Raw genomic sequence first — 144179 nt, forward strand, 5'->3', positions numbered from 1 at the left:
GTAGATTTATGGTTTTCACTACTTTGTGAGGCCAATTTTTTGTTTGTTTGTTTCAGTTACTCAGAATTTTTACAACCTTTTCTCTCATTTAAAATTTTGATCAGGGAGGAAATGGTTTTTCTTTAAAAAGAGAAAGACCTATCTTTGTGACTTAAGTGAAAAATATGTAATCTTTTAAACCGGCCAGATTCTGAAGCTAGGTTCAACTGACAAATCTGTAGTTTTATGTTTGAGTGACCAAAATCATAAATATTCTTTATGAGGACAAACTACATCCTGAAGATGAGACATTGTTCCTCCTGGCTAAAAGACACTATAGCTGACAGAGGTGTTACAGGGGTATTGGAGTTCATAGCTCACGACGCGAAATGGTCTAATCGGAAATCCCTTAAGCAGAACATACAGAGAACTATGCTTAATCTGAGGGGCACATGTAAATGCTGATCAGCTAGCTCCTTAAGAACTCAAGTCCTGGCCAGGTGTGGTGGCTCGTGCCGGTAATCCCAGCACTTTGGGATGCTGAGGTGGGTGGATCACCTGAGGTCAGGAGTTCTAGAACAGCCTGGCCAAAATGGTTAAACCACATTTCTAATGAAAATACAAAAATTAGCTGGGTGTGGTGGCAGGTGCCTTTAATCCCAGCTACTTGGGAGGTTGAGGCAGAAGAATCACTTGAACCCAGGAGAAGGAGGAGGTTGCAGTGAGCTGGGATCATGGCTCTGCACCCCTGCCTGGGTGACAGAGCGAGATTCTGTCTCAAAAAAACAAAACAAAACAGAAAGCAAAAAAATCTTTCAAGTCTCTTGGGATCACCAAGACACATAAAAGGGAAGAATCAACTCAAGGGTGACCCCTTTAGGAGCTATTCTCACAAGCAGCACACCCAATCCTAAAACCTCCCACTAGGTCTTCTGACAACTCTGTTAAATTTCAAAAGGAAAATCTAAATTATGGCAGTCGCCCTTCTAAAACCAAGTCTTCCTCCTTAAGGAAGAGACTCGTCGTTAGAAACATCTGCTGGATTCATGTCTAATACTTAACAGTGTCTCTTCATGCAAATATTTAGAAAAACGGTCTCACATAACTCTCAGTGACGTGAAATTGCAATGTCCAAAAAGGGATATCCTTCAAATACCTAAAGTAGTTTATCTGTGTATTCAATTAGAAAATAATCTCTAAAATAAAATGAAATACCTGGGAGAGTTATTTTCAGTGGTACTTAGAAGTTTCTAAAAGACGTTCTGATAAAATCATGGCTTTGCAGAAGGAAAACAAAAAACTGACTAAAACAATTTCTGAATTGAAAAAGAAGGCTGAAATTTATTCTCCTTCAGCTCCTCCTTCTCTTTATGCCCCACTGACAGAACTTCTTTCACTGGGCTCACTTCCCATTCCTTATGCTCCTCCTCCTCCTGTGTTCCAACTCCATTTCAGGAACACCATGTCTGTTAGAGAAAATCCTGCCTTGGTTTACTAACCATGGGCCATCATAGAACTTGAAGGCATAATTAAAGAATTCTCAGATCCTCTTCAGCACCATATTTGATTTACTAGGAAATCTGAATTAAGTATTTGAATGTATGATCCCAGATTCCCTGATTTGTATCAGTGAGTTCACATGTTAGTGTCAGAAAGTAAAGGCAAAGATTGGACTGAAATGGCAAATTAAAGAAATGCTTTAGGAGATCAATAAATTTTCTAAAGCAGATCATGAATAGCCCTAACAATCCTGCCAAAACTCTGCAAGATGTTTTCCCTTAAGTTTTCTGAAAGTTAGTTGATTGAAACAAAGTATAACAAAGCCAACAAAATACTGAAGAGCCTGTAATGACATACTGTAGAAGATTTGGGGGGAAAAAAGTTTAAACAATATTCAGACCTGTCAGAAGAAAGTTATACTTACCACCAAAATGAAATACTGCTTAACTCAAACTTTATACACATATTAGATGAAGAACTGGCAATTACAATAAAGAGACAACACCCTATTTAGACTGTCTGTCAAACTCATGATCGTGTTAACTGTGCCAATCAAATGTCCTGTACCCTAACCAAGGAGGAAAAGGAAAGGAAAGCTAAACATAGAGAGAAAAGGCAAATACAGTCATGAGTTTACACCTAGAACAATTGTTCAACCAATCTGTAACCCCTAAACAGCCTAGTACATTTCAGAACCAACCCAATCCCTGGTTTGCAATTACTGCAAAAAGACTGGACAGTTCTTAAAAGACTGTAGAATATTAAAATGGAAAGAACAACAAGAGACCAAAGAAAAGGAAGGATAGAATGTTTCAAGAAAACCAAAGGGACCTGCTGTTTCCTCCTCACTCATACCTTAGTGTAAATTTAAACTATTTTATATGGAAAACAAACAAAACTCTTATTGACACAGGACCTACCTTAGCAGTGATAAATCCCACCTTATTACAAGGTCTCATTCTTCAGAATCACAAAACAATACAAACGGTGAAATTAACAAATATTCCTATAAAAGCATGTAAACCTCAACCTACAATTTTCAGTCTGATCCCCTAGGGGAACACATATTTTACTATTGGTTCCCTCAGTCCCTACCCATTTGATAAAAAGACCCTTTTCAGAATTATACAATACCACATCTCTTTTTCTCAGAAAGGGAAAATGTATATAGAATTAGAAAACAAAATAGAATCATTTGGTAAATTTTTTCTTTGAACTCAGATCTTTTTAATTCACAGATTGCTATTTATATTGTCATGGAAGTAACTAAAATGTTAAATCATGAAAAATTATAAGAACTGTTAAAAATACTACCTGATCATCAGTACCTGATGGAGTTAAAATCCTCCATCAATATTGGGAAAATTATCTCAGCTGTGCCAATTAAAATTCAAAGAGATCTAACAGAATCTCTTCTGAACCTTAAAAAATACCCTCTAAGATCAGAGGCCTTGAAAGGGAAAAGACTCATAATGTTGAAATATATACTAAGAGACTTGATTATATCTCACACAAGCCCACGTAACACTCCAATCCTCCCTATAAGAAAACCGAAGAGTAGAGGATGAAGAATTTTACAGGATCTGAGAGCAATGAATGCTATTGCTATTCCTCAGCATCTATGAGTACCAGACTCCCATACATTGTTGACTGTCATCCCAACTGTTACTGCAATAGACCTATGTAGTTCATTCTTTAGCATTCCCATGGGTAAAGATAGTCAATTTCTATTCTCTTTCACCTGGGAAGACAGACAATACACATGGACAGTCACGCCTCAGGGATGTATGAAGAGCCCAACTTATTTTTCATAAATATTAAAGGCAGACTTTTTTGATGTGGCCTTCCCTAAAAAATCCACCTTGATACAGTACATAGATTATTTACTCTCTGCTCAGGGAATAAGCAAGCCTCCATAGGTAATAATTTTTATTAGAATAATTAGCTTCAAAGGGACACAAAGTCTCAGAAGAAAAACTTTAGTTCTATCAAAAACAGGTGAGGTATTTAGGTCATCTAGTATTGAAGGAAGTTCTTTTTATCAATCTGTATAGAATAAAAGGAATATTAGCCTTCCCTAATCCAAAACTGTTAAACAACTGAGAGGACTTTCAGGGTTGATAGGATACTACAGAAATTGGATTCCAAATTTCACCTTGAAAGCTCAATATTTATATACTCTTTTAAAATGAGATAAGCCAGACCCCCTGGAATGGACAGAGAAAAATCAGTTAACACTAGAAAACATTAAAAGGAGTTTTATAGATGTCCCAGCATTAGGATATCCAAATTATAATATTCAGTTTTCATTGTTTACTCATGAAAATCAGGGAAACACCCTAGCCATTCTGACTCAAAAACGTGAAAATCAAAATAGATGCGTAGGATACTGCAGTCAACAACTGGACCTTATGGCTAAAGGATTTCCAACTTGCATGAAAGTAATAGCTGCTACTGCCCTGTTAATCAAAGCACAGAGAAATCAAAGAAATAGTGATGAGATGTCCCTTTAGGGTCTTTGTTCCTCATTCTGTGTAAGTGCTTCTAAACTTGTACCACACTCAATGCTATTCACTGAGTAGGATAACTTCTTGTAAAGTTCTTCTTCTTTCTTTTCCTCATATTACAATCTCCAGATGTAATAATCCAAACCCTGCCACTCTTCTACTCCTGCCATCAGAAGAAATGCCACATGATTACATAATTTCTCTTTCCTAGGGCACCTGCAACCCCTGTTCCCCATAAACACTAATGTTGTTTGGGTGACAGATGAATCTTACTTGAAGTATAATGCAGAATTTATCACGCAGGTTATGCTATAGTATGTTCATTTGAGGAAATAGAAAGTGCCTGTCTTCCAGAAGCAATCTTGACTCAACAAGCAGAGTTAATAGCAATAATTAGAGCTTGTCAATTGTCAAAAGTAATAACTGCTAATATTTATACAGACAGCAAACATGCTTTTGCAGTAGTTCATGACTTTAGAATACTATGAAACAGAGAGGATTTTTTGACCTCTTTCAGTCAGTCCATAGAAAAGTGGACACCTTGTTTTAAAATTATTGGAAGTCAAATTATTGCCCAAATCATTACGATTATCAAGATTCCAGGCCATACAAAGTCAAATACTGCAGAAAGCAAGGGAAATCAATTAGTAGATTACATGGTCTAAAGAACTGCTCTAAATATATCTAAACAGGAAAATCAAACCATTTTAGCTTTTAAGAAAGCATTTGATTCTAATATAAAATTAGCTCAATCCAAAGCTCCAAAAGCACAACAAGAAAATTGGGAAAGACAGGGGGAGCATCCTCTTCTGAGACTGACTGTGGTATGGACCAAATGGTCTACCCATAGTTCTAACAAAATTACAGTCATCTTTCTTAGTATATTTTCCAACTCATTGAAACATAACTCAGGGAAGCGTTCATAGTTTTCAAGGTCCTTTTTCTTTACAGAAGGGCTTTTCAAAGTATGGCAATTGTATTTTATTCACCTGCCACTACTACAAGGATGCAAGTATTTTGTAATGATGGTTTGTATGTTTTCTCATTGAGTGGAAGTATTTTCAAGCAGAAAAGCAATAGCCTTAGCAGCAAGTAAAATTATCTTAGATAAAAAAGTATTCCAACCTAAGGAGTTCCCCTAGAACTTTATACTGACAGAGGTGCTCATTTCACTAGGCAAATAACTCAGTCAGTATGAAAAATACCTATCACTGCCAGTCATCTGAATTAATGGAACGCACAAGCAAAATAATTAAAACTCAATTGGCCACCTGTAATCTCAGCGCTTTGTGAGGCTGAGGCAAGAGGACAGACTAAGGCCAGAAGTTTGAAACCACCCTGGGCAACATAGAAATACCTTGTCTCTAAAAAAAACTTTTAAAACTTAGCCAGGCATGATGACACATGTCTATAGTCCTAGCTCCTTGTGAAGCTGAAATGGGAGGATTTCTTGAGTCCAGGAAATTAAGGCTTCAGTGAACCTTGATCATACCGGTGCACTCCAGCCTGGGCAACAGAGCAAGAACTTGTCTCAAAAATAAATAAATAGGCCAGGTGCAGAGGCTCATGCCTATAAACCCAGCACTTTGGGAGGCCAAGGTGGGTGGATCACTTGAGGCCAGAAGTTCAGGATCAGCCTGGCCAACATAGCGATACCTCATCTCTACTAAAAATGCAAAAAATTGGCTGGGCATGGTGGCACATGCATATAATCCCAGCTACTCTGGAGGCTGAGGCTTGAACCAGGAAGGTGGAGGTTACAGTGAGCCAAGATAATGCCACTACACTCCAGACTGGGAGACAAAGTGAGACTCTTAAATAAGAATGAAAACCTCAAATGGCAAAATTAACTGAGGTTTTTAAAATTTCTTGGCCAAAATCTTTTCCATTAGTTTTGCTTAGCCTAAGATTAACTCCCTTCGCTAAGCACCAACTGTCTCTACTTGGAACTGTAACAGGTAGATCTTTGAAAATGTCTCTAGGAAAATTTTGAATCAATGATATTAAAAGAGAATGTGTTCTATTATTGCAGTGGTCTTAAAAACAGCTAACTGAAAACTGTAATTTAGAACAAGACTCTTTCCACAGTGAGCTCCTGGACCTCAAGGACCTTGGGATTCAACCAGTCTTTGTCTATTTGAAACAGAATCTTTTAAAAGACTCCCTCCAACCAAGTTAGAAAGGACCTTATCAGGTGCTTTCAAACTAACCTTTGCGCTGCTAAGCTAAAAGTAATTGATTTTTTTTTAAATTATACTTTTAAGTTCTAGGGTACATGTACACAACGTGCAGGTTTGTTACATATGTATACATGTGCCATGTTGGTGTGCTGCACCCACTAACTCGTCATTTACATTAAGTAGATCTTCTGATGCTATCCCTCACCCCTCCGCACTCCCCACAATAGGCCCTGGTGTGTGATGTTCCCCTTCCTGTGTCCAAGTGATCTCATTGTTCAATTCACACCTATGAGTGAGAACATGCAGTATTTGGTTTTCTGTTCTTGCAATAGTTTGCTGAGAATGATGGTTTCCAGCTGCATCCACATCCCTACAAATGACAGGAACTCGCTCTTTTTTATGGCTGCATAGTATTCCATGGTGTACATGTGCCATGTTTTCTTAATCCAGTCTGTCACTGATGGACATTTGGGTTGATTCCCAGTCTTTGCTATTGTGAATAGTGCCACAATGAACATACGTGTGCATGTGTCTTTATAGCAGCATGATTTATAATCCTTTGGGTATATACCCAGTAATGGGATGGCTGGGTCAAATGGTATTTCTAGTTTTAGATCCTTGAGGAATTGCCACACTGTTTTCCACAATGGTTGAACTAGTTTACAGTCCCACCAACAGTGTAAAAGTGTTCCTATTTCTCCACATCCTCTCCAGCACCTGTTGTTTCTTGACTTTTTAATGATGGCCATTCTAATTGGTGTGAGATGGTATCTCATCGTGGTTTTGATTTGCATTTCTCTGATGGCCAGTGATGATGAGCATTTTTTCATGTGTCTGTTGGCTGTATGAATGTCTTCTTTTGAGAAGTGTCTGTTCGTATCCTTAGCCCACTTTTTGATGGGGTTGTTTGTTTTTTTCTTGTAAATTTGTTTGAGTTCTTTGTGGGTTCTGGATATTAGCCCTTTGTCAGATGAGTAGATTGCAAAAATTTTCTCCCATTCTGTAGGTTGCCTGTTCACTCTGATGGTAGTTTCTTTTGCTGTGCAGAAGCTCTTGTAACCAAAACAGCATGGTACTGGTACCAAAGGAGATATAGACCAATGGAACAGAACAGAGCCCTCAGAAATAATACCACATGTCTACAGCCATCTGATCTTTGACAAACATGAGAAAAACAAGAAATGGGGAAAGGATTCCCTATTTAATAAATGGTGCTGGGAAAACTTGCTAGCCGTAAGTAGAAAGCTGAAACTGGATCCTTTCCTTACTCCTTATACGAAAATTAATTCAAGATGGATTAGAGACTTAAATGTTAGATATAAAACCATAAAAATCCTAGAAGAAAACCTAGGTAACACCAATCAGGACATTGGCACGGGCAAGAACTTCATGTCTAAAACACCAAAAGCAACGGCAAAAAAAGCCAAAATTGACAAATGGGATCTAATTAAACTAAAGAGCTTCTGCACAGCAAAAGTAATTGATTTCTAAATACACATCACCCATTTAAAAAAAGTTACTTTGCCAATTTGTACTTCATCTCAAACCTGTGATCTTCAATGGAAATTCCCCATAACTAGTAAAGATGAGAAAAAGATATCTGAGGTAGACAGCTTTTCCAAGACACCAGACTGTTATGTTTCATTGCTACTATCATCAGCTGTTGCCAATGAAGCAAACCTCTTTTTGCAATGGGCCCAAGACTAATGGATTACAGAAAACCACTTGTTGGATATACAGCCTCATGCCTCTTTCCAGTGAGTCTGGCCTACTATGGTGGGTATCTCCTTTCCAAGGGCAAGATAGGGTAGAACACCAGAAATATATCTGTTTCTCAAGAATAATCATTGGTGCTTAACACTGGTATGACGAAGGATGTTATACATCACTGGCTTAATTATAGTACTTTACAAAGTAAAGGCTATAGGGAAAGATTTTTGGTAAATGAAACCAATTATTTAGCTTTAATGATAGCACTGATCAAACCGAGCAATAAGGCAACTCAATTTGAGGGGGATAGAACACAAATTTGAGATGGTCTTATTTGGTTTACCCTGTCTTTTGGTCTGCTTACTGAGCTTGCTCCTTCAGGTTGGGAACAAAAGAATCACATCAAAGACACATGGCTCAATAGCACTAGAATTATGGGAAGGATACCCAAGGGAACAGTGTTCCACACCATTATATTAAAAGTACTGATTGACGTGCCACTGCCTGGGAAGAATGACTGGGTGTTTAATCACTAGCTCCAAATGAAGCCTATTGACTGTGCAGCACCAATCTATGGTCATGGACACCAGGAGGATATTTAGGACTCTATTTTGCAGGTTATACCTAGGTACAAGTTCAAATATTTCATACTCTTTTAAAGCACAAACATTTTCCTTATCTACAACATTCTTGTCGGGTTCATTCTGTATTCTACTGGTATGATCATTTAGCTTCTATCTTTCTGCCACAACTGGTATTGCAGATGGCATTTGGCATGTAGATGCCCTGATCAATGATAGGAAAAAAAGCACGAAACAATACCTCATGGATATCTTGTTATTCAACAATAAAGTTCATCTTATGAGAAAGCTGCATTACAGACCCATATGGCATTAGACATACTCGCTGGAGCCTAAGTGAGAAGCTGGTCTATCATAAAAACTGGGTGTTGTGTGTACATCCCAAATGAATAAGATAACATCACTAAATTAGTGGCTGATATTAAAACCCAAATAACCAGTCCTTTCTAAACAATTGGCTAAGCAGCTTGTTCGGATTTGGAGGACCCTGGTAGCAGAAGCTGTTACCTATTCTAGGAATTATAATCATTTGTTGTGCTTTGTTCTGTTTTTGCCTTTACTGCTGCTGTGGTATTTGTTTGCAGTAGACCCAGTGCAAAACTAATTATAATGAAATAATGATCAGGCAAAGAATTGCATTAATTGAAGAGATACAGCTGTGTAGTCTGAGTCAGGTCACACAAGCACCTCCTTCACATTGCTCTAAATCAGTCTTATACCCCACCAGCTTTATAACCTGACAAATTCCTTCTGCTGTGGGATATGACTTTCTAGGAATGAGCCTTCCTAGCAATGTGGGACTAAGCTTCTGAACATAAAAGGAGCCAAAACAGCTTGAATTCATCTATGATGTTTTCCTTGAAAGATCTTGATGAAAAGGAAGAAATTTAAAATTAAAAAATTTAAACATAAAGCTGTTGAAACTTTAAATTATTTGAGCCTTGAGAGGAATGTGACTATGAAGCCTGAATCACATAGAATGCAGCTGCAATTTCTGCTTCTCTCATTATAGATTAATTTCCACCCTTATTCCTGTACTATGGATGATTAGGAAAGACTAAAAGGTGAAAGAGATAAGACCCCCCCTTGAGTCCATTAACCCTCCTTAGGGAACATTAAAGCAATTTTCCTTGGAATGCAGCAAACTGTAACCAATCATGTTGCTGCAACTTATGTATTGGCCTTGGAATGGAAAATGTTGCAACTCCTAAATTTCTCCATCTCTCCCTACATAAGCGAAATCTTTACTTCTCCACTTGCAAGCACTCACTCCATTCTTCTGCAGTCAGTGTTATCCAGGTGGCTATCCTCAAGTTTTGCACTTGAATAAACTCTATACTTAATCACACCTCCTGATTCTATTAAGGTTGACGCTTCCTTTATGCTTTTATTAATTTATTTCATTATATTTATTTATTTAGGACTTAATGTTTTTTTGAATACTACAGTTCACATTGTGTGACTTTATATTCTCCCTCAGTCATTATCATTGATTATTCCTGCTTTTTCATTAAACAACTTTGCACTTCGTATTAAATAGCAATTGCCTCATGTAGGTAATCCTCTACCACAATAAACAATATACTCTTTTTTTTTTTTTTTTTTTTTTTTTTGTTGAGACGGAGTCTCACTCTGTCGCCCAGGCTGGAGTGCAGTGGCCGAATCTCAGCTCACTGCAAGCTCCGCCTCCCGGGTTTACGCCATTCTCCTGCCTCAGCCTCCCGAGTAGCTGGGACTACAGGCGCCCCCCACCTCGCCCGGCAAGTTTTTTTGTATTTTTTTTTTTAGATGAGACGGGGTTTCACTGTGTTAGCCAGGATGGTCTCGATCTCCTAACCTCGTGATCTGCCCGTCTCGGCCTCCCAAAGCGCTGGGATTACAGGCTTGAGCCACTGCACCCGGCCGTAACAATGCACTCTTCTTAAGATAATGAAGAAGTTTCTGTAGACCTGAGGACACCTTATTGAATTAGAATGTACCAAATGCAGGGGCATTAAATATCCTGGATTTCTGCTTTACAAGGCGTCACACTTGTTACTCCAAATCATGTGTGTTTTCTGTAATGAGGAAAGCAAAATGAAAAATATCTTGTGCAAATATTATGTGTCTGACAATTCATATACATTTTCTTTAACAAATCATTCAGCTATGTTCATTTTATACATAATCCAAGCCTCCCCAATATCCAATATTTTGGTCATGCCATCATAAGAAACAAAAAATCAGATTCTAGACCTATTTATATGATACCCTAGGTATTTTTCTTTTGTTCTGATATTTTAAGTCAGGAACGTCAAAAGCTGAGTAGTCACATGTCAATTCCCTGATCTCTTTCTTCTTATTTGGCATTTTTGAATTAGGAAAAGTGAGAACTAACATTTAATCAATATCTACTTATGTCATGCAGTATGGTGAGTGATTGGCCCACATTTTTATTTTTCCCCCCAAAATGTTATATCACACTATTTTCTTTTTAGAGTTGAAAGAATGGAACATTACTTAAAACTGATGATGATCTAGTATAACACAGCTGGTGAAGGGGTAAATAACTGATAGAATAAATCAGTTTTAGAGATCCAAAGTCCAACTCTCCACTAGAAAGTCTTAACAAGAAACTGATGGCCTAAAATAAGCAGAAATTGGTATCCACACCCAGAGTTCCACAATAAGTAACCAGAGCTGGGCGCGGTGGCTCAAGCCTGTAATCCCAGCACTTTGGGAGGCCGAGACGGGCGGATCACAAGGTCAGGAGATCGAGACCATCCTGGCTAACACGGTGAAACCCCGTCTCTACTAAAAATACAAAAAATTAGCCGGGCGTGGTGACGGTGCCTGTAGTCCCAGCTACTCAGAGGCTGAGGCGGGAGAATGGCGTGAACCCGGGAGGCGGAGCTTGCAGTGAGCCGAGATCGCACCACTGCACTCCAGCCTGGGAGACACAGCGAGACTCCGTCTCAAAAAAAAAAAAAAAAAAAAAAAAAAAAAAGAAAAGAAAAAACAATGTGAAGAACAAATAGTAAATATTGAATATTTGCTAGAGAAAGTAACCACCCTTCTTTTCTTATTTACTTTAGGGGAAAAAAAAGGGGGAAATCCCTTTCCAAATCTAGATCTGGCAAATCAAATGAAATTCCCAGGTATGAAACATCAGCATCGGATGAATTAAAGAGGTAGAGTTAGGTACCATGCTAAAGGTGACAAACAACAGAGATACGGCCTCTGCTGGATATACCCAAGTTTTGAAGTAGAAGCTGTGGGAAGCCTGTGAAATTGATACAAGAGCTTAAAAAAATTATTTACGCAGATAGTGAGGGTAAGAGAGTCCTTTGTGAAATTTCCTTTTAATGAAAAGCAACCCCAAGGTAATTTCTTTTCTAACAAAAAGCAGCCTGAAAAATCAAGCTGCAGACATAGATAAGCAAGCAGGAAGCTTGCATACGTAAATGCTAGCAGCTGTGCCAATAGAAAAGAGATACCTGGAAGCCAGGTATGTTCAACATGGAGGCTCATTCTTCCATTTGTTGCCACGTGTGCAGTAAAGAAGCAGGCAACGTGGCGCCGGCCAGGTAGAGAACCATCTACATAATAAAAGACTAACTACGGTAGAGTGGCCAGCTTCCTCATGCACTATGTAAATGACACACCTAGTCCAACCAATCCCTTGTGCCCTATGTAAATCCGACACTGCCTCTTGGAGCTCATCTATAAAATCAACTACATCTCCCCACGAACGGGGAAATCTGCTCAGAACCCCCCCCGCTTTGCACGAGGGAGCTTTCCTCTTTTGCCTGTTAAACTTCCACTCTTAAGCTCACGTCTTGTGTGCCTGTGTTCTTGATTTCCTTGGTGTGAGGCAACGAACCTTGGGTATTATCCCAGAGGATCAAAGACACTTCAAAATTACCTAATTCCTGGACCTAATCCCATGTATACAGGGTGACTATTTAGTTTATCATCCAAATCTGGACCCTTCTTGAAGTGTGTGAGGACCCTAATAATAGTCATATTTTGAGAGAAGTAATAAACTAGGATGATTCCAAAAAATTCCAGTATGTGTTGATCCTGCATATGTAACACCAGGCCACTCCTCAGATGGTACTTGAGCATGTCCTCATGCCAATTAATGCCTCTCCACGTTTTTCTTTTTCTTTTTCTTTTTTTGAGATGGAGTCTCGCTCTGTCGCCCAGGCTGGAGTGCAGTGGGGGCGATCTCGGCTCACCACAAGCTCCGCCTCCTGGGTTCATGCCATTCTCCTGCCTCAGCCTCCCGAGTAGCTGGGACTACAGGTGCCGCCACCACGCCCGGCTAATTTTTTGTATTTTTAGTAGAGACAGCATTTCACCGTGTTAGCCAGGATGGTCTTGATCTCCTGACCTCATGATCCGCCTGCCTCGGCCTCCCAAAGTGCCACCGCGCCCTGCCCTGCCTCTCCACGTTATTCTAGTTTATCAGGTTCTATTTGTTCCTCAAATAGTGTCCTGCAATGCCCAAGATTCACTTTCTAAATTTGCTTTCCCAAAGACCAACATTTCTACATGCTCTACATTATTTTCTATCAAAAGGAAAATAGGCTCTTTTGCCAAGTAACTCATTTTCCACCACTGGGGGGAAAATGAGAAATTTTGGAAATGGAATATTTTATCTCATCCATAAAGTCAACAAATTAGTTCCAAAACCGTAAGAGAAACTCATGCAGAGCTCCTGTAATCTCAGAGACCACCCACAGGAAACTTCAGAGGAAAGAACGACAAAAGAGCCCCGAGATTCCCAGTTATGTTTTTGCCTATCACAAATTAACATTTCATAATAATAACGCCTCATGAATCTGCTAAGGAAATATTCTTACAGGTGCTTCTTTGAGGCTATAAAATGAAAACTCTGTTTTTTTTCTCACCCAAACATGATGAGAAGGAAACTGGTAAAAGAGCTGGAATGATCGTCATTCATCATATGGCACTGAAAATCTGAGCCTGTCTCTTGGGCATCTCTTCAGTTATGTGTGGTTCCTTTTTGGTCTATGTGTGATAAACTTTTGTCTGCAAAATAAATCACCTGAAGACAGCCGTAATGTTTCAATTTTTATGAATACAAAATATATAATCACCAATCAGAGCTATCAACAATGCAAAATTACTACAATGAGTCATATTTTCAGACATAAAATGGGACTCTGATGTTGCAATACCTGCTGTAGCATTTTCATCAGAAAACGTAGAACTCCTTTTAGAGTCCTGAAATGACACATGTGGTTTTCATATCTGTAGCTCTAATTTGCAGTCTTTTAGAAAGCAGGGAACCCCTAATTTTAATAGCACCTTGAGACCAATGCTTTAAGAGAGAAAAGAAGTTAAGTTCTAAGCAGAGAAAGTAGTATTCTCACGCAGTGTTACACTGCTAGTGAGGACCACAGTAAGAACTGGAGCCTGGATGGAGCTGAGTCCCTGGCTAATTGCACTGTTTTCTTTCAGCTTTATTTAGGTATGATTGATAAAAATACATTTAAAGTGTAAAAATGTGTTGTTTTGTTATGTATATTCATTGTGAAATGGCTACCACAATCAAGCTAACATATCCATCACCTCACTTACCTACCATCTGTATGTGTTCACATACGTGTGTGTTTATGCAGTGAGAACATGAGATCTACTCTCTTAACAATTTCAAGAGTAATTATTATTAATTACAGTCACCATGCTGTATATTATGTCTACAGAACTTAACTGAAAATTTGTACCTTTACCAATATTTCCATTTTTCTTTCTCTCCCTCAGCTCCTGATAACCACTATTCCACTTTCTGTTACTATGAGTTTGAATTTTAATTTTTTTGAGTCCGCATATAAGTGTGATCATGCAGTATTTGTATTTCTGTGTTTAGCTAATTCCGTTTAGCATAATGCCCTCCAGGTTCATCCATGTTGTTGCATTTGTATCAACATCTTTGCCCTCATGACCATCTTTGTCCTCTGATACCTACCAGTGCTCTTAATTTTAATATTACTGTTTTTCCTTCATATATGCCATCCTATAATCTCTATTTAAGTCTCATATGGTAATATTGACCTTCTCTTGGCCTCCTTACACCCTGGCTTTAGCCTTTCTTTGTGTATTACCTTGGTCTCTCTTTATCCTTTATTTATGAATGCACTTATATAGCTTAACCTTTGATAACATGCATATTAAATAGAATAGGCTTAAAAAAGTCTCTGATCCTTTTTTGTCTCTTTGCATTCTCCTACATTTATAAACTTGGAATAAAAAGCTATTAAATGCATTAAAAATAAAAGAAACAAAATAGTATGAGAGGGATACATTTTTTTTTTTTAATTTTTTTTTTTTTTTTTTTTTTTTTTTTTTTTTTTTTTTTGAGACGGAGTCTCGCTCTGTCGCCCAGGCTGGAGTGCGGTGGCGCAATCTCGGCTCACTGCAAGCTCCGCCTCCCGGGTTCACGCCATTCTCCTGCCTCAGCCTCCCGAGTAGCTGGGACTACAGGCGCCCGCCCCTGCGCCCGGCTAATTTTTTCTATTTTTAGTAGAGACGGGGTTTCACCATGGTCTCGATCTCCTGACCTTGTGATCCGCCCACCTCGGCCTCTCAAAGTGCTGGGATTACAGGCGTGAGCCACCACGCCCGGCCGAGAGGGATACATTTTTAAGGCTGATTGTGATACTAAATATTGTCAGGTCTATATTTTAAGGAAAACAAAACTGGTAGTCTTAAAGGAGGCACTTTAGAAATACTCCCTAGACTTTGGCAACAGTCTTCTAGCTGGTGTCTTGGCTAGCAGCCACCTTCTCCTCCATTTCATTTCCATCCAACTGCTGAACTGATCTTCCTAAAATGCAAAATGCATCATTTCATTTAGCAGTCTAAATGCCTTCTGTGACTTCCTATTGCTTAGAGAAGAGAAGATACATTCATTAACTTTGAGGTTTTGCCATAATCTGCCCTACTTTCACCTTTCTACTTGTGTGACCTTGTCTCTGGCTCCTGATCAAGACAAGTGGGAGGCTTCCCCCCTTAACAACAACAACAACAACAACAACAAAAACACTCTAATATATCATAACTTGTTTTATGCCTCAGTGACTCAGTGTATATCTTTTTTTTTTTCTGCTTCCTTTTTACCTCTCTCTTTTTGAATAGGAAACCATTTTCACCCTGCAAGATCAAATTTAAATTTTAGAATTTCTATAGTCTCCTAACTTATGCATTCATCCTTTCTCAATCCATCCACTCATTCAAAAAATACTTGAGGGTGTTTTCTAGGTCCTTGGCTGTCTTTGAGATGTCAGGGAGAAAAATGCTAAAAAACAAAAAAGACAGAAAAAAAAGCTTTTTTTTCTTCCATAGCACTTATATCTTAAAGGATATAAAAATTAAAAATAAGCATGTTTTTAAAAAGAATATTGAGTACAACAATAAAACCAAGGTTATAGTGTAAAAATGCCAGGGAAAAGGGATGAGTGTCATAAACGTGGTTGTTAGGGAGGCGACTTTTTTTTTGTTTTTTGAGATGGAGTCTCAGTCTGTCACCCTAGCTGGAGTGCAGTTGTGTGATCTTGGCCCACTGCAACCTCTGCCTCTTAGGTCCAAGCAATTATCCTGCCTCAGCCTCCTGAGTAGCTGGGATTACAGGCATGCGCCAGCTAATTTTTTGTATTTTTAGTAGAGACAGGGTTTCACCATGTTGATCAGGTTGGTCTCGAACTCCTGACCTTGTGATCTGCCCACCTCAGCCTCCCAAAGTGCTGGGATTACAGGCGTGAGCCACCGCGCCCAGCCTAGGGAGGCAACTTTTAGGAACCTTTACTTGAACCGAATGAGTGAAGGGAGCTAGAGTGGGAGAGACAGAGATTTCAAAAACATGATATAGGAATACTAAAGATCTAAATGGAACCAAATTTGTTCTGTTTGAAAGAAAAATAACAACAGAAGAATGGTTTTATTGGAATGTGATAAACAAATGGAAATTGGTAGAAATGACATATACCTTGCTCCCTGGGGGGTGAGGGGTGCAAATATCTATACATACTCCTACTTCACTGTTCTTATATCTATTTATTTTCATATTTATTTTGCTTTGTATGCTCACATATCTGAGCCTCTATTAGCTTGTGAGATACTTCCACGAAAATACAGTTTACACATTTTGTCATATTTTTCTGTGCCTAGAATGGCCTGAGAAAACACAAAGGGTGTGTAGACTCATATGTTCATTCACTTATTTATTTATTTCAAATGTCTTTACTGAGGGCCCAATAAAGAACAGGTACTATGTATAGACATTGGTGATAAACCGATAAGCTAAGATTGTTGTATCCTCTGCCTTTATTATAGAATATGTAGGTGATTCACCAAATGACTGCATTGATTAGTGTAGAATTAAAATTTAATAAGTAATACAAAGAAGAGATACGTGTGCTATGTTTAGGAATCAGGGAAGATGTTCAGGTAGATTCTAAGCCACAATCTGAAGAATAAACAGCAGTTTATTTCCTGAATATTTTGGCTGAAAGAAGAGCTTAAGGAAAGGCCCTAGTTGTGGAGGGCAAGATTCACAGCATTGAAAGAAAGCTACTCTCGCAAATCATATAAAGGATTTTGGCTTTTACCCTAAGAACAATGGGAAGTCCATCCTTTCATCTTAAGGAGCCACCCAAGTATTATTAATAATTAACTATGCTTGGCAAACATTGTGAGTTCCTACCTCATGGCTAATCAATCTTGTCTCTACCTCTACTGCTGCCATAAAATACAATAAAATAGCCAGATGACTTTCCTGACAAAAACATGACATAAAATAACCTTCCTGCATTCTTTCCAGGATCATGCTTCCACTGTTTTCATCCATATACCTGTTCTCATGCCATTCGTGTAATGTTTATTGCCCTAAAAATGCAGTGTTATCACTTGTCTTTGTGACTTTGAACCTCTCTTCATTTGTGCCGCCACGCATGAATGAATTCTCGTGGGAGGAGCAATAACCTGACTTACAATGACAGATCAGGCATCTCTTCATGGGTCACGTGCACAGGATTTGTAATCTGGGGTTATCCATGACAATTTGATATCTGTCTCACGCAATCAGAAATTGTTCTTCGTCTAGATGTGGAATATGAGAATTTGTGATACATGTTAAGGGTTGTTTTTCATTTTAATTTTTTACTTTTGATGAAATTAGCCTACAAAGGAAATTAATGACCCTGCCAATCAGAATCAAAAGTTGTAATTCTGCTAGTGTCTTTAGGAATAGAATTCAAGATTGAGAAGACTGCCTTTCTCTATCCCAAACCAGCCTATATTTTGATTTAGTTTATGGAGGCAGACATACAGAAAGTCTCTAAGAAATAATTTAAGTATCTTCCAAGAGAAAAGATACAGGGGAAAATGAATCAGGAATAATGTCACCATGCTGGGCACAATGTTCCAGTTTTATTATGACAGTAGTCACAGCTTCTGCATAAGATGTGGCTGCTTTATTGGACCCTGCTGACCAGTAACCATGACAAAACTGAAGAATAGCCCACCAAAAAAATATGAGCAAACAAAAGAGACAAAGGAAAGAAAATAACAAAATGTATACCTCTACTTTACTTTCTCTCCCTCTGTTTCTCTCTCTCTCTCTGCATACATACATTTTTCATTTGTTAGAAGCTGTACACATATAAGGAATAGAATCTTGCATATCTGCTTTGTTTATTCATTGCAACTGGATTTCTCAACCTCTGCACTATTGATATTTAGGGCTGAATAATTTGTTGCATGGGGCTGTCCTGTGCATTGTAGCATTTTTAGCAGCATGTTTAACCTCTACCCACTAGATGCCACTAGCACCCTTCTGCCCCTGTCTGTGATACAAAAATATCTCCATATATTGGCAAATGTTTCTTGGGGGCAACAGTGAGAACCATAGTATTACACAATGAATTAAGGGTCTAATAAGATCAAGAAAATGTTGATAATTTGCCTTTCCACGTGCTCTATGCCTTCGTCTATATATCTATATACGAAGCCCATTAAGTCGTGTATATCCTGTAGGGATGAGTCTTACATTATCTCATTTAATTCTCACAAATATTCTTGAACCAGATATTTTTATTACCTTCAACTCATGTTGAAACTAAGGTTCAGAGAAGTTAAGTAACTAGCTTAAAAATCTATAAACAATAATTGGTAGTGAAATCCAAAAACAATAAGAGGTACAACCAGGATAGGAACCTAAGTGCTCTCATATAAACCACTGACAGACTGGGAACATTTTGATTAATTATGATCTAATTTGATATCTAAGTTTTACAAATAACATTTTGAAATTCACTACCTTATTACTTTCACTATATTTCAAATATACACACAATAAAAATCTCTCATGCATGTAAAAAAAAAAAAAAAGCATATTTTCAAAGACCATTCATGTCCTATTTCTGTTATAGCTCTCATAACAACCCCATGAAGGCAGCATCGCAGGAGTTATTACGCTCGTTTTATAGCTGTAGTAACTGGATCAGGGAAGTTAAATGGCTCACACAAGTACTTATAGTCTATTACAACAGAACTTGAATTTATCTAATATATACATATGCATATACACACACAAATGTACACACCTATGTAAACGTCTGTTTTTGATTTCTAAAAACAAAAACAGGATACGTGTGCAGAACGTGCAGGTTTATTACATAGATATACATGTGCCAAGGTGGTTTGCTGCATCTATTGACCCATCCATTAAGTGACCTCCCCTCAACTCCCACCCCACAACAGGCCCTGGTGTGTGTTGTTCCCCTCTCTGTGACCATGTGTTCTCAATGGTCAACTTCCACTTATGAGTGAGAACATGCGGTGTTTGCTTTTCTGTTCCTGTGTTAGTTTGCTGAGGAGGATGGCTTCCAGCTTTATCCAAGTCCCTGCAAAGGACATAATCTTGTCCTTTTCTATGTCTCCATAGTATTCCATGGTGTATATGTGCCACATTTTCTTTATCCTGCCTATCATTGATGGGCATTTGACTTGGTTCCATGACTTTGCTATTATAAATAGTGCTGCAATAAACATATGTGTGCATGTGTCTTTATGATTTATATTCCTCTGGGTATATACCCAGTAATGGGATTGCTGGGTCAAATGATATTTCTGCTTGTAGATCCTTGAGGAATCGTTGTACTGTCTTCCACAATGGTTGAACTAATTTACATTCTCACCAACAGTGTGAAAGTGTTCTTATTTCTCCACAGCCTCAACAGCATCTATTGTTTCTAGACTTTATAATAATCGCTATTCTGACTGGCGTGAGATGGTATCTCATTGTGGTTTTGATTTGCATTTCTCTAAGGATCAGTGATGTTGAACTTTCTTTCATATGTTTGTTGGCCACATAAATGTGACCTTTTGAGAAGTGTCTGTTGATATCCTTTGCCCACTTTTGATAAGGTTTTTCTTTCTTGTAAATATGTTTAAGTTCCTTGTAAATTCTGGATATTAGACCTTTGTCAGATGGGTAGATTGCAAAAATGTTCTCTCATTCTGTAGGTTGCCTGCTCACTCTGATGATTCTTTTGCTATGCAGAAGCTCTATAGTTTAATTAGATCCCATTTATTAATTTTGGCTTTTGTTGCTATTGCTTTTGGTGTTTTTGTCATGAAGTCTTTGCCCATGCCTATGTCCTTAATGGTATTTTTCTAGAGTTTTTATGGTTTGGGGTTTTACATTTAAATCTTTAATACATCTTGAGTTAATTTTTGTACAAGGTGTAAGGAATGGGTCCAGTTCAGTTTTCTGCATATGGCTAGCAATTTTTCCCAGCACCGTTTACTGAATAGGAGTTTCTTTCCCCATTGCTTATTTCTGTCAGTTTTTGTCAAAGATCAGAAGGATGTAGATGTGTGGTGTTATTTCTGAGGCCTCTGTTTTGCTACATTGGTCTATACGTCTGTTTTGGTACCAGTATAGTGCTGTTTTGGTACCAGTATAGTGCTGTTTTGGTTACTGTAGCCTTGTAGTACAGTTTGAAGTCAGGTAGTGTGACGCCTCCAGCTTTGTTCTTTTTGCTTAGGATTTTCTTGGCTATATGGGGTCTTCTTTGATTCCACAAGAAATTTAAAATAGTTTTTTTCTAATTCTGTGAAGAATGTCAATGGTAGTTTGATGGTGATAGCACTGAATCTATAAATTACTTTGGACAGTGTGGCCATTTTCAAGATACTGATTTTTCCTATCCATGAGAATGGAATGTTTTTCCATTTGTTTGTGTTCTCTCTTATTCCCTTCAGCAGTGGTTTGCAGTGTTCCTTGAAGAGGTCCTTCACATGCCTCGTTAGCTGTATTCCTAGGTTAACATACTAATTTTAAATAATTGATCTCACTTTACAGCATTCTCAAATCCCAGACAAGAAGTATTCAAACTTCTTATTTATTTTTCTTTTCTACTTAATAAGCTTTTGAACTATATTTACTCACACACTTTTCCCTTGAAATCAGATTTCTTATATATTGGTCATGGGAAATGGAATGTGATTATTTTGCTTCAATATAAATCATGTTGAACGGACTTAAATGTACACAGATCCTATTCTGGAATTGAAGATTTCATGGAGGTGATGAGAAGAGGAGTGTGTAAAGAAGAATCAGGGAAAAGGTCTTGGTGCTCAAGGATTAACATAATTTACTTAGAATATGGCGGAATCTGGTAGGACCAGAGGAGTAATGTTGGAAGTCCATGAGGAATACAGGCAGACCCTTGAGTAATGTAGATGAATGGAACTTCAAGCACTTGGCTCCAGAACAAACGTCTTCAGTGTATGCTGAAGGAGAACTGAAAAACCAAAGACATTAGAAGATAACCTTTGGAGAGAGATGCAAAAGAAGGATTCAAGTGAGAACAGTCCAGAGAGTTCAAGTAAGAGACTACTTCAGGAGTACAGGCATGTAAAAGTTAGCACAGGAAGAGGCTTGACTAATTCAAAATTGTATTTTTTTTTTTTTTGGTCTTCATTAGGTATTTTGTCTTGGAGTTTGTTAGGTACCACCCCTTCATGTTTTAGAAAAGATTGTTCCATAAATGCCATTTAGATCAAGGCAAATAATAGTGTTGTCTAAATCTTGATTCTTACAGATATTCCATGTATTTTTCTTATCAATTACTGAGAGATATATACACTGAAATATCTGACTGTGTGTTTGTCTATTTCTCTTTGCAGTTTTATTGGTTTGTGATTTGTGCATTTTAAATCTCTGTTATTAGGTGCATAAATGTTTAAGGTAGTTATAGTCTCTTGAAGACCTGTCTCCTTTATAATTATGAAATGATCATCTTTGTCCATAGTATTCTTCATATTTGCTCCAAAATCTACTGTCAAATATTACTATTATATAATATTATATCCAACTTTATTTTGATAAATATTAGCATGGTATATCTCTTCAATTCTTTTAGTTGTAAACTACTTTTGTCTTATTAAAGATAATTTCTTTCAGCTGGCATGTAGTTGGGTCTTGTAGGTTTTTAAAAAAAATCTAATGGGATATTTATTATTTGCATGTATTTGTATGATTAGTTTTAGGTCTATCATTTTATTTTTAGCTTTGTATTTGTCCCATGGTTTCTTTAATCTTTACCTGCCTTCTTTGAATGATTTCAAATTTTTATGACTCTATTTTATCTCCTTTTTTGGTTTATCAGCTACAATTTCTTGTTTGATTAACTTAGTGGTTGCTTTAGGGTTTATGGCCTCCATCATAACCTTTCAAAATGTATCTTAGAGTAATATAATATCACTTCATGCATAATATAAGAAACTTACCATAGTATATTTGGGGGTCTTCAGAACATTCATGAAAAGAACATATTATACAAATCTATGCATGGATTTAAAATTTTTTGTACCAACATAATCCTATACTTCCTTGTTATAATGTGTCTACACAAGATCTAACTTGAGGTCATAAGTAGAAGACACTAGTGTACAAAGAACTCCTACCTAAGCAAGGTGAATTCCATTAAAATTGAAGCAAAAACAAACATCAATTTTATAGTGAAACTTGAGATGAAAAATGGTGAAATTACTGATGCTTTATTAAAATTTTATATTGGAACAATGCTCCATAGAAATGGATAACTCATTTTAAGAAGGGATGAAACAATGTTGAAAATGCAGTCTACAGTAGCAGACAATCCCCATTCATTTTCAAAGAAAAAGTTCAATTTAGTCATGCCCTAATTGAAGAAGACTGAAGGTTAATAGCACAAACAATAGCCCACACCATAGATATCTCAATTAGTTCAGTTTAGACAATTTTGACTGGAAAATTATAGTTGAGCAAACTTTCTACCCAATGGGTGCCAAAACCATTGCACCTAGATGAGCCACAGACAAAAGGAGAGCTTTCAATGGACATTTTAAATAAATACGATCAAGATCCTGAAGAATTCATTCAAAGAATTATAACAAGAGATGAAATATACCTTTACTAGTACAATCATGAAGACAAATTACAGTCAAAGCAATGGAAACCAAGATGTGGAAGTGGTCCAGTCAAAGCAAAAGTGACATGATCAAGAGTAAAGATAATGGCAACAATTTTTTGGGATGCTCAACATATGTCGCTTGTTGAATTTCTGGAGGATCAAAGAACAGTAACATCTGCTTGTTATGAGAGTGTTTTGAGAAAGGTGGTCAAACCTTTAGCAGAAAAGCGCCTGAGAAAACTTTACTAGAGACCCCCTCTCCATTGCAACAATACTCCTGGCTCATCAAAGGGGCAGTTTTGTGAGAGTTTCAAAGCAAAACCATTAGGCATTCACCTCGCAGTCCTGCTTTGGCTCCTGCTGACATCTTTTTGTTTCCTAATCTTATAAAATTATTTAAAGGCCACCCACTGGTTTTCAGTTTATAAAATAAAAAATACTACATTGACATGGTTAAATTCCTAGTACCCTCAGTTCTCTAGGGATGGACTAAATGGCTAGTATTGTCACTTACAAAAGTGTCTTGACCATGATAGAGCTTGTATTGAGAAATAAAGTTCATGTATTTTATCTTCTCTTTTCATTTAATTTTTCACAAACTTGACGAAGTCCCCTTTCATTTCTCCCTCCTGAAATTTGTGCTGTTACTGTCACCGAATTTGCTGTTATATATGTTAATAAGCATCCCCACTAAATTATTTTTGTAAAAACACTCAATTGTCTTTTAAAGAGATTAAAATAATAGAAAATATCTTATATGTTTACTTTTGTAGTTACTCTTCATTCTTCTGTGTAAATGTAGGTTTTTAGATTAAATGATTTTGAAGGATAACTTTTTAACCTTTCTTGAAATGTGGGTCTGTTAGTGATTAATTTTTTTTTAGTATGTCAGAACAAGTATTTATTTCATCTCTATTTTCATAGATATGATTTCTGGGAAAAGAATTCTAAGTTGATAGTTTTATTCTTTTAGCATCTTAAATACATTGCTTCACTATCTTCTTGCTTATGTTATTTCCAACAAAGTTTCTGTTGTCATTTTTACCTTTATTTTTCTTGTTTTTTTTTTTCCTTGAGACAGAGTCCTGCTCTGTCACCCATGCAGTAGTGTGAACTTGGCTCACTGCAACCTCCGCCTCCCAGGTTCAAGCAATTCTCCTGCCTCAGCCTCCCCGATAGCTGGGATTACAGGTGCCCAACACCATGCCTGGTTAATTTTTGTATTTTTAGGAGAGATGGGGTTTCACCATGTTGACCACTCTGGTCTCAAACTCCTTACCTCAAGTGATCTGCCCGTCTCGGCCTCACAAAGCACTGGGATTACAGGTGTGAACCACCACACTGGCCCATAATGTGTACTTTTAAGTATTCTGTTTTATCACTGGTTTTGAACAATTCAATTATGACGGGGCTTAGTGCTTGGGGCTGATTGAGATTTCAGGATCTATTTTTATTGTAAACTAATTTCAAAATTATTCAGCCATCATGTTTTTGAAACCACACCTCTCGTCTGTCTGCACTTTAAGAATTGTAACTACATGTGTATTAGGTCATTTGAACCTATCTCACAACTCACAGATGATCTTTTCTTTCATTTTAATTTTATATCTGTTTCATTTTTGATGATTCTTATTGCTACACCTTCAAATTAACTATTTGTATTACTGCAATATTGTATCTTCCACAACTCCCATTCAGTGCATATTTCTTCAAAGAAATTATAATTTTAATCTCTAGAAATTTGACTTCTTTTTTATACCTTCCTTGTTGCCACTTATTTTTTGGCACATATAAAATAGTTATGAAAATCATCTTAATGTTCTTTTCTACTAATTCTAACACCTGTGTCCCTTCTGGGTCAGTGTCAGTTACTTGACTTACCTTCTCATTATAGTCATATTTTCTACTTATTTGCATGTCTAATAACCTTTTATTGTATGTCAGACATTGTAAGTTTTACTATGTATGTGCTGGCTATTTCTATATTCTTGTAAATATTGTTAAATCTTGTTCTGGGACACAGTTATTGAACGTGGAAATAGTTACATAAGTCCTTCCAGGTCTTACTTTTACCATTTCTTATGTGGGAATTTATCAGTGCTCAGTCTAGGGCTATTCCCCTGTGTTTTGTACTCAATGTTCCATGAATCGTAAAGTTTTCCAGTATGGCTATTGGGAAAAAGCACTATTTCCAGCTCTCTATAAGTGCCACCACTATTACCTTTTAAATTTCTGGGTAGTTCTTTCCCTGGTGTCAGGTTGTTGCATCTCGTAGATGCTCTGATACTTAAGGAGGATCCTTTACAGACACATATAATTTTCTCTGAGTGCAGCCATCTCTTCTGTTCCTTGGTTCTGGGAACTCAATCAATGGATCTCACATTCTTGGCCTTGTCTCCCCAATTCAGGGGGATAGCTGCATGCAGCCTGGCCTTTATTATGTACATTGCTGCCAGGAAACTTTCAAAAGGCAATAAGGTAGGCTCATAGTAGAACTTGCTGAGTTTGCTTGTCATCTCTCAGGGCTGATGTTTTTGATGCTGTTGTTACCTGATGTCCCAGGTCTTGAAAAACCGTTGCTTTATCTATTTTGCTTTTTATGATTTTTGTTGTTATTCTAGGTCAAAGGTAAATGTAGTCCTTGTTATTTCATTTTTATCACAGCAGAAATATGTTATTTTTCAGGGCTGAGCTCAAATTTCACTGCATCAAAGAGGTCTGCTATGAACTTTCTTCTTACCTTTTCCTCATGTCATTAGATATTACATCCTCTATGTATTTCCTTGATATCAACTCTTCCAGTTTATAATAATTTTTAATTATTGGCATAGTTGTCTTTCTTCTCCTAACTAGACAGTTTTTGTCATCATAGCATGGACCAAAATTCCAGCAATTATGTGTATGGTATAAAATAATTGCTTATTAAATATTAGCTGAGTTGGTGAATAAATCTCAATCATGTTATTCTCTCTTCTACTTATATTTGCCTCTCTTCTTAATCAAAATTTAACATTCACTGTTTATCAAAGAACTTTGTTAACCAGAATACTGGGTTAAGCAAAGAGACAAATTGCATTTCCCTGGGCCTCATTTTTGCAATGGAGTCACTCAGCTGGATGAATTATACTCAAAAGCAGGATACAAAGCTGAATATTTGCCCACGGAAAACATTTCACATGCACAATTGTTTGAAAACCACCCATGCTGCCTTCTTTCTTCCTGTAGAACTGCTCCCTGAATTTTATCCTTGAAACAAGTTTATACGAGTGGGAATTGGAAAATAAGTAGGAGCTTGTCAAGAGGTAAACAAGGCAAAGTAAACTCTCCTAGTAATGACACAGGAGGTGACATATGTCTCATGATACCTATGACCTTTCTGTCCCTCCAGCAACACGTATTACCCTGAGAAATGAACACAGTTAAAAGGAGAGAAAATTGAGCCATCAACCTGAGACACTGTTTACTAACAACTAGCTTGTTTACAGCTCTTTCTCTAACATAAAATGCTGTTCAACTTTTTGAATTACTTCTCTCACCTTTAAGCAGAATACTCCAAAGCTAGATATAATCTACAGATAATATTACTTTCCAATTATCTACATTCATTGAACACATAGTACTCCTCTCTTACGCATGGGTGATACCTTCTAACACCCCCACTGGATGCCTGCAACAAAGAATAGTACCAAATTCTACATATACTATTTTTTTCCTATATATATGCACCATGATAAAGTTTAATTTATAAATTAGACATAAGAGATAAATAGCAATAAAATTTTAAAAATTATAATAATATACTGTAATAAAAATTATGAAAATGTGGTCTTTCAAAATATTTTAGTCCTATTTTCTTTTCCTCTTCTTGTGATGGTGTGAGATACAGTGCCTATGATGATAAGATGAACTGAGGTGAATGATATAGGCATTGTGACATAATATTAGGCTACTATTGACCTTCCGGGGATACATCCAAAGGAGGATCCTTTGCTTCAGATGATCCTGGATCATCGAGCCATGAAGATGTTGATACTTGGATATCAGGAACAGATGATGTCAATCACTAATGGATAAGTCATATCTACCTCATGGAAACACTGGACAAAGAGATTATTCACATCCCAGGCAGGATGGAGCTGGATGGTGTAAGATTCCATCAAGCTACACAGAATGACGTGCACTTTAAAACTTATAAATTGTTTATTTCTGATACTTTTTATGTAATGTTTTCAGATCAAAGTTGACCAGGGAAAACTAAAATCATGGAAAACAAAACCATGGATCAGGGAGTACTACTGTATACAGCTGGCCTTCCATATCCATGCACTCTGCATCAGTGGATTCAATCAGCCATAGATAAAAAAATGTTTGAAAAAGTTTAAAAGAATGGTTGCTTCTGTACTGAACAGGTAAACACATTTTCCTTGTCATTGTCCCCTAAACAATATAGTATGACAACTATTTACATAGCATTTACATTACATTAATATAAGTAATCTTGTGATGATTTAAAGTATACAGAAGAATATGTGTAGGTTATATGCAATTACTACTCCATTTTATAGAAGGATCTCTAGCATCTGCATAATATAGTATCCATAGAGTGTGCTGAAATCAAACCCTCATGGATACCAAGGGACAACTATATTATATTTAAATGGACTAAGAAGGAGAAGAATCAATAATTATTAAGGAATGACTAATTTCCAGAGGTCCTTTAATTTAGGGAAATGGATATGTAAAAAACAGACACTGGATTTATGTAGGTCATGATCTGATAAATAGACTACTAGCTACAGAAATTCAATGGGTATTTGTGTAGGATAAAGTATTACGGGATGAGAACAGACATGTTAGGGACTCTGAGGGCAGAGAATATAACACTTTTGGAAATTTAGAAAAAGATTTTACGTAAATCTTTTTGCAATAAAAATTGTATATGTGCCAACACATGCTAATACAATAGAAATACCAGGGATTATAGAGTCAGAAAATATTCAGTGACGTTAAGTGTGTTATCTAAGATCACATGGCTAATAAGTATAAGAGCACAGATTTAAAGCCAGGTCTCTCAGACATAAAAGGTGAGGCTCTTTGTTCTGCCAGATTACCTAAAAATAGCAATATTTGTGTTCTTAAAATAAGAATCTCCTCTTTTAGTGGTACAGGTTAGGTGTTCAAGCTGTGTTAAATCACATCCCTGATGTTTACGTGGTCAGGATATGTGCCCTTGAGTGACTTAAAACTCAACACGTAGAAGTGAGTGGACCTTTCTACCTTGCTTTGTATGCTAAAACTTCCATCAACGAGTGATTTTCTTGCTTTAAATTTAATGCTGACTCCATTCAAGCAGAAAATAGATTTGAAGACAATGAAAAATGTACCACTTTATTTCCCTAAGGCCTTCTCTGCACAGTAGGCCTTGAACAAAAGTAATTTCATAAGGAGAGACAAACAACCAAGTTAATCTTCAAATACAAAAATGTATTGTTTATTTTTTGCTAAATTATTTTACAAAGTATTGATTTTCTGATTCTTATTATCCATCTTCAAATCACAAGGCTTAGGGTAGAATTTGCTTACACTGTGATAACAAAATTCATAATCAAATGGGAAGAGGAAATAATCCTACCGTGGTGCATGTCATTTTTCTGTCCAAGGGAACCTCGTAAGTTGCTGATAAGAATAATTTGCAGTGAATGAGAAAATCATGAGAAGTCAAAAATTAAAGGATCCTTAGCGATAACCTGGCACAGTGATTATTTTTTCCCTTCCAAGGGGAGGAACATTTTATTTTTTGAATTGGAACATTTTTATTGCTGTTTTTCTACATGGTCACCATGTTTTTGGAATATCTTCTAATGTAGTAACATTGTACTTATTGAGAAATAATGGCTAATATTGAATTTGTTCAATTTAAAAATGGGAAAATGTGCAGAGTTTATGATCATAAACAGCAGTGGTAACAATAGCAAGCAAAACAACTCTCTGAAATCCAAATAATTCCTGACCTTCAAGAAAACCTAGCAGGTCTGAGGAGGTGATTGTCATAGTTGATTCCAGTGGGGTCTATGATAGCATATCCCCTCAAACAAAGTTGAAAGAGAAAGGGACAGTTGATTCCTTTGTGGAGTAAAGACCATAGAGTAAGATCAAACTGAGAGGCCAGATTGTGCCTTCAAGAGCATGGAGAGAAATCTGAGAAATACATGACAATGGATTTGACAAGCGAGCATATGGAGGTGGAAGGAATTAGTAAGTTTAAAATGGAAGAAAGTTGAGATTTAGCAAGATACCTTTGCAAAATTCCTGGATTGTCCATTTCTGCTGTCCCTTCACTTGCTGGTGCCTCATAAGTACAATAGCTTAAATGTCTAGAGAGAAGGAGGCTATGTGGGAGCCTTTAAGTTATATACAACCTCTAGGTGGCTTTGTTGGGCCCACAGAGTGCTTATAGCTTCTATTTGCTGTGTCTCTAGAACACTTTGCAAGAAGTGAGACTTGTGTTACTGTATGGTTCCAGTTTTCAATACTCATGTGGTAGCTTCACCCTTCAGCACAGTAGGGATGCTTTCCAATTTGAAGACTCCAGTATTCTCTGTTGTCTGACAGTCAACTTAACTCACTTAAATAATTTGGCCTCTGATGCATTTGAATTTGTCATCTGATACAAATTGCTATGATATTTGAATTTTAAGGCAAAGTTTCCAGGTTTTAATGAGCATCTAAGATCTTCCTGAAATGCAGGTTATAATTCTCTAGGTCCAGGATACTCCTTAAGGCTTATCTCTCTAACAGACTCCCGGGTGATGCCAATACTGATGTTACACAGACCATACTTCAAGGAACAGAGACTTAAAGCAAGTGTCTTCTTCCGGGATCTGAGAAAAAATGTTTATGGAAGGTGATTTATTTGGTAATATGATACCAGGGAATAGGAATATAGGGCAGGTCAGTGGCACAGAGAAGGAAAAAAAGCCAATACAAGGATAAATGATCAAGTTGGCCACTAGTATGAATAACCAGTGACCAGTCCCACTGGGAATTTTTGAAGAGCTTTATGAAACATATGTCAAAATTTGCTGCCTGGGGAATAATAGGGGGAAAATTTCTATCAGATTTTGTTCCCATCGGCCAAGGGTGGATCCATGAGCCTGCACTTCCAGGTTGCACATGAATGCTTGAAGAGACTTTTTCTATGACAGTCCCATCTTTACACATCAAATGAAACCCGAGTATGAAACAAAAATATTTACAACATAGAACCAAGACAATGTGCTGTTCATGTTGCTCCTCCACGAAACTAGTCAAGGCCTACTTAAATCAGTTGTCACAGAAACTATGAATGACTAAGAAGATTTTGAAGTGATGCATGAGAAACTCTAACATGCTTTAGTATGACTATTTGATGCCCTGAGCTGGAGCACTTGGCCACAAAACTCATGTTTCTTGGAGGCAAAAGCCAAATGGCCCTTCCAGCACTATGCAACATTGCTTTTCCCAAAGCAAAGTCATGATTTTGCCACGCTAATGGTAAAATCATAGGCACATTGTTGGACAATGTTTCTAGGAAGAAAAGAAGCATTGCATTTTTTTTTTCTTTTTCTTTTTCTTTTAAGATTAGTAGATGGCCTTTAATGGACCGGTAAAAGTTAGTGTAGCCTCTTCTCCTAGACTTTCTGTGGCCCCTTTCGTGCCTTCCAGTTCATGAAATGGTCACTAGTTGGCAGAGAATCAGACTCAAACCTTCTTTCTACTCTCTAAAATGGAAGCCATATTCTGTAGTGGAATGATTATGCGCTAATAGTACGTGATACATGTGCACACACAGATGTATAAGAAATCTCTCTCCTTTGAAGGACTATTCCTTTTAGCATTGCTGATAATGCTACTGAACCAAACTATGCCTGTATTCCCTAAAGGAGTCCAACAGATTATCACTACTACCATAACAATGGCTAGAGAAACAGCACCCGTGGGTTGTAGGTAGTTCACCCTTTCACTTTTTAAATTATGTATCTAAAACCAGAGTGGAATGATAGCTTATTAGAGCAATGTGACATTCTTTATGTAATTAGAATGTGTCCAAACATTTATTCTGTGCAATAGATGTTTAAACCAGAATTCACTGTTTTTTTTTTTTCCAGGTTGGGATAGATATGTTCCCTGCTTAACTGTTGTGATTGCATTACTCTGCCCTCAGGATGAAAAAGGGTTATTGAAACCTAGGGGATTTTGAATGTGTCAGTAGCACATAGACAGTCTTACACATGAGTTTCTAGCTGTTTTGGACTGTAAGAAACTGACATATTAAAAAACCGATGGGATTAAATGGAGCATCAAATGACCTACATTTGGCGAGAAGCCATGTTGTATAGGGAAAGGAGCTTTGGCACAAGCGTGAAAATAAATTCTCTGTATTTTTGAATTGGATTCCAGCTCATCTCTAACACAAAATTTGTGACTGCATATATTTATTTTCTAGATGCTAAAACCCTAGTTTCCACTTTTTTTTTTTTTTTTTGAGACCGAGTCTCACTCTGTAGGCAGGCTGGAGTTTAGTGGTGAGATCTCAGCTCACTACAACCTCCGCCTCCCAGGTTCAAGCCTTTCTCCTGCCTCACCTCCTGAGTAGCTGGGACTACAGGCACCCACCACCACATCTGGCTAATTTTTTGTATGTTTTGTAGAGATGGGGTTTCACCATGTTAGCCAGGATGGTCTCCATCTTGTGACATCGTGATCCACCTGCCCCAGCCTTCCAAAGTGCTGGGATGACAGGCATGAGACACTGTGCCCAGCCTCCACATTTTTAAAATAAGCAAAAATTATTCTTGTTCATAGCTCAGGATTGTCAAGGAAAACAAATATTTTAGTTTTGCCTCATACCACACACTGGGTGAAAAAATAACAGATCAAGAGATGGTAAGGTGGTTATAACCAAAAAACGACCACATGGGGATTGTTCTGCATTTTGGCAAACCACGAAGGAGGTAATATATGTTTTTAATTCATTAATTATGTCCTACAATTTACACCACCTTTCAATGCCCCTTTTACTACTTCCTAGTCACTCTACTGTTTTCAAAATCTGCTTCATTTCGCTGTTTCATGAGAAATCAATGACCAAAAAAATAATGACAATGTTGACAAAGGTAAAAATATTTTGTGTGTGAATATTACAATTTTAAAACTATGTTAGTATCTATTGCTCCTACAAATGGCCAAGTAAACAAGTCTTCATTTTTCATATTGTCCATGAAGTTCTGAAAGAATAAGTGCCTTGATCTCACTTGCAGAATTAATAAGGTATAGCTCCAGAACTTGAACTAGGTGTGTCTGGCTCCAAGGCCATGGTTGTTTTCAATGTCACCACAATGACTGCACAAGCACTGCTTCAGTCCAGCATTATTTATTCTTTCAAAAACCAGGCAGGAACTTCATCCCTCTTAAAGGCACAAAAATTTCCAGAACATCTGAAGACTGCACAAGCTCATCAAGATAACTATATTCTTTTCGTGGTGTCCCATATTGAAGAGTGCCCATGAGTCATTCACTAGAATTATATGGAAAGAAATAGAAATCTTCATAAAATGGTATGTGCAGAGTAGCTAGAGATTGGACTTGAACTTTATGTCCACAGTAGACAGGAATAAGACACAAATATATAATTCAATAATAAATTAGGCTCATTATAAGGAAATTATTCTCAAATTTAAAGTTACTTAATACTAGCATGAGTTCTTTACTAATTTTTTTTAGGAGGCCCATATATGGCTACTTGCCAAGCACTCATATTAGAAATAGTATTGGCTGTCTTAGGAGACAGCAAACTCCCTTATGATAGAAGTGTAAAATCACCAAAGTAGGTTAGTGTTAGGCAACTTCAAACTGCTTGGAGAACTGGATTAATTAACCTTTAATTTATTTTTTGCTTTTGATAATAAGTGATTCTCACAAAATCCATTTGCTGGGAATCTCAGACCTTCCGGGCTGACAGTAGTAGATGGCTTTGGAGAAAACCATGGATAATAATATTCTTAAGCAAAGAATCAGCTCACCTGTTCATGCTGATAGTTAGCACTGAACAAGGTATGCAAGCTATGGTGGCATATCCTCCATCATCTCAGGATATGAATGAACAAATCACTTTTATGTCTCTTTCATCTTCTATTAGTGTAAGAAATCTGTCTATGTAATTAAGTAAATTTACTTATTTAACTGAAAGAATAGGCATTTATTATCACTTAGTATGCAAGCACTAAGCCAGTTTTAGAGATTTGGAAAGAATAAACTTATCTTAGAATCAAGTTCATCAAGCTTTTTGTTTGTTTGTTTTTGTTTTTTGTTTTTTTGTTTTGTTTTGTTTTTTGACAGAGTCTCACGCTTGTCGCCCAGGCTGGAGTGCAGTGGCACAATCTCCGCTCACTGCAACCTCCGCTTCCTGGGTTCAAGGGATTTTCCTGCCTCAGTCTCCGGAGTAGCTGTGATTACAGACGCCCACCACCACACCCGGCTAATTTTTGGACTTTTAGTACAGGCAGGGTTTCACCATGTTGGCCAGGCTAGTATGGAGCTCCTGACTTCAGGTGACCCACCACTTTGGCCTCCCAAAGTGCTGGGATTACACGCATGAGCCACTGCGCCTGGCAAAGTTCATATTTTTATGGAGGCAAATGTAGGCATCTAACCTAAGAGGTAACAGATAGGAGAGTGTTTCTTTTATTAGTGGTAACAAATATGTGAATCAGTTAAGAAAACTGCAGCCTCTCCACATACATATTTAAACCTTCCCAGTTACTGCCCTCCTACATACGATAAAAATGCAATCACCTTATTTCCAAGTCCCTATTTTATCTTCGTCCAGTACGCTCTGAAAATCTCATCTTATATACCATGCTTTACTGCATTTGCTATGTTCTAGCAACTCACATGGGGATTTTTTCTTCTTTTTAAATAGATCGGGCTCATTCTTATCCTCTGCTTGGAATGTTTTTCCTCGATTCTTCAAATGATTGGATTCTTCTAAAGAATTTTATTTCAGCGCAAAGTCATCTCCTCACAATGATATTCTTGAATGATTACACATTATAAAGAACTCTTGCACAAGACTCTCTCAGTAACAAACCAACATGGTACAATTTCTTCCTAACGTATATTATTTTCTGACATTAGCTTGCATTCATATGGTTATCATTTTTTGTCTTTATGTCTTCCAACTCTAATACACAATGCTCACGTGTGTGCATGCGCATACGCAGAGAGAGAGAGAGAGAAAAAAATAAATTATATCAGAGTGAGATGTGCGTAGATCATGTTCTCCATACCCTTAGTATGGAGTACACTGGCATAATAGGTGTGTGACATATATGTAAAAAAGAGCTACATTAAAGCGAAAAATTGAATATACAGTGTAAACAAAGAACCAGGAATAAGAAGTAACAGTAGGCATTCAGAGAGATGAAAAGTATAATAAAGTTTCAAAGAAAAGCTAAAAATCAGAACAAAACATGGAAATGAGAACTTTCATAGATTTATCAGTAGAATGCATATGACTGAGAGATGAATGAGAGAGCTTGAGATAATCCAATAGAAACCTTCCAACATGCAATTAAAAAAAGAGCAGATTTCCAAGCACAGTGGGATGATTTCAAAATGTCTAACAGACATGCAAGTGGAATAGTAGAAGCAGGAAACCAAAGAGCACAGCGGAAGAAATGTTTGAAGTAATAATGACTGAGTTTTTCGAAATGAATGACAAACACCAAACTACAGATTCAGTAAGCTCAGAAAACACCAAGAAGGATTTTTTAAAAAGAGTCATATCATATGCAAACTATAGAAACCCGAGACAAAGAAATATTGTGACAGAAGACAGGGAATAAACCATTTACTTACCAATAGAGTTAGAGGAAAAACCATTACACTGAATGCGTTTTCAGAAGTTATGCCAGCAAGAAAAGAGTAGAATTAAATATTTAAAGTTTGGGGATAAAAACAACCCTCCTACCTAGAATGCTATACCAATAAAATTATCCTTCCAAAGTGAACGGACAATAAAGCCTTTCTATGACAAACAAAAACTGAGGGAACTCCATGCCAGTAGAACTGTCCTGCAAAAAATTTCCAAAAACTTCTTTAAGGAAGATTTAAATAAAAAATATCTGGAACTTAAATCTACATAAATAAAGAAGAAACATCTGAAAATAATAGATGAAAGAATAGAATATATTTTTTCATGTGAAGAGTTACAGTTTCATAGGAAGATAGGCTTAGTTAAAAATGTATATTGCAAGCTCCAGGGTAATGACTAAAAATAAAAATATCTTGGTATGCTAAGAAATTAGATTAAATAGAATCATATAAAATGATTAATCAGAAGCAGAGATGACATTAAAAGTTGAGGGTTGGAAAGAAACAAAGAAGTGTAACAAATAAATAGTCAAAAATATAATATATATTAATCCAAATATGCCAATAATCACTTATTATATAGATAATATGAAATAATAATTAAAAGACAGTCAAGGTGGATGAGAATAGCCAACTATATGGTATTTTCAAGAAATTAACTTAAATTCAAATATTAGGATACATTAAGTGTAAGGGAATCAAGAAAGATATTCCATACTAACGCTGATGTAATAGAGCTGGAGTATCTGTATTAGTTGCACACAAAGCAAATCTCAGGATATGAAAAATTGCCAGGGATAAGTATGGCATTAATATAATAATTCAATTCTCCAAAAAGTTCAGTTCTCCAAAAATGCATTATAATCCTAAAGGTGTATGTACCTAACAACCCTAAAGGTATATGCACCTAACAATCCTAAAGGTGTATGCACCTAACAACAGAGTATTAAAATATGTGAGATGAAAACTGATAGAATTGTGATAAAATATGTGAAATGAAAACTGATGGAATTGTGAAGATAAATAGAAAAATACAGTATTATAGTTGAAGACTTTACCATGCCTCTTTCAGGAATTGATATAATAGGAAGGCAGAAAAACATTAAGGGAATAGTTGGTTTCTCCAGCACTATCAATCAACTTAATCTAATTAACATTTCTTGGAATATTCCATTCAGCAATAACACAATCAACATTTCTCCCAAGCTTCTCAGGTAATATTCAGCATCATAGAATGTATTATGGCAAATAAAATACACATTAACAAACTTATAAGAAAGAAGCTATAAAGTATGTTCTTGGACTACAATGGAATTAAACTAAAAATAAAAAAGAGAAAGATATATGGAAATTTCCTAAATATTTGGAGATTAAAAAAAAAACTTCTAAAAAACATATACATAACAGAAAAGAATTAAGATATGTTAATATGTTCTATACAATTTTCACATTATGTATAATGTACTAGATATAATATATAAGAATATATATTGAACTAAGTGAAAATGAATTTACAACTTATCAAAATTTGTGAGATATAACAAAATTAAAGACTAGAGGGAAATTTATTGCATCCAATGCATGTATTACAGAAGAATAAAGATCTCAAACAAAAAATGTAAAAGTTTTCACTTTAGAAAACTAGCAAAACTCGACCTAAACCATGCAGAAAGCAATAAAAGAGCAGAAATAAAAGACATTAATGAACAGAAAACAGTAAAAGAAATAGATAAACCCAAAAGTTGATTCTTTAAACAAATAAATAAAATTGATAAATGTAAACTTGGCTAACCAAGAATAAAAAAGAGAAGATACAAGTTATAAATACCAGAACTGAGAGGGGGATAGATCATTAATGGCCCTATGGATATTAAATGAATAACAATGGAATGTTACAAAAAACTCCATGACTTTAAATTTTATTATTTAAATACAATTGATCGGGCCGGGCGCGGTGGCTCACGCCTGTAATCCCAGCACTTTGGGAGGCCGAGACGGGCGGATCACAAGGTCAGGAGATCGAGACCATCCTGGCTGACACAGTGAAACCACGTCTCTACTAAAAGTACAAAAAACCAGCCGGGCGAGGTGGCAGGCGCCTGTAGTCCCAGCTACTCGGGAGGCTGAGGCAGGAGAATGGCGTAAACCCAGGAGGCGGAGCTTGTAGTGAGCCGACATAGCGCCACTGCACTCCAGCCTGGGGGACAGAGCAAAGACTCCGTCTTAAAAATAAATAAATAAATAAATAAATAAATAAATAAATACAATTGATCAATTTCTTAAAAGACATAAAATGCCAAAACTTGAATGTGGTTAAATATATAATCTGAATAGGCCTGTGTCTTTTTATAAAATTCAATGAATAATTTATAACCTTCCAAAAAAATAAAGCCCCCTACTCAGATCGTTTCACTGGTGAATTCTACCAAACATTTATTGAAGAAATAATCCCAATTCTCCACAATATTGTCCAGAAACCAGAAACAGAGAGACAACTTCTTAAATCAATGTATGAGACCAGCAGTATCCTAATACTGAAGCAAGACAAAGGCATTATAAGAAAGGAAATATACATATCTATATCTCCCATGAACATGGATGCAAAAATTGTCAGTGAAATATAAGCAAATCAAATCACAGAAAACATAAAAATAATTATATACCTCCAACAAGTGGGATTTATTCCAGGTATGCAAGGCTGGTTGAGAATTCATAAATTAATCATTGCAATGAGCTATGTGAACAGGATAAGGGAGGAAAATGTATATGATTACGTCAGTTATTTTTAAAAATTGACAATAATTTATTTTTAAAAGTCTCAGCAAATTAATAATGAAGGCAAACATTCCTGATTTAACAAAGAACATTTACCGAGAAACAAACAAATGAACAAAAATTAAACAAAACTGGGGTGGGCGGAGCAAGATGGCCGAATAGGAACAGCTCCAGTCTCCAACTCCCAGCGCGAGCGACACAGAACACCGGTGATTTCTGCATTTTCAACTGAGGTACTGGGTTCATCTCACTGGGGAGTGCCGGACGATCGGTGCTGGTCAGCTGCTGCAGCCCGACCAGCGAGAGCTGAAGCAGGGCGAGGCATTGCCTCACCTGGGAAGCGCAAAGGGGAAGGGAATCCCTTTTCCTAGCCAGGGGAACTGAGACACACAACACCTGGAAAATCGGGTAACTCCCACCCCAATACTGCGCTTTAAGCAAACAGGCACACCAGGAGATCATATCCCACACCTGGCCGGGAGGGTCCCACACCCACGGAGCCTCCCTCATTGCTAGCACAGCAGTCTGTGATCTACCTGCAAGGCAGCAGCGAGGCTGGGGGAGGGGCGCCCGCCATTGCTGAGGCTTAAGTAGGTAAACAAAGCTGCTGGGAAGCTCGAACTGGGTGGAGCTCACAGCAGCTCAAGGAAACCTGCCTGTCTCTGTAGACTCCACCTCTGGGGACAGGGCAATACCAAACGCAGCCGAAACCTCTGCAGACGCAAACGACTCTGTCTGACAGCTTTGAAGAGAGCAGTGGATCTCCCAACACGGAGGTTGAGATCTGAGAAGGGACAGACTCCCTGCTCAAGTGGGTCCCTGACCCCTGAGTAGCCTAACTGGGAGACATCCCCCACTAGGGGCAGTCTGACACCCCACACCTCACAGGGTGGAGTACACCCCTGAGAGGAAGCTTCCAAAGCAAGAATCAGACAGGTACACTCGCTGTTCAGAAATATTCTATCTTCTGCAGCCTCTGCTGCTGATACCCAGGCAAACAGGGTCTGGAGTGGACCTCAAGCAATCTCCAACAGACCTACGGCTGAGGGTCCTGACTGTTAGAAGGAAAACTATCAAACAGGAAGGACACCTACACCAAAACCCCATCAGTACATCACCATCATCAAAGACCAGAGGCAGATAAAACCACAAAGATGGGGAAAAAGCAGGGCAGAAAAGCTGGAAATTCCAAAAATAAGAGCACATCTCCCCCGGCAAAGGAGCGCAGCTCATAGCCAGCAACGGATCAAAGCTGGACGGAGAATGACTTTCACGAGATGAGAGAAGAAGGCTTCAGTCCATCAAATTTCTCAGAGCTAAAGGAGGAATTACGTACCCAGCGCAAAGAAACTAAAAATCTTGAAAAAAAAGTGGAAGAATTGATGGCTAGAGTAATTAATGCAGAGAAGGTCCTAAACGAAATGAAAGAGATGAAAACCATGACACAAGAAATACGTGACAAATGCACAAGCTTCAGTAACCGACTCGATCAACTGGAAGAAAGAGTATCAGCGATTGAGGATCAAATGAATGAAATGAAGTGAGAAGAGAAACCAAAAGAAAAAAGAAAAAGAAATGAACAAAGCCTGCAAGAAGTATGGGATTATGTAAAAAGACCAAATCTACGTCTGATTGGGGTGCCTGAAAGTGAGGGGGAAAATGGAACCAAGTTGGAAAACACTCTTCAGGATATCATCCAGGAGAACTTCCCCAACCTAGTAGGGCAGGCCAACATTCAAATCCAGGAAATACAGAGAACGCCACAAAGATACTCCTCGAGAAGAGCAACTCCAAGACACATAATTGCCAGATTCACCAAAGTTGAAATGAAGGAAAAAATCTTAAGGGCAGCCAGAGAGAAAGGTCGGGTTACTCACAAAGGGAAGCCCATCAGACTAACAGCAGATCTCTCGGCAGAAACTCTCCAAGCCAGAAGAGAGTGGGGGCCAATATTCAACATTCTTAAAGAAAAGAATTTTAAACCCAGAATTTCATATCCAGCCAAACTAAGTTTCATAAGTGAAGGAGAAATAAAATCCTTTACAGATAAGCAAATGCTTAGAGATTTTGTCACCACTAGGCCTGCCTTACAAGAGACCCTGAAGGAAGCACTAAACATGGAAAGGAACAACCGGTACTAGCCATTGCAAAAACATGCCAAAATGTAAAGACCATCGAGGCTAGGAAGAAACTGCATCAACTAACGAGCAAAATAACCAGTTAATATCATAATGGCAGGATCAAGCTCACACATAACAATCTTAACCTTAAATGTAAATGGACTAAATGCTCCAATTAAAAGACACAGACTGGCAAACTGGATAAAGAGTCAAGACCCATCAGTCTGCTGTATTCAGGAGACCCATCTCACACGCAGAGACATACATAGACTCAAAATAAAGGGATGGAGGAAGATTTACCAAGCAAATGGAGAACAAAAAAAAGCAGGGGTTGCAATACTAGTCTCTGATAAAACAGACTTTAAACCATCAAAGATCAAAAGAGACAAAGAAGGCCATTACATAATGGTAAAGGGATCAATTCAACAGGAAGAGCTAACTATCCTAAATATATATGCACCCAATACAGGAGCACCCAGATTCATCAAGCAAGTCCTTAGAGACTTACAAAGAGACTTAGACTCCCATACAATAATAATGGGAGACTTCAACACTCCACTGTCAACATTAGACAGATCAACGAGACAGAAAGTTAACAAGGATATCCAGGAATTGAACTCATCTCTGCAGCAAGCAGACCTAATAGACATCTATAGAACTCTCCACCCCAAATCAACAGAATATACATTCTTCTCAGCACCACATCGTACTTACTCCAAAATCGACCACGTAATTGGAAGTAAAGCACTCCTCAGCAAATGTACAAGAATAGAAATTATAACAAACTGTCTCTCAGACCACAGTGCAATCAAACTAGAACTCAGGACTAAGAAACTCAATCCAAACCTCTCAACTACATGGAAACTGAACAACCTGCTCCTGAATGACTACTGGGTACATAACGAAATGAAGGCAGAAATAAAGATGTTCTTTGAAACCAATGAGAACAAAGATACAACATACCAGAATCTCTGGGACACATTTAAAGCAGTGTGTAGAGGGAAATTTATAGCACTAAATGCCCACAAGAGAAAGCAGGAAAGATCTAAAATTGACACTCTAACATCGCAATTAAAAGAACTAGAGAAGCAAGAGCAAACACATTCGAAAGCTAGCAGAAGGCAAGAAATAACTAAGATCAGAGCAGAACTGAAGGAGATAGAGACACAAAAAACTCTCCAAAAAATCAATGAATCCAGGAGTTGGTTTTTTGAAAAGATCAACAAAATTGACAGACCACTAGCAAGACTAATAAAGAAGAAAAGAGAGAAGAATCAAATCGACGCAATTAAAAATGATAAAGGGGATATCACCACCGACCCCACAGAAATACAAACTACCATCAGAGAATACTATAAACACCTCTATGCAAATAAACTGGAAAATCTAGAAGAAATGGATAATTTCCTGGACACTTACACTCTTCCAAGACTAAACCAGGAAGAAGTTGAATCCCTGAATAGACCAATAGCAGGCTCTGAAATTGAGGCAATAATTAATAGCCTACCAACCAAAAAAAGTCCAGGACCAGATGGATTCACAGCTGAATTCTACCAGAGGTACAAGGAGGAGTTGGTACCATTCCTTCTGAAACTATTCCAATCAATAGAAAAAGAGGGAATCCTCCCTAACTCATTTTATGAGGCCAACATCATCCTGATACCAAAGCCTGGCAGAGACACAACAAAAAAAGAGAATTTTAGACCAATATCCCTGATGAACATCGATGCAAAAATCCTCAATAAAATACTGGCAAACCAGATTCAGCAACACACCAAAAAGCTTATCCACCATGATCAAGTGGGCTTCATCCCTGGGATGCAAGGCTGGTTCAACATTCGCAAATCAATAAACATAATCCAGCATATAAACAGAACCAAAGACAGGAACTACATGATTATCTCAATAGATGCAGAAAAGGCTTTTGACAAAATTCAACAGCCCTTCATGCTAAAAACGCTCAATAAATTCGGTATTGATGGAACGTACCTCAAAATAATAAGAGCTATTTATGACAAACCCACAGCCAATATCATACTGAATGGGCAAAAACTGGAAAAATTCCCTTTGAAAACTGGCACAAGACAGGGATGCCCTCTCTCACCACTCCTATTCAACATAGTGTTGGAAGTTCTGGCTAGGGCAATTAGGCAAGAGAAAGAAATCAAGGGTATTCAGTTAGGAAAAGAAGAAGTCAAACTGTCCCTGTTTGCAGATGACATGATTGTATATTTAGAAAACCCCATTGTCTCAGCCCAAAATCTCCTTAAGCTGATAAGCAACTTCAGCAAAGTCTCAGGATACAAAATTAATGTGCAAAAATCACAAGCATTCTTATACACCAGTAACAGACAAACAGAGAGCCAAATCAGGAATGAACTTCCATTCACAATTGCTTCAAAGAGAATAAAATACCTAGGAATCCAACTTACAAGGGATGTAAAGGACCTCTTCAAGGAGAACTACAAACCACTGCTCAGTGAAATCAAAGAGGACACAAACAAATGGAAGAACATACCAAGCTCATGGATAGGAAGAATCAATATCGTGAAAATGGCCATACTGCCCAAGGTAATTTATAGATTCAATACCATCCCCATCAAGCTACCAATGAGTTTCTTCACAGAATTGGAAAAAACTGCTTTAAAGTTCATATGGAACCAAAAAAGAGCCCGCATCTCCAAGACAATCCTAAGTCAAAAGAACAAAGCTGGAGGCATCATGCTACCTGACTTCAAACTATACTACAAGGCTACAGTAACCAAAACAGCATGGTACTGGTACCAAAACAGAGATATAGACCAATGGAACAGAACAGAGTCCTCAGAAATAATACCACACATCTACAGCCATCTGATCTTTGACAAACCTGAGAGAAACAAGAAATGGGGAAAGGATTCCCTATTTAATAAATGGTGCTGGGAAAATTAGCTAGCCATAAGTAGAAAGCTGAAACTGGATCCTTTCCTTACTCCTTATACGAAAATTAATTCAAGATGGATTAGAGACTTAAATGTTAGACCTAATACCATAAAAATCCTAGAGGAAAACCTAGGTAGTACCATTCAGGACATAGGCATGGGCAAAGACTTCATGTCTAAAACACCAAAAGCAACAGCAGCAAAAGCCAAAATTGACAAATGGGATCTCATTAAACTAAAGAGCTTCTGCACAGCAAAAGAAACTACCATCAGAGTGAACAGGCAACCTACAGAATGGGAGAACATTTTTGCAATCTACTCATCTGACAAAGGGCTAATATCCAGAACCTACAAAGAACTCAAACAAATTTACAAGAAAAAAACAAACAACCCCATCAAAAAGTGGGCAAAGGATATGAACAGACATTTCTCAAAAGAAGACATTCATACAGCCAACAGACACATGAAAAAATGCTCATCATCACTGGCCATCAGAGAAATGCAAATCAAAACCACAATGAGATACCATCTCAGACCAGTTAGAATGGCGATCATTAAAAAGTCAGGAAACAACAGGTGCTGGAGAGGATGTGGAGAAATAGGAACACTTTTACACTGTTGGTGGGATTGTAAACTAGTTCAACCATTATGGAAAACAGTATGGCGATTCCTCAAGGATCTAGAACTAGATGTACCATATGACCCAGCCATCCCATTACTGGGTATATACCCAAAGGATTATAAATCATGCTGCTATAAAGACACATGCACACGTATGTTCATTGTGGCACTATTCACAATAGCAAAGACTGGGAATCAACCCAAATGTCCATCAGTGACAGATTGGATTAAGAAAATGTGGCACATATACACCACGGAATACTATGCAGCCATCAAAAAGGATGAGTTTGTGTCCTTTGTAGGGACATGGATGCAGCTGGAAACCATCATTCTTAGCAAACTATCACAAGAACAGAAAACCAAACACCGCATGTTCTCACTCATAGGTGGGAACTGAACAATGTGATCACTTGGACTCGGGAAGGGGAACATCACACACCGGGGCCTATCATGGGGAGGGGGGAGGTGGGAGGGATTGCATTGGGAGTTATACCTGATGTAAATGACGAGTTGATGGGTGCAGCACAGCAACATGGCACAAGTATACATATGTAACAAACCTGCACGTTATGCACATGTACCCTACAACTTAAAGTATAATAATAATAAATTTAAAAAAAAATAAAAAAATAAAAAAAAATAAAAAAATAAAACTGACATCATACTAAATGGTAAGAGATTGAACAGGAACAGGGAAAAGGCAAGAAAGTCATCTCACCAATTCAGTTCAGTATTGTACTGAACATTTCTGATGGTTCAAATACAAAAGAAGGGAAGGAAAAAGTAAACAGAATCAAAAGTAAGACTTAGAAAACTGCAGATGAGTCATCAAAATGACTCCTGTAAACAATAAGGAAGTATGGCAAGGCCACTGAATCTAAGGTTAATATAGAAAAAATTAGTCTTTTGTATCAGCACAGAAATAGGAATTTGAAGTAAAAATAATAAAAACTTAGTCTTTTGTATCAGCACAGAAATAGGAATTTGAAGTAAAAATAATGATAATACCATTTACAATAACACCAGATTTTTAAAAACTGGCATAAAACTAACAAATTGTGTGCATTATTTATATGCAGAAAACCACATAGGTCTGATTAAAGAAACCAAAGAAGTTATAAATAAATGTAGAGATATTTCATTTTTATGTATTGGAAGACTTAATATTATTAAGATGTCAATTGAATGAAATTTGATTTATAGATTTAATGCCATCCCAATCAAAAACCCAATATACTATTTTGTATGTACTAACAACTGATTCTAAAGTGTATGTGGAATATCAGAAGGCCTAGGATAAGCAACACAATACTTCAGAAAGAGTTGGAGAACTAACACTTCCTGGCTTGAAGACCAAATATAAAGCAAAAATAATGAATATGATGGTATTGACAAATGGAGACATCAATCAATGTAATAAAATAGAGTCCAGAAATAGAACTGCACAAATATAGTTGACTCATCTTTGACAGAGGAGCAAAGCCAATTTTATGAAGAAAGGATAGTTTTGTTTTTTTAAATCAATCATGTTGGAACAATTAGACATCCATATTCAAAAAAAATAAATCTAGACACTGACCTTATACCTTTCACAAAAAGCAATCTGAAATGAATAATAGACTTAACCATTAAACATAAAACTTCTAGAATAAAAGACAGGAGAATATCTAGGTGACTTGGGATATAATAGTGACTTTTTAGACACAACACTCAAAGTATAATCAATGAAAGAGGGAAAAAACTGATGCTACACTTCATTAAAATGAAAACTTCTGCTGTAAGAAAACTTAAAAATAAGCCACAAACTGAGAGAAAAATCTTTGCAAAACATGTTTTTAATAAAGGACGGGTATGCAAAATATGCACCACCCTCCTTAAAAAAGATCCCTTAAAATAAACAAAAAGGAAACAAACTAACTAAAAGTGGTTAAAAGATATGAACACCTCATAAAAGAAACAGGATATGGACATGATAAATAATCAAATGAAAAGATGTTCAACATCATATGTTTTAGGGGCTTGTAAATTAAAATAATAAATTGATACAACTATATACTTATTAGAACGGTTTTTAAAAATTGACGTTAAGATGATGACAATATCAAGACAACAACAACAACCACAGCAAAAATCTTGATCATCCAAATACACTGGCCATACTAATTTCTGATGAGAATGCTGTACAACAAAGTCTCTTATTCATTGCTGGTGGGAATGCAAAAATGATATTACCAATTTGAAAGCCTGTATGGCCGTTTCTTACAAAAGTAAACATAGTCTTAACATATGATTCAGCAATATCCTTCCTATTTACCAAAAAAAAAAAAAAAATTAAAAACTATGTGCACACCAATACCTACAAATGAATGTCTATATCAGTTTACCCATAATTGCCAAAAAGTTTGTAAGAAGTAATAAGCAACCAAGATAAACTTCAGTAGGTAAATGGGTGAACTAACTATGGTGCATCTATGCAATAGCAGCGTATTCAGCAATAAGCTGAGATGAGCTATCTAACCACAAAAGACAAGGATGAAACTTAAATGTCCATTGCTAGTTCATAGAAGCAAGCCTGAAAAGACTGCATAGTGCATGACTCTATGAAATGACATTCTATAAAAAGCAATAAACAAGCAACAAACAGATCAGTAAGAGGAGAAGACTGAAGAGTTGAATCACAGAGCAATTTTCAGGATGATGAAGCTATTTTCTCTGATACTGAAATTGTGGACAAAAAGCATTAGGCATTTGTTAAAATAGAGAGCATGGTATAGCACAAAGAATGAACCCTAATTTAGGAAAATTACAAATAAATAATCTAGAAGGTCTGGAGAATCCTATGTGGTAAGGAGACAATAGCAAAACAGTGTACTGCTTTTCAAATATATGGAACAACCTCACTGAAAAGGCCAGAGAAAAATGTGACCTAGGAAACTTTGGAAATGAGTGGAATCTATAAAACTAAAACAACAACTATGAAAACAAAAACTATACAAAAGTACTGTATTCTAGCTGATACAGTCATTTCTCATAGAGGTAGGTTTAACAATTCAGATAATTAAATAGAAGAAGTACGTAATGGAACACTTAAGTACATAAATAATAGATACCAGTAGCCAGGTTTCCCATCACTGGAGTTGGAGTTTAGAGATCAGTAAGTGGAAGTGTCTACAATGATTATAACAATTATATAGGGATTAGAGTTGAGGATATTAGGATGAAATGTTTGGGTCAAAATAGATTCAGAAGATTTTATGTATAAATATATACATGTGTATATACACATCTATTTTCTTGTTCTTTCAACTGGGTCCAGAAGCAACAACTCAGTAGCCATGAATTCGTCCAGCACCCTGATCTTGGTTTCTAATACCACTATTAAACAAAAGGAACAACCAAGGCCTCCTTAGAAAAATTGCTGAGCTTTTTGGGAGCCAAGATGACCAACGAGACACAGCAGGAGGAACATCTGCTGCTGAGAGACTGGGACATCAGGAAGACTGGCATACTCCAAGCAGTTCTTTGGAGGGAAGACATTGAGAATGGGTGGAGGGAAGACACAGAGGCTAGGCTAAAGGGGAAAGAAACTGGGAACACCGCATGGGACTAAGAAGCACCAGTACTCGTTCATGGCGCCCAGTGACTACTGGGTAAGGGGTAAATAGAACACGTAAGGAGTGACTCACTCTTGCCACAGACCTCCAGAATGCTGGCAGCAGGAGATCCCATGACCCCCATGGACACTTGGGCTTACAAGGAGAGCTGCTTAGAGAGGTGACAAGGACAGGACTTCAGTCTGTATAGAGCCTAGAGAGTTTGGTGTAGGAATGTGTGTTGTGAAGCACAACCTGGAATACCAGGTACCCAACGCTCACCATGCTCCTCTAGAAGACTTAAGCCTTAGCGTGAATGTCAAACCTGGACAGAGCAGAGCAGTCTTGCCCATGAGATGGGGCAAGTCCAGTCAGAGTGCCTCCCAGTCTGCTGGCTTCTCCTAGGGCCCTAGCCTAGTTATGCCTGCTAGTAGCACAGCCTCAGATGGCCAAACAGGGTGCTTCCCAGGGACCTTCATCACAGCTGTTTTGCCAGCAGACCACACTTGACCACTGGAGAGCTGCAGTAGAGGGAACCCCACCAAAGCGCACCAGCCCACCCACATCCTCCCACCACCTCAGCCTCCCCCACACCCTGCTTGCTGGCATGAACTTGACCACAGCCATAACCCATCATGTTACTGGTGGATGGCACAGGCTGACCTAGCTTCCCTTTCCCCTCCAGTGTATGTGTGCACATGCACTGCATTGTGCCACTGCTTGCTGCTGGCATAAGCACAACAAACCATCTCTTCTCTCCCCACTGACACACAGGCACAAGACCACACCTCAACTGCAGGCGCCAATATGTGCACAGACTCTGGCAATCCCACCACCTCCCCTTCCCCACACAGGCACAGCTACCAGGGTGAATGCGTGTAAGGATGCCAGTGACCCCAACCTCCCTGCACTGCCACTAGTGCAAATGCACTCATGGAGGCTGGTAGTCTCACACCCACCAGTGCCCTGAATCTGCTGCTGCTGCTGCGGCTGGTACAAGTGCAACCACGAATGCCAGCCACCTCACTCCTGCCAGTGCTCTGCCTCTGCTCATGTGAACAACTGCAGGAATGCCACAGCCCTGCTACTAATGGTATCCAACCCATGACAACACATGTGAACACTGACACACTGCTGCGACTGCTGGCATGTGCAAGCGAGCACAAATCCTGCTACCACTGCCCCAACAAAGTGAGCCATCAACATCATTCAGAGTGTTGTGGCCAGCTGACTGGGAACATCTCAGCCCCTTCAGTGCACCAGGTTCCTAAGTTCAAGGGGCCAGAGGACAAAACCAGGAGCTCAATACAAACCCCCAGAGTTACAGCATGCAGCCCAGAAGTGCTGAGTTGAGTCTTATCCCTCTACAGTCTTCCAGAAATGAAGCCAGTCAACTGAACACACCTTATACCACAATCAAATACCCAAGGGCATCAAAGAACATAAAAGCAAAAAAGCCTATCCAAGTACAGCAGCTTCAAAGATTAAAGGAACATCAGCCCATACAGCTGAGAAAGAACCATTGCAAGAACTCTGACAACTCAAAAAGCCAGAGTTTCTTCTCATCTCCAAATGATCACACTAGTTCCAAATCAATAGTTCTTAACCAGGCTCAAATGGCTGAAATGACACAAATAGAATTTAGAATACGGATAGGATTGAGAATCAGGAAAAAGTACAAATCCAATCCAAGTAATCTAAGTAATCTAGTAAAATGATACAGGAGATGAAAGATTGGCCATTTTAAGAAAGAACCAAACTGATCTGATAGAGCTAACAACCTCATTTCAGTAATTTCATAATACAATCACAAGTATTAGCTGCAGAATCAACCAAGCTGATGAAAGAATTTTAGAGCTCAACACTTGGTTTTCTGAAATAACTCAGTCAGACAGAAATAAAGAATTCAGAATAAGGCAAAATGAACAAAGTCTCTGAGAAAAATGAGATTACGTAAAGAGACCAAACCTAGACTCATTGGCATCTGAGAGAGAAAAGAGAGCGAGAGAGAGCAAACTACTTGAAAAATATATTTGAGGATATTGTCCATGAAAATTTCCCCAACCTTGTTAGAGAGGCCAACATTCATATTCAGTAAATGGAGAGAATCCCTACCAGATACTTATAGCACACGACCATCCCCAAAATACATAGTCATCGGATTCTCCAATGCGGACATGAAAAAACAAATATGAAAGGCAGTTAGAGAGAAGGGACAAGATTGGTTAAAACATATTCCCACCAGGCTCAACAGAAACCCTATAAGCCAGAAGAAACTGAGGGTGTGTATTCAGGATTCTTAAAGAAACTCCAACCAAGAATTTCATATCCAGACAAACTAAGCTATATAACCAAAGGGAAAAAATATACTTTTCAGACAAGCAAATACTTGTCTACCAAACCTGCCTTATAAAAGGTCCTGAAGGGAGTGCTAAATATGGAAAGACCTTTACCAGCTACCACAAAAACACACTTAAGTACATAGACCATTGACACTATAAAGCAACCACATAATAGTTAACTACCTATAAAAAAAATTACTAATTCTGGGGCTGGAAAAGGAAATATACAAGATGAGCCTACAGCATTTTGTAGTAACAAATGTAAAGAAGTACTAAAAACACAACAAAAAGCAAAACACGAGGTAGGAGGTATAACAAAGTCACTTAAGATTCAAATGAAAAAGCATTCGATGGCCAAAGCTGGAACAATTTAGGCAATAAAACAAAGACAGTAGGATAGAATAATAGCCCAAAGTAGTAAAGCAATATTTATGAACCCATATATACAGATAAGTGATGAATAATAATTCATTATAAATAAATGGGGCAAAAAAGACAAATATCACATGCAGAATATAGATAATTTATATAATCTGCCCTAAAGGGGATAGAGCGTAATTCCCCACTCATGTTTGTGCTATTCAGAGTGTCTTCTTTTACAAGAATGCAGTGTGGAAAGAGAGAGAAAGTAGTAACTTTATAAAGGAGAAATCTGACAGACATTATCTCAGCCATGTGAGCAAGTTTAACATCAGTGGTGATAACGAAGGTTGTTAGTATGCATCGTCAACATGATGTCATGAAATGACAGCCTCTGTTGTCTTCCTCTCAATAACCCATAATCGCAATCTAATCGTAGCAAAAGCATCAGACAAATCCAATTTAATGAACATTCCATAAAATAAGCTGGCCAGTACTCCCTAAAATTAAGATCATCAAAAACAAGGAAAGGCTAATAAACTGTTACAGTGTAGATGAGCCTAAGGAGAGATGATTACTAAATACGGTGTGATATCCTAGATGGAATTTTGGAACACATAAAGGACAACAGGAAAAAACTGAGAAAATTTAGATAAAAGGTAGGTTTTGTTTAACAACAATGTATCAGTATTGATTTATTAATAGTGAGAAGTATACCATAATAATTGAAGATCTCAGTGATAGGGTAAACTGGATTTAGAGTTTTGGGAACTTCCTTTACTATCTTCACAATTTTTCTGTACATCTAAACTTTTTCTAAAAAGTAAGGTTTATTAGCATTTTTAAAAAATGTAGTTACATGGGAGCCAGAGAAACAGGAAACAAAGTATAAATATATATGTCTGTCTATCACTTATTCATTCCTTTGACAAACTTGTAAAGAATAGTGCTGATCTACAAGTTACTCACAGTCTAATGGAATAAAAAGTAAAAAATCTTTTTTGCAAAGACTATACTTAGCCAAATTTAATCTGCATGTCTACTTTCTAAATCTTCCCATTTTTAAGAGTTCAGGTGGATCAAGAAAGCCAGAGTGATAGCAGCTACCATCCCAGGTTATCCTGGAATAGTTTTTTCAATGCAGATTATGTAGAATGGTTAATAAAGTATCTATTTCTTGATAAAAGTTATAATGCTGACTATAAAATTCTTTTATTATTCATGAGTGACTAGTTGAGAGATATTTAAAATTTTTTCTATTAATTTTACTACCGAGTCTATTTTCAAAATTAAAAATAAAAAGCAATAGGGCAGTGGCAAGGAATGAGAAAAAATATAATCACTAGAGTGTAAATTATGTGGTTTGGTAAATTGTTAAATTTTAAAGAAAAATAAAGTAAATATTTTTGACTCTTATTTCAGGGAAATGTGTAATAAAATACTTGACTTGGAATATTTAATCAGGAAAGCAGAATGAATAAAGGAAACTCACATTTGATAACCTATTGTGTTCTAGGCCTTGTGCTAAATATTATTAGTAATTGTGTATTATTTATTTGTCATCTTAGTTCAGGTTGCCATATCAAACTACCATAGACTGGATGGCTTAAACAACAGACGTTTGTTTCTCAGTTGTAGAGTCTGGGAAGTTAGGAGTCTAAGATTAAGGTACTGGCTGATTTGACTCCTGGTGAGCATTCTCTTCCTGGCTTTCAGACGGCTGCCTTCTTCCTGTGTTCTCATATGGTGGAGAAAAAAGGAAGATCTGGCCTCTCTTCTTCTTCTTATATGTCCAATAATGCCATCATCAGTGAGTCATCTTCATGTAAACTTTTTCCCAAAAGCCCTTCTTCCAAATACCATGGAGTAGAGGGGATGGTAGGTTAAAGTGACACAAACCTTCAGTCCATAACATCACCATAAGCTGAAAGAGTAAATGTTCTCTCTCTTTATGTCTTCTTATTTTTCAGCTAATGAAGCTAAGGTTCAGCCAAGTTCAGTGAGTTGTGCAGGGTCTGTCTACCAGCAACTTCAGGTCTAGCTCCAGACTACTGGCCGAGTTGTGCTCAGCTATATAATTCACAAAGATAACTTTTGGTAGCAAACCTAAAAGCTCAGTGCCATAATACTGGAGAAGTTTATTTCTCTTCTACTTTCAGGGTGCAATTCAAGTCAGCAAGGACCCCTACATCTTCTGTCTGGTAAATCTGACATCACCAAGAGATTTGGGGTCCTCCAATAGCTCCCCTGCATTAGGCCAGCAGAGTGAGAGAAAGATCATGAAGGATTATGGAATGTGTTGTTGCTGCTGTTGCTGTGCTGTTGTTGAAGAGACATTTTTTGCCTATATCCGACTGGCCAGAATTCAGTTACAACATTACAACTCACTGCAAGGAGAGCACAAAAATATAGTCTTGCAGCATGACTAGGTAGAAAATGGAAAAGAACAGAAAGGGTATAATAAAACAATCAAACAGTCTCAGCATCAGTAGTAGAAAAGTTCCTCTGGAGCTTCAGTTTCAGAGAGATGGTCCTCTGTTATGAAGGAAGCCGAGTACAGCAACTCAAGCACAGGTTGGGGTTTATAGGCATGATATCACTTACATATGGGCAAAGAGGAGAAGGAAAGACTTTTATTGAAAAAAAAAGTATCTCGCCAAAAGACAAATCAAAATGAGCCAAACTGTATGTGAAAAAGGCAAGGGGTATGGAAAATGTATAAGGATGGGAAATGAGCAGTACAGAAGCTCTGATTAGTCAGTATGAGGAACACTTCGAATAAAGCCAAGAGGTAATTAAAACTTAGGAAGGAAACCATATTGACTGTGATGGGAAGCAATAAACTTCAACTTTTAGCAACACTTCTTGGGGTATAGTCAGACTATTTCTGACAGTTTGTAATTCTTCTGATTGCAAAAAGTAGTGTAAGCTGGAGCCAAGACTTCAGGAATGTATACCATTGCAGGAAAGTAGCTTTCCTGTTGGGAAGCTTTATGGCTAAATATCAGCATCATCCCATTAAATCAATTGCATGCAGGTATTCGAATTTTCCATAACATGTAGGGGTTGCAGGCAAAAGCTTATCTCATCTAAAGAAAAGGCATCTGCACATGTTACCAGTGGTGAATTCCCATGGGTCAACCCAATTCTTGCTTCCTTGGCGACAACCTCAATTCTTGCCTCCTCGGACGAAAGAATTTGATCAAGGGAACATAAGGCAGAGTGAGAGAGCAAAGCAAGTGGTAGAGCAGGAGTGAAAGTTTATTCAAGTGTCTTAGGGCAGTTACAAAAGGAAGTCAAGCACACTTGGAAGAGGGCCAAGTGTGTGACCTGAGAGACTCTCATATGCAGTTTGACATTTGACTTGGAGTTGTCTATGTTGGTATTCTTCCGGGGTCTGCATCTCTCCTGGCCAGAATCTTCCTTTGGGGTAAGTTGTCTGCATGCACAGTGGCTTTCCAGCACTTGAGAGAGGCCACATGTGCAGCGTGTTTACCAGAGTTGTACGCATGCTCACTTGAGGCATTCTTCCCTTACCAGCCAAATGTTCCCAGAAGGTCATATACCGGTTAAACTCCACCATTTTTCCTCTTAGTGCACATGCTTGAGCCCACTCACCTAATTCCTGAGATCTTATCGGGAAGCTGCTGATCACCAGTTTCTGTTTTTTTGTAGCTATTGGGAGATGGCTTTTCCCTGACGCTGTTTGTGACCAGTTATTATTTTAGACAGACAGTATAACAACTGCCTATCACCAGATGGTTGCCCACATTCCTGATTGCGGGGCTGAGGCTTCAGCCTTCCTCACATCCGACTAGCAATCTACTGTAACACACATAGTTCTTAAGATAGCCCAACAAGGATGCTAGGTAGACAGATGACAAAATTTGAAATTCTATTGTATTTTCTCATTCTCATCTTGTCAAACCCTGATTTTTACTTCCTACAGTTATGTATAAATTGAGTCTTTAAAACCCTAATGTCTTCTACACTGATACATCTTACACCTGGCTTCCAGTCATTTCTCATACCAAAACGGCAATTCTAACCTGTCCTTTTAACTATTCCATCTTCACGCATTGTGTTTACTACCTTGTTTCTTTGCTCCTGCATTCAATTCTTCCTAAATATAGGACTTTCTTATTATGTACATGAAAATACCTACTTCATGACTGCTAGAGTTTGGACATTTGACCCTCCAAACCTCATGTTGAAATTTGATTCTCAATGTTGCAGGTGGGCCTTAATGAGAGGTGGTTTGGGCAAGGCGGTGAATCCCTCATGAATTTCTTAGTACCATCCCCATAGCATCCTCGTAGTTTCTGTGAGAGCTGGTTGTTTAAAGGAGCCTGGCACTTCCCTCCTCTCTCTCTCTCTTGTTTCCTGAGTTGCCATATGATCTCTGCACATGCCAGCTCCCCTTCCCTTTCCACCATGAGTGGAAGCACCTTGAGGCCCTCACCAGATACAAGCACCATGCTTCCTGTACAACCTGCAGAACCATGAGCCAAATAAACCTCTTTTCTTTATAAATTACCCACTCTCAGGCCTTCCTTTATGGCAACACAAATCGACTAAGAAGCACGCTATTATATAATTTGCCGTACAAATTTCTGCCTAAGTAATTATTACTTTGATAGTATTATCTAATCACTGGAATGACATTTTGTCTTTAATAAATAACCCCCAAATAATTAAAGGTCATAGCAAGACTATTTTACACATTATTACTTGAGAAATCAAGGCAATACTTAACATTTTCTAGAGGACTTTTTTTTTCTTTAAAATCAGGCTAATTCCATTAAAAATAAGCTGACTAGAAATTTCTAATCAGACATTTTACATGCTCAGATAAATAAAATAGTTTACTTCTGAAGATTTGATTAAAATCATTATTCCATTTCATTTTTGAAAACATAAATTTTCCATTGTTTCATCAAATATTTAGGTATGGCACATTAAGTTGCTAATGTGACCATATTTCTTCTTCATAGAGAAGTTGGAAGATAGAATAATTCAGTTGAAAAATAGCCATACACTGCTGAATTTCAATAGCAACTCTAATAACTAGCATTCTTATAACTATACAAATATTAATTAATCTTTGCTAAATTCAATACTATCTTGAATAAAATAAAATTTTGGGTGACTGTGTAAAGCTAATATGTTTAGAGTAATGATTCTAGGGCCAACTTAACAATGTTTATAATGGAAGATGCTTAAATGGGAACTAGCATGAAATCAGAGGTGGGCTTGAAATTTTGATACTCATAATCTAAGAGGTTCCCAGAATTTATAAAGAAGCCTAAAAGATAATTAAATATTTTCCCTTTGGTGAAGGATTTGTCAGTTTGCAACTTGATGAAAGTCTTTCTTCCTGACAAATGAAAAAAGACATATAGGAAATAATACTGCCAATACTGAGACAGACAAAACTGCTGGTTAAAGGGAGATAGCTCAGGAGTTTTCTAGGCTCCTGTCACCTTTGCTCATTTGCGGAATCCCTCTTTTTAGGCAATCTTACAGAGAGTCATACTCTTTCCTTGAGAAAAACCTGCAGGAGAGATGGCCAACTTCTAGGCTAGTCTAATTGGATGCTACTCTCCCATTGTCAGTGCAGAGTGTAGAATACACAGAGTAACTGCAAGAATATATTTGCGGATTTGTTGGTGGTGACCATTAATTGGAAGTGTCACGTGCGTCCAAGTGAAGAGACCACCAAACAAGCTTCGTGTGAGCAACAAGGCTGTTTATTTCACCTGGGTGCAGGTGGGCTGAGTCCGAAAAAGGAGTCAGCAAAGGGTGGTGGGATTATCATTAGTTCTTATAGGTTTTGGGATAGGCTGTGGAGTTAGGAGCAATGTTTTGCGGGCAGGGGGTGGATCTCACAGAGTACATTCTCAAGGGTGGGGAGAATTATAAAGAACCTTCTTAAGGGTGGAGGAGATTACAAAATACATTGATCAGCAAGGGTGGGGCAGAAACAAATCACAGTGGTGGAATGTCATCAGTTAAGGCTATTTTCGCTTCTTTTGTGGGTCTTCAGTTGCTCCAGGCCATCTGGATGTATACATGCACGTCACAGGGGATATGATGGCTTCGCTTGGGCTCAGAGGCCTAACAGAAAGAGGTAGCTACATCCTGGTAGAACAGAAGTGGTTTCCTAGAGGAACATTCCTGATACAAAAAACACTAAGTGTATTGCTCTCTGACTTTCAGAAATGTCTTTGTTTCTGCCATATTCCAAACTTGGGTCTCAACCTACATTGATTCCAAAAATGCCTAATATCTTTCAAAATTTACTTTTCCTTTTAATCTTATCAGAGTTGCTTTTTATAGATTGCACATGAGAACACCACTGGTTTTCAAGTCTCACTTTCCTTTATGAAACCCTAACAGTTTAGCTTTACATTGCCTTCCCTGTCAGTATATAAGCCAAAAAATTAACCTATCCTTATACCCAAGTTAATCTAAGTTATTTCTGACACTCTCAACTCCAGAAGTTTTGATTAATTCAGGTGTAAGAATATTTGTTGCAGACAACAGTTGTAGAAACAAAACAAAGTAGCATATGCAAAATACCTAATGGTGTTGAGAATATGAAATGTGATGAGTAAAAATATTCCTGTCTTTGGAATCCTAGTACTAATTTCACAAAAGAAGTAGAAAAAATGGTCTCATTAAAATTAGCCACGTAGAAAATTGTGGTAGTTATCATCTGCTTTTACTTACACAGTGTACAAAATTGTTTGAAACTTAAAATTAAGTTTTGACTTTTTGATATTTAGCTTGTTACATTCATAACTTCTCTTAGGCGGAATGTTGCAGTATTCACTTTGCTTAACTTATTTCACTTGACAGAAAACAACTAAAGTGGGTCAAATAAAGCTCATAATACCTTTGTAATGGATACTAAAGAAGTTGAAAGACCAGGAAAGAAAAGTCTTGCTCCAAAGTTCTCATACATAATTCATTTATTTCTCAGAAAGTAATGTGCCAGTCTGCTTAGCTCAACAACCAACTGCTCTATGAAGTGGAAATTATCAATTACACATAAGCCTATTTACTTAATTTTAGGTAGGTAAACAAGCAGAATTACTTAGAAATGTATAAAGGACCGCTGGTTCCAAAATGATGATACAGATACAAGCAGGTTTCACTCCATCACAGAAAACCAAGTATATATATATATTTGAGATTATCACCAGCAACATCCCAGAACTCTAATATGATGAGTCAGTTTCTGGAGCCACAGAGAAGTGAAAACATCTTTGACCACATGGTAAGAGAATTAAATTTTCATATCCACAATGCCCCTCCCCTAATACGTCTGGTACCAGGCAAGCAAAAATTCCCCCAACTCAGTTTCTACACTGGAAAAATGTCAGGTTCAGGTGTTCAACTAGCTTTCCCATCTTCAGTTCTTTGGGAGGACACCTACCCAGGCCTCAGACCACCGGAAGCATCAAAAATGCATGAAAGGAGACACAGTTTTGAGGACACCAAGAGACAAAGAGAGGAGGCGGGACTGACTGTCCTCACTCTGCTTTGCAACTGGGAAAAAGGGGAGACACCGAATCGGAGTGGTTATTTAGTAGCACCATGCTGTAAGATGTACCTTTCACATTTCCCTGAGCATGAATCCTTAGCCAGCCTTTCCACACTGCCTGAATGTCCCCTTAAGGGCATTTCTCATTCTGGAACCATAGGGCTCTAGTCATTTGCTGTAGCCAAGGCAAACCTGGTTTATAGGCACCATCTATTGCCAAAAAGGAGGCAATGACCTAGTGGGAAAAAATATAAAATATTTAATATGTAAATTATAAACAATCTCAAAGCATAAAAACTAATGCAGTAAAAAAATCAGAGCTCACAGATGCTCCTATGATTTGTGTATTTTTGCCCAGGCACATCCTCAACCTTGGCTAAATAAACCTCTGATCAATTGAGACACCTCCCTCAGTCACTTTTTGGTTTACGTTTTGGTAACTACAAAGGGATACTCTGAGTGGGGTTGGTCTGTGGCCTGCAACAACTCTCCTATTGGGGTTCTGGTATCAGGTAGAGCTCTTTATGACTCTGATCAATTGGACAATTTGCGGGGGTCTGGGAGCTTCTCCCTCCAGAGATCTGGATCTCCCAAAAATTTTGGTTGAGATGTGAGGTTTATTGTGCTATGGAACTTCTTTTTCTGAGAGTTTTTATTGATTTCCAATAAGGAAGGCAAGTTTCCAACATCTGATATAGTAAAGAGAAGTTTTCAGCTTGGACCCTATCTTCAGGTAAGGAGCTGGTTTGGTGTTTCATTTTGGGATTTGGTAGCAGAAGGTGAAGGTTTATTGCAAGTGGCTATAACTTCTCCTTATACTCCGAGATCATCTTGCCTATATATAAATTTACTGTTTTCCCCAACTTTTTATATCCATATGGTTTTACCTATCTTTTTTTTATTCCTTTAGTTCTTTTTTTTTTTTTTTAACTCTAGGCAAATTTACTATACTTGAGCAAAAACCATATTCCCATGCTGCCTTACTATTTTTCTCTTTTTAACAAAAAACACGTCCTACTTTCCTTATGGATTTTGCATGAATAATTTTGTATCTTATACATAGTTGTTTTAATTACATACATTTGTTTTAATGTTAACTTATATTTAGTGAAAAAACTAGGAAGTAAGCAATTTTAATTATGAATCAGATGCAGAGTCTAGGACAAAGGGCAGAGCTGCAGATGAGGCCTGAACCTTCCCGGCATAGCCAGGAGGCAGAGTTGGGCCCAGGGGAGCTCCACATGTCACTAGGCCTTATCATGGCCATTTGTTTTACAGCCTAGAAATTAATGGCTCTAATACAGACACCTTAAACAATTATCAAAAATATCACAGAAGTAGTTTATAACCTTAAACCATCCAGCAGACAAAATCTGACCTGCCTAATTCAGACCAAATGTCTAAATTAAATTTTGAAGCCTTTTAAAATTTCTTACCAATAATTCTAAAACTGTCTCATTAACCAAAGATTACTAAAATTCTGTGAACTAAAAGGCATTTGAGCTAGCTTTTATATTTTTGATACAATATTTGGTTTGAGTGCTTCGTTTAAGTTTTAAGCCAATAATTACAGCTCTTATATCTTTTGGTATGCAATATCACATACATGAGACACATATAAATATATAGATAGACATAGATACATATAGAAGCAGATCTTACAAATGTATAAGATTCTTCATTTGCTAGTTTTCAGTTTCTCTCCTATACCTTAGACTCCCTATCTCTTGATTTTCTGTTTTCCGTACCAAATAATTGCTACCTAGGTAAGCCTGAATTTGAATTTCTAAAGGGACAACTCATAAGTGATACAAGGTAGAAAATTTGTGTCTCAAAGCACAGAACCAAAATATTAGGCCTAAATATTGTACCGTCATTTGCTCAAACCAAGAAGAAACAGTGGTATAAGTAAAAGTTCAGTTGAGATGTCCAGGAAAAGTACCTTAAACAAAGGTATTACTTACAAATCTAAAACAGTGCTATGAGTTTCTAACATACACAGGCAGACACCCTTCCAAGTGGAAACCTTTATAAAGATGTAAATTTTTTGTATAAAAGTGTTTGAGGGGAGTCAGCTAAATGATAGAAATTTCTATTTTGGCTCTCAAACTTAGTTTGTTTCTTAATTAGAATACCAGCTTCTTGATGGAGCCCTGTGGTGAATATGGGAAGGAAACATGTAGATTTTAGGGCCTAATATTCAAATACGTGAGAAGCAAGCACAGCTGGAAGGCAGAACACAGATCCCCCAAAAATCAAGGGTCCTATTTTTACATCAAATCTTGGGTTCCTCCAAAGAGGAAAATGCTACAAGATAAAATGCTTTCACAGTGTACCTGATTGTAAGGACATCCCCCGGAGGCTGGTTGCAGCGCAATGCAAAAGAAACTGAAGATGGCAGAAAGGAGGAATAAGGTGGAATAAAAATAAATAGAACAATTTTAAGAAAGGAAGTAAACAGTGGTGCCAACTACGTAAATGTTTTAAAATGTCTTAGCCGCCGAACTTGGTGTAATCCCAGCACTTTGGGAGGCCAAGGCGGGTGGATTACGAGGTCAGGAGCTCGAGACCATCCTGGCGAACATGGTGAAACCCTGTCTTTACTAAAAACACAAAAAATTAGCCGGGCGTGGTGGCGGGCGCCTGTAGTCCCAGCTACTCAGGAGGCTGAGGCAGGAGAATGGCATGAACCTGGGAAGTGGAGCTTGCAGTGAGCCGAGATCGCACTACTGCACTCCAACCTGGGCCCCGGAGCGAGACTCCATCTCAAAAAAAAAAAAAAAGAAAAATGTTTTAGCCAACTAAAAAAAAAAAATTAGCCAAAACAGGATCCCAAAAGAGAAGAAGCATAAAGACTATATGTGTATGTGTACACACACACACACACACACACACACACACACACACATATTTCTTCTGCAATATTTTCTCTGAGATTTTGAAGAATGGGGGAAAATTAGAAAAAAGAAATAGAATCTTGGGACATGAAACTCACTATGCCAAAGGGAAAGTTAAGCTTGGAAACTGAGTCATCAAAGCTGTCTTCTTTTTGTTCAATCACATGTCATAGCCTCATCTCCTTTACTTCTTCTTTACATTTTCTTTTCAAATGTTTACTTTATCTTATATAAAATGTAGATACACTAAGTGTGAAACAGTGCATAATTGATTTTTTTCTCTACTCTCTTTTCACATGTAAAATGTAGATTTACATATGCTAATTAGAGCTTCATGAGAATGTAACCACTTGACTCACTGCCTACACTTCCTATCTTTTTTTCCCCTCCTGCTTGCTCTTTCCCATTTAAATATTGAAGTTCACAAAATCCCCTTGGAAAAAGCATAGATTACAAGTGTTACTGTAATTTGTGTGTTTTTCTTTCCAGGTGCATCTTCAATGTTAGCTAAATACACTTCTAATCTATTGAAGGAAAAAAATCAAACCAGACAGAGAGGACTGGAATATTTAACTAGTTCTTCAATGCAAAGACACAGACCTACATCATGAGAAACAACAGCCAGCTAGGAACCATAACCTTCCCTCCACCCCCATCCCAAGAAAAAAAGAAAAAACAGTCACTGACCATAGCAAGATGGCAATATGTGTGTTGTCTGACCAAGAATTTAAGAATACACAGTGAAAAGCAATTCAGAAATTTATCAAAGTAATTTAACAAATAAATTGAAATGATTTTTAAAATCAAATAGAAATCTTAGAAATCAAAAATGAATTTGGTAAACTGAAAAACTCATTGGAGGCTCTGAACAGAAGAATGGAATAAGCAAAGGAAAGAATCAGTGAGCTTAAACACAGACTATTTGATATTACGCTGTTAGAGGAAAAAAAAAGAATGAGAAGAAATGATAATCTCCTACAAGATACAGAAAATTATCTCAAAAAAATCTAAGAACTATTGATGTTCAGTAGGGAGTTGAACAAGAGCAAGAGGTGGAAAACTTAAAGAAATAATAACAGAAAATTCCCAAACCTGAGAAAGATATAGATATACAGTTACAGGAAAATTAGAGAATGCCAAACATATTTGATGCAAATGACTACTCCAAGATATATAATAATCAAACTCTCAAAGGTCAAAGACAAATTTAGGATCCTAAAAGCACAAAAGAACAGTTGCAAATAACATACAGAGGAGCCTTAATTCCTCTGCCAACAGACTTCTAAATGAAAATCCTATAGGCCAGGAGGGAGTAAAACATTTTTAAAGTGCCGAAAGAAAAAACTGCCATCTGAGAATAGAACAAAACTATCCTTCAAATATGAAGGAGATATGAAGTCTTTTCTAGACAAACAAGAACAGTGACAATTCACAACCACCAGACCCATCTTATAAAAAAATATTTAAAAAGTCTTCAATATGAACATTTAAACAAACAAATAAATAATAATATGCAAAAAGAAAGCATTTGAAGGTATAAAACTCACTGGTAATATTAAGTACAAAAGCAACCCCAGAATACTCTATTACTGTAATTGTGGTGTGCAATCCAATTGTAACACTAATTTAAGCCTAAAAGACAAATCTATTAAAAACAATCTTTTAAAAGATAGCCAATATTAAAAAATGTAAATGGAGACAACCAAAAGTCAAAATGTTTGGTATGGAGTTAAAATTGAGATTTTTGGTTTGAGTTGGTTTGTTTTTACACTTATTTCATGATCAAGTTGTCAACTCTTTAAAATAACGTGCTATATCTATTAGTTGGTTTTTGTAAGCCTCACGGAAACCACAATGCAAAAATGTATAACTGGTACACTAAAAAAAATTCAACAAGTTAAAATGTAGCAGAACAACCACAGACAAAACCCCTCAGACATCCAGTTATAGAAGGAAGGACTTTATTCAGCTGGGAGCATTGGCAGACTCACATCTCCAAAAACCGAGCTCCCCAAATGAGAAATTCCTGTCCCTTTTAAGGGCTTACAACTCTAAGGGGGTCTGCATGAGAGGGTCGTGATCGATTGAGCAAGCAGGGGGTACGTGACTGGGGGCTGCATGCACCGGTAATTAGAACGGAACAGAACAGGACAGGGATTTTCACAGAGCTTTTCTATACAATATCTGTAATCTACAGATAACATAACCGATTAGGTCAGGGGTCGATCTTTAACTACCAGGCCCAGGGTGTGGCACTGGGCTGTCTGCCTGTAGATTTCATTTCTGCCTTTTAGTTTTTAAGTCTTCTTTCTTTGGAGGCAAAAATTGGTCATAAGACAGTATAAGGGGTGGTCTCCTCCCTTAAAAACATACTATCAGATAAATCACTTAACTGCAAAGAATGGCATTAAGAAAGGAAGGAAGGAAGAGTTACAAAATAAAGTAGGCAAGCAACAAAGTTGCAGTAGTAAGTCCTTAGTTATCAATAATATCAATGAATGTAAATGAATTCAGTTCTCCAATTAAAAAACACAGAAGAGCTGACTGAATTAAGAAATGAGAACCAACTATATGCTGCCTAAAAGAAACTCACCTTACCTATGATATAGACTTGAAAGTGAAGGGATGGAAAAAATGCATTCCATGCAAGTGCAAACCAAAAAAGAGCAAGTAGCTTTATTTATATCAGACAAAATAGACTACTCATCAAAGACTGTAAAAAGACAAAGAAGGTCACTATGTGATGATAAAGGGGTTAGTTCAGCAAGAGGATATAATACCTGTGAATATCTACACACACAAGTACATAAAGCAAACATTAATAGATGGAAAGGGAGAGATAGACTGAATTATAATAGTAGTAGGGAATTTCAACACCCATTCTAATTAATGAACAGATTGCCTAAACAAAAGTCTGCAAAAAAAATATCAGGGTCAAAATACACACTAGGCCAAATAGACCTAAATGACCTTTACAGAAAATTTCACCCATCTGCGACAGAATATACATTTCTTTTTCATCAGTACATGGGACATTATCCACAATAGACCATATTTTAGGCCACAAAATATGTCTCAATTCATTCAAAAAAAAGTAGAAATTATATCAATGATATTTTCTGACCACAATGGAATAAAACTAGAAATCAATAACAAGAGGAACCGTGGAAAATACACAAACACATGGAAATTTAACAACATGCTCTTGAATGACCAATGGGTCAAGAAGGAAACGTAAAAGTAAATTTATTTTCTGAAACAAATACAAATGAAACATTTCAAAATCTATGGAATACAACAAAAACAGTACTAACAGAGAAGTTTATAACAATAAACACATGTGAAAAAAAGCTGGAAGACTTCATATAACCAGTATAATGATGGACCTCAAAGAACTAAAAAAGCAAGAACAAACCAAACCCAAAATTAGTATAAGAAAAACAAATGTTAAGGATCAGAACAAAACTAAATGAAGTTGAGATTAAAGAAAAACACAGAAAATCAACAAAATAAAATGTTTTTCAAAAAAGTAAAGAAAATCCACAAACCATTAGCTAGACTACCTAAGAAAAAGAGAAAACCTAATAAATACAATCAGAAACAAAATAAGACATAGCAACTGTGACCACAGAAATACAAAGAATTATTAGAGATTATTATGAACATCTGTATGCCAACAAAGTGATAAACCTAGAAGAAATGCACAAATTTCTGGACACATACAACTTACCAAGTTTATACCATAAACAAATAGAAAACCTGAAAAACTAGTAACAAGTCATAAGATCAAAGCCAAAATATAACATAAACAAATAAGAAACCTGGAAAACCAATAACAAGTAATAAAATCAAAGCCACAAATCCTATCAAAGAAAATCTCAAGACCTGATAACTTCACTGCCAAGTCCTAGCTAACAAATATTTGAAGAAAAACTAACACCAGTTCTACTCAAACTCTTCAAAAAAATTAAGAGCAGTAAATACTCCCAACCTCATTCTACATGGCCAGTAATTACTCTGATACCAAAATGAGACAATAATACAACAGAAAAAGCAAACTACAGGCTCATATCACCAATGAACATAGATTCAACAATAATCAACAAAATACTGGTAAACTGAATTCATCAAAATGTTACAAAGATCATTCAACATGATCAAGTGGGATTCATCCCAAGTTTGCAAGGATGGTTAAACATATGCAAACAAATAAGCATGGTACATCACATTAACAGAATGAAGAGCAAAACCTATGTGATCATTTTAAGATTCTAAACAAATCATTCAATAAAATTAAATATGCCTTTATGAAAAAAACCTTCATTAAACTGGGCAGAGAAAAATCATACCTCAAAGTAAGAACGGCCATATGTGACTAACTCACAGCCAGTATCATACCAAATGGTGAAAAATCAAAAGCCTTCACTCTAATACCTGGAACAAGGCAAGGATACCCATTTTCACCATTTTTGCTAAACAAAGTACTGGAAGTCCTGGCCAGAACAATTAGGCAAGAGAAAGAAATAAAATACATCCAAATTGGAAAGGAAGAAGTCAAAGTAGCCTTGTTCACAGACAATGTGATCTTATATTTAGAAAAATCTAAAGACTCCACCAAAAAATTGCTAGAACTAATAAACAAATTCAGTAAAGCTGTAGGATAAAAAATCAACATACAAAAATTAGTAGCATTTATATATGTCAAAAGCAAATAATTTGAAAAAGAAATCAAGAAAGCAATCACATTTATAGTAGCTACAAAAATATAAAGCACCTAGGAATTAATTTAACTAAAGAAGTGAAAGATGTTTACAAGTGAAACTATAAAACACTAATGAAATAAATTTAAGAAGACATAAACAATGGAAAGATATTTCAAGCTCATGGTTTGGAAGAACTATTATTGTTACAATGATAATTCTACCCAAAGCAATATATATTTTCACTGCAAGTTCTATCAAAATGCCGACTAATTCTTCATAGAAATTGAAAAAAAATCCTAAAATTTACAACAATACATAAAAACTCCCATATAGTTAAAGCCTTCCTGAACAAAAAGAACAAAACTGGAGGCATCACACTCTCTGACATCAAAATATACTACAGATATATAGTAATCAAATCAGCATGGCATAAAAACACTTATACACCAATGAAACAGAATACAGAATTCAGATATAAATCTACACATTTACAGCCACCTTATCTTATCTTATCTTATTTTATTTTAATTTAATTTAATTTATTTTATTTTATTTTATTTTATTTTATTTTATTTTATTTTATTTTATTTTATTTTATACAAAGGCACCAGGAGCCTGCAATGGGAATTAGACAAACTTTTCAAAAAATGGGGCTGGGTAAACTGGATAACCATACACAGAAAATGGAACTAGACCCATATTTCTCACCATATATGAAAATCAAGTAAAAAGAGTGTAAAACTTAAATCTAAGACTTGAAACTACAAAGCTCCTAGAAGCTCTTCAGGTCTGGGTAAAGATTTTTTTTGTATAAGACCTCAAAAGCACAGGTAACAAAACAAAAATAGACAAATGGAATTACACAAAGTTAAAAAGCTTCTGCATAGCAAAGGAAATAACTAAATGAAGACACAACTCAGAATGGGAGAAAATATTTGCAAAACTATCTATCTGACAAGGGATTAACAACGAATATTTATGGAGATCAAACAAGTTAATAGCAAAAAAATAAATAATTCATTTTTAAAAAGGGCAAAAGATCTAAACAAACATTTCTCAAAAAAAGACATACAGGGAAGGTGGGGTGGCTCATCCTCATAATTCCAGCAGTTGGGGAGGCTGAGGCAAGAGAATGGGGTGGCTTAAGGCTAGGAGTTCCAGACCAGCCTGGGTAACATAGTAAGACCCCCATCTCTACAAAAAAAAAAAAAAATTAAAATTAAAAATCAATTTTTTGTGACATGTGCCAATGGTCCTAGCTACACAAGCGGCTCAGACAAGAGGACTGCTTGAGTCCAAGTATTTGAGATTGCAGTAAGCTATAATCATGCCAGTGTACTCCAGCTTGGGTGACAGAGCAAGACCCTGTCTCAAAAAGAAAAAAAAAAAAAGGCATACAAATGGCCAACAGGTATATGCAAAAAAAGCTCAACATCACTAATAATCAATGAAATGCAAATTAAAAACCACAATAAGATATCCTCTCACTCCAATTAAAATGTCTTTTATCAAAAAGATAAGGAATAACACACGCCAGTGAGGATGTGTAGAAAGAGGAACCCTTGTACATTGGTGGTGGGAATGTAAATTCATGCAGTCTTTATGGAAAATTGTACAGAGTTTCTCAAAAAACTAAAAATAGAACTACCATATAATCCAACAACTCCATTACTGGGTATATACCGAAGAGAAAGAAAATCAATATATCAAAGATATAACTATACTCCCTTGTCTGTTGCAGCGCTATTCATAATAGCCTAAATATGGGATCGACCTAAGTGTCCATCAATGGATGGATGAAGAAATGTGGTATAAATACACAACGGAATATTACTCAGAAGTAAAAACCTAATGAAATCCTGTCATTTGCAACAACATGGGTGGAAATGGAGGTCATTGTGTTAAAAAGTAAGCCAGGTACACAGAAAGACAAATATCGCACATTCTCACTCATGTTCGCCCTGATGTGGAAACTCAAAAAGTGAATTTTATGAAGGTAGATAGTAGATTGGTGGTTACCAGAGGACCAGAAAAGGTAGAGAGAAGGGATAGAGAGGTTGGTTAATGGGTATAACTATACATTTAGATGGAAGAAATATGACCTGTTGTTTGATAAATCACTAGATTGACTACAGTTAACAGTAATTTATTGCACATTTATAAATAGCTAGAACAAGCCAGGCTCAGTGGCTCATGCCTGTAATCCCAGCACTTTGGGAAGCTGAGGCAGGCAGATCACCGGAGGTCGGGAGTTCAAGACCAGCCGGACCAACATGGAGAAACTCCATCTCTACTGAAAATACAAAATTAGCCAGGCGTGGTGGCGCATGCCTGTAATCCCAGCTACTCAGGAGGCTGAGGGAGGAGAATCGCTTGAACCTGGGAGGCAGAGGTTGCGGTGAGCCAAGAGTGTGCTATTGCACACTGCACACTCCTGGGCAACAAGAGTGAACCTACGTCTTTTAAAACAAAACAAAACAAAACAAAAAAAGGAGCTAGAACATAGTAATTCAAATGTTCCCAGCAAAAATAAACATAAACATAAAAAATAGGGTGATGAATATCCCAATTACCCAGATTTGATTGCATGATCAAATTACCACATACATTCCAAAAACATGTACATTTCATACGTGTTAATAAAAATAGTTTTAAGAAAAAATCTATAAGTATGAACCAATTATTTGATAGAATGCAACTTACATTATTCAAAGTGGCTAGCATGTGAATGGGGATAAACTAAGTGTTTTCTTTTTTTCAGAAAAGGGGGTTCTAAAACAATCACAATAGCCCAAGTCATGCATTGGTCATTTTCTGAGAATCATGTTTGCATACATTTTCTACAAAACTCTATGACCTTTAATTGCAGGCATTTTTAATTGCATGTAGTAAAGGAGAAAACTATGATTCAAAAGGTAATGTAAGTAATTTGGTCAAGGCTCCAAAGCTAAAAATTATCAGGGATAAGAGTCCAAGCCTACTTACTAAAAAGTTCCTGCTAGCCCGGGGGTGGTGGCTCGTGGCTCATGCCTGTAATCTCAGCACTTTGGGAGGCTGCAGCGGGTGGATTATTTGAGGTCAGGAGTTCAAGACCAGGCTGGCCAATATGGTGAAACCCTGTCTCTAATAAAAATACAAAAATCAGCCAGGCATGGTGGTGTGCGCCTGTAGTCCTAACTACTCGGGAGGCTGAGAGAGGACAATTTCTTGAACCCGGGAGGCGGAGATTGCAGTGAGCTGAGATCATACCACTGCACTCCAGCCTGGGTGACAGAGTGAGACCCGTCTTAAAAAAAAAAAAAAAAAGTTCCTGGTACTTACATTGATTATTTGGTTTTCGTCACCAAAGTTGAAACCACAGAGCCACAGCTATTTTACAATCTCGAGATTTTTCTGTAAAATATATTCTATTTAAATAATTTGTATAACAATAATGCTGAAGTTCTTGCTTTCTGCATTGCTAATAAAAGCAATGTACTTTTTTTTCCTAAAAAAAAATAGCCTCTAGGAACAAGCAACAAGACACAAATAAATGTAACAAAGATAAGTAAAAAAAAGTTATTTGGGAAAATATCTTCCAGAGTTATAAAGTACTTCTGGAAACCCGACTTTAATGTCAGTTCTGGTTCAGATGTGGCAGAATAATTGTGTCCCCAATATTCTATTTTCATAAATGGTTTCTGTTAAGAATAGCTGGAATATAACTTGAAAAGAGGCACCTGACTCTTTTAAGAAGATGCCAACACATCTTACAACACACAGGAGGTGCTAAATAGACCCTATTCGGCATTATTATTTGCTAAATAATGACCAGAGAAAAAGTCACTGTGGAAGATAAGATAATATTATAGAGCAATGTATTAGGAAAATATATAAGCTTATATTGAATTGGTCTCTTGGACTTGAGTCCAACTTTAAGAGCAAGAAAATATGTGAAGTTTATTCGTACCAATGGTTACTTACAGGATTTGAAGTATTTTGTCATCTTCATTCATTCCATAAAATGTATTGATTACCTACTAGGTATCCAACACTGTTTGGGCCACTGAGGATTTAATAGCACACAAAACCACAGCAACAAAAACACAAATGTGCTATAGCTTGCATTAGAAGGGTACTCTACTGCACATAAGGATAGAGATGAGATGCTGCTCTCAGAGGGACAATAGCATCAATGTCAGCTGGTTTCGCAAGGCTTAGGTGAGCATAGTAGTAAACGCCACTCAATATGAAAGTGGGGCATGCATTCATGTACATGTGTTCATGTTGTGTTTAAACTTCACATAATGCAGTTGTTTCAATAAAGATGGGTATAATCATTAGAGATACATTTACTATAACTTGATAGTTTTGAATATTACTTCTTTAATTCATTTAGTAATTTGTTTAGATTGTAAGCCTTTTGTTCATTTTTGAAACTTTCTACTTAAGTTACAGAGTTTATGAATCAGTAGTTAAGCCTTTATCTTTGTATTATTAATGACATTTTTGACTTATTTTGACCAATTCCTGAGCCATAGGATTACTGAACAGCTTAACGTTTAATTTCATGTGTCAACTTCATTGGGTTAAGGGATACCCATATAGCTGGCAAGGCATTACTCAGTAGACTCTGTAAGGAAGATCCATCATTACCCAGTGTGAGGAGGCGTCATCTAATTTGTTGAGGGCCTAAATACAACAAAGGGCAGAGGAAAGGTGAAGCTGCTCTTTTCCGGAGCTCCTGGTTTTGGGCATTAGAACTCCAGTTTCTTTGGCCTTTGGACTCTGGAACTTACACATATGGTCCTCCAGTTTCTCAGGCTTTCAGCTTTAGACTGAGAGTACACCATCACCTGCCCTGGTTTCCAGACCTTTTGACTCAAACTGAATCACACCACAGGCTTACCTGGTTCTCCAGCTTGCAGAGGGCATACTGTGGGGACTCCTCAGCCTCCATAATTACTAGAGCAAATCTCATAATTATCTATCTGTCTGTCTGTCTGTCTGTCTGTCTGTCTGTCTGTCTATCTATCTATCTATCTATCTACCTACCTACCTACCTACCTACCTACCTACCTATCTGTCTATCTAATTCTGTTTCTCTGAAGAACCCTAATGCAGTCCCACACATCTGAAAATCTACCACTTATTAATTCCTGGCAAAGAAAAAAACATAAACGTGTGTAGTTAACATCTTAGAAGGCATAAGTGAAAAGACTATTTTATCAACCAAAATTTAAAGAAAACACTATAAATAGGTATTATTCCTCCTTCCATAGCTCTTTGCTTTTTGAAAACTAGCCTATTAAGATTTTCATGAAATATTTTTAATTTGTGCCAAGCAGTGTGGTTGGTGCTTAGTGTATAGTGTATATCAGAGTGTGGGTGTGGGGAGAAAACAAACAAATAAACAAAAATAAAACAGGCTTTCACTTTTTGCTTTTACGCTATAATTTGTCTCTACTGTATGAGAAACTGAGAGACTTCTAATAATCAGAAACAGTATACCAGTTCTTGATCTTCTGTTTGTAATTATCACAAATTATTGTAAATTCTCAGGAAGGGTCCCCAGGAAGAGTTATCAATTACTACTTTTGTATTCTATTCTTGGAGAGCAATTCTGAGTGGGCTTTTCAAAGCTCTCTTGATCTAATTCATTTGTGGGTTGAAGTATGTAATGTTAAACTCCATGTATGTCGTTATCCATTTATACTCCTTTTGTTAGAAGTCTAGTAAACCATATTTATATGCAGGATTAAATCAACACTATAAAATGGTGCTATTTAAATTGCAAGTACACTTAGTGCTTTCCGAATGGATTCAACAACAATCAATATTACAGTCCAATTTCAACTCTTTTATTGTTCAGGTACAAAAATAACTACAATAGCAATTTGAATATATATGGATTATTTCTCCTAGGCTTTTCCATGCCTTGCAAAAACAGAGAAAAATAAAGTGCCTATTTTTGGACAATTTTAAATCTAGATGGAATCTAAATATCTAGAATAACATGATCTTTCCCCATAATACTTCTATTTATTTTTTAAAAATTTATAAAATGAAATTTTAGATAGATTAAGTGTTACATAAGTTTATTAAACGAGACTATGAAAGTTTATCCAAATCTACCAAATCCAAGCAGTCTGGAATCACATATCTGGGTATCAGCCTGAAAATGTTGAGTATTTGAATTTGTAGCCAATCAAAGTCTACAGAGAAAAATCCCCAATGGCAAAAGCAATATAAAACCTTCATTAATAATTCTTTCTTGTCAAATATATCAAGTAAGAGCAGTGCTGTAATCAATTATTAATTTATAGTTATGATTAATTTACGAAGATTAACTATAATTATTCAGTAAGCACTTAAAATAAGTTGAAGAAACCCTGTATTTGACTTAAATATAGGTAAATAGTGAAAATGAGTACATAGTGAATGTGTATATACATTCTATATCGAATTAGTGAGCCCTCCATTAATTTAGTGACTTAACACATCTATAGATTCCATGTACTCAAGTTAGTTTACTGAAAGTGAAATCTTTATGATCTGTGGTTTGAAAATAAAGGAGATGCGATCAACACATGTTTTTTGTCCTGTGTTTTACTGCTCTTATCTAATGGGTAATTCCAGAAATGGGGAGCCCATGTTGCTTATATAAGCTCCTATGTCAACCACAACAAGTATGGCTCAGAAACCTGATTATAAAGCATATGAATGAAGCCAAATCATATTCCAAAATGCTTTTAGTTTCATTATGTCATTTTATATATATATGGTATTTTATAAGATATTCATATTCTAGTTTCTTCAGTTTTTTTAATTTTTATTCCCCCTTCAACTTAATTTTTAAATTATTTTTAGTTCAGACCTTTCATATTCCCCTTCATCCTTCATCACGTACCCTGCTATTACAAGTTAGGATGAGAATCTAGTGATAGGAATACAAAGCAGGTGTAGATCTCCATTTGTCATAGCAACATTAACGTTTTTATCCTAGAAAATCTTTAACCAATATAAGCACCAAGGAGATAGAAACCTGGAGACAGGCCCAGAAGCTAAAGAATTTTTACATCTGTACCATCCACAGAGATTCACTTCCTCTATGACTGTAGTGTAGAACTCTAGGATGCCAGATAAGTTTTGTCTAATGAAATTGACTTGAAGCAATCTGTTCTGGTTGCATGTAGTGTTGGCTTGAGAAAGGCTCTAAAGACTCAAGAGTTTTCAGGGGTACAATACCATGCATAATTAATAATATTTGCCCCATTTTGCCAGGCATTTGGTGACCCTCACTGTTAGTTCCTAGAGTATATCTTTATGCTTCTGAGTTATGCTACCGAGTAATAATTCCTCTAAAACTTGCAGTGCTACCTCTGCCTTCATACCTTTCTGGATATCATTTCCCCATTGTTCTGGAAAGTCTTGAGTGATACATTGGTTCGCATTTCTTGTCATATCAGGGTTTCTATTCCAGTCAAGTTAATTGCAGTGCCCAGGCCCACACCATGAGTGCTGAGTGTTCACCTGACCCAGGTGAGGACAATCAAAGCTTCTCATTGAAAACGGGGGCAGTGGCTCATGCCTGTAATCCCAGCACATTGGGAGGCCAAGGCGGGCAGATCACCTGAGGTCAGAAATTCAAGACAAGCCTGGCCAACATGGTGAAACCCCATCTCTACTAAAAATACAAAATTAGCCGGGCGTGGTGGCAGTCGCCTCCAATCTCAACTAATCAGGAAGCTGAGGCGGGAGAATTACTTGAACCTGCGAGGCATAGGTTGCATTGAGCCAAGACCACGCCACTGCACTCCAGACTGGGCAAAAAGAGTGAAACTCCATCAAAAAACAAACAAAACAAAACAAAACAAAAAAATAGAAAAGAAAAAGAAAGAAAGTCTACACTTGGATAGCAGAGACTCAATCAATGGTTGGGACTAGAGCTAGAAGCTGGCTGGATAAAAGACAAATCTGAATACTGCTGCTTAGAAGACAGTTTAACATTTCTGAGTTAGCTAGATGGAGGAACCAGCTAATGGCAGTCAATGAGCTACAGAAGCTTCCTGTTTTTAGCAAGGTAGTTTTCCCAAATGGTGAGCTACCATCATCATATAAACACATCAATATTCCCTACCTCCTATGTTTATAACATATAGAAAATCATGGGTGCAGGGATACTCTCCATTGGAACTTTGCCTGTAATGTATAAACATCTATGACTGCATTATGATGTGCTTTAATTAAAGTTTGGAGAGGTGGCATGCATGCTACTAAGCTACTATTCCTCTATTTGTATGTGTTTCCTCCCCAAAAATATGTATGGTTCTAGTGATGTATACTGGTGATTCCTTTGCTAAACATAGGTGTTCTGGAAACACAGCTGTGGCAGGACTTTATGAAATGCAAAATGATAAAAAAAAAAAAAAAGAGAGAGAGAGAGAGAGAGAGAGGTAAGGGAAATGTAAGTTGGAGGAGGAGGAGGAAGGCAAAGATGGCAATGTAGCTGCAGTAGATTCTCAGATGGAAGCAAATATAAGGAATGTCATTGTCTCTTAGAGACCATAATACTAATCTCTTTTCTCCACTCCAGTTTTCATGAGGACTGCTATTCCTGTTCCTGAGTTCCATGCAGTTCCTTCATTTGAAATGCCCTTTCTTTCGTTCTCAGATTATTAGAATATTCATCCTTCATGGCTAAATTCAAATGTCAATGCTGCTGGGATGCCTGCCCTAATTTCTCAAGCCCAAATTAATCATTCTTTCATCTGCACTCTTTCAGAACTACACTTATGAATTTATTAAAGATTAATTTTACCCTACCATAATTTATTAGTAATAAATGAATCCTTCCTCCACTATAAATTTCCATTAAGATAGTGATTGGGTCTAGTGTATACATGCACATACTACATGTTCTGTACACGATTGAGATAAAAATAATTATTAAAATCTTACTATTAGGCCCTGTGACAGATTTTTAAAAAAATATATCTTGAAAATATTACATACTACTATATGAGAAAGATATCATCCCATTTTAAAGATGAAAATTAGAACTGATATATATGTATAAAAACATATTTGTATGTGTAAAACTAGTTAATGGTACAACTAAGAATCAAATCAAGATCTTTCTGATCCCAATACCTATGCCACTCAATAACTGCTAAAATGAATTTTCATTCATGGTTTGATTGCCTAACCAAGATGAAAGGCTGACCTTGGATCACAAAATGTTGTTTAGATTAATATGAGATGAACTAAGCCATAGTTTTATTGATGGTCATTAACAAGGCTTTGATAGTTTCTATAATCTTTCTTTAACAGCCTGGGGAATCTTTGTTGTAAACACTTCAAAGAGAGCCAGGTGATCTCATCTTATAAACAATTCTCTGCATATTTATATCAAAGAAAGGAAGACCAAGTTAAAAAAAAAAAAGACATTGTGACAGAGACATTGTATTATTTTTCTGGAGCTGTGCATGTCAAGCGCTCATTGAAGACAGTGAAGATGATAAGTTTATTCTTAGGCTGTCATGTGCTCGGTACTCACTGAGTGTTCATGTAGATTCCATTAATTCAAAAAGTGTGATAATTCAGGCTCTGGCTATTTGAAATACCTAGTCTAATAATATCATGAAACACATAGGCTTAATAATGCAACAAAGATTTTAAATAAGACTGAGAAATTGCAGAGGAAAATAGTTTCAGATAATTAAATTATGCTTCAAGTAAATTTGACAATGCATATATTCTACACAGGCATCATGCATTACTGTCTCCAATATTTTTCTCAAATGATTCCCCTTTGTCAACCAAAGTTTACCCTTCCAAACATTACTCATATTTTAACTTATCCAAGCAGAATATCCCTGCTTCAAGCTCTAGTCCAATACTTTTTCATGTAATAACCTTTTCTCTCTATGATTGCCAAAAGGGATCATGCCATTCTTCAAATTCCCGGGTCGTTATATTTTCCTCTCTCTTATGAACTGGAAGGGAACTAACAAAGGCTACACAAATACCCTGAGCTTGGAACCGACTTTAATGCTTCTTTCCACAAATATCTGATGCTCATATAAAGACACAGAGAAATAACACATCATCCAAAACACAAATGTTTTAAATACAGGAATCGATTTTTGAATCCAAATCTAACTTCAAATGCTACTCATTTAAATTTTGTCATCCTGTTGCCTGTGGTCTGGAACTCTACGCAGTTGATTTCTGTATATAAGTAGGGCACTTTTCACAAGCCCCCACCTGGCACGTACTACATGAAAGCAAACTAAATGTTGAAACACATTACGGCTACACATAAATATACATAGTTAGTCTTATCTCTTAGTAAAACAGTCTTGCAGTCCTCATCTAAATATCAAAGTTGATTTTCACTACAAAGTATTAGCAATTCACTGGAGTTACGGTGTTTTTGAAGGGAATAAAGCAACATGCCTTCCCAAAACAAAATCCATACTTAAATATTTTAAGATATTTAATAATTCAGGTCTTTTATTATTTTGACACAGTCAGCTCTTAAGACACTATTATTTCAAATTAATGAAGTTGGTTTGACAGGTACCTGTGGCTGGTGAGCAAAAAGAATGATTCTTGACCATGCCGAGAGCCTACCCAATCCATCAGTGTTAACCCAGGCAACAGAAACACTAGGCGGCCCAGACCTTAGTACTGTCTTAAAATCATACATTTATTTGGGGGGATGCAAAGACTGTCACAAGAATGCACAGCTGACACTGAGATAGCACAGAGGTCTTAAAATTTCATGGTCTTTTTGTAGTATTCAAATTTACAAAGTCTTTTGGGGCTTGAGGGAGTCACTGACCACACTGAGCCCAGCTGGGAGGTACAGTTACAGTGCCAGAAAAATAAGAGCACCCCTCCAGCTGCCCGAGCAACCCCGTAACCAGCCTGACAAATCTAAGGCAGTGGATGTCAGCACTTGTAGTACTCAAAACCCTGTGTAAATGTTGTTTTCTAGAATCTAGGAGTGCAGTGTAAGGTTGACCATATGCACTGACACATCCCTCCACACAACCACACACAAACAGTTGCCAGCATTCACTCTTTCTCCCTGTATTTTTTCTCTCTTTCTTGCTCTCTTTCAATGTCACGTGAAAGCCATATTGGATGGCAAAGAAAGCCTGGATCGTGCAGAATTCCTGCAAGCAAATTAGGGTAATGTTATCAAGAGAAGCCTTAATGAAAGTCCATTGAAAAATGAACTAAATCAAAAGTTGGCAAAACTAAGTTTATCTCCTAGGTTTTCAAGAGCATTGAAGTAGAGCAAAATATCCAAGACACAGAGTGCAGTGCCTGGCACAGAACAGGGTACTCAATAATTATTCAATAAAGCCAATAGATGATGGTATAATATTGATGGGGTTGAATGTAGAGACATTTTTGTTTATATTATGTTCTATAGATGATTATCTAACATTTTAGTTGAAATTATAAGGTAGTTAATATTTTAACCAGTGATATTTATAGGCAAATATTTCCCCTCCCTTTGAAAACTGAGTGTATTGTTCAGTATACAACATTACAGGATGTGACAAGAATAAAAGCTTTTTTTTTTTTTTTTTTTTTTTTGAGACAGAGTCTCACCCTGTTGCCCAGGATGGAGTGAAATGGCGCCATCATGGCTCACTGCAACCTCTGCCTTTGGGGTTCAAGTAATTCTCATGCTTCAGCCTCCCCAAAAGCTGGGATTACAGAGATGAATCACCATGCCCAGCTGATTTTTTTATTTTTAGTAGAGATGGGGTTTCACCATGTGGGCAAGCCTGGTCTCTTGACCTCATGTGATCTGCCTGCCTTGGCCTCCCAAAGTGCTAGGATTATAAGCACGAGCCACTGCACTTAGCTGTAAACTAACTTTTTTTTTTTAATTGATCAACAAGGTACAGCCAAAACACTGTTCTAATTTATTAGGCCCAAATTCCTAAACAAAGCTATTGAATCAATAATAGTAAGACTCCCTATTTTCATTGATTTTAGACAGATATTAGCTTTCATTTAAGCCCCAGAGAGAAGTACCAATAATAAATCATCATTTCTCTGATGAAGGGTGATGTATTAGAAGGTTTATCTCCTTGCGATATATAACTTAAAGCAATGGGTTAAGTTGACAAGATAGTACTCTCCACTTCAACCTAGGCCAACTATAGGCAGTTTATGCCTGATGTGGTTCCATGAATCCCTCAAGAACCTGGTGACAGATCTCAATCTCATTATCCAACATGACTGCCTGCTCTCCAACCATCACATCTGTTTCAAGAAACAGAATAGAAAAAAAATGAATAATGGCAAACAGAGGTAAACTCCTTCTCTAACCAAGAATCAGAAAGCCCACAACATTCCCTTTTTCTTCTTCTTAAGAACTTAATTACTGAGACAAAACTATGAGAAGGTGTAGTCTTTGCTCATGTTTAACATGTGACCAGCCAAAAATGTTACTATTATTATTACTATTATTATTATTGTAGAAGGTTAAAACAAATATTGACATAGCCAAATACATGTCTTGGCCACAATTAGCATAATGTATAATAAAAACTCTGCATCTTGGGCATTCCATTCCACCAGGACAATGCCAAGACAAGCCCTACACCTCTGGATTTCCCTCGCATGAGAAAAATGGAGATCCGCAAAGTGAAGCTGTGGCCCGCGTGGAATTTCACTTAACATATGTCTGAAGGCCATGGTCATGCTAAGGGAAAGCAATATTCTTTTCTGGGGCCAAAGATGAAAATGGTCATGTGGTAAATTACTATAATTTGTGTCTTTTCTTCTTTGCTCATAAAGCAAGAATGTGTTTTTCTATTTTTATGCCTAGAGTTAAAGCCCATTTAATTCAGTTAAAATCTATGGGTTAGTCAACAAGATTTAAAATTGAATACTAACTGATAATTCACTTACTTAATCATTTCACATCCATAGGGGTCCCCCAAAAAGTTATTAGAAACCCCACACACTCAACACACACATACACCAAACACTGTGAATGTCACGATTCCTATGTATCAAGGACAAGACTGAATGTTAGTGAAGGCGAATACAGCTTCCAGTATTTGAAATAATCTATATCACTTTGAAATATTTTAGTTAACCTCTATCATATCTAAGAAAATAACAACATGTAGCTCCTACACAGGAAGCAATTTATGATAGTGGGATACAACTGTAAACTATTACTCCAAATTGCAGGGTTCTAGACCTGCCTCTGCCTCAAACTTTTTCAGCTGTTTGAGAAAGTTACCTAAGCTCTCCGGGGCTTCTTTCCTCCTCCATAAAATCAAGGAGGTGAATTAGTTTCCTTAGGGACCTTCCAGCTATGACACTCTATGGACACATGGATTTTGTTGTCACTTTCAATCAAGTTTAATTTTCTTCAAGAATCAATCTTTTCACCTTTGGAAACTTGTTTCATTTTACAGGTCTTAAATTTATGTCTGAATCTCATGGCCTCAATATTCCCAAATCCTTCTTTTAGCTTTATACTTACAGTCAGCAAAGGTTCTAATTTTAGCAATTTCCCAGAGGAATTGAAAGAGAGTCTCATCTTTGGCTCATTACCTCTGAGAGCCGACTCACTGATGCCTGCTGTTTCTACACCCCGTGCCCTTCTCCTGCCTGTAATTGTCACCAAGGTCAGCACAGGTTTGTCACCTCTGTCAAATGGGGGAATCAAAATGAGTTTTCTCATGTTGAAAGCTGACTTGGGTTTGGGTCCCTGGAGCTTGAGGTTATTCCACACCGACTAAATAAAATGCCCCACTAAACAGCTACCAAAGAAACACACAAACAGGGGTTTTGTAGTTTCATTTTCATTTCTATGTCTTCCAAATTAAAACTCCTAGTAAAAGGAAATCACGGCTGTTTCCAGATTCAGTAACTCAGTATCTGTGCTTATGTCAAACAAAGCCAAGTTTAAATACTGTTTTGTTGTTTTGTTTTGTTTCTTTTCTATTGCTATGAAGTTGCAGGCCTGGCAATACTATCAGAAGCTCAACTAGACAACAGAGGTAAAAATAAAAACAGATTAGAAACAAGTGATTCAATAATGGGTTTGGGAGTTCCTTCAGCAGTCATGATATAGTCGTCTTCGCTTTCTGTTTCATAGACGCTGGACTGTAGCTTCATAAGTCTGACACACTCTCCAATCATGCACATGTACCAGCCATGCCACAGGCCCTCGGCTAAGATCTCGGCAATCATAAGGAATACCCTCTGTCTCCATCTTTAATCTCCTATATTTGACTTTTGGAATTGAATTGAGGACTATTCTTTAGTATATTTTATCTTGATTTGATTATTCTCCAAAGTTGTGGCTTTTTGCTGGTGGATAAATTCAAGAGATGGTTTGAATATTCCCAACAGTCTCAGTAAATGAACAGACATTACACTTTGTAATTCAAAAATTTTCAAATTGATTTTCACATTGATGTTTCAGAGGAAACACAAATCCATGATAATCTTTTTAAGCAAAATTTATGCTGTCTTTTCTAGTAAAATGGGAGGAAAATATTTCTTTATGACATCCTATGTGACAAGAATCAAGTCAGATACATGGTAAATATTTGTTTCTTTTAATTCTCACATTTAAAAATTTGTGAAACTGCTTTAAAATTGATGAAATTACAATGCTGGGAGATTGTAAATTTAAAGTTAGTCAGTCCATAAAGGAGAATCGCTGCAATTCAATTCCGGTGTGGCTTAACATCTGGGATCTCTATCAGCCGAGTTATGCTAATTCCAGCTGGCTCAGTGTTTCTGCCAGTTAGCTGGTTAAGCCCTCCTTTTGTGACCTCACTAACCATCTTCCCCACTGCTTGCCCTTCATACCTGTTTGCCATTGCTGACAATTCTCCGGGACCTTTCTCACTTTTCCTGATCTCATCACAGCCAGGGTGCTACATTTGGTCCTGATTGTGGCATGTGGTGCTGGTATACTTGGATTTTCCTAAAAAGTTAGAATCACTTTGCATCATTGGTATTTTATGCTATTTCAGAAAAAACATTCTGCTAAACCAGGACTTCTCAGGGCCAACAAGGACTGAGCTTTCATTGGCCAGGTCCTTGCTGAATCAAGGACCTGGGCAGCTGAAAAGCAGGACGGTTTACACCCTGGACATATACGTTCTTTCCGTATTTACTTTTATTAATTTCTCTTTTAAAAATTTATCTCTATTTTAAGGTTGCCAACTTGTCAACTTTCCAATTTTTTTTAGTCCTTGCCTTTGGAAAGCCAAGAAATTTTGCAGACTCTGATACAGCTGAATATCATCAACTAGAAATATCATTTTGGAGAAGAGAATTTATACATTTCACTCCTTTTTTATCTGTGTTGAACTGCAAAGGGTGGAAAATTGAATCTTATGCTACTATCCGGTCAACAAATGTGGCCACGCTAGCAATGCTTTATGATGGCTTTTCAGAGCTGTAGCAAGTCCAATCCATGATTAAATACAAATTTTAACCTTCTTGCTTCACACAGAAAATGAGATTTGTGCCGTGGGCTTCTTTTCTAAAATGTTGAACCCAGCAGAAAGTCTCATCTTGCCATCCAGTTTTCCTTTCTACCATTTCTATTTGCATTTCATTAGCATAATGTTGAAAAATGGAAGCAACCACATTTTTTTTTTCATAACTGAGCAGTGAGAGAAATGGAATATCCTGCACTCTTTTCAACTGCCTATTACTTTAGGATAGACCAGTGTGGTGCATTAAATGATTACAAATTGATTTTTTTCTCATGCTTATACTCTTTCCATATTCCCTGTTTCTAACCGTACATATTATATAAGGAGCAAAGCATTCTGAAATATATATCATCATTATTTGTAAACTCATATATTACTGAAAAGTGTGTATATGATATCTAATAAGTATCTGGCCTTTTTTGAAAGCCTGCTACTTAATAGGTCTTATCTATCCTATGTGGACATAGTTCCTTGCCACAATTCACACTGCATAAAGATTAATGCCCTAGTCCAGCCTTAAGCTACTTTATTTATATTGTTAAGATATCTTGATATGAGAATAGGCATTTTAGAAAAGTCATGCTTAAATAATTAATGTAAACTGTAACATGTCCACCCTCTGAGCCTAGAAACAGTGGCTCTTCGATCTTAAGAGCACTTGTACAGAATAGCTACATCTGCATTGGCTCAGAAATATTCAGATAATATATATGAATAACTTTAGGAATTTGCAAAAGTGAGTAACTTTTCTTTTAGGATTACAATAACCGTATGCTTAATGAGTTCTTGTGGGTTGCAATTGTGTGGCAGAGTTCAAATTTTATAATATCAAACTGGCCAATGTATATATTTGACCAAAAATGGATCTTCAAATTGAATGCATCAAAGACAGAGAGCATGTGTCCTGTTTGGAGTGCTGGTGGAGATATGAGTTAATTTATATAAAATGACACAATGAATTTGCTCAATCTTAAGAAAAAAAAAAGCTAACCATGCATTTACAATTTACTTCGGCTGCTAACCTGTGATTAGTGCATCATCAGAGACCTCCATCATAAACCATTTTCTTAATAAAATAGCCTGAATAGCAAGGACTCCAGATTTTTCCTTTTTTTAGATATTCCTTTAAAATTTTTATTTTATTTTTAATTGACAATTATTGTACATATTTACAGGTTAGAATGTAATATTTAAATACATATTTACATTGTGGGATGATTAAAATACACTAATTAACACATCTAGATTTTTCTCTTTTGTGGAACAGGTTTGCCTAAACCTACAAAATGGCAAGCCACAGCTCGGTGCAGAAAATTCTGTTTAGCAGTGAGACTACAAGTCATGTTTTGTTTTTGTCTGTGTTTTATATATTGGGATGTATTAGGACACAGAGATGTGCTGAGTAGCCTCTTTTCCAAGACAACATGTAAATGAAGCTTGATGTAATAGTTTAGTAGTACATTCTGGTGGCTGACAGCATCCTCATAGGACTCTCCCAGACATAGGTATGGAAAGGTCTGGTGCTAAAGGCTAGTTCTGGGACCCAGAAGTAGGGAAAGGTATCTTACATGATGCCACCAAGGAAAGGCTTTGCGAGAAGTAAGAGATTTTTCAAGAACAGTGTCAAGGCTGGAAAACTGGAACAAAGACTATCTTAGAACCAGGTAGAACTGGTCACTCAATTACTTTTTCCCCAGACTGTCACTTCCTTTCTCCATATTTCTCAGTCATCTATTTGAGAATCACAGAATGTGAACAAAAGCAGCTTATCTTGAGTGATGTTCTATCCAGATAGGACTGAGGCCTGTTTAAATAAGACAGGGTCTAGAATGTTTATTTCCACCAGTGTTCATGTTCTCTGCAGTGACCTCTGACACTTTTATCCGACTTCCACTTGGCTAGTTTTCTATGTTTAGTGGAGTCTTTCTGAACAGAATCATTTGCTACTCACAATCTCTTTCTTGTTTAGCTTCAATTTCTAAGGCACAGGATAAAAGTATTTAAGAATTAGTCCCTTATGCTTCCAAATACTGTAATCATGCCTCCAGGATCAACTGCCTAACAAAAGCCACACAAAAGACTAACGTTGAACATTTCAGGTGTCTTAAATTGGCATCTATCAAAAGCAGAGCCTGGATGAAGGATTCAGGTACAACTGAAATGTGTGAAGAAAATGCTCCTAGGAAGAACTATTAATAGCAAAGGAGTGAGGAGAGCCAGTCTAAGAGGGAGAGAAGCCAAACAAAGAAGCGATTTCAGGTGAAGCCCCAGATGCACCATCATCCGCAGTAGAGCTTTGAAGAAGAAATTACACCTGCATTGACCACATTCTGAGAGAAAGGACGTGGACTGTTGTACTCCCCCACCAGTCATGGGGTGTGGGCCAGCCTGGAATTGGAGGAAGTGGGATGGTAAGTTCTCAAGTGTTTCTGGGTCTTCCCATGGGTATGGAAGTTCCAGTGCCCAAAAAGCCAGCCTCAGAAGTTTGTAGGTGTAAGATGTTAAGGGCAAAGCACAAAAAAACTGAATGATGGGTCCAAAGATGTGCTAAAATGAATTTCATGGGATCTTAGCAGGGTACCAACCATTTTATCCATAAAAATAAGGACTTGAATTATGTCAAATGTTGATAGACACACAGAGATAGATCTTTGTGCAGAGAAGGCGGCTTTGGAGTAAGAGTAGAAAACCACAGCTGCACTAAAAAAGGTAAATGGTGAATTTAGCATCTTTATAGAAATTAATGGAGACATAATAAAGTAAGGTTCCTCAATGTAGATAGGCAGAACTGTCACTTGCATTATTGGAACTGAATTGATGAACTTCATTGAGTTTTTAGGATAAAGCCAACCTATGAAATGCTTTAAATTCTTCACAGACCTGATATATGGGTCATAGAGTCTCACATTTTAGAAAAGGAAGACTCTTTGGGGTCTATCTGGCACATGTGATCTTATGGGTTGTGTAGACAAACTGAGATTCAGAAATGGGAATAACTTTTTGCAGGCACATAGCAAATGTGATATCATCACAAGTTATTGTAAAGAGTGCTCTAAGACTCATTGTTCTTACTTGGATGCAGTCCTTACCATCTTTTGTCAGGATTCCTAAAACACCTAACCAATACCAGGCTCATTACCATCCAATCCATTCTCCACATTGTACCAGGGGCTAAAGCTGTTCTTTTAAACACTTTGGTTGTTTCATTTGTATCAACTGTGGCCCTTCCTTCTCATGTACTTCTCTATCTCTCTAGTCTCCCCTCCCAACCCTAATTCCCTGTAAATCTACATTGAATATACCATCGCACTTGTTTATTTGAAAATGTTAATGTTCCTTCATGCTTCCATGTCTTTGTAGTGGCTGTTCTCTTTTAGAACAGTTTCTGCCCTTTCCTAAGCATTAACTGGCTAAGTCTAATATGCATAGAAATGTTTTTGGCCTTTGTGCTCCCACAATCCATGCTTATATTTCTTCTACCAGAGGGTATATCACTGGTTATTGTCATATTCTGTTGAAATCCTTGTCTTTCTCAGCAGAGTGCATATATTTCCAGAACACATCTGGTGTCTGTTCATCATTAGAACAAAGTACCTGGCACATATGAAATATTCAAGTGTACTAATTATTGAAAATATGATGATGATAATACACAGACTGTTGATACACTATTGATCTCTGGAGGATCCAGAAGAGTCACTTCAAAGTGACTGTAAAATGTAAAGGTTGGAGTAATAAATCTGAGTAGTAATCCTCTATTTCCCATAATTCACATTGTTAAGAACTTCTCATTGTATTTTGCCACCCAGTAATTGAGGATTTCCATTCAGAATCTCATTGGGATGCTGCTGCTTGTACACACAAATATCCCACTGGAAGGCTGAAGGTTGCTTAAAGGCCCAGAAAACTGAGGTTTTATATCTTTGTATCTCTACTCTTAAGGATACTTTCCATTGCAAGCAGCAACCAGCCAATCCATGAAAGAGAAGTTCTTGGCTCATCTTATTGGGAAGTCTAGAGCTGGTAAAAAGAAAGGCACTGTCATGTAACGTATATCAAGCACCTCAAATGGTATCTTTGATGTTTGCTCTTCTTTCTCAACTCTGATGCCCTTAGTTTTCGTCATTACGTGAAGGCCCTGTGATAGACATTGGACTTAGACTAGTGTTATTTTCAAAGGGAATATCATTGGAGATGAAGGATCTAAAGGTAAAAGGTGTCCTGGTTCCATAAAAAGATTCCCCAAGCCCCAAAATTCTTATGTAAATTTACACGTGCACACACACACACACACAGAGAAAGTTGAAGTGCATTTCTGCATATATGCATAGAATTTTTCAGAGAGAAAATACCCTATCATAAGTGGGATTATTTAGTCTCATGAACATACATGGAATCTTGGACAATTGTCAGGATGACGATCAGGCCTACAATCCTCCTATTTGGCATGGCTTTTATAAAATGGAATATTAGGGTTTTCAAAGACACTGCATGTCACTTATTTATGTATTTATTTTAAAAAGTTTTATGTGGACTTTGATGATGCCAGTGGAAGCTGTCCAAGGAGACATATTCAAAAGTTTCACATAGAGATATTTTTACATATCAGAGAGTGCTATCTTAATTTGAAAGTAAGTGAACTAGAAGCTATGAAATCCTGAGCTGATATTTAAAAAGGAGACTTGCGTCAAATTTACCTCTTACTAGTTATATGACCGTGAGAAGTCATTTTAATCCTCCTGTATACAGTTTATCTATCAGCAAAATAAGGATAATAGCCACCTCATGGAGTTATTATCAGCAATGTCTAGTATCAATAAAAGAGAGAAAGGTGCTGATGTATTTTTTGTGTATGTGTAGATTAATATTTTTATTAATCTCAAGATTCTGGGTGAAATTTTTAATTCATCTCTTTCTCACACTTGTTGTTTATGTCTTAAATAGCTTGATATTCTTAGCACAGATTTGCAAGCATTCTTTATCTTGTTTTTCTAGAAGTAAGTGAAATGAATTTAGGGAGAGAAAGAGACAAGAGAAGAAAAATCATGATTCAAAGAGCTGATTTTCATGCACTTAAAACACATAAAGTTACAAATATTATTCAAAATATATATTATTTCCACTAAAAGCCCTTGGAGATGTAACAAAGTGCTAATTGTCTTCACAGATTAGCCTCATCATAAAATGTCTATGCTGGGAAGACCCGTAAAAGCAAATAATAGAGGATGTAAAATATGCATAATGTACCTCTTCTCGTGTCCCCTTCTTGTTCTCATGGAAGACTAACTAATCCATTTTCAGGTACCTTGCTTCATAGTTATTTTCTATTACTCTATATTATGCTTCCTTTACAATGCCATACAAATAATATCTATCTACCATCCCAAAGTAATCCAACCTGCGTATGGTACTGATGAAAATTGGAATCAACTGCCTAGGGGCAAACAACAACACACAACAACAACAAAAGCAGGGCCAGAGTTAGAATATAGACTTCCTGATACCCATTTATAAGGAAAGGATTTAAAACAAAGTTACAAAACCAAAACAAATGTTACGAACAAACGCGCATGTGGTGACCTTCAGACTTAAGTTCCTTTGGGCATCAGATAAAAATCCTACGCATCTGCTGTATTAACATATCATGGAGAACACTGTCTGTGCTGGTTATAGAAAGAAGTACCAAACAAGATGCAATGTACATTCAATCAATAAACCATGTTGTAAAGAAAAATGTTCAGCTAGAATTTGGCTTGGAGGAAAGTAGGCTTATTGCTTCTTTTTTAATTTAAGAGTTAACAAAGGCTTTCTTTTTTTTTTTTTTCAGTGGATAGGCTTTCTGATAAACCAGAGATGTGATTTGATCATGTACGTGGGTTTTCTACTGGGAGAAAAGTAACCTTGATAATAGACCAATTCAATATTGTACAATAATCTTGTTCGCTAACTTTTCAAAAAGACTCTGTTAGAAGAAAACACTGTTATTGGTGAAACTAATATATTATTTATAAGCCTAAAATAGTCTAATTGTTTTTAAATTTACAAGTTTAACAAATCGCTGAGTCTTGGATTGGGGAAATGACTCACCCAGGGTCACATAACTGGTGGCAGAGCCAAGGATGCAGCATTGATTTATATGACTCTGCAGCCCACGCCCTCCCTAGCAAGGAGGATACACTACATCTCCATGTGGGGGGTGTGTATTGATATGGTTTGCTCATGTCCCCACCCAAAATCTCATCTTGAATTGTAATCCCCATAATCCCCACGTGTCAAGGGTAGGATCAGGTTTAGGTAATTAAATCATGGGGCCATTTTCCCCCATGCTGTTCTCATGACAGTGAGTTCTCACAAGATCTGCTGGTTTTACAAATATCTGGCATTTTCCCTGCTGGCACTTATTTTCTCTGCTGCCACCTTGTGAAGAGGCAACTTCCACCATGATGGTAAGCTTCCTGAGGTTTCCTCAGCTGTCAGAAACTGTGAGTCAATTAAATCTTTTTCCTTTATAAATTAACCAGTCTTGGGTATTTCTTCATGGCAGTGTGAGAACAGACTAATACATGTATATTACACTAGATTTGTTTATAATGTGCTCAGTTATAATGATATACATATCTCATTGTGTATATGATTTCGTGGCAACACATTTAAATTCAAAACTCTTTGAAAGCAATACATACAGGCGCATAACTCTTAGCTGTTTAAGATCAAATAAGAAATAAGTGGTTGAAATTCTTCTAAAAAACTTTTGAAGTTTCTTATGTGTGAAATATAAATATCTAAATAAATGTACTATTATAACATTTTCATATGTACTAAATATATACTAAATAATTTATCTAGTATATATACTATTTTATATGTATTGCTATGTGCACCTGATTAGACAATTGTAATTTATACAGTACCTCCTCAAAAACATTCCTAGAGCTGTTTTGAATTTGCAGGTGATGCAATAGAAAGCTCATGGTTATATATAGCTTACAGCTCCACCTGCCTAATACCGTTAAGAAAGTCTTAGTTTTGCTTCTCTAAATTGGAGCGATAATGCCTGCATTAAGGAAGAGTGACATATAGATGGAATGAGATACGGTATATGAAAGTGCTTGGCTTGTAGTTGCTCCATAAGTATACTAGATATGCGTTAGAGTATATATTAGGTATATTAGGTATAACCGGGAATTCTGAAGATAGTTGAGAGAACTGAAATTCACAGAGATTAAGAAATGGTACAGCAGTGAGACAGAATGTGTGGTGGAATCAGAGAATGAATATTATGTTCCCAGTACTTAGCAAGGACTCAACAAAAAGGCAGCCACTGTTATAGAGGAACTTTCCAATGTCCACACGTGGGAGATAGCAAATAGCCACTATGTTTTCTTTACACCAGTCTCCCATCCAACAATGTCTCCCACCATGCTGACCTGAACTATGGAGTTTCCCTGTGACTCAGACTTCTAATGTTTTGAATTGCCCTTGTTCCCTCACTCCCAGCAGGGTCATTGAATATGATGTATCTTCTCTGTAATATGGTTGTACTCAACCATCACTAAATCAGTTTATACTGTACTTGTTCTTCTCACCAGAAATGTTATTTCCTCCAAGAAGACTTCATGGAAACTGTTTATGAGGACAAATAATTCATTATATGCTCTTACAGCATCATTTATTTCCTTTAAACATTTATAAAAATTGTAAGTCTATATTTATCTAGATGAGTATATAGTAAAGTATGTCCACCTATTAGTCTGTAAGTTCCAAGAAGACCAGGTCCTCAATGAGAGGTGCTCACTTTTGTGTCTCCAGCATGTAGCGCTGTGTAGCACATAACAATCACTCAATAAATCATAGCAAAAATAAATAAAGGAACTACTCAGATTTGTATCCAGTCCTTCCAACTTTCTCTCAAGTGGAATTAATCCTATATTTCATGAGAAACACTTTACTATCAATATCTGCTCTATTACACTTTTGTGGAAGGAGCAGATTTCTATCTTCTCTTATCTGACTTATAAAAATAGGCACTGGCTGGGTAGTGAGAGAAAATCAGGCATGGACACTACTTTACACATGAGCCTGATAATTTATTAAATTCACTGACTGATTAGCCGAGGATGTTTGTAAATGCAGATGTTGCTCTGATGCCTGACTTGTAATATTTGTGGAAAGCTCATGTTTATTCACTAGGAAACCCCTCTCAAATCTATCTCATTGCAGAGATGGTATGGGTTAGGGATATAAATGGAATTAAGACATATTAAGAGAGCCTCAACCTAGTGTTCTGGACAAATAAATAGATCTGGGATGCAAAAACTAAATCTTCTCATGTCGAGAAACTTTTAGAAAATTTCTCTAAAAAGACAGATCTTAATATTAAAGTCTACCTCATAGACTCTTTATTTTGTGGACAGGAAAAGGAAGAGAAAAGATTGCTAAATCCAAAGAGCAAAGAGTAAGATTCTATAGTTCAGATAATTATTCCAATTCTATTTCAGCTTATTGATAATATATACCTAAATCAATCTTAGAACTGAAGTCAACGAGGCCCACTGCTCTTAGTAAATAAAATGCATCTAGATAGTTATACAACCGCTCAGTCCACAATTTCATCTGCAGTATATGCTAATAGTTCTCTCAATATTGCTGTATCATTTGCTAAATTGGAAAGCACAAATTAGGTTTTCTCATTACTCCCTAAACCACTGGCCAAAGTATGGTGTTTTGAAAATATCTAACTCTGTCAGTTTTCATCAATTGATCACATGTAATAGTTTCTTTGATTAAATAAATTAAACGGGATTTGAGGCTGTCAGGTTTTCATTTGGCTTTTCCAATCATTACTTAAATTATATTTCTGTGCATACAGCTATGTTAATTTGCTAGACAATGCATGCAGAGGTTGTGGTAAATTATTAAAATTTGTTAAGGATGTGTATGATTCAAGGTTGTATTTTATAAAATGAAGAACACACTTTATAGTAGTATTCCCAAATATTACTAACAACAAATGAACTTGAGCATGATCTTGTCATGTGTCTATAGACGTACTGTGCTTGCCCATGTCTAGTGATAAAATATTTTCTTATCCCCACAAGCGCAAATATTTGTAATAATGAAAGAGCTTCTTTGCCACTAGTATTACACAGTACAGCTCTGCTAAAGGGTTTCTTTTCATTCTAGGTTTAAATGTCACCTCCTCTTGAGGTCTCCTATTCAGCTCACCTGAAGGACTCATTGTCTTCTCTGAACCCTTCCACTATGTTTCTCCCTCTCTTTTATATATGATCTTTTTTTCACCTTTGAAGACAGTTATTTGGTTGACTGGGTTATTCCTATCAGAGCATGTAGGAATCCAGGATTGCCTCTGGATTCCTGAGCACTGATTTTAAAAACATTGACAATTGTGTATAGTGCCGCAATAAACTTAGAGGTTCAGGTATCTCTTCAAGATATTTTCTTTCCTTTGGAAAAGAAATATCAGTACCCAAGATACAGAGTCAACCTAAGTGTCCAACAACAAATGAACAGATAACAAAAAATGTGGTATTTACACACAATGGAACACTATTCAGTCTTTAAAATATGAAATCCCGTTGATGCAGGACATGCAAGCCCCCAAATTGGGGCTTAACCTGTGAGGGTTCTAAGATTCTCTCAGGAAAAAATTCAAGGGCAAGCTGGGGTTGTTAAAAAGCAATCTTTTATTGTATCAAAGCTGTTCCATGTGGAGCAGGGCTAAGAGGCAGTGTGTCTGGAGTCAGCAAGGTATGGGTTCTTGGCAACTATATTTATACCCACATAAACCCAGGTTCACTGACATGCAAATTAAGGGGTGGATTATTTGGATTTTTCTGGAAAAGAGGCCATAACTTCCAGGTCATTGCCATGGAAAGGGGTGATAACTTCCCATTCATTGCCATGGCATTCGTAAACTGTCATAGCACTGGTGGCAATGTCTTATGCTGATGAGCAATGAGGACAGCTAGGGATCACTTTCATTTCCATTTGCTGCTTCCTGCTAGTTTCTTTACTGTATCCTATCTGGCCCAGATCCTGTTTTGTCAGCAGGGTTGTAACCAGAAAATAAGTTCTGCTGGTCTCCTATGTTATTCCCCACCTCAGAGATTAAATACTCCTCTTTAATATTAACGGGGCTGCAGCAGGGCATATGTCCACCTTCTGGAACTGCTTCTTGCTGATTTTATGGGTGTAGTCCCTGACCTGCATTGGAGGTGTAAACTTTCTTTGGATACCTGATCCAAGGGGCTCAATGGAAGGATGTCTTAATTTTCCAGTTCAGAAAATGGGGTGCATTGAAATCCTTGTGCCAGCATCATCTTTATGTGAAATCTAGAAGATATAAACTTTACTAGGAGGCTGAAGAAGAAAATTAAAATACAAAACAAGAGAAAAATTAATGCTGCTGTGCCCACGTTATTTATTTATATGTATGGGGAAAAAAAACAGTCTTAAGTTTTCCAGGGTTTATAAGTGTAGGTTATAGAGTTCACCTTTTCTGTCTGTAGGGACTCATAAGAAACAGGTTTAATCATAGACAAATATACTCAAGTAGTGACTTTCTGAAGTTTAACAGCAATAGGGGTACTTACTAATATCTGATAATGAAAGGCACTTTTATTTTGGTTGTAATGTATTATCAGAGTATCTTTTATTTTTACATTTGTTATAATTTTTAGTATGACTAAATCTTTTGGTTGAACAAGGAGCTATTTTTTTTTTCCTTTGTGGAAAAGGGGAATAGTTTGTTTTCAATACTTTTGAAAGGCATCATGAACCCGGTGTAAATATCAAGGGTGGCATAGTGAAGTCTCCTGTAATGGCCTTAGTTAGTTTTTCAAGTTTCTTTGGGACTTCCTTTGGCCAAGGGACACAGGGTCAAAAGATTTATAGCCAATTAAACATTCTAGGCCAGACAGGAATGGAGGTGAGCAGGCACTGATTAACACTTAAAATCCTTTTAAACAATATAAGAAACAAAAACTAAAACCCCAAAATAAGGTTACACTTAAAAAAAACCCAAGAGTATAGAATCAAATTATACTTGGAGAAAGATTGCTTTTGTAGACCACTAAGATTAAATATTTTATCATCAGGCCAAAATAACACTCAGAACTGGAGGAGAAAAAGTTATAAAAGCTGACAAAGAAGCTAAAGGAGACAGCCATTACCCTAGGTCTATTCTTTTTTGAGATACAGTCTCGCTCTGTTACCAGGCTGGAGTGTGGTGGTGCAACCTTGGTTCACTGCAACCTCCGCCTCCTGGGTTCAAGCAATTCTCCTGCCTCAGCGTCCTGAGTAGCTGGGACTATAGGCATGTGCCACCACGCCCAGCTAATTTTTGTATTTTTAGTAGAGACGGGGTTTTAACATGTTGGCCAGTATAGTCTCAATCTCTTGACCTCATGATCTGCCCGCCTTGACCTCCCAAAGTGTTAGAATTACAGGCATGAGCCACCAGACCTGGTTCCTATTCCAGGCCTTTCTAAAGGGAGAAAGAGCTGACAGCAAGACACAACAACAGTTGAATCTTTGAGACACGAATATGAGAGGTACTAAGAGAAACTGGTTATAGCATTAAAAGCAATATTTCCTGTAATTTGGCGAACCAATCCCTTAAGAAAGTTTGGTTTTAACATGAAGACCATTTTTTAATAAAGTCTATTATAAAAATTTTCTTTTAATTACAGCTAGCTTAATCACACACAAAATTTCTTTCATAAATCCCCCTTCATAAATCCTGCCGTCCCTTACACTGACGATCTACAACATGCTTTGACTTTCTGACTTGTCCTATGCTACTTCTTTCTTAAATAGCCAGTTATTTTACTCTAGGACAAGAATTTACTGCACAATATTCTTTTTATACAAAATACTCTTTCTTATATATTTCCTTGCAAAAAAAAAAAAATATATATATATATATATATATATTTTGAGACAGAGTCTCGCTCTGTCGCCCAGGCTGGAGTGCAGCGGTGTGATTTCAGCTCACTGCAAGCTCTGCCTCCCAGGTTCACACCATTCTCTTGCCTCAGCGTCCCGAGTAGCTGGGACTACAGGTGCCCATCACCATGCCCAGCTAATTTTTCATATTTTTTAGTAGAGACAGGGTTTCACTGTGTTAGCCAGGATGGTCTCGATCTCCTGACCTCATGATCTGCCCGCCTCAGCCTCCCAAAGTGCTGGGATTACAGGCATGAGCCACCACCCCTGGCCAAAAAAATAAATTTTATGTGGGACATATATACCATGGAATACTATGCAGCCATAAAAAAGGATGAGTTCATGTCCTTTGCAGTGACATGGATGAAGCTGGAAACCATTATTCTCAGCAAACTAACACAGGAACAGAAAACCAAGCACTTCATGTTCTCACTCATAAGTGGGAGTTGAACAATGAGAACACATGGACACAGGGAGGGGAACATCACACACCAGGGCCTGTCGTGGGATGTGGGGTTAGGGAAGGGAGAGCATTAGGAGAAATACCTAATGTAGATGATGGGTTCATGCATGCAGGAAACTACCGTGACACATGTATACCTATGTAACAAACCTGCACATTCTGCACATGTATCCCAGAACTTAAAGCATAAAAAAATACATTTTTTATGTATAACATTCTTTACAGCTCTATTTTCTACTCACTGCTTCCCTCATAATTTGATCCTTTTAATAACTTCTGAATTAGACAAAAATTATTTCCCGCCAATAAACAAATATATTTCCTTGGCACATTTTGTATAAGCCTAGGAAGCAAGAAATTCTGAACTGCCTATGAGAAATTGGCATTCTATACATGAGAACTATTTTGTAATTCTAACATTTTAAATGATACAACAAGTTCACTATTTAATCATCTATTCTATTCACATGTATTTAAGTTTTTTACTTTTAATAAAAAGTAATAAAAAGCTAATTGCCATTTAAAGCCATTTTAAACACTCTAAAGCCTACAAACATTAGTGACTTACCTAGGTAAAAATCTTAAATTTTAGGAAACACATTTTCTTCAGACTAACAAGTTCAGATTAATCCTATCTGTTTAATTTATGAGGGTTCTTTTATTTATAAGTCAGTTTGACAGCATGCTAGACAAAACACACATTACACAAACATTGGGTGAAGAGCCCAGGAGCAAGTCAGCATGTTGGGGCTAGTGGAAGAAGGTTAACCTTAGTATTGATGGGGAGTTTATTATTTTTTTTCTTTCTCACCAGAGAGGTGGTTAGGACATTATTATTGTCAATAGTACCTTGTCTTATAGTAGGCACACTGATTCTGACCCAGGGGCCAGAATATTGGGGATTCTTATCTGTTTATCCTAGATGCCAATCACACAACACTTTCTCAGGATGGGTTATTCTCAGGTGCCAGGGGCTTAAAGCAACTGTTGCCAGTTGTGCTTTTTGGTTATTTTTGTTCTTTTTTTTTTTTTTCACCTCTTTTGCCCTGCCCCTTTTGTTCTAAACTCTAAAGGTCATATTAAAAGTTGACTCATAAAGGTTTGAGGTATTATTGTTGCTTTTATAGCTTCATCCTAATGGATGGAGCAGCGGGTCCCATATGAGGCAGTAGCATTAGTGCCACTTGCTCATCTGCTCAGCTCCATGGCCTACCAGGAAAGATGATGGCTCTTAAGGGAGCCTTTGGCTAGTGTTATAACTCTATAGCATTGATCGCCATCTCACTGTTTCTTACCAAATGCTGCCTTTCACTGTCTTGACATCCTATCAACTGCCACCTCACCATATCTCCACTGGTGACCAATCACTGCAGTCTCAACATCTCTCTGCTGATCAGCACTGACTTGCCATCTTACCACCCAATCACTGCCATCTCTGCTGTGTCTCACAATGGCATGAGTCACTGTCCGTCACTTGCTTTCTTTGTCCCCTCATGGTCACCAAATGATGCAGGACATGTAAGCCTGAAAATTGGGGCTTAGCCTGTGTAGGTTCTTAGCTTCCCCCGAGGTAAAATTCAAGGGCAAGCCAGTGTTATTGAACAAGAATCTTTAATTGAACCAGAGCTGCTCCGTGTGGAACAGGGTAACTCCCAAGCAGTGTGTCTAGAGTCAACAACATATGGGCTGTTGGCAACTGTATTTATACTCATGTAAACCCACTTCCAAGTACATGCAAACTGAGGGATGATCAAATTGTGGGTTGGTTGTTTAGAACTTTCTAGAAAAAGGGCAGTAACTTCTAGGTTATTGCCCATGAAAAAAGGTAGTAACTTCTGGGTTTTTGCCATGGCATTTGTAAACTGCCATGGTGCTGGTGGGAGTATCTTATGCTAATGAGTAGTGAGGGCAGTTGAGGATTGCTTTCGTCGCCATCTGCTGGTTCCTGTGGTATCTTCACTTTATCCTGTCTGGACAAGATCCTATTTTGGTTAGCAGAGTTGTGACTAGAAAGTAAGTCCTGCTGATCTCCTGCCTTACTATCATTCACAGAAACATAGATGAGCCTGGAGGGCATTATGTTAAGTAAAAAAAGACACAGAAAGATAAATACCACATGTTCTCACTCATATGTGGGAGCTGAAATAAATTGAATTCATAGAAGTAGAGAGTAGAATTGTGTTTTTCTGAGGCTGGGAAGATTAGGGAGGAGGGGAATAAAGAGAGAGGTTGGATAAAAGATACAAAATTACAGCTAAATAGGAGAAATAAGTTCTATTGTTCTATTGTACTGTAGAGTGAATATAGTTAACAATTTATTGTATATTTTCAAAAGGCTAGAAGATTTTGAATGTTCCCAGTACAAAGAAATAATAGATGTTTGAGGTGATGGACATGCTAATTAACCTAATTTGATCATTACATATATTAAAATATCACTGTGTATCCCATAAACATGTATAATTATTATATGTCAACTAAAAAGAAAACAGCATGGACCAAAAAGGTTATTTGAACTTTCTATCATTTCTCTCCCAGTGTCATGTGGAAAAAAGATAAATCATACTATTTCTTTTTAGATGTGTCAATGCTCAAAACAGGAGCAAATGCACTCAGTATGTGGACAACACTATCCCTGAAGAGTTAACCTTTATCTGGAATATCATGAATCCTCACATTCCCCACAAAGTCTTTTCTGTTCTAATTCATTAGGACTTACCATGGTTTAATAGGTATTCCCAAGAATTATTCACTTTCTAAAAGAGTGAAAAGAATAGAAATATTTTTCGAGGCAATATACTTCATAAAAATCATAGTAAAAAATTAAAAATAAAAATCCAACTACCATGTGTGTTATAAAAGGCTCTAGTTTATCGTCTAAAACAATTTAAGACTCTGAAAACATACATAACACATAAATAACAAAATGTTTTTATAATATGATTTTGTACAAAGCATATTACAAACAGAATTTACTCAGTGCTCTTGCTTTCTACAAAAATACCCAACTATGAACATGGATGAATTTGTATGTCTATGAGTATAAATATTCATTAGAATATAGTAATTAAGGGCACACATTTTGAATTCACCTGCAACAAAGTTTATTTACTTAACTAGATATGACTAACTAGAGAAAATTATTTTATCTTTCTGCTGTGTTTTTATTACTTATGAGGTAGAAATACTAAAAATAGCTAATCCAAAAGATGAAATGAGATAATGTATGTAAATTGTTGTGAACAGAAATTGTAGCAGAAGAGCAGTTCATAAATGTTAGCTATCTTATATGTCATGTATAGAAACTAAAAGCATATTTTAATAACTATGGCTGTTAATGGTTATATTTTAACTATGGCTATTAATGGTTATATTTAGGTGGTCTACTCTTTGTATTTTATTTCTATTTCTAGGTTTTCTAATGCTCTCTAATTAATAGGCATTACTTTTCCAACCACAAAAATATCTATTTAAAAATGGTCCCTTTAAGTTTCTCTAATTTCACCTCTGCTGAACACTCTGATTTGATTTTTATTAGGGCTATGTGGGGATGTGGAAAATATATTACTCAAAATAATATAATACAATGCCCTTCATATAAAATTGGAGCTCATGCGGTATTAGTTATGAGTGGCCTGTCAGAAAGCGTCTGTCCAAATTTAGAATGTACCAAAAATATCCAACTTCCAGTTTGTATCTAATTAGCACCAGAAACAACACTGAAGTGAGTAAACTGAGTTTTCCTTAGGGAATCTTATCACGTTACAGACAGACAATATCTCTATTCAGGCAATTGTGTTTTATTAAAGGAAAACATCTTAATACACTTAACTTTCCCAGGAGGCACAGATAATATTGTGTCCTCTAACACTAGCATCACCCTCCACTATAAATTCACCAACAAAATATTCGATAAAGATTGTCGACTAAATGCTGGATGAATAAACATTGGGAGCAAATTATACAAATGTGCATTATCACAAAGATTTAAACAGGCAGCAAATCTGTAATGTTGACTGTTAGAGCTCAGTTTTTAATGAAACTCTTCCAAGATTTTTGGCTGATTATCCAGTCATCTGTGCTTTTCCCATATGGTCAAATGCATGGAACCAGAAGACATATGGCCGGGTTAAATGACTAGTCTTCAGCTGTACACCTCAGTGGAAATGACTCTCAGGCAAAGACTGGTGGTGAGGATTCAATGATTTGAATTTCCTGTGATTCAGCTAAACTAAAAGAACCTTTCCTTCTAGAAATAAATTTGCAAATATGAAGTCATCCATAAGCTTTTCTTTTATTTGGAACTATATAATGTATACATAGTAATTAAAAACTATTGATTGATTACCCTATATTTTCCATTGAATACCTAGATATCTAGGTTCTTGTGATAGTTAATTTTATATATTACCTTGACTGCATCATGGGGTACTTGTATATGTGGTTAAACATTATTCCTGGATGTCTCAGAGAATGTTTCTGGATGATATTAACATTTAAACCAGTAGACTGAATAAAGCAGATTGCCCTCCCTTATGTAGGTGAACCTCATCCAATCTATTGAAGGCCCAAACGGAAAAGGAGGCTAGGCAAGTATTAATTATTTCTTCCCTTAGTTGTCTTTCAGCTGGAACATCAGTCTTCTGACTTTGCACTTAGCCTCAGAGTGGAACTTATGTCAGTCTTACCTCTTTGGTTACCAGCTTGCCTACTGCAGTTCTTGAACTCCCCAGCCTCCACAGTCTCATAAATCAATTTCTCATAAGAAATCTCTCTCTCTCTATCTACTACCCCTCTTTCTCTCTCTCTCTCTCCACAGAAACATACACACACACACACACACAAACACACACACACACGTATATAGGTTCTGTTTCTCTGGAGAAACTTTGGTTCCCATTGTTTCTATCCCCCTGGAGAACACTGACTAATATGGCTCCTTTTCAGCTTTTGCATTAATTTTCTATAAGAACATCAACATATTTTATAGCTTAAACTAAGTCTCAGTTTCCTCATCTGTAAAATCAGATTATTATATCTGTGGTTTACATGTTACATGATTTCAGGGATTTTACTACCAATGAACATAAAGTCAATGAGCATAAAAGTGTTTGATATTTGAAAGGTGCTTTGAAAAGTAGATCATAAAATATAAATTATTGTATATTAAATCCAAATTATTCTTACATGCATGTACAGATTGCAATTGTTTAACAATGATAGACCATGCAAAGAACACATCAATATCTAAGGAAATACATGAAAATTGCTATGGTAACAGAATTGAATCAAGAAAGTCCAAGTTTAAGATTATAAACGTTATATAAAGTTTGCTGTATAAACAAATTTTAAGTAGTCTTCCTTTGCTCAGGGACTAGCATATCAGATTTTGTATTTTCTCTATGACATTTATGAGTTGTCCCCTTTACGGAATTCTGATATAGCCATTCTGGTGCAGATGCCACAAGATAGTAATGTCCTGGCCTTTTATTTTTTAGGTTGAGCTCTCTCCCTCATTTATATCTGGAGCTTTGGAAATAATTGGAAATATAAAAAATATTTGTGGAAGAAATGAACAAAGTAACTCTCCTGTTATTAGGCAAATCTTGTTGAGACTGAATGATTACTTAGACAATTCTACTTTCAATGGAATTCAATGAATATGCTGTATTTCTAGTTTGGCCAACATCACAATTAGGTTGTTTTCTGTGCATTAGTATTCCATCCCAGTTATTCATTCTTTTCTTTTTTTCCGGGTTAAGATTTTTGCTATGTAAATGTTTATTTCTTGCTAAAAAATAAGTAAATTGCTACAGCGATTTAATTAGTAATTACGCTACCCGTCTTCATTCATTTGTGGTGCCTTGGTCCATTGTAGGTGGTAGGAGGCAGGTCTTAATTTAGTAAAAGCAAAATAAGCTCTCAATTCTCTCATTTAGGGAATTAGCAATGTGAGCACTCAAAGTGAGCCAGGCACTGTCTTTGAGACATTTTACATGCAGCATAATAGCTATTTCATCGAGCACTGACCCTGTGCACATCACCTTGTATGTGAATACTATCTTGGTAATTCTCATCTAAAATTCATATTGATGAGAAAAGAGAAAAATAGTAACCAGTATTATTTTTTTTCTTTGACCTTAACTATAAGGGTAAGATCATATGGCTAGAATTTTTTCAGGTCAGTTTGGAATATTCATCATTTTGTCATAAAAAGCAAAAAATTTCATTACATCACATGAACTTGTTCTGGCACTTGCTCAACTTGGATGTTTTCATGCCTTCAACAAGATAAAGTCTTTGCTTGAAATACTGGTGGTTTTACCAAGATGATGGCTTCCTTGCATAGCTTTGATGTTGAATTTTCCTTTCATATGCTTTTATTTTGTTTGTTAAACAATTAGTAGATAGATTTAATAGAAAATTAAAAAAAAACAAACAAACAGGAATATAAAAAAGTGCTGTGTGTTCCTTTGCCAGAGTTTTAAAGTGATTTCATTTCTGTAGCACGTAGGTTTATCTACTAAAATATTCCTGTCAACAGAATTTGAATATGCCTCACAGGTTAAGGCTTCACCTCTTTCTTTTGAAAGGAAGACTGTGAATTTGGACCAATGCAGTTAATCATGCTGAGCTCAGTTTCCTCTCTTGCATCAACTTCTCAGATTGTTTATGAGGATATTAGGTGATTCACATGAATATACCTTGCAGATGTTAAACTTTTTAACATGTAATGTTGCCGCTATTCCTCCTTTTTGGGACAACTAGTTAACTGACATTTGTATGTCTACCTTCGATTGATTGTATGTTTGATTTCTGGAGAGAAGGATCATTATCTATGTGACTATATGGCTCAGAACATTTGAGAAACATATTAATTTAATATTATAAGGAGTCCTTGATTGCTGGTATCATGGCCTCCCTTTTACACGGGAGGAGACTAACAAAGAGTTAGAAAGTGACAGAGCTCAACTTAAAAAACACATCAATCTCGCCCCAAAGCATTTCTGCTGTGCCACATAATATTTCTCTCCGTGGAGAGCTATCCATGTTACTATCCATGGTTTTGTGGATGCTAAACCATAATATATGTGTGGTTGTTTTAAAAATAATCTTCCAGAACTACTTAAGATGAAAATATAGTGTTTTCCAGCAGGTCCCACTCAGAAGGTCACATGTTCTGTCAATGCAGCAGCCAGTGTGCATGCACTGCTCACACTTCTTCCTTGTTCCTTCAAAAGGATCAATGCCTCTTCTATCTTTCATGTCAACTCTTATTTCTTGTAATACCTTAAAAAGTAATTTACACTAGCTACCCATAGTGATTGATTTTGATAAACTATCATTTTATAAAATCCAAATTATCTCCAAAAGAAGTTACTCTAATTACAACATATAACTTAATATGTACCAGATCTTCTACATATATGGTTTTATTTAATGCTAACATTCTTTATTTGCTCACTCAATACTATTAACTGAGTGACTTCGATGTTCTCAGCACTGTCCTTGACAACAGGGATATAATTGTTAGCAAATACAGACTTCACTTTTTGCCTTTGTATCATTAACAGCCTAATAGTGATAAAGATAATATTCAAATGTTTATACACCAGGGTAAAATTCAACTGGAAAAGTGCTGTGGATGAGATAGATGTACACGTTCGTGTGCCTGTCCTTAAAAAAAAAAAAAAAAGATTTTCCATAGTCATGGAGTTCAGGGAAGATTTGCCTGGGGAAGCAGTAATGAAACTCAGATCTTAAAAACGTAAATTGGCTTGATACAGTGTAACAGGAAGAAAAAAGCTCATTCTCTTAGATCAGAAAAAGCTTCTTTGTGGAAATACCACTTAAATTGAGAAGTAACATTTAATGATACCTTTCTCCTATTCCACTTTTTAAAAAAGTATCTATCAGAATAAACCTGAAAGCTGATTTCAACACACAGTGTGTAAGGAAACTAATTGTGCAATGAAAAAAGTCATAGGAATCATATAAAAATGTGCGTATTCATAAATTTCTTAACAATGTAGTGTTTCTGAGTAAAAGCTTTCGGATTTACCTGACATTAGGCATTTTTAGAAACCTTAGACCAGAAAATAGAAGAACTTAGAAAAATATAGGAAAAAAATCTTTTGGAAAAGTCACCCTCTATGTGACTTGCTATGTGACCTCTATGTGACCTCTAAGGTTACTTGTGGATTTTTCACTGGTGGGAAAGGCATACCTTTTAATGACAGATGATTGGAATGAAAACTTCTCATCCACCAAATACACTTCAAATAAAAATTGTAATTACCTTCAACAGTACAACAGAAGAAAAAATTTAGCAGGGAGGTGAAAGTTAATTTGCTTCACCTGGCGAATCTGTCCCTGAGTCTCCTTTCTGTCCGTGAAGCACTGATTACCTGGATAGTTTAGATATTTTATGCTGTGATATTTACATTTATGTATCTGTATATTTGGTAGATGAAGTAACTGGCATTACTTCTGAAAAATTCAATTTGATGGGGGACTAAGGATGTGTGACTATATTCTTCTTAACTACTTTCTGCAGTTTATAAGGTTTGGGTCCCTGTCAGAAATTTATGCTCTACTTATAGGAAAGAAAAAGTACAGATGTGTAATTGAGGATGTAACTGATCACCTGGCACATGAAGAATGGCATCCCTAGTCTTGGAAACCTGATTTGACATCAGAAAGAGGAATTATCAAGGCTTGGGTTCTAGTTTCCTTCTTTGTACATATAGGCTTTCCGCTGTAAAAGTAATTAGTATAGAATTGATGGAAAGATAGAAAATAAATCACCAACAATTACTCCACCTAATTACCAGCAATAGAAACAATAATAATTAATTAATTAATTGACTATTCAACTATGGTCCTCGTGTTTCAGATAAATTATTTTTAATCCTTGTACTTACTTTGCAAAGTAAGTGAAACTAGTATCTCTCTTTTATAGATGAGGGAAACCACACAGTGGGATTAAATAATTTATCTGTGCTTTTACTGTAGGATGTGGTTTTTTTAGATATTTTTCCTGTGTAAATATGTATCTGCATATCTGTTGAGTTTTATGTTATAGTTGTCATTATATTATACATTGGCTTGTATCCTTAACTTCTAAAATAATATCCAATTTTATTACCTCTGCATTTACATATTATTAATATGTACTAAAAACATACACATCTATATACCTTATTTTATCTAGCCAGTAATTTATATTTTGACCACTTGTCTTATTTTCCTCTTTAATTTTAATAGCATGGATAATAATAATAATATTTTGTTTAAAGCTTTTTTAATTTTACATTAATTATGCAGGTTGGCTTTCTAGCCAAGTAATTCCTTTGTTAAAAATATATTAGTCTTATTTTTCTAATATATTTAAAACCTAAAGCCAAATTAAAAGATATGTGCACATGACATATGTCGTAGTCAGTTACATTTGATTAAACTCTATGATTTTGGATTTTCCCAAACTCTCCACCAATTAGAATATAGAAATTCAGTTAGTAAAAATAGCTTCTTGTTTAAAAAAGCTTTTCATGAAATCGTCCCTCTGACAAGGAATTATTATTATTTTTTCTTTTCCTTTTTCTTTCTTTCTTTTTTTTTTAATTTATTATTATTATACTTTAAGTTGTAGGGTACATGTGCATAACGTGCAGGTTTGTTACATATGTATACTTGTGCCATGTTGCTGTGCTGCACCCATCAACTCGTCATTTACATCAGGTATAACTCCCAATGCAATCCCTCCCCACCCCCCCTCCCCATGATAGGCCCCGGTGTGTGATGTTCCCCTTCCTGAGTCCGAGTGATCTCATTGTTCAGTTCCCACCTATGAGTGAGAACATGCGGTGTTTGGTTTTCTGTTCTTGTGATAGTTTGCTAAGAATGATGGATTCCAGCTGCATCCAAGTCCCTACAAAGGACATAAACTCATCCTTTTTTATGGCTGCATAGTATTCCATGGTGTATATGTGACACATTTTCTTAATCCAATCTGTCACTGATGGACATTTGGGTTGATTCCAAGTCTTTGCTATTGTGAATAGTGCTGCAATAAACATACGTGTGCATGTGTCTTTATAGCAGCATAATTTATAATCCTTTGGGTATATACCCAGTAATGGGATGGCTGGGTCATATGGTACATCTAGTTCTAGATCCTTGAGGAATCGCCATACTGTTTTCCATAATGGTTGAACTAGTTTACAATCCCACCAACAGTGTAAAAGTGTTCCTATTTCTCCACATTCCCTCCAGCACCTGTTGTTTCCTGACTTTTTAACGATCGCCATTCTAACTGGTGTGAGATGGTATCTCATTGTGGTTTTGATTTGCATTTCTCTGATGGCCAGTGATGATGAGCATTTTTTCATGTGTCTGTTGGCTGTATGAATGTCTTCTTTTGAGAAATGTCTGTTCATATCCTTTGCCCACTATTTGATGGGGTTGTTTGTTTTTTTCTTGTAAATTTGAGTTCTTTGTAGGTTCTGGATATCAGCCCTTTGTCAGATGAGTAGATTGCAAAAATGTTCTCCCATTCTGTAGGTTGCCTGTTCACTCTGATGGTAGTTTCTTTTGCTGTGCAGAAGCTCTTTAGTTTAATGAGATCCCATTTGTCAATTTTGGCTTTTGCTGCTGTTGCTTTTGGTGTTTTAGACATGAAGTCTTTGCCCATGCCTATGTCCTGAATGGTACTACCTAGGTTATCCTCTAGGATTTTTATGGTATTAGGTCTAACATTTAAGTCTCTAATCCATCTTGAATTAATTTTCGTATAAGGAGTAAGGAAAGGATCCAGTTTCAGCTTTCTACTTATGGCTAGCCAATTTTCCCAGCACCATTTATTAAATAGGGAATCCTTTCCCCATTTCTTGTTTCTCTCAGGTTTGTCAAAGATCAAATGGCTGTAGAAGTGTGGTATTATTTCTGAGGACTCTGTTCTGTTCCATTGGTCTATATCTCTGTTTTGGTACCAGTACCATGCTGTTTTGGTTACTGTAGCCTTGTAGTATAGTTTGAAGTCAGGTAGCGTGATGCCTCCAGCTTTGTTCTTTTGACTTAGGATTGTCTTGGAGATGTGGGCTCTTTTTTGGTTCCATATGAACTTTAAAGCAGTTTTTTCCAATTCTGTGAAGAAACTCATTGGTAGCTTGATGGGGATGGCATTGAATCTATAAATTACCTTGGGCAGTATGGCCATTTTCACGATATTGATTCTTCCTATCCATGAGCATGGTATGTTCTTCCATTTGTTTGTGTCCTCTTTGATTTCACTGAGCAGTGGTTTGTAGTTCTCCTTGAAGAGGTCCTTTACATCCCTTGTCAGTTGGATTCCTAGGTATTTGATTCTCTTTGAAGCAATTGTGAATGGAAGTTCATTCCTGATTTGGCTCTCTGTTTGTCTGTTACTGGTGTATAAGAATGCTTGTGATTTTTGCACATTAATTTTGTATCCTGAGACTTTGCTGAAGTTGCTTATCAGCTTAAGGAGATTTTGGGCTGAGACAAGGGGGTTTTCTAAATATACAATCATGTCATCTGCAAAGAGGGACAATTTGACTTCTTCTTTTCCTAACTGCATAGCCTTGATTTCTTTCTCTTGCCTGATTGCCCTAGCCAGAACTTCCAACACTATGTTGAATAGGAGTGGTGAGAGAGGGCATCCCTGTCTTGTGCCAGTTTTCAAAGGGAATTTTTCCAGTTTTTGCCCATTCAGTATGATATTGGCTGTGGGTTTGTCATAAATAGCTCTTATTATTTTGAGGTACGTTCCATCAATACCGAATTTCTTGAGCGTTTTTAGCATGAAGGGCTGTTGAATTTTGTCAAAAGCCTTTTCTGCATCAATTGAGATAATCATGTGGTTCTTGTCTTTGGTTCTGTTTATATGCTGGATTATGTTTATTGATTTGCGAATGTTGAACCAGCCTTGCATCCCAGGGATGAAGCCCACTTGATCATGGTGGATAAGCTTTTTGATGTGTTGCTGAATCCGGTTTGCCAGTATTTTATTGAGGATTTTTGCATCGATGTTCATCAGGGATATTGGTCTAAAATTCTCTTTTTTTGTTGTGTCTCTGCCAGGCTTTGGTATCATTGGCCTCATAAAATGAGTTAGGGAGGATTCCCTCTTTTTCTATTGATTGGAATAGTTTCAGAAGGAATGGTACCAGCTCCTCCTTGTACCTCTGGTAGAATTCAGCTGTGAATCCATCTGGTCCTGGACTTTTTTTGGTTGGTAGGCTATTAATTATTGCCTCAATTTCAGAGCCTGCTATTGGTCTATTCAGGGATTCAACTTCTTCCTGGTTTAGTCTTCGGAGAGGGTAAGTATCCAGGAAATTATCCATTTCTTCTAGATTTTCTAGTTTATTTGCATACAGGTGTTTATAGTATTCTCTGATGGTAGTTTGTATTTCTGTAGGGTCGGTGGTGATTTTCCCCTTTATAATTTTTAATTGCATCTATTTGATTCTTCTCTCTTTTCTTCTTTATTAGTCTTGCTAGCGGTCTGTCAATTTTGTTGATCTTTTCAAAAAACCAACTCCTGGATTCATTGATTTTTTGGAGGGTTTTTTGTGTCTCTATCTCCTTCAGTTCTGCTCTGATCTTAGTTATTTCTTGCCTTCTGCTAGCTTTCGAATGTGTTTGCTCTTGCTTCTCTAGTTCTTTTAATTGTGATGTTAGAGTGTCAATTTTAGATCTTTCCTGCTTTCTCTTGTGGGCATTTAGTGCTATAAATTTCCCTCTACACACTGCTTTAAATGTGTCCCAGAGATTCTGATATGTTGTATCTTTGTTCTCATTGGTTTCAAAGAACATCTTTATTTCTGCCTTCATTTCGTTATGTACCCAGTAGTCATTCAGGAGCAGGTTGTTCAGTTTCCATGTAGTTGGGTGGTTTTGATTGAGTTTCTTAGTCCTGAGTTCTAGTTTGATTGCACTGTGGTCTGAGAGACAGTTTGTTATAATTTCTGTTCCTTTACATTTGCTGAGGAGTGCTTTACTTCCAATTATGTGGTCAATTTTGGAATAAGTGCGATGTAGTGCTGAGAAGAATGTATATTCTGTTGATTTGGGGTGGAGAGTTCTATAGATGTCTATTAGGTCTGCTTGCTGCAGAGATGAGTTCAATTCCTGGATATCCTTGTTAACTTTCTGTCTCGTTGATCTGTCTAATGTTGACAGTGGAGTGTTGAAGTCTCCCATTATTATTGTATGGGAGTCTAAGTCTCTTTGTAAGTCTCTAAGGACTTGCTTTATGAATCTGGGTGCTCCTGTATTGGGTGCATATATATTTAGGATAGTTAGTTCTTCCTGTTGAATTGATCCCTTTACCATTATGTAATGGCCTTCTTTGTCTCTTTTGATCTTTGATGGTTTAAAGTCTGTTTTATCAGAGACTAGTATTGCAACCCCCGCTTTTTTTTTTTTTCTCCATTTGCTTGGTAAATCTTCCTCCATCCCTTTATTTTGAGCCTATGTATGTCTCTGCGTGTGAGATGGGTCTCCTGATACAGCAGACTGATGGGTCTTGACTCTTTATCCAGTTTGCCAGTCTGTGTCTTTTAATTGGAGCATTTAGTCCATTTACATTTAAGGTTAATATTGTTATGTGTGAACTTGATCCTGCCATTATGATATTAACTGGTTATTTTGCTAGTTAGTTGATGCAGTTTCTTCCTAGCCTCAATGGTCTTTACATTTTGGCATGTTTTTGCAATGGCTGGTACCAGTTGTTCCTTTCCATGTTTAGTGCTTCCTTCAGGGTCTCTTGTAAGGCAGGCCTAGTGGTGACAAAATCTCTAAGCATTTGCTTATCTGTAAAGGATTTTATTTCTCCTTCACTTATGAAACTTAGTTTGGCTGGATATGAAATTCTGGGTTGAAAATTCTTTTCTTTAAGAATGTTGAATATTGGCCCCCACTCTCTTCTGGCTTGGAGAGTTTCTGCCGAGAGATCTGCTGTTAGTCTGATGGGCTTCCCTTTGTGGGTAACCCGACCTTTCTCTCTGGCTGCCCTTAAGATTTTTTCCTTCATTTCAACTTTGGTGAATCTGGCAATTATGTGTCTTGGAGTTGCTCTTCTTGAGGAGTATCTTTGTGGCGTTCTCTGTATTTCCTGGATTTGAATGTTGGCCTGCCCTACTAGGTTGGGGAAGTTCTCCTGGATGATATCCTGAAGAGTGTTTTCCAACTTGGTTCCATTTTCCCCCTCACTTTCAGGCACCCCAATCAGACGTAGATTTGGTCTTTTTACATAATCCCATACTTCTTGCAGGCTTTGTTCATTTCTTTTTCCTTTTGGTTTTTCTTCTCGCTTCATTTCATTCATTTGATCCTCAATCGCTGATACTCTTTCTTCCAGTTGATCGAGTCAGTTACTGAAGCTTGTGCATTTGTCACGTATTTCTCGTGTCATGGTTTTCATCTCTTTCATTTCGTTTAGGACCTTCTCTGCATTAATTACTCTAGCCATCAATTCTTCCACTTTTTTTTTCAAGATTTTTAGTTTCTTTGCGCTGGGTACGTAATTCCTCCTTTAGCTCTGAGAAGTTTGATGGACTGAAGCCTTCTTCTCTCATCTCGTCAAAGTCATTCTCCATCAAGCTTTGATCCGTTGCTGGTGATGAGCTGCGCTCCTTTGCAGGGGGGAGATGCGCTCTTATTTTTTGAATTTCCAGCTTTTCTGCCCTGCTTTTTCCCCATCTTTGTGGTTTTATCTGCCTCTGGTCTTTGATGATGGTGACGTACTGATGGGGTTTTGGTGTAGGTGTCCTTCTTGTTTGATACTTTTCCTTCTAACCATCAGGACCCTCAGCTGTACGTCTGTTGGAGATTGCTTGAGGTCCACTCCAGACCCTGTTTGCCTGGGTGTCAGCAGCAGAGGCTGCAGAAGATAGAATATTGCTGAACAGCGAGTGTACCTGTCTGATTCTTGCTTTGGAGGCTTCCTCTCAGGGGTGTACTCCACCCTGTGAGGTGTGGGGTGTCAGACTGCCCCTAGTGGGGGATGTCTCCCAGTTAGGCTACTCAGGGGTCAGGGACCCACTTGAGCAGGCAGTCTGTCCCTTCTCAGATCTCAACCTCCGTGTTGGGAGATCCACTGCTCTCTTCAAAGCTGTCAGACAGAGTCCTTTGCGTCTACAGAGGTGTCTGCTGCGTTTGTTATGTTTACTGTGCCTTGTCCCCAGAGGTGGAGTCTACAGAGACAGGCAGGTTTCCTTGAGCTGCTGTGAGCTCCACCCAGTTCGAGCTTCCCAGCAGCTTTGTTTACCTACTTAAGCCTCAGCAATGGCGGGCGCCCCTCCCCCAGCCTCGCTGCTGCCTTGCCGGTAGATCACAGACTGCTGCGCTAGCAATGAGGGAGGCTCCGTGGGTGTGGGACCCTCCCGGCCAGGTGTGGCATATGATCTCCTGGTGTGCCTGTTTGCTTAAAGCGCAGTATTGGGGTGGGAGTTACCCGATTTTCCAGGTGTTGTGTGTCTCAGTTCCCCTGGCTAGGAAAAGGGACTCCCTTCCCCCTTGCGCTTCCCAGGTGAGGCAATGCCTCGCCCTGCTTCAGCTCTCGCTGGTCGGGCTGCAGCAGCTGACCAGCACTGATCGTCCGGCACTCCCCGGTGAGATGAACCCAGTACCTCAGTTGAAAATGCAGAAATCACCGGTCTTCTGTGTCGCTCGCGCTGGGATTTGGAGACTGGAGCTGCTCCTATTCGGCCATCTTGCTCCGCCCCCCCCCCTTTTTTTTTTTTTTTTGAGATGGAGGCTCCCTCTGTCGCCCAGGCTGGGGTGCACTGGCGCGATCTCGGCTCACTGCAACCTCTGCCTCCCAGGTTCAAGCTATTTTCATGTCTCAGCCTCCCTAGTAGCTGGGATTACAGGCGCCCACCACCATGCCTGGCTAATTTTTGTATTTTTAGTTGTGTTATAAATAAATTTATAAAAAGTTTTGTAAATTTATTATTTCCATGGGGACCTCAAATGCATTATTTCAATCCTCATATCTTCCCCACCAAACAACAAACTAAAAATACAAAAATACAAAAATACAACAGGATGTTGCCATGTTGGTCAGGTTGGTTTCGAACCTCTGACCTCAGGTGATCCACCTACACTGGCCTCCCAAAGTGCTGGAATTACAGGCGTGAGCCACCACACCCGGCCTCTGACAAGGAATTATTAACCAGAATATATAAGGACTCAAACAACCCAGTAACAGAAAAAGCAAAACATCCAAGTAAAAAAAGCACAGATCTGAATTTCTAAAGAAGACATACAAATGGCCAACTGGTATATAAAAAAAAGTTCAACACCACTAACCACCAGGGAAATGCAAATCAAAATCAGAGTAAGATACCATCCTACCCCAGGTAAAAATTGTGTTCATAAAAAAAAAAAAAAGATAGAAAATAACAGATGCTGGTGAGGATGTGGAGAAAGGGGAATGTAAATTAGTACAGCCGCTATAGAAAACTGTATGGAGGTTCCTCAAATTACTAAAAATAGATCTACCATATGGCTCCATAATTCCACTATTGGGTATGAGTATATACCCCAAGACAAGGAAGTCAATATATTAAAGATAGATCTTCACTCTCACATTTATTGCAGCACTATTCACAATATCCAAAATATAAAATCAACCTAACTCTCCATCAATGGATAATTGGATAAAGGAAAAATCCTATACATATACACCACAGAACAGTTTTCAGCCATAAAAAATCAACATAGATGGAACTAAAGGTCACTCTCTTAAGTGAAATAAGCCAAGCAGAGAAGGGCAAATATCACATGTTCTCACTTACATACTGAAGCTAAAAAGTGGATCATATGACAATAGAGAAGAAGTTTGTGGTTATCCGAGATGGGGAATGGTAGGGGAGGAGAGAATGAAAAGATGTTGATTAATGGGCGCAAAAATGCAGTTTGATAACAGAAATAAGATCTAGTAGTTGATAGATAGTAGGGTGGCTTCAGTTTACAATAATCTATTGTACATTTCAAAATAACAAGAAAAGAATAATTTGACTGTTTGTAGCATGAAGAAAAAAACATACTTAAGGTGATAGATACTCCAAGCATACTGCTCTGATCTTTACAAATTACATGAGTGTATGAAATTATCACACATATCCTCAAACTTTGTACATCTATGATGTATCAATAACAACAGATAAAATAAAATAAATCAATATCTTTTTTTCCATACTTGGATTATAAGGGGTAATTCTGTCTAGGTTCTTAAAATCAGAAGGACAGATTACTTTGTGAATCTAAAAATAAGACCCATTAAATAGTCTGTTCAAAAAGATATTCTGTGCTCACTTCCATTTCTACTTGTCTATTTCATTCCTATTAATAATGTTTTAAATGTCTCAATATGGCAGGACAAAACATAATTAGCTAAATTCACTAGAATATTTTAAGTCAATTTCTATTATATGATGTAAAATAAATGTGATGTCCTATAATGTTTATTAACTGATTACAGTAGAGACTTAAAGTAGATAAACAAATTCTAAGTATGCAAAACCACAGGCATTGTTTAATTTTAAATATTTTTAAGAACATATGGTTACACTATAGGCATAGTTTTGTGTATCTGTATGTGTGTGAATTCTCCTTTTAGATCATATTCGTGTCTTCCTAAAACAAACCTTAGTCTAAATATATCAATCAATGACTTCTATTAATTTATTCAATAAAGCACCTGTTCTGTACCAGATTCCCTATCATCTTCTAAGTATATGATAAAAGATTAATTTATAATAACAAGTATAATAATTTTTTGTAAATTTATTCTTTCCATGGGGACCTCAAATGCATTATTTCAATCCTCACATCTTCCCCACCAAACAACAACATTGCTATCCTTGTCACAGGTGAGAAAACTTAACAGTCACTTGCCCAACGTAATGTAGCTAGTAATTGGGTAAGTAAAGATATTCAAGTCAGGACTATGTGGTTGCAAGTGGCAGGCATATAAATTGAACTATGGTCAAAGTTTGGAAATAACTTTATTGGAGGGTGTATCAATAACTTATTGCTGAGCACAACCCACCTTAAAACATAAGTTACTTGGGAATTATTTAGCATTTCTTGTAGAACAGGTCTGGTGCTGATGAAATCCTTCAGCTTTTCTTTGGGAACATCTTTATTTCTCATTTATGCTTGAAGGATATTTTTGTCAGATATACTATTCTAGGGTAACAGTTTGTTTGTTTGTTTTTTTCCTTCAGCACTTTAATATGTCATCATACCCCTCTCTTTTGACCTGTAAGATTTCCACTGAAAAATCTGCTGCTAAACATATTGGAGCTTAATAGTATGTTATTTATTTCTTTTCTCTTGCTGCTTTTAGGATCCTTTCTTTATGCTTGATCTTTGGGAGTTTGATTATTAAATGCCTTGAGATAGTCTTCTTTGGTTAAATCTGCTTGGTGTTCTATAACCTTCCTGTACTTGGATATCAATATCTTTCTCTAGACTTGGAAAGTTCTCTGTGATTATCCCTTTGAATAAACTTTCTCCTCCTATCTCTTTCTCTACCTCCTCCTTAAAGCCAGTAAGTCTTAGATTTGCTCTTTTGAGGCTATTTTCTAGATTCTGTCGGCATGCTTCATTGTTTTTTATTCCTTTTTATTTTATCTCCTCTGTGTACTTTCAAATAGCCTTCTTCACTCTCACTAATTATTTCTCCTGCTTGATCAGTTCTGCTATTAAAAGACTCTGATGCATCCTTCAGTATTCCAATTGCATTTTTCAGCTTCAGAAATTCTGCTTGATTCTTTTTAATTATTTTAATGTCTTTGTTACATTTATCTGATAGAATTCCGAATTCCTTCTCTGTGCTATCTTGAGCTTCATTGAATTTCTTCAACACAGCTATTTTGAATTCTTTGTCTGAAAGGTCACATATTTCTGTTTCTCCAGGATTGGTGGCTTATTCAGTTCATTTGGTGGGGTCATGTTTTTCTGGATGGTGTTGATGCTTGTAGATGTTCTTCGGTATCTGGGCATTGAAGTAAGTGTTAGGTATTTATTAGAGTCTTTACTGTCTGACTGTCTGGGATTATTTGTACCCATTCTTCTTGGGAAAGCTCTCCAGATATTATAAAGGAATTGGGTATTGTGATATAAGCTGTATCTGCTTAAGGGGGCACCCCAGCCTAGTAACACTGGGGTTCTTGTAGACTCTCTGAGTTGCTGCCTTGATAATATTGGACAAGATCCAAGAGAATTATTTGGATTACCAGACAGAGACTCTCGTTCCTTTTCCTTACTTTCTCCCAAACGAATGGAGCTTCTTTCTCTGTTCTGTCACCAAAAGCTGGGGGTAAAGTGACACAAGTACCCATGTGGCCACCACCACTATTACTGCACTAGGTCAGACCTGAAGCCAGGACAGCACTGGGTGTCAACCAAGGCCTGCTGTAACCACTCCCTGGCTACTCCCTATGTTCACTCAAGGCCTTGAGGCTCTACAGTGAGCTGGTGGCAAAGCCAACAAGGTTTGTGTCCTTCCCTTTAGAGCAGTGAGTTCTCCCAGGCCCTGGAAGAGTCCAGAGGTGCTGTGGGTTGTGTGGGAATCAGAGACTAGAGTCAAAAACCTTAGAAATATATCTGGTGTTCTATTGCACTGTGGCTGAGCTGGGACTCGTCCTTCCCACTCTTTCCTCCTCTTTACAAAGGCAGAGGATCCTCACCCCATGGCCACTGCCACCACAGGCTATGGGGAGTTCTCCCAGACTACCATTGATGTTCCCTTAAGGCCCAAGGACTTTCAAATCAGCTTGTGGTGAATGTTGCCTGGCCTGGGACTCACTTTTCAGGACAGCGGGCTCCTCTCTGGCCCAGGGTATGTCCAGAAATGTTGTCTAAGAGTCAAGTCCTGGAATCAGGGACTCCACTTGGTGCTGTACCCTCCTGTGGCCTTGCTGGCACCTAAGTAGCAAGACAAAGTTCCCTTTACTCTTCCCTCTGCTTTTCTCAAGAAAAAGGAGTTTCACCCCATAGACACCACTGCTAGGAATGTTCTGAGTCTCCCTTAAAGCCAGCAAGTCTCAGAGGCTCACCCAAGGCCCTCCACATAGTACCTGGGTATTACTCTTAGTTATTCAGGGTCCAAAGGCTCTTCAGTTAGCAGATGATGAATGCTGCCAGGACTGCGTCCTTCCCTTCAAAGCAGTGGGTTCCCTTCTGGCCCAGGGTGTGTCTAGAAATGTCATTCAGCAGCTAGGGTCTGGAATAGGGATCTCACAACTCTGACTGCTGCCCTATCTTGCTGTGGCTGAGATGGTATCCAAGATGCAAGACAAAGTTCTCCCCAGTCTTCCCTCTCTCCTCAAGTGGAAAGAAGGCGAGTTGTCTTTTGGAGCCGTGAGCTGTCCAGCCTGGGTTTACAAGAGGGGTGTTGCCAACTTTTCCTTAGCCACCCTGCGTGTGTCTCAGTAGGCTGTATGACCCCCCAGTCCACTGGTCCTGGGCCGAGTTCAGCACCAGGACTTGCCCAAGAGTTGCAGTTTGCATGGTCTAGACTGCTTTTCAAGTTTACTCAGAGACCCAGAGCCCTTCAGCCCATGGTGGTGAGGGTTGTACAAGCTCAAGTTCTAACCACTGGGATCGCTGATTCCCCCTGGCTATGGCTGGTTTAAATGCTCCCTCTGTGGGTGGGCGTCAGCTGAGTTTCCTCCAGTTTTTCTTTCTGCTCTAACAGAATGGCACCAAGTTCAATGCCTCACAATTGCTGTGCTCTCCCTTTCCCAGTGCCCAAAAACACCCTCAACACCATGCTGGGGTTGCTGGGGGTGGGGGTGGTGGCATTGGTGATTCAGGACTGTTTATTCTACTTTTTCAGTGCTTTTTTTTTTTTTTCCCAGTAATATGCAGTTAAAACCAGGTACTATGAATGCTCACTTGAGTTTTGGTTTTTATGAGTTTTTTTGTTTTTTGTTTGTTTGTTTGTTTTGGTGTGTGTAGATAGTTGTTAAATTGGTGTCTTTGTAGGGGCAGGGTAGTGAAGCCTTCTTTTCAGCCATTTTGCTCCACCTCCAATTGGCTATTTTTAAAATAACTACTAAAGGTAATAATTAAAAGAGAGCAAAAGAATGAAAGAACAAGAGAAAAATAAATTAGCAATAGTGTAAAATGAAGGATTTACTGTTAGGGATTCAGAGAAATACCTGCAAGTGGCTTTGTGATTTGAACCCTGAATGCTTCTGAGAGCTCAGAAGCCTTGCCTGCCCTAGCTTGTTCTTACCCAGACAAGAAATGGGCAGCTTCATCCTCTGGCATTGCAATATAAAGTTTGTCACCAAGAAGTTGTCTCTTAACAATCTCTTGCTAAGAAAACCAGTGAAGAAAGTTGGATGCCACCCTAGTTTGGGAATAATTACTAAATATGTGTTTTCACCAGGTTACTTTGTCACTTAAAGTGTTAACTTCCTCTGAGCTACTACTTCGGTTTATCTCTATTGCCTATTATTTTCTGTCCTCTTAAATGGAATTATATTGTGAAACTACTCAAAAGCTGTTAAAGCAACTAGTAGAACATTTCAAACTAAATGCATGCAACCATTTTATTTTTCAGGAAATGTATAACACCAAAATGAATACTAATCAGTGTTGGTTCATGGTGTATTAAGTAGTTCTGAAATAGTTTATCAAGAAAAAAATATACAGGAGATATCTTCTGAAGGACATTAAGCCTAAAGTCCAATTTGCTAAATCTTCCTTTCAGAAGGAAAATAGGAAGCAATTGCAATGGACGCAGCAGGGATGCTAAGTTGTACAGAATTGTTCATACCATTAAATAAAAAACCCAACTAAAGAGTTCTTTCAAAGTGAGAGGCCAGGAAAGATGCATTCAATTTAGGACCTAGACTCAAGCATCTGGACTTTCAAAAACGGGAGCTAAAATTTGTCTAACTTTCCTTGTTCGTAGATAAGAGAAGTTTTTCATGGCCATAGTAGAAGTCAGAGGTGAAATTGGAACTTGCAATTTGCTTCATCAGGGAATCTCTTTTAGGTGGATTTTAGGATTTCAAATATTATTAAATACTAAGAGTGACATTTGCTACTTGGTGTTTAATATGTAGTAGTTCACGTGTTAACTCCTCTGGGTAGGATTTACATCTTCAAAAGTTAAGAAAATGACAAATATAATATTGCAGAAAGAACAAATCAATTTTTACTGAGTGTATGTACGCCTTCAAACAAAAAAACTGAGTGCCTATCAAGTGTCTCATTGTTCTCTATAAAGTAAATGATATTGTTAAGACAGGTACTGTTGCAGCTCTTCTGATTCAAAGTGTTTTATCTGTGATTAGAGAACCAAAGATAGGTAAAGTTGACATCTTAGCATTATTCTATTCTGACACTTTGTTCCCTTTTTCTAAGAAATGGAATATAAATGTACATCTGCTCCAATTTTCTACTCATACTGGACCTCCTCAAGTTCTTTTTCGCCACATCGTTAAAAGCAATGTCTGACTCCTTTGAACTTGACATTCATGTTCTATTTTTCTTGTATTGTGAGTCTTTCTTGAATCTGTGTTGCTTCTCCAGAGAAACAGTGATCTCCTAAATAGTAGAGATAATCATACTTAATGTCTAGCTGGGATCTTTGCAATATGTTATAGTTTTATTTTGTTTCTACTCTTTTCCTTTGCTTCATTGTCTTTAAGTTTTACACTCATGATGCCTTGAATTTGAATCCAGACTCTAATTTTTACCACTGTGTGAATCATGCGTATTTTTTCTGATGGCTCAGTGTTTCAGCTTTTCTATCTGTAATATGAAGGTTTCCATTATACATAATTCTTAGGTTTTTGTAAGCATGAAATGAGATTATACCTGTAAAATGCTTTAAAGAGTGTCTAGTACTTGCTAGGCATTGAAATAATATTGCAAATTCATATTAACTTGGTAACACTCTAATTATTATTTGCAATAATATTGCAAATTCATATTAACTTGATAACACTCTATCAATCATAGCATACGTATATGTAATAATTATAGTCATCCATTGTAGAATTTCTGGAATATATATTGGTATAACATTTGAAATAATTATACTATTAGTGATGTATTTGGTGCTGACACTTGAATACATCTGACACTAATGCATAAATATTTAATGTTTAGAGACTAAAGTAGTATTTCTTTTTAGGTTCACAACAGTTATATCCTGTGTCCACTGTATCATTGCAATTCCAACCATATGTAAGTCCTGGAGCAAACATTACATCTTGATGTCCTCAAAATCTTTACCTATTCAATTCTCTTAGATTTTTTCTGCTTTTCTCTCCCAATAACTTTTTAAATCTAATTTTAATTAATTCTACCTTCCCTCCGCTCTGTCTTCTCTCACTCTTAGAAAGGAAGTCTAGAGATCTTTCTTAAATTCTTGCTTCTTGTTAACATAGGAATTGTTCATACTGACCTTATATTAGGGTATTATTTATCTAACAGTACAGTCATGTGCCACACAATAAAGTTTTGGTCGACTAAGGACCACATATATAATGGTGTTCCCAAAAGATTTTAATGGAGCTGGAAAATTCCTATTTTCAAGTGATGTCATAGCACAATGCATTACTGAGGTGTTTGTGGTGAATGCTATGGTAAATAAACCTACTGCACTGCCAGTCATACAAAAGTCTAACACATTTGCATAATGTACCTAATACTTGATAATGATAATGAACAACTGTTACTGGCTTATGTGTTTACAATACTACATGTTTTATTATTGTTTTAGAGTCTATCTCTTCTACTTATTAGGAAAAAAGTTAACTGTAAAACAGCTTCAGGCAGGTCCTTCAGAAACTATTTCTGAAGAAGGCATTGTTATCACAGGAGATGACAGCTCCATGCCTGTTATTGCCCCTGAAGACCTTCCAGTGAGACACGAGGTGGAAGTGGAAGACAGTGATACAGATGATGCTGACCTGTGTAGACCTAAGCTCATGTGTATGTTTGTGTATTAGTTTTTCAGAAAGTTTAAAAAGTACAATAAAACAAATTAAAACATTTTTAAATAGAAAAACGTTTATAGAACAAGAATATAAAGAAAAATATTTTTATACAGCAGCATGTGTTAAGTATTCTTACAAATAGTCAAAGTTAAAAAAAATTAAAAGTTTACAAAGTTTGAAAGTTACAGTGTAAGGTACAGGTAATTTATTATTGAAGAAAGAGATATTTTAAAAATACATTTATTGGGCTGGGCACAGTGGCTCACGCCTGTAATCCCAACACTTTGGGAAGCAGAGAAGGGTGGATCACCTGAGGTGAGGAGTTCGAGGTCAGCCTGGCCAACATGATGAAATCCCATCTCTACTAAAAATACAATTAGCTGGGCATGGTGGCAGGCATCTGTAGTCTCAACTACTCAGGAGGCTGAGGCAGGAGAATCGCTTGAACCCAGGAAGAGGAGATTGCAGTGAGCCGAGATTGCACCACTGCACTCCAGCCTGGGCGAGAGAGTGAGACTCCGTCTCAAAAAATAAATAAATAAATATAAAAATACATTTAGTGCACTTAGTGTAGCTTAAGTGTAAAGTATTTATAAAGTCTACAGTACTGTATAATAATGTCCAGGTCTTCACATTCACTCACTCACTAATTCACCCAGAGAAACTTGCAGTCAGGCAAGCTTCATTCATTGTAAATGCCCTATACAGGTGTACCATTTTAAATCTTCTGTACCGTATTTTTATTGTATGTTTAGATACATAAATGTGTCATTGTATTACGATTGCCTACAGTATGCAGTACAGTAGCATGCTATACGTGTTTGTAACCTAGGAGCAACATGCTATACCATATAGCCTAGGTATGTAGTAGGCTATGGTATCTAGGTCCATGTAAGTACACTTTATGATGTTTGTACAATGACAAAATTGCCTAATGATGCATTTCTTGGAAGGTATCTGATTCATGACTATATTCTCCCATTAATCTTGGACTCATAGAGAAGCAAAGAAGAGACAATCTTATTGGCACTGTTTCCCATTTTAAACCACACAGAGTATATATACGGTTACTTCCACTACTCAATAAAGTAAATAGATACCCAGTTCATAAAGGTGTCAGAATGTGTCAAAGAATGTGGTAATTGTAACATTTAACAGGAGGCATTTATTAGCTTTTAAGCACAGAAAGTAAAGGAGAAATCTCTGTGAGTATTATCATCATGTGAAATCCTTCCAGAATTGCTTGCCTGCCTAGTGGCTGCAATGTACTGCCTTCTTTTTACGTTGCTGTTATACACGCACAGATTAATTTCTGTCTGGTGCTTTGGAGCTCCATTAGATTGTTTTTGATGACTAAACTAACATACCTTGGAAGACCTTTTTATTGAATTTTCCAGGCCGTCAGAAGACTTGCCAAAGGGATTTTTGTATAAGAGCCAAGGCTTTTTATTATACAGTGATTTCACACATGGTCTAGTGAGAGAAGACCTTTAATTTTTGCCTTGTAGAGGCCACTACACAACAAAATGGGGAGATGAGACATTGACAAATTTCTCTTGACATTTCTCAAGGATGTTCTGGTCTGTAGATAGTTCTCAGTTGAACTTTTTATGAGGGGAAGTGGACTCTGAGATTTCCTGTACTTTCATCCTGCACGTCATTCAAAGTCTCTTGATATTTCTGTTGTAGAGACTATTAGGATGTCTAATGGTATATCTCAAATACCCACTATGAACTAGGTACTGTGCTGTAACTATCCATTTGTTATTTCATTGCATCCTCATACCAACCATAAAACAGTAAGTAACATTACTATAATTTTACAGAAAAGTAAAGCAACCCAATTAAGTGATTTGGATAACATGGAACAGATTCCAATGTGCATATTTTTGAGTTACAAGTGACATTTTCTAGAAGAGATCTTTTACTATTCTAATGGTAAGATTATACCATCTTATTTCTAATAACTCCATCCAAGGTTATTAGAAAAATAACAGCAGGAATTGGTTGTTGATTTAAGGATTTTGTTTTATAATGTACTTCTTTCTTCTTAAGTGAGTAGTCAGTACCTAATTTGAAAAATATGCACATGCATTAATGTATAAAGATGAAAATGATAATCAGCCAAATCCTACCATTCAGAACTAATCAAAGGCAGTCCTTGCTTTGTATGTTTTCAATAGGGACATTTCAGTTGCAATGCCTTATTAAAATAACACACCAGTCCCTCAACAACACAGTTCAAATGTCAGTTACCACAGTCTATTAACTGTGATCAATTGCATAAAGTACAAACTTCACTGTTAACTCTTGAGTCCACAAATCACACTACATGAATGGCAAATGTGCATCCTGATCCACTGATCAATTACATTCCTTCTTTCCACATTTGGCAGTGACTGGACACTGCACATCTATTTTTCAGGTCATGCATAAAAGAGAGGTTATGTACTTGTGTTACCTCCTTATCTTGCAGTGATGAACCCATGGTAACATTTTACAAAATTTGATAATCCAAAGAAAGAATTAGGTAACAAGAATGAATGTGCAGAAAAGAAACAAAAAGTGGTAACACCGAAAGTGAAACTGGATTTGATTAGAATATTTGAAAATGGCAACAGCAAAGTGATAAGCACCCTGGAGGAAATAACAACAATATGTATACAAGGTGACTGAAGTGTTTACTGTACTTTGTTTGCATTGAACATAAAATGGAGTTGTAGAATAAATAGCTGACCGTGGGAACACTGCCACTGCCACAGTTTAAGAGACTCTGGGTATGCGATCAGAGAAACTTAGAGAAGGTAAATTTACTCACATACCTGAGGAATGTGGCTGTGACAAAAAAAAAAAAAAAAAAAAAAAAAAGATGAAACTTACCCAGAGGAAATGATACTCACAAAAACTTCAGTGTAAAAGAATAGCTCCTTTAAAAGTATGGTTCAGAGGCATTTTACAACATATAAAGTATGAAGAATAAAGTGTTGGGAAGTGATCCAAATATAGAAAGGTTTATCATAATTTATTAATACTAGAAATGATACCCTGTATGGTAAATTATACAACAAGAAGAGAATAAGCACAGTTCAGACTATACCTGATCAGTTTATTTTTTAGCATGAAATATTTTAATGCATAAGTCCCTAGTGTTTTAATTAGAGTACACAAAATAAATCTCAATTTACTACTTTCCTTTTATTTCCCAGATATATCGGTGATCAAAAGCAAGAGAGTTTTCATCATTTTGACAATTTTTATGAAGATCACAGACAATCACAACTTTTCCAACTGATTTTTAAAACCACTTTTCACTTTTTTTTTTTTTTTTTTTTTTGATACAGAGTCTTGCTCTGTTGCCCAGGTTATAGTGCAATGGCGCGATCTTGGCTCACTGTAACCTCCGCCTCCCAGGTTCAAGCAATTCTCCTGCCTCAGCCTCCTGATTAGCTGGGATTACAGGTGCACACCACCATGCCCAGCTAATTTTTGGATTTTTAGTAGAGACGGGGTTTCACCATGTTGGTTAGGCTGGTCTTGAATTCCTGACCTCGTGATCTGCCCGCCTCGGCTTCCCAAAATGCTGAGATTACAGGCGTGAACCACCATGCCCTGCCCCACTTTTCACTTTCTATGTGCATGTATGTTTGCAGCTCTGCACTACTGTCCAAACTGAGGACATCTGTTACTGGTTTTTGTATAAAATGATATGGTTCTCATCACCAGAGTTCACTTAATTGTATCCTAGAAAAGACTTAATCTATGTTGGAACATTTGCATTAATCCATGACTGTTCACTGACTTTGGGTTACATGGTCTAGCTATACCTAGGGACTCTGATACTTAGGGTCTCTCTCCAACCCAAAACTATTTTTATTATAATGATGCATAAATCTAACAGCTACCTGTTCTCCACTGTAAAAGTAGAAGCCATTTTAAATCTCTCTGGAAATATTTACTTCTTGGTTCCAAATTACAACTAGATTTCTCTTTTTTTTCCTAAAGCTATATGACATTTCTTGCACAAAGACACTAAAGAAACAATTGGTGATATTATCATCACTGAATATTAAATCATTTTGATAATTTTGATGTACTATACAAATTACATCATCATTTATTTTGCTTTGTTCAATGAAAATTAAAACATAGGCTTTCATTTTTAAAGGAATTCCTCCTTAATCCAGATACTGTGCTAGATGAAAAGACATCACGTGGCTGAATTATAATTAGTTTCTTGTTGATGACTCGGGTGGATTTCGATTTTAACAATTCTAAACATGACCGCATAAAACATCTTTTTCTTCCAATTGTTCACATTTGAGATTATTTCCTAACTGTGATACTGTTAAGCTAAAAAGCATAAACATAAGACTTTTGATATCTATTATAAACATATTTTCTAGTAGTATACTTTTAATTTCCTTTGCTTAACAAAAATTCTGGGTGAATTTATTCTAACAGGATCTGAATCCCTCTGCTCATAATGGAATAATAGTTCACAAAAATGATGTGGCAAGATTTTGTTTCTTCTGCCTTCAACCTGCACATAGAGTAGCAAGCAAAGACAGCGAAAGGAAGTTCGTTTTCATATTCCTATTTAATAAAGGATTATTTCAAAGCAGGATATTATTGTACATAAGTTACTGGAACCAAGGCAAAAAATCTACATTGGAATCACATTTCCAAGGTATGTGACTGAGAATACATGTTTGGGCATGTTTTTATTCTCAAGTTCAAGAGAAAAGATAGAGTATTTTCTTATTCATTTTTATCAATTCAGGAAATAAACCAAAAAGTATTCGCAGATTAAATCTTTCTCTGTAGAGTCCTTCATCTATTGGCAAAACTAGTTTATCTGCTTTCCTGTTAGTATGGAATCTATATGCTTGTCTGGTCCAAAGAAATGCCTACAAATCACTAATATGTCACTGTTCCACTCATTTGAGGCTCAAGATCAGTATGAGGGGTATTGAAAATAAAACCAAAATATTCTGCAACAGCAAATAGAATTGAGAAATAATTTTGTAAACATTTTGAAGACTTTTATTGCCTTGAAGTGAAAGCATTTCATTTTCTAATTATCAAGTGTTTGCTAACTCTTTACTATGTATATCAATCATGTTTCTTAAAAATATTCTTGTAAAAGAGGGAGTCCTGCATGAACAAACATGACCTGAGCCTTCTGCCCATAGTCACATACTGGCTTATCGAGAAGATTATCAGAGCATCTAGATCACCTGTTCACCTGTTGCTTTTTTTTTTTTTTCATCCCCTCTTAATCTCTTTTGCATCACCTTAAAATATTGATTATCGAATATCATGTATGAAAAACTGAAGAGATTCTGTAAGATTTTTTTTATGGAAGGTGATATATTCACATACTTATTAGAATTGAATATCCAGCTAATTCAAAGCTGGGTACCAGTGTTTAAAAGATCTAGCCCAGCCATGCTTGCCCTTAACTTGGGCTTGCACAGTTCAACGTCACACCTGAGTGTCTGTGGAATTTATCAGGACTCTTAACCCATACTGGGCTCTGAATTCCATTTATATTTCTCCCAACACTAGGTAACTGCTAAAATATTTGCTGAGCTTCTCAACCTCTATGAGGTACATTTCTTTTTATTCTTTTAACTTCCTACTCTGCATGGAACAAATACAAATGAGTAAATAAATTTAGGGAATAAGCCAAAACAGGGACCTAGATCACTTTAATGATCAGATCTTAATATAAAAGTGACAAATACTTTTAAGGAAATAGATGACAAGGTGAAAAATTTGAACAGAAATTGGAATATATATTTAAATATTAATAGAAATTTTAAAACTGAAAACTAAAATTTAAGTTTGTAGATTTATCAACAGAGTGGACATAACAGATTAAAAAGGAAAGAAAGAAAATAGTGAATCTAAAAATCTGCCAAAAGAAAACATCCAGATTGAATCACAAAAAGCAGAAAGTGAAAGAACACACAGAAAATAATGTCAGAGACAAAAAGATAATGGCTACAGGTAGTAACTAAATGTAATTAGAAACTCAAAAGAGGGGGAGAGAGATTGATGAAGAAGCAGTATTTCAACAGCTAATTCCTTGGAATATTCCAAAATTGGTAAATACCACCAACCTGTAGTTTTAACGTATTCTAGGAACTCCAAGCAGGAAAAGCCAAAACCATAACCAAAATCAACACCTAACAACAACAACAACAAAAATATAAAAACCCTAGGGATATAACTGTACTGAAAGCCAGAAGCAAGAGAAAATTTTAAAAACAGATAAAATAAAAATATACATTATCAAAATAAGAACAATTTTACATTTTAAAGGCCATATCTCAGCAACAATGATGGAGCCCGGACATAAAAAAAAATAGTATCTTTGGAATGCTGATGGAAAATAACTGCAAGTTTGATTTCCAGAACCAGTAAAAGTATCCCTCAAAAATAAAAGTAAAATAAAGACATTCTGACAAACAAAAGCTTAGAGAATTGGAACAGAGCAGACTTACGGTAAAGAAATTGTGAGAAAAAAAATGTTTTTCAAGCATTAAAGCAGAAGAAAATCCCAGACAAAATATCAGAAATGAAGAGAAAGAAACGCCATCTCAAAGGGTTAAATATGCTGCTAATTTAAAACTACATGATCTATTTTATACAAAATTATAATATTCTTTGAAATTTAAAATATGAGTAGAAACAGAATACATGGCAACATTAACAGAAAATCAACTTTTAAATGGAGCTTAAATATCCAAAATACTTACATTTTCTGGTCAATGGTACACCTACTTATTTATACTAGACCTTACAGAGTCAAGATTACTCAGTGCAATTTAAAGAAAACACAAGTAATACTAGAGTAAAAGTATGCATATTTAGGAACTAGTAGAAACACTGAATAATTAAAATACAAATTTCATTAATAAAAAGATTAGGAAAAAAGAAAGATTGAACTAAGAGAAAATAAAAATTTAAATAATAGACTTAAACCAAAATAAGTCAGTATGTTAAATATAAATACATGAATGCTTCAACAAAAAAATATTTTCAGACAGAAAAATTTCTAAAAGTCACAAACTATGTATAAGAAAGGAGAAAAATTGAGGTTGGGCGCAGTGGCTCACACCCGTAATCCCAGCACTTTGGGAGGCCGAGGCAGGCAGATCACAAGGTCAGGAGATCAAGACCATCCTGGCGAACACAGCGAAACCCTGTCTCTACTAAAATTACAAAAAATAAGCCGGGCGAGGTGGCGGGCGCCTGTAGTCCCAGCTAGTTGGGAGGCTGAGGTAGGAGAATGGCGTGAACCCATGGGGCAGAGCTTGCAGTGAGTGGAGATTGCACCACTGTACTCCAGCCTGGGCGACAGAGCAAGACTCCGTCTCAAAAAAAAAAAAAAAAAAAAAAAAAAAAAAAAAAAATTAAATTAAATTAAATTTTAAAAAAAAGACAGGAGAAAAATTAAAAGTAAAATGGTAAAGTTTTGGTTACCATTTCAAGATGTAAGGGCTTGTAAGTTATCACTTGCATGGACAGAACAAGAAAAAATCTGAAGAAACTGAAAATCCACAACTTTTCTTGGGTCCATGGGAGAACTGAAGTCCCAAGACAAAAGTGTGGACCGTGAAAATTGTAGAAATGGTTAAATGCAGTGAATCATTGCTCATTATAGAAGCCCAATTGCATCAACCTGCCACTGAGGCAAGTACTGGGGTAGAAAAACTTAAATCATAGTAGGTGAAAGACTGGAGGCTCAGTGTGAACAAGCTTTAGAGTTAAAAACTCCAGGGGTCTAGTCTTAAGGGAGCCCCAAACTTTCTTGAGTTTTACCTCCGGACACCCCATTAGGTTGTCGGTGTGCAGAATGAAAAAAAACAATCCCCTCATATTTATCAGGTGGAAAAGAAAAGTAATAGTTTTTAAATGCTTCTGAGTATTCTGTTCTCTTTAACAAAACCCTGCCTGCAAAAGAAACTATTTTGCCAGACCCCTACAGTTTTGAGTTGCACCAAAGAATAACCAATCTGGAGCAAGGAAAGTACTTAGTTCTAGCCCCCAAGCCCCTCAGAAATATCAACAATAAGGAAAAAACCCAATTAACAAATAGGCAAAAGTTCTAAGCAGACAATTCACCAAAGAAGATAAATAGATAACAGATGCGCATATGAAAGATGCAAATAAAACCCCAACTTTTATTTACAGCTCCCTAATGAAAACGTCATGCTTTATTAGGGAACTGCAAGTAAAAATGAGATACCACCATACACCTATTAAAATGCCTAAAATCCAAAACACAAAATCAAATTCTAGGGAGGACATGAAGCAATAGGATCTCTCATTCATTGTTGATGGAAATGTAAATGGTATGACCACTTTGGAAGACGATTTGGCAGTGTCTTGCAAAACTAAAACACTTTTATCACGAGATTCAGCAATTGTGCTCCTTTCAAATGAGTTGAAAATACGTGTCTATACAAAACTTGCATATGGGTGTTTATAGGAGTTCTATGAATGATTGCTAAAATTTGACATAAGGAAGATGGCCTCCAGTGTGTTAACAGATAAACAAATTATGGTATATGCACGCAATGAAATATAAGTCAGTGATAGAAAGAAATGGTTGATTGGAAAAGACATAGAGGAAACAAGTCAACACCGCTAAGTGAAAGAAGTCAATCTGAAAAATCTATAAACTATATGTCTAAATACTGTATATGACATTCTATAAAGCAATGTTGCCTCAGTCTGTACCTTTTTCCCTTTGTGATACTGCTGATACCACACATTTTGCAGATAATGATGTATGTTGAGCCCAAAGTGAATTTTATAATATCTCTACCTCAGCATGGCACTTGCCATATTCTAAAAATATATTTGAACACAATGGAACATTACATTACACATGTACTGAAATACATAGTGATTTTAGGTACGTGCTCTCAGCTGATTGTGAAAGGTAAATGAAGAAGCAAGTGAAAAGGAATATCTAGACTGACTTACTAGAAACATTAATGTAAAATTATTTAACATACATAGGCTTTTTTTTCTTTCTGTAATTGTGAGTTTACGACTAAACAATAAACAATTTGTAATGGCCCAGTTGAGCACTAAAATTCTGCATATGAGCGCGCACACACACACACACACATCAGAAAAATAAGAACTATTTTAAATAGTATATACATTAAAAAATCTATTTCCTTCCCCTCACCAACATGAAAGAGAGGAACTAAAGAAAATCTATATGAATTAACATAAGAGAAAAATAAAAGAGTGCTGCATGGGGAAAGGATAGTGTCTGTTTTGAGACGCAGGGGTAGTTAAACTATATTTTCTTTTATTTTGTTTGTGTGGGTTTTTGAAATTTTCTTAATGAAGCAATGCTATTTTAAAAATGTATACAATTACATATATATCCACACACAACACTCAAAAAAAAAGGAAAAATTTCTGTTCAGAATGCCAAAAAGCAGCGGGATATGAAGAATGCTTCATTTTATTATTTTCAAAAATCCTTGACTTAAATAATGATTTATTTATTATTAAAAAACTCTGTTTGATGCAATAGGTTGATCGGCATTTCACTGAGCCAATTTTATTCTTAAATAAAAGGCTACCTCTGAGGCCCATTGAATATTCACATCTTCTCTTGAGAGTGATTTTGTTCTAAATTTTCCTTGGTGCATAGAGTGTCATATTCTAACTTTTTTTTTTCTTCAACCATCTGGCCTTGGTGTAAGAAATCAATTCCACAGCAGCCATCGAACTCTGGTGCACTGAAAGGCATGTCCAAACTAAGCTTCTCTCAATATCTTTAGCACAACTGACCTTTTGTTCTTGCAGAAGCAGGCTCAATTGGAACAAGAAGGAACCTGTCATGCCATTTCCCTGCTACAATATTCATTAGTCAGGGGCCGTGATCTTCTGCATCTCTACAGCAGATTCTTGTAACAAGCCTCAAGTCAGCAATCTGCTATTTCCCTGTGCCTCGGTAACGTTTTATCAGGATAACTAATTCTTAAATGAGCATTTTCTCTTAGCATATTCTCTTAACGCTTTCAGACACTGTTCTCTCCAACAGCTATCCTTTGAAGACAGGAATGTCTATATACTACAGCAAGGCATTTCAGCACCCCTGGCACCCCACAGGCCAGCCCTCCCACTGTCACTACTGAGACACTGTCCAGGCACAGCAATTAGCACAAAGTAGAAGTTTAGTCACCAGGAACCTGTGCAGCTCTGGGTTTGATGTGTTTAGCCAAGAAACAAGAAAAGTGGGTGAAGATCCTTTTTTTTTTTTTTTTTTTTTTTTTTCAGACACTCTCGCTCTGTCGCCCAGGCTGCAGTGCAGTGGCACCATCTCGGCTCACTGCAAGCCCCGCCTCCTGGGTTCATGCCATTCTCCTGCCTCAGCCTCCCGAGTAGCTGGGACTACAGGCACCCACCACCACGCCCGGCTAATTTTTTGTATTTTTAGTAGAGACGGGGTGTCACCGTGTTAGCCAGGATGGTCTTGATCTCCTGACCTTGTGATCCACCCACCTCGGCCTCCCAAAGTGCTAGGATTACAGGCATGAACCACTGCACCCGGCCGAAGATCCTTCTTGATTCAAATCTTTTAGGAAAAAGACCCTTTTTTTCCTTATATTTACCAAATGATTTTGAAAAATGTTTCCAGTCTCTGTACAAGTATGTAAAAGAGAACATCAAAGGACAAATTTCAGGTCAATGTATATCTTAGCAAAAAGAGTATTTGTATTTTAGTATTACTATATATTTATATAATGCATATTATACCATGGTTTTCACTTATAGAGTTATTCATATTATGTTCAAATAGGCTACATTAGGAGAAGAAGATACGGACACACATGGGCTGAAGAAAGGTAGATGATATGGTTTGGCTGTGTTGCCAACCAAATCTCATCTTGAATTGTAACTCCCATAATTCCCACATGTCATGGGAGGAACTTGGTGGGAGGTGATTGAATTATGGGGGCAGGTCTTTCCTGTGCTGTTCTCATGATAGTGAATGAGCCTAACAAGATCTGATTGTTTTAAAAAGAGGAGCTCCCCTGCACAAACTCTCTTTGCCTGCCGCCATTCATGTAAGATGTGACTTGCTCCTCCTTGCCTTCTGCCGTGGTTGTGAGGCCTCCCCAGCCACGTGGAACAACTATGACTTCAATTAAACCTCTTTCTTTTGTAAATTACGCAGTCTTGGGTATGTCTTCATCAGCAGCATGAAAACGGACTAATAAAATAGTCTACCAAGAATAAGTTATGAGATTTTACAAGACGATTCAGCTGACAAAATAATGACCACATGATCAAGATGTCAAATACATAAGCATGATATCTTTGTTCTGGAATTTATCTGAGGGGAAAAATTGTAAAGTAATACACTTCCTCAAATCCATGAGACTGGAACTTGGAGTGTCTGAATGTAGCCTTCTTGGAATTAGATTTTATGTCATCGGATGTCCTATCGGTTGCATGAGGTAGCGGAACTAGTTGTTCTCTATTCCTATAATAACATCCTTCCTTCTGTTTTTCTTTCTTGTCCAAATGTTTTGTGCCTAGATCTTCATTTATAAAGGTGACTGATTGATACCATGGAAAGGCTAACCATCATAAAATATTTTTACTACTTATATCTCCCTAAAGAGGGGGCATACTGTGCTATGCAGGGCCACAGGAGAAGCATCTGGTTTTTGTCAAGACAAGAAGTAAGAGTGAGGGAGAAACCTAGGGCAGACCATGTATTGGGGTTTCTTCAGGAAAGACAGAGCAGGGCAGAATAAAGAACTTAGGGTTGGCCAAAATGAATAAAGTACCAGACGTACAAAGAAGAGCTGGTACCATTCCTTCCAAAACTAGTCCAATCAATAGAAAAAGAGGGAATCCTCCCTAACTTATTGTATGAGGCCAGCATCATCCTGATACCAAAGCCTGGCAGAGATACAACAAAAAAAAGTGAATTTTAGACCAATATCCCTGATGAACATCGATGCAAAAATCCTCAATAAAATACTGGCAAACCGAATCCAGCAGCATATCAAAAAACTTGTCCACCATGATCAACAGCCCTTCATGCTAAAAACTGTCAATAAACTAAGTATTGATGGGACATATCTCAAAATAATAAGAGCTATTTATGACAAACCCATAGCCAATATCATACTGAATGGGCAAAAACTGGAAGCATTCCCTTTGAAAACTGGCACAAGGCAGGGATGCCCTCTCTCACCACTCCTATTCAACATAGTATTGGAAGTTCTGGCCAGGGCAATCAGGCAGAAGAAAGAAATAAAGGGTATTCAATTAGGAAAAGAGGAAGTCAAATTGTCCCTGTTTGCAGATGACATGATCTTATATTTAGAAAACCCCATTGTCTCAGCCCAAAATCTCTTCAAGTTGATAAGCAACTGCAGCAAAGTCTCAGGATACAAAATCCATGTGCAAAAATCACAAGCATTGCTACACACCAATAACAGATAGAGAGCCAAATCATGAGTGAACTCCCATTCACAACTGCTTCAAAGAGAATAAAATACCTAGCAATCCAGCTTACAAGGGATGTGAAGGAAGTCTTCAAGGAGAACTACAAACCACTGCTCAGTGAAATAAAAGAGGACACAAACAAATGGAAGAACATACCATGCTCATGGATAAGAAGAATCAATATCGTGAAAATGGCCATACTGCCCAAGGTAAGTTATAGATTCAATGCCATCCCCATCAAGCTACGAATGACTTTCTTCACAGAATTGAAAAAAACTACTTTAAAGTTAATATGGAACCAAAAAAAGAGTCCGCATTGCCAAGACAATCCTAAGCCAAAACAACAAAGCTGGAGGCATCATGCTACCTGACTTCAAACTATACTACAAGGCTACAGTAACCAAAACAGCATGGTACTGATACCAAAACAGAGATATAGACCAATGGAACAGAACAGAGCCCTCAGAAATAATACCACACATCTACAACCATCTGATCTTTGACAAACCTGACAAAAACAAGCAAGGGGGAAAGGATTCCCTATTTAAAAAATGTTGCTAGGAAAACTGGCTAGCCATGTGTAGAAAGCTGAAACTGGATCCCTTCCTTACACCTTATACAAAAATTAATTCAAGATGGATTAAAGACTTCAATGCTAGACCTAAAACCATAAAAACCCTAGAAGAAAACCTAGGCAATACCATTCAGGACATAGGCCTGAGCAAGGACTTCATGACTAAAACACCAAAAGCAATGGCAACAAAAGACAAAATTGACAAATGGGGTCTAATTAAACTAAAGAGCTTCAGCACAGCAAAAGAAACTACCATCAGAGTGAATGGGCAATCTATAGAATGGGAGAAAATTTTTACAATCTACCCATCTGACAAAGGGCCAATATCCAGAATCTACCAAGAACTTAAACAAATTTACAAGAAAAAGTCAAACTACCCCATCAAAAAGTGGATGAAGGATCTGAACAGATACGTCTCAAAAGAAGATATTTATGTAGCCAACAGACACATGAAAAAATGCTCATCATCACTGGCCATCAAAGAAATGCAAATCAAAACCATAATGAGATACCATCTCACACCAGTTAGAATGGCGATCATTAAAAAGTCAGGAAACAACAGGTACTGGAGAGGATGTGGAAAAATAGGAAAGCTTTTATGCTGTTGGTGGGACTGTAAACTAGTTCAACCATTGTGGAAGACAGTGTGGCGATTCCTCAAGGATCTAGAACTAGAAATACCATTTGACCCAGCCATCCCATTACTGGGGATATACTCAAAGGATTATAAATCATGCTGCTATAAAGACACATGCACACGTATGTTTATTGAGGCACTATTCACAGTAGCAAAGACTTGGAACCAACCCAAATGTCCATCAATGACAGACTGGATTAAGAAAATGTGGCACATATACACCATGGAATACTATGCAGCCATGAAAAAGGATGAGTTCATGTCCTTTGTAAGGACATGGATGCAGCTGGAAACCATCATTCTGAGCAAACTATCACAAGAACAGAAAACCAAACACTGCATGTTCTCACTCATAGGTGGGAAATGAATAATGAGAATACTTGGACACAGGGTAGGAAACATCACACATTGGGGCCTGTTGTAGGGGGAGCGGGGAGAGATAGCATTAGGACATATACCTAATGTAAATAAGGAGTTAATGGGTGCAGCACACCAACATGGCACATGTATACATATGTAACAAACCTGCACGTTGTGCACATGTGCCCTAGAACTTAAAGTATAATTAAAAAAAAAAAAAAAAGCTTTAGATCAGAAAAAAAAAATAAAATAGAAAATGTCTTTAATTTCAGCCAGCTCTGTTAACTTCCAAAGACGGCTAAATTCCATCAGAATTAGTCATGCCCAGCAGCTGGTTAAGGGTGAAGTTAAGTGTCTCACTGCCTATAAAATGTGTCCTTTAGTATGTCTCAGGAAAAAAATGTGGTACTTGTAATTTAATCAAAACTAATCAGAATTTGTTCCTCCTCACTGAGAGAAGCTCGGTCCTTTTGGGGCTACAGCTCTTTGAATTAATCTGGTATTTGGGTTTTCATACTAGAAATAAAAATCCTAAAATGGAAAGTGGTGGTATATGTATATTTTTTAAGGATACAAGAACTATTAGCAATTGATGTAAATTTTTGCTGAACATACTTGGATTTTTTTCTTCTAATGCTACATAATAACTATAATTTTACCTAATGGAAGGTAGTTTCGTGCTCAAAAAATTTCAGCCTAGAAGTAAAAACTAGACATGGGACAGAATCCAAAACCCAGCTACCTGCTGTTAAAGAAAAATTACACCAAGGAAGACATTTTATTCAACCCACCAATTACATGCAAAAGATTTGGGCCAGATACTTCCTGTCTGAATTAAGTACGTGAATATGACAGGCCGCATTTAGACATAATATTTTTCTTTAAAAAAATAATAATAGTTACTTAAATTTCCATAACTTGGAAATTCAGATAGCAATGCCCAAGAAAAATGAAGAAAAAGTAAAACCACCTTTGCAAAGGTTATGACAGTGAGACAAAGTTATCATGACTGACTCTGTCTCACTTCTAGCCTCAGGCTGGCTATCTTCACTCATTCCTGGGTTTGGGCCAACCTAACAATGGGAGGAACTTAGTTTACAGTTTAACTTTAAAGCAAAATTATAGTAACCCTTCTCAAAACTAAACTACCTTTGTAAAACGAATGAAAGGCTACAAGGTAGAATTATAGGAGGGACCTGAATTCTGCTAAGATACATGCTTAAATGATAACCAGTCATTCTTCTGAAGGTCAAAAGGTTTGCAACTTCCCCAGCTAATCCTGTAGATAACACCACTATTGTAGAAACTAAGATTGGCCTTTTGAGATGACTTTTAGATTTTCACATTTCTGGTCACCAACTGACTCTACCCAGAACCACCACCCACGACCCAGCTGGCCCTAGGACCCCCACCCAGAGGCTGACTCAGTGCACGAGGACTATTTTCCATACCTCTATGATCTCATTTCCAACCAATCAACCTTCCCCACTAATTCCCTAGTCATCTGCCCACCAAACTATTATTGAACAACCCTCCAAACCTTTGGTGAGATTGATTTGAACAATATTATGCTATCTTTCACATAACTAGCCTAGTGTGAATTACATTTTTTTAATGCAATACCAGAGTCCAGGTAAATTGGTTTTGTCTCTGCAGTGGACAGTGAGAAATATTTTGGAGATTAATTTGAGGGCTCATCTGTAGTCACCCCTTGTGGGTAACTGCCAACACTTTGTCAGCCAGCACAGAATAACAGACCTGGAAGTGAACTCTGGCAGTCGATTACTTTTGACAAGCTGATGAGTCACCTCTGTCTCTGTCCATACCAATGAGGCACTGTCAACCCATGGTTCCTAGGCCTAATTTCAGTGGAAAGAAAGTTCCTGGAAAATGTCTTTAAACCAGTCTGGTGAACATACTAGGCACAATCAATGCCACCTTCCTTTTTCTGATCTGTTGGCCTCTCTGGAGGACTGTAAACCCATCATGGGGACTGTTCACCTCTCCGTGGACTGCAGCAAGAATCTAAGTTTCGGGAGATTTCTCCCCACCTAGAGTGGAAAAAGGGGGCCTGTTTGGAAGAATACTCTTCTGGATTGGAATCTGGTCTGGGATCTTGGTTTGGAAGACCTTTTGCTTGTTTTTACTTTGTTGTGTGAGCTTATACGTACAAAGGAGATCTCTGAAGAAATTGCTGATGGACATCCAGCAGGCTCTCCTACTTGTCTGATCAGTCACATTTGGTGAGCCCTGAAGGAACCGTTTAGCAGAAGCTAGCTCAGGGTGACCTTCAGCTTTTCCACTTTGCCCACAGACCACCCATGTAAACTCCTGGTTGGAGGTCATCCCTCCAAACCTTGACTAGATCAAAGACGCCAAGGACCAACAAGGACAAGTTCGAGCCTTGCTACGTTGATACTTGGGCACTGAGCAGGATGATTCGTGTCTGTGTTTTGTCACGTGTATGTCACTCTGGCAGGGATGGGAAATGATAACTCAGTTCTCTCAGGCAGGCTGTTGGGCTGCATCTTGCAAAATTAAAATGTTTTTGCCTATGGTTCCATAAAAAGAAAAAGAACCATTTTTTTGTAACATGGCTTGGATCCCACAGCTATGGTGCAGTACACAGTCATCAAAAGCAGCTTTGCTCTTCTAGAAGCTGCAGAGAAAGGGAACCCAGAAACCTGGCAAGCCAGCAAAAGGATAATAATTTCTTACCAGCTGGGCTTTCGACCTCTCTCTCCCTCTGTGTGTGTGTGTGTGTGTGTGTGTGTGTGTGTGTGTGTGTGTGTGCAAGCTAGTTGAGTGAATGGTAAAAATTACTGATTGTCTCCTCTGCAATGTTTTGATTAGTGGGAAAATGGATTTATGACACTAGTCTGAGGCTGTAGTGAATCTGGTGTACACTGTGTTATGAATTTGCCTTTCTGTGTTGTTCTGTCAAAGAGAGAGTTACCATAAGATAAAACATGGGCCTATGTCTTCTACGAGCCTGTTGTTCAAGTCAGCCCTGCAGACTGCTCAGATACAACATTGCTGAAGGTTCCTGAACAAAAACTGAAGCTTCACGTTCTTGGGAGCTTGATTTGTGACCATGTGGAGGTCCTCTTTCTTGCTCTCTGCCATTGGAGGGCAAGAATTTTCAGGTTCATATCAGGTGGCCAGTCTGAAAGGACTGAGGTCTGAGACACGTCAGCACACTCTTTTACCCAAGAGTGTCAAGGCTTTGAATGCGTTTTGTCTTATCATTTCTGACAGGGAACTCTTAGGGATCATGAGGACACCTTTTCTACTCCCTCTCTAGAAGTATCTCTTGCATATGTGGTAAAAACCTGGACAAGTACCATTTGGGCTTTAAAAAGGCTTTTAGACTGAGTCACTATTGGAAGTATACTATTGAAATACAGTACCCCATATCAGATATTTCTTTACAGGAATGCAAGAAAGGTGTAACGTAGAGGGCTTTCCCAAATGTTACTTGTATTTTGCTTTATTTCGTTCACTATCCAATTTTTTTGTCCTAGCCCTCTTCCTGCAAATAACTTGGAAATAAAAAATGTAAGGGAAATAACATGAAATCATTCAGTCATTCATTTACCAAGAAACACTTATGTCCCAGATAGTTTAGTAAAGCATTGCATCATTTAAAATTCAAAATATTGCACAGTAATTTTTAAATCATTTTTCCTTGTGAGGATGGAAGGAATTAAAAGGTTAACTCACTAGTTCAAGGTCACACTATTGTGTAGAATAGCCAAGATTTAAACCAAGGTCTATCAGGCTCTAACCTTTTACTATAGCTGCTAATGAGTTTCTTTAAATCTCTCTTTAAAAAAAGAAAGATGAAAACAAAAAAGAGGTCAGAAAGGAGAAAGAATGTAAGAGCATATTACAAACTTGTGACCTTGTAGTTTATTTCTCACCCAGCGCAGAATCCCTCAGTAATTCTAAAACAATTATTCTGTAGTTAACTGAAGCTGATGCCTAAGTATGAAAGCATTTTACTGATAATTATGTTTTATTTTAGTCTCCTTGGTCCTTTCTTAAGCATAGCCGGGAAAACTTAAGCTGCTGTTGATGAAATAGGCCCATCTAAAATTACCTTCTAGCCCTAGACTTTATCATGGTCATTTAAAAAGTGATGTCTTTGAAGAAATAAATGACTATCTTTAATATTTTGTTTCCAGTTCTCATCTGATGTCTGGCCCCACCAGCTAGTCAAATATCCTGAGGCATTGGTCTGCTTAACGACATTCTAAAGAAACTTTATAACCTTCTCTACCGCTTCACTTCACCATGCATTTGATGAAACACGGAGTTATGACCATAGCATTGCGGGGTATATTTTCCTACAGAAGATAATAATGACATGCCTTCCAGGTGAAACTCTGGAAGGGCTGTATATTATGAGTTTCCATTCTTGAAAATGATCACAATGTTGCAGGGTGAGAGCCATCTTCTAATTAGAGACATGTAGATGGATGTAGCCGTTAACATCCGGGAATCTTAGAACCCAGTCCTGCCGCTTTCTATTTGTGCAGTCTTGGACAAGGGGTTTCATATGTTGAAGTATGTTTTTCTACCCATTAAATTAGTCAACAAAATGTATATTACATTTTGTGAAGTTTAAAATGATGGTTTATAGGCAAAACAGTACAGTATGCTTCATAAAAGCTTATACTTTGGAAACTGAGTCTCGAGTTTTGAATTCTGGCTTCTATTTGCTCTTTGCAGTTGTGCAAGTTATTTAACACTTCCATGCCTCAGCTCATTATATGTAAAATTAGGATAATATTACCTATATCAAAGGGCAGTTGGACAATTGAATAATTCTTTAACAGAAGTAAAAGATGGAGAATACGATCTTTATGTTAGTGCTATGGAGTGTTAAGTATGATTGCTATATTCAGGGTAAATGCAAGTCTGTGTCTGAATTCAGAGAAGCACTATTAAAAAGGGGACAGTTAAAATTTGAGTTCTGGTTGTCATTTACAGACTGTTTGGGGAGTGATATAGTCTTGTTTTAATGATACAGGTAAAACATTGAAGTCTGGAAAGCAAAACTTCAAGTTGACATGGTGAATCTCCTATTAGGAAGATGGGGGCAGTTTCTGTGCTATTTCATGTACACATGGTCTTAAACGATCTGTGCTATAACTCCTCTAATCCAAGGTATCTATACTGATTCCATATTTCATAAACACCACACACCCACTGGTTAGTAATCTTTCAATAACTTCTCATTTCTCTTAGGGTAAAGATCGAAATACTCAGTGTTGACTACAAAAGTACCAACTACACAAGTCCCAACAGAGTGGACGTGGCCCCACAGCTTCACTTTATAACACTCTTTTGCTTTATGTGCTTCAGCTGCTGTCCTTCTCAAAGTTCTTTAAGGACTCCGTGTGACCTCCTCTACAGAGCCCTTGCTTTTGCTGTTCCCCTTTCTCTATTTTGTCTACTTATCTTTATTAACCATATTTCAGATCAAGCATCATTTCATGAGATAAGTCTTCCCAGATATTCAAGGTAAAGCTGAAGTCCTTTGTGCCCTTATTAAATGGTGTGTCTTTTCTTCTTAGCATTCACCATTGCTAGCAATTATCATTTTGGGTGATAGTTTGATTTACATATATTTCTCTAATTAGATTCTAAGTTATCTAAAGGCAGATGCTCTTATGTGTGTTTCCTCAACATCATTGTTTCATTGTTTTCTTATAGTGGATATCTCAATGAATAAGGAATGAATAAATATTTGTATATAAACACACACTGAAGTGTACATGTTTACATGATAATAGACATTTGTATGTATGTTTACATATATACACACATCAATTTTAAAGCATGTAGGATTCATTATTAACAAATTTATTAATTCATTTCACGGATGTTTGTGTACGTATTGATTGCTCAATAGAGACCTGAAATTCCTCCACTCATGAATACAGTCATGAGCCAAAGGGAAAATCTCAGGGCCAGTCTTAGCACATGGGTGGTAGAAAGGGTAAGGGCTGATTTCCACCTTTGGGTGGTGCCAGTTCCCACCTCAGTGGTCCTTGGACTGGTGGATGAGGCAGGCAAGGCAGATGGACAGTGTACAAGACAGACAGAAGGACACATGTTGGGGTGGGCTGGCAAGTGCCTAGTTCTAGTTGCCTGGTGATGCCTCACACCTGGATGTGCCCAGGCCATCACAGGCCATATGCAGTGGTGTGCAGTGGAGTCAGCTGAGTCACTGGGCAGTGTATGGACGGAAGGGGCAGAGGGAGTGTGACCGACAGGTGGGCAGGGTGATTAGCTTGGCCCAATCACAAGTGATCTGAGCAATTTATGAGCAGATGCAGGTCTGGGTAGAGGTCACAAGCCACATGCTGGGTGACAACTGACTTGCCGTGAGGAGATGGGGAGGCTCAGAGTGCATGGGCAGTCCGTGTGCTACTGAGTTCTCCTGCACTGGTTCCTGGACACCTCACGGAAGGATACAAACTATTTCCTGGAAAAGGTCTATTCTGGAGATGAGTCAGGATGGCCAACTAGACAGAGTCTGGAAGATCTTCTCCTACTGAGAGACCAGCCCATCAAGAGGATGGGCAAACTCTGAGCAGACCATCACAAGAAAGGCATTAAGAGTGGAGAGAGGTGGGGATCTAGACCCTGGATGTAAAGGAGAGGAAGCTTGGAACCCTGCCTATGGTTGCTGAGCACCAGAACTCATTCCCGTCCCTGAGTGACTCCTAGGAAGAAATGAGTTAAAGAGGCATGGAGTGGTCCACTCTTGCCATGAACCTCTGAAATCCTAGCTGTAGGAGCCTCCATGGCCCTCACAGACATTGCAGCTGTCAGGGAGAGCTGCCAGGAGAGGTGGCAGGGACAAGACTCTGATCTTCGCAGAGCCTGGAGGGTTTGGCATGGGAAGAACAGCAGTGGAGCATGGCTATGGCCGTCTATCCCCAAGGCTTGCCCTGATCCTCTAGGTGACTTTGACCTTTATTGACTATTTGACCTGGACAGAGTTAGGATGTCTTGCCCACTGGACAGGGTCAGTCAAATCTGAGCACTTCCCTGTCTGCTGGCCTCTCCCGGGGTCCCTACCTGGATGCACCCACTTGTAGCACATCCTTGCATGCCCAACCAGGGCACTTTTCAGTGGTCACCACCATAGCTCCTTTGCCAGGAGACTCTGCTTAACCATCAGAGAGCTTCAGCAGATGGGCACCTTCTAGCACATACCTGTGCACAGCCTCCCCTTACTAATTTGCTCACATGCATGCACAGGAACCTACCACTGCCCTGCTCTTGCCAGCACATGCATACAGACCCCATGTCCTACCTGCTGCCAAAGCATGGGTGTATATAGATCCCAGTGTGCTGCCACCCTACCACCACTGGCTCGTGTGTGTGTGTATATGTGCAGACCCCATGGCCACAGCCCTGAAAAAAAGGTTTGGCTGGCACTCCCCCATTGAAGTGTTGCCGCCAACAAACCAGGAACACCTTGGCTCATCTAGCATAGCAGGTGCTTAACTTTAGGGGCCACAGAATGAATCTGTGGGCCTGATCCCAGTCACTCAGGGTAAGATCACGCAGTTCAGAAATTCTGAGCTGAGCCTTAGCCCCCTGAAATTGACCAGAAATGAAGCCAACTGAATACACCCAACTTATACCACACTTAAACCCTCAAGGGCATCAAAGAACATAAAATCAAAAAGTCCCATTCAAATAACAGATACTTCAAAGATTAAAGGAACATTAGTCCACACAGATAAGAAAGAAATCATGCACAAACTCTAGCGACTCAAAAAGTCAGAGTGTCTTCTAATCTCCAAACAACTGCACTAGCTCCCCAGCAATGATTCTTAACTAGTCTGGAATGGCTGAAATGACACACATAGAATTCAGAATCTGGATGATGATGAATACCATCAGGATTCAGGAGAAAGTTGAAACCCAATCCAAGGAATCTTAGGAATCCAGTAAAATGATACAAGAGCTGAAAGAAGTAGACATTTTAGGAAACAAGTTGATCTGATAGAGCTAAAAAATAAAGCTCACTACAAACACTTTATAATACAATCATAAGTATTAATAGAACAAGTTGAGGAAAGAATCTCAGATCTTGAAGGCTGGTTCTTTTTTTTTTTTTTTGTGAAGTCACACAAAAATAATGGAAAAAAAAAGAATAAAAAAGAATTAATAGACATCCATGAATATATGGGATTACACAAAGAGACCAAACTATGATTCATTGAGATCCCTAATAGAGAGCAAGAGAGAGCAAGCAACTTCAAAAACATATTTGAGGATATTGTCCACAAAAAATTTTCCAATCTAGCAAGAGAGGTTGACATTCAAATGCAGGAAATTCAGAGAACCATTCAGTGATACTATACAAGATGACCATCCCAAGACACATAGTCATCAGATTCTCTAAGTGAATGTGAAAGAAAAAATATTAAAGGCAACTAGAGAGAAGAGGCAGGTCACCTACAAAGGGAACTCCATCAGGCTAAGAGTGAAACTTTCAACAGAAATGCTACAAGACAGGAGAGATTAGGAGCCTATCATCATCATTCTTGTGTAGAAAGTCCAACGAAAAATGTAATATCCAGCCAAACTATGCTTAATAAGAAAAGGAGAAATAAAATTATTTTCAGATAAGCAAATGCTAAACAAATTTATTACCAACGGACCTGCCATGTAAGAGGTCCTTAGGGGAGTGCTAAACATGGAAATGAAAGACCGTTTCTGGCTACCAAAAAAAATACACAAGTACAGAGGTCATTGACACCATAAAGCTACTAAAGTCTACCTAACAACCAGCTAACAATACACAGAAGCTCAAAGTAAAGGTATAGGGAAAAACCTATCAAGGAAACAAAAAACAAAAAAGAGCAGGGGTGGCTATTCTAATTTCAGACAAAACAGACTTTAAATAAACAATCATCCAAAGAACAAAGAAGGGTATTAAATAGTATTAACGTGTTCAATTCAATAAGAAGACTTAACTATCTTGAATATATATGGACCCAACACGGGAGCACACAGATTTATAAAGTAAGCTTTTAATATCTATGAAGAGACTTAGATAACCACACAACAATAGTGGGAGACTTCAACATCTTGTTAACAGTGTTAGACAAATCATTGAGGCAAAAAACTTCGAAAAATATTTGGGACATAAACTTGACATTTCACCAAATGAGCCTAAAAGACATCTACGGAATACTGCACCCAACATCAACGAACACATATTCTTCTTGTTTGCACATAGCAAAATCATACTAAAATCAACTCTAAAATCAACGACACATACTCCAAAATCAACCACACACTTAGCCATAAAGCAATTCTCAACAAATACAAGAAAATATAAATCATACTGATCACATGCTCAGATAAAATAACAAAAATAAATGAAAATAGCACAATAGAAATGGCAATTAATACCAAGAAGATTGCTCACAATTTCACAATTAAATGGAAATTAAACCACCTACTCCTGTATGACTTTGGGTAAAAAAATGAAATTAAGGCAGAAATCAAGAATTTCTTTGAAATGAAGTAAACAAAGATAAAACATATGAGAATCTCTAGGACCTAGCTAAAGCAGTGGAAAATTTATAATGCTAAATGGCTATATCACAAAGTTAGAAATATCTCAAATTAACAACAGAACACTATACCTAGAGGAGCTCAAAAACCAGAGCAAACCAATCTCAAATGTAGCAGAAGAAAAGAAATAACCAAAGTCAGAGCTGAACTCAATAAAATTGAGACACAAAAAACCCATTCAAAAGATCACCAAAACTAAAAGTTTTCTACTTGAAAGAATAAGATTAATAGAGTGCTAGCTAGCCTAATTAAGAAAAAAATAAAATAGATTCAAATACACAGTATCAGAAATGAAAAAGAGGACATTACTACTGACCCCACAGAAATAAAAAAGAACTCTCAGAGACTATTACAAACACTTCCATCCATACAAACCAGAAAACATGAAGAAATGAATTCCTGGAAATATACAACTTCTCTAAATTAAACCAGGAAGAAATTAAAACCCTGAACAGACTGATAAGGAATATTAAAATTGAATAATTAATAAAAAGCCAACTAAGCAGAAAGAGCACTGATCCAGATGGATTCACAGCCAAATTCTACTCAATGCATAATGAATAGCTGATACCAATCTCACTGAAAGTATTCCAAAAATTTTAGGAGGAGGGACTCCTCCCTTACCCATTCTATGAGGCCAGCATCATTCTGATACCAAATCCTGGCAGAGACACAATGAACAAAAAAGCAGGCCAGTAATCTCTAATGAACATAGATGTAAAAATTCTCAACAAAATACTAGCAAACCAAATCCAGCACTACATCAAAAAACAAATTCACCACAGTTAAATAGGCTTTATTCCTGGGATACAAGGTTTGACATACACAAACCAATAAATGTGATTCATCACCTAAACAGAACTAAAGACAAAAACCACATGATCATCTCAGTAGATGCAGAGAAGACTTCTGAAAAAATTCAACATCCCTTCATGTTCAAAATCCCCAACAAACTAGACATTGAAGGAACACACCTCAAAATATTAACAGCCATCTATGACAAACCCACAACCAACATCATACTGAATGGGCAAAAGCTGGAAGCATTCCCCTTGAGAACAAGAACAAGAGAAGGATGCCCCCTCTCACTACTACTATTCGACATAGTACTTGAAGTCCTAGCCAAAGAAATCAGGCAGGAGAAATAAATAAGAGGCATCCAAGTAGGAAGAGAAGAAGTCAATCTATCTCTCTTCACACATGGTATGGTTCTATGCCTAGAAAACCCCATAGTCTCTGCCCAAAGTCATATAGATCTGATACACAATTTCAGAAAAGTTTTAGGATATAAAATCAATGTAGGAAAATTGGTAGCATTTCTATACACCAGTAATGTTCAATCTGAAAGCCAAATCAAGAATGAAATCCAATTTGCAATGTCCACAGAAAGAATAAAATGCCTAGGAATGTAGCTAAACTGGGAAGTGAAATATATCTTCAATGAGATTTGCAAAACACTACTGAAACAAATCAAAGACAACAAAAAAGGGAAAATATTCCATACTCATGAATAGGAATTAAAAATGGCCATACATCCCAAAGCAATGTACAGATTCAATGCTAGTCCTGTCAAATTATCAATGTCATTTTTCACAGAACTAGAGAAAAACTATTATAAAATTCATATGGAACCAAAAAAGAGTCCAAATAGCCAAAGCAATTCTAAGCAAAAAGAACAAAGCTGGAGGCATCACACTACCTGACTTCAAACCATACTACAAAGCTATAGTAACCAAAACAGTATGGTACTGGTACAAAAACAGAACCATAGACCAATGGAACACGTTACAGAATCCAGAAATAAAGCCCCACAAATCGACAGCCATCTGATCTTTGACAAAGTTGATAAAAGAAAGCAATAAGAAAAGGATTCCCTATTCAATAAATGATGCTGGGATAATTTGCTAACCATATGCAAAGGATTGTAATGGACCCTTTCCTTTCACCATATACAAAAATCAACCCATGATGAATTAAAGACTTAAACATAAAACCCCAAACTGTAAAAACTCTAGAAAAAAAAAAAACTAGCAAATATTCTGGAGATAGGCCCTGGTAAAGATTTCATCATGAAAATTCCAAAAGCAATTGCAAAACAACAAAAATAGACAAATGAGACCCAATTAAACTAAAGACCTACTGCATAGCCAAGGAAACTATTAACAGAGCAAACAGCCAACCTATAGAATGGGAAAAAAATATTTTCAAATGTTCAACAAAGGTCTAGTATACAGAATCGATAAGGAACTTAAATAAATCAACAAGCAAAAACAACTCAATTTAAAAGAGGCAAAGTACATGGCCAATCACTTCTCAAAAGAAGACACGTGACCAATAAGCACATGGAAAAGTGCTCAATATCAATAGTCATTAAGAAAATGCAAATCAAACAGCAAATGAGATACACTTTCACATCAGTCAGAGTGACTATTATTAAAAGGTCAAAAAAACAACAGATGTTGGTGAGGTTGCAGAGAAAAGAGAATGCTTATACTCTGATGGTGGGAATGCAAATTAGTTCAGTTTGGAGATTTCTCAAAAAACGTACAACTACCATTCGACCCAACAATCCCATTAATGGGTACATACCCAAAGGAATATAAATTGTTCTACCATAAAGACACATAAAAGTGTACATGTATCATAGCACTATTCACAATAGCAAGGATGTGGAATCTAACTAGATGCCCACCAATGGTTAACTGGATTAAGAAAATGTGGTATATATCACCATGAAATATTACACAGCCATAAAAAAAGAATGAAATCATGTCCTTTGCAGCAATGTGGATAGAGCTAGATGTCATTTATCCTAAGGGAACTAATGTGGGAACTGAAAATCAAATACTGCATGTTCTCATTTATAAATGGGAGCTAAATATTGAGTACAAGTGGACACTAAGAAAGAAACCATAGACGCTGTGGCCTACTTGAGGGTGGAGGGTGGAGGAAGGATAAGGATCAAAAAACTACCTACTGGATACTATGCTCATTACCAGGATAGCAGAATCTGTACAACAAATCCCCAAAACACGCAATTTACCCACGTAACAAGCCTGCACATGTGCCCCCTGAGCCTGAAATAAAAGTTGGAAAGAAAATTTTAAAAGGGACAAGTGCCCCAGCTCTTGGTTTTCATGGAGGTATTTTTTATGGGAATGGAGGTAAGAAAAATCACATATATATATATTAAAAACTTCTAGACTGTTGATACAAAGAAGACTAAACCACGTAAAGGAAATGGGTGAGAGAAGTAAGAAGAGAGAATATTCCTAAGGTGATGACATTTAATCATAGATCTGAATTAAGCTGGAGAGGTTACCTTGCAGAGATTCCATCCACAGCTACCTCCACATTCTTGGATGTTCTTTTTTAACTTTTACCTGTCCTAATTGACAATGACTCTGAGAGGACTCAGGTTGGCAAATTCAACTAAAAATACTAAAGGTATGCATTTGCTTCTTTGTTTCTCTTCCAACGTGATACAGTGGAGATTTTCTTTCAGTCTAAGTGGTTACAATCTGAATATTCTCAACAGCAAAAACATGAAATCAACTGAAGTGTCCATCAAAGGATGACTGGATACAGAAAATACGGCATATATACACAACGGAACACTATCCAGTCATAAAAGAGAATGAAGCCATGTATTTTGCAGTAACATGGGTGGAACTGGAGGCAATTATCATAAGTGAAACAAGTCAGATGCAGAAAGAAAAATACTTCATGTTGACACATATCAGTGGGAGCTAAATAATGTGTACACAGACATAGAGAATGGACATAGACAGTGGAGACTGAGAAGAGAGGGGTTTGGAAGGGGGGTCAATGAATAGAAATTACTTAATAG

Source organism: Macaca mulatta, chromosome 20 (genome assembly GCF_049350105.2).
Source record: "Macaca mulatta isolate MMU2019108-1 chromosome 20, T2T-MMU8v2.0, whole genome shotgun sequence".
Taxonomy (NCBI): domain Eukaryota; kingdom Metazoa; phylum Chordata; class Mammalia; order Primates; family Cercopithecidae; genus Macaca; species Macaca mulatta.